The 102427-nt window shown below is 45.5% G+C and overlaps 6 protein-coding genes across 6 annotated transcripts; 4 read left to right on the top strand and 2 right to left on the bottom strand.

Annotated features, from left to right (window-relative positions):
• Positions 1–7292: 7292 nt before the first annotated feature.
• On the bottom strand, positions 7293–17556 carry LOC132571238 (zinc finger protein 260-like). The gene is made up of 5 exons (XM_060237970.1): positions 17434–17556; positions 14475–14582; positions 14269–14349; positions 11665–11748; positions 7293–9581 (listed from the first exon to the last, which is right to left on the bottom strand). Exons 1-5 carry the CDS (start codon positions 17465–17467, stop codon positions 7462–7464), a joined length of 2427 nt encoding a protein of 808 aa, XP_060093953.1. The 5' UTR covers positions 17468–17556; the 3' UTR covers positions 7293–7461.
• Positions 17557–26620: 9064 nt separating this feature from the next.
• On the bottom strand, positions 26621–33778 carry LOC132571233 (zinc finger protein 271-like). The gene is made up of 7 exons (XM_060237962.1): positions 33635–33778; positions 31831–31957; positions 31172–31273; positions 29701–29814; positions 29470–29553; positions 29195–29296; positions 26621–28605 (listed from the first exon to the last, which is right to left on the bottom strand). Exons 1-7 carry the CDS (start codon positions 33662–33664, stop codon positions 26669–26671), a joined length of 2496 nt encoding a protein of 831 aa, XP_060093945.1. The 5' UTR covers positions 33665–33778; the 3' UTR covers positions 26621–26668.
• A 7309-nt stretch (positions 33779–41087) lies between these two features.
• Positions 41088–61963, top strand: LOC132571900 (E3 ubiquitin-protein ligase TRIM7-like). The gene is made up of 7 exons (XM_060238693.1): positions 41088–41511; positions 46963–47058; positions 47668–47898; positions 48548–48570; positions 50807–50925; positions 53154–53186; positions 61449–61963. Exons 1-7 carry the CDS (start codon positions 41089–41091, stop codon positions 61961–61963), a joined length of 1440 nt encoding a protein of 479 aa, XP_060094676.1. The 5' UTR covers position 41088.
• A 7799-nt stretch (positions 61964–69762) lies between these two features.
• Positions 69763–84359, top strand: LOC132571270 (zinc finger protein 883-like). The gene is made up of 8 exons (XM_060238024.1): positions 69763–69988; positions 71854–71991; positions 72917–73021; positions 76015–76110; positions 78350–78460; positions 78824–78898; positions 79412–79510; positions 82989–84359. Exons 2-8 carry the CDS (start codon positions 71904–71906, stop codon positions 84350–84352), a joined length of 1938 nt encoding a protein of 645 aa, XP_060094007.1. The 5' UTR covers positions 69763–69988; positions 71854–71903; the 3' UTR covers positions 84353–84359.
• Positions 84360–90215: 5856 nt separating this feature from the next.
• Positions 90216–93452, top strand: LOC132571901 (zinc finger protein 485-like). The gene is made up of 3 exons (XM_060238694.1): positions 90216–90439; positions 92382–92508; positions 93178–93452. The coding sequence occupies exons 1-3, from the start codon at positions 90227–90229 to the stop codon at positions 93450–93452; spliced, it is 615 nt and encodes a 204-aa protein (XP_060094677.1). The 5' UTR covers positions 90216–90226.
• An 8-nt stretch (positions 93453–93460) lies between these two features.
• Positions 93461–97663, top strand: LOC132571272 (zinc finger protein 260-like). Its single transcript, XM_060238026.1, has 3 exons — positions 93461–93558; positions 95073–95174; positions 95840–97663. Exons 1-3 carry the CDS (start codon positions 93468–93470, stop codon positions 97552–97554), a joined length of 1908 nt encoding a protein of 635 aa, XP_060094009.1. The 5' UTR covers positions 93461–93467; the 3' UTR covers positions 97555–97663.
• The last annotated feature ends 4764 nt before the right edge of the window (positions 97664–102427 follow it).

A 102427-nucleotide genomic window follows, 5' to 3' on the forward strand; every position in this document is an offset into this window, starting at 1 on the left:
TTTTTATTTTAGCAAATTTCTATTCTGCCCATTCCCCATAGGGCTCAGGGCGGAGTACAACATATAAAACATTAAAATACAATAAAAACATTCAGCAGGAGCTCACAGGCAGGCCCGACGCTAGGGGTTCTGGTGCCCCTAGGCTGAGTCCTGATCCCCTGCCCCCTCTTGGGGTCTTCTCACATGCACAAAGCACACGCAGCCCTATGACATCACCGGAAGCGATGTGAGCAGGCCACGTGCGCTTCGCATGAGTGCTCGGCCCAGCCCTACCCTGCTTCAAAGGGAGCTGGCAAGAGACCACGGTCTCTTGCTGGCTCCCTCTGAAGCGGGAGAGACCTGGACAAGGGATGGTTGAGTTGGTGGGATGGGGAGGGGGTGCCTGCCCCCGCCTCTGCGGTGAAGTGGCACCCGAGGCAGCTGCCTACTTCGCCAACTCCCACACGCCGGCCCTGCTCACAGGAGTGCAGCTCCTGAACCTTTCTGAGGGCTCCCCCCCTTCCTCCCCACTTATCTTGTCCGTAGAATAGTAGGTGCAGCTGCATAACAATCCCTGAATTAGGAGAGTGGGCAGCCAGCCAGCCACCAGGGGCTTGCCATGTCCCCAGCAGCCCTCATTAACCCCTGGAGAAGCCCGTGCCACCATTTCTCCACTTCTTATGGGCATCGGGTGGCTCTAGCCTTGTTCATCCGGGGCTCTCCTTTCTTGCATTGGGTTGCTTTTGGCTGGGGGGTGCGGATATACTAATGAGTTATGCTAATAAGCTCCATCTATTTTTCTACAAAGCGACCCCTGAAGTAGGGGTATGAATGGAGGTGTTCTGTTGCTTAATAGCAATGGAATGCTGTTGTGTGTGGATGATGGATGGATGGGAGCCAGTGGCCATTCACAGGTTGATGCCTGTGGATACTGGCAGGACACTGGTGGATGCTGGCTAACTGAAGGCAATAGAAGAGGCTGGGGGATGCCTGTGGAGGGGAGTGCAGAAGCCAGTCTGCTTGCAGGGATGTGTTAAGCTGGTCTTTTATAGAAACATGGCCATGAATAAGAAGATCAAGAGGACTACATTGCTGCTGTTGGGCTATCTTATTCCTTTTCTTTCTCCCTTTTCCTCTGGATTTCTTTGAAGAATGCAGCATGGAATGGCTGCGACACTCACAACAGCTTTGTCTCGCCAGCTAAGAAGGTCTCTGAAAAAAGGACATCATAGAATCTGTTCACCTTGAATGGCTCCCTGTTAAGAGTTGTGGGGAAATGTCCTGCCCCATACTACGTCTGTATGCCAGTTCCAGATTTGCCCAGAAGATGTCACTCTTCGACTTTGAATGTTTTTTCATTCAAACATTATATTAATTATGCTGCAGTATTATTTATGATTAAAAAGCAACTATGTGCAATAAATGTATTGTTTTGTACCTATCGGCCAGATTTCATTGATACATTTTGAGTGGGTTTTTTTTTAATCAAAAAAGAAAGCTTGTGGTGGAAACATAAGTAGTTGCCGCCTGGGATTTTTGCAGGGCAAACAGCAGTTTAAAATTTAGCCCTTCCAATCCACTGGTTTTTGCTGGAGTATTAAAGATGGTAAGCCAAGGAAATGTTTTCATGTTAGCATAGAGTCAGGTTATGAGGCGACTTCCCTATTTTATGTTCCTTCACAAGAAGACTTAAGAGACAGTTACAGCATTTGAGCAGAGGTCCATCAGTGGCTATTAGCTGCAGGGTATAAATGAAACTCTCTGTCTGGGGCAGTGATGCTCTGTGTTCTTGGTGCTTTGGGGGAAGGGGGGCAGCAATGAGAGGGTTTCTAGTGTCCGGGCCCCACTAGTGGACCTTCTGACAGCACCTGGTTTTTTGGCCACTGTGTGACAGAGTGTTGGACTGGATGGGCCATTGGCCCGATCCAACATGGCTTCTGTTATGTTCTTATGCAGACTGTATAACCCCTTCAGATTGTGCCATTAAGGCCTTAAAACCCAATAACTGGAGATGGGGGAATGATCCCAGCTGTCAGTGAAGAGGATCAGACAGAGAGCCCGTTCAGTCCATCCTCTTTGTTTGTGACCATTATTTAGAGGCAAAGGGTATACTCCTCCCGAACATGGAGGTTTTAGTAAGTTATCACAGCTAACCATCTAATGATTGATGGACCCATCCCCCATTCATTTATCTAATCTTCTAAATCCATCCACAACCACATCTTGAGTTTATTCACAGTTGCTAAAATACTGATTGGTTATGGAAACTGGAAACTTAACATTGTGCTCAAGATTGGCTGGTATGTAATCTTAATGAATAACTAGAGAAATGTAGGAATCAGGCAAATACACCAATATGTAGCAAGAGATTTCATTGCTAGATTGGAGTCTGAGCATATAGAGAACAAGATTTTCAGGATATGAACTTCCGAGTGTCAAAGCTGCCTTCATCAGTTGTGTACTAATGGCTTGCCCCTGCTTGCTCTCTTTCCCCATAGCTCACAATATTTAATGATAGTTTGAATACTGAATGAGTTCTGCCTTTAGTGGCAGCAATACTAATTTTTTTCCTTGAGGCAGCATTATACTCCCTTACTCTCTTCCCCCTCAGGTTGGTTTATTTCCTCTCACACACCCATTAGGTGATCTCAGGCCAGAAATGGAAAACTATAAATTTTGCCACTTGGTCTTTTAAATTAATGTAGGGTTAGGGTTTTTTAGGGGTGGAATTCTAGCAGGAGCTCCTTTGCATATTAGGCTACACACCCCTGATGCAGCCAATCCTCCAAGAGCTTACAAAAAAGCTTCATAAGCTCTTGGAGGATTGGCTGCACCAGGGATGTGTGTCTTAATATGCAAAGGAGCTCCTGCTAGAATCCCACCCCTGGGTTTTTTCATGGCTTATAATGACTTTTATGGTTAACGTTCTATAATCAGGGCTTTTTTTTTTTTTGTAGAAAAAGCCCAACAGGAACTCATTTGTGTATTAGGCCACATTCCCTGATGTCACCGTTTCTCACAGGAACACAGTTCCAGGTGGCTTGGCATCAGGGGGTGTGGCCTAATATACAGATGAGGCAATGAGGTGACCTCAGGCCAGAAATGGAAAACTATAAATTTTGCCTCTTTTTTTTTCAAATTAATGTAGGTTTAGGGTTTTTAATGTGTTATAATGACTTTTGTGGGTTTTATTGTTCTATAATCAGGACTTTTTTGGTAGAAAAAGCCCAACAGGAACTCAGCTGCATATTAGGCCACACTCCCTGATGTCAAGCCTGCCGGAACTAAATTCCTGCTTAAAAAAAAAAATCCCTGATAATGCTATATGTCACCTAGAGCCCTACAATAGGGATTAGGCAATTCATAAATGCAAGTCAATAAAAAAGCAAAACGCATTTCTCTTTTTTGTGTGTGAGCTGAAGTCATAATTAATTTTGGCCTCCACAACCCACCCCCCTTCAGCTGAGCACCAGTCTGTAGCTCACTAGAGGGCTAGGTCTTTTCCCACCTTGCTCCCAGCTGTTAGAGGTCCCTCAGTGTCTCTGGGGTGGTCTCTCATTTAATGCTAGGATTGCATCCAGCGGGAAGTCTCAAGAGGGCATCTTTCCAGGCCTCCAGCTACCAGGTGCTGGGCCTAACTGAAGCCTCTTTCCCTTATCATTACCCACCTCAGTCTGTGAGGAAAGCACCAAGTTTTGGTTTTCAGCATAGGCTCTATAGCTTCCTTGTGTGAGTCTTTAGAGAGCCAGTTTGGTGTAGTGGTTAAGTGTGAGGAGTCTTATCTGGGAGAACTGGTTTTTATTCCCCACTCTGCTTGCAGTTGCTGGAATGGCCTTTGGTCAGCCATAGCGCTCACAAGAGTTGTCCTTCAAAGGGCAGCTTCTGTGAGAGCTCTTTCAGCCCCACCCACCTCACAGGCAATGTTCCCTCTAAGCTGCAGTGTCTTGAGAGCAAAAATTCTTCTTTGTGAGCTACTGGCATCAAAGTTGTGAGCTACTGCATAAATTATTGTGCTCTGGGGTCATCCTTCCTGAGAGCTAAGACAAAAATGTGTTGAGCTGGAGGCTAAAAAATCTGTGAGCTAGTGTGGGACTCACACGCTTGAGCCCCTAGACCCCACAAAGCCTGAAGACAGAAGTGTGGGTGGATCACGCATTTGGCATATCAGCCTGAGCCGCCCACATTGCGTCTGAGAGGCTAAAAGGACGCAGACATCTTACACTCATATTCTCGCTTCCTTTTGCTGACATATGTATTCTTGATAAATTAAAAGGAAAAAAAGCATCTATTATTCTTGTTTTGTTTGTTTGTTTCTCCAAGTATGTTTTCCAGGCTCTTCCATATCTACCCAGAGGTCCTGAACTTTGCCTGGTCATGCCTCATTGATGTTGGAAGGAAAGCCTCCCCCAAAACCCCATCCAGACTGAGTTATGGAAAAAACTTATTTCCAGGAACATTCCTCTGCCTAGCAAAAGGCTGGAGGCCCCAGCGAGATCACAAAAGCAGCCCCACTGCCACTTCCACGTTGTACTTCCAAATAAAAAGAATTCCTTTTGGCTGCAATAGAAACAGATTTCCCTGTGAAAAGATTGTCATACATAAAGCACGCAAACTTTCCATGAACTCAGACTAAGAGAGGAGGGAAACCAGGAAATGGGTTTTATATTGTAATAATGTGCCAGTATGGACTGCCCATTTCTGGCACTGCTTTCACCTACGTTAATATGGCCAGTACGGACTGCCCATTTCTGGCCATGCTCTCACCTATGTCTGAATGTGTGTATCTTGATCACCTAGGCTACAATATGTTGCTTGCCATAAAGGCACATGAATTGATTCAGTTTATAACATGTCACTTGCATATGTCCCTTATGTGTTTAAAAAAAAATTAAGATGAGTTTTTGTATTCTTGCATCATAACTAGTAATGTTTATTGATAAAGAATTGTCAATACCAAGACACACAGCTTTCCCTCATGCATGGAGAGCTTACTTTTTTGTAATTGACATTCCCATCCCCCTCGTCTCAACTGTGTTTCAACCCTGGTTGTTTGAAATCTAAATGAGAGCACATCATGCAATTTGGCATACACTCTCCTAGAATTGTACAGTGCAGGGAGGGGGTGGAACTGATACCAGAGTGCTATTGTGTAAAGAGGGTAGCCTAGTTTCAAAAGAGACCTGGTGGGCCCTCTCACGCCATAGAGGGTAGCCTAGCCTCAAAAGACATGGTGGGTCCTCTCACGCTAGCCTGTATGCCCAGCCCCATGATGGAGACCTGAATGGCTCTGTAGTGGATGGCTGGGCTACCTAGCCAAAATGTACCTCTGAATAACCCTTCTCCCCCTACACATGCATCTTTTCTGGACGGACAAAAATTAAATACTAAGATGTGCCAGTGTGAATGCATAAAAACCATCATTGTTTGTTTCCCACCTGTGGTTTATCTTTACCCCATCTCTATTAGTACAGTCCTTCATTACCCTCATTGTAATGTCATTTTATTCCTTCCTGGGAATGTCAAAACCAAATTGTCATTTTGCTGCCCCTTGTAAGCAGTCATATAAAAGAGAAAAGAGTGGAATGTGGGGCTCACACGCTTGAGCCCCCAGACCCCACAAAGCCTGAAGACAGAAGTGTGGGTGGATCACGCATTTGGCATATCAGTCTGAGCTGCCCACATTGTGTCTGAAAGGCTAAAAGGGCGCAGACATCTTACACTCATATTCTTGCTTCCTTTTGCTGACACATGTATTCTTGATAAATTGCTGGCTGTATCGAATCTTGGGGGCTATGAAGACATAACCTCATGCATGCTTTCTGTTTCATTAACTGCCTGATTATTAGCATCAGCTAGAGATGTATAAATAAAACGAGGACTTGTAGAGAGCAAGCAAGCTTTCCTCACTTCCTCAATACACGTGTTGAGAGTCTTCATTCCTACAAGCTAGTTCATGCTAACTCAGCTTAGAGGGAACATTGCTCACAGGGTGTTTGTTGTGCATGGAAAAGATAAAGGAGATTGTAAGCCGCTCTGAGACTCCGATTCAGAGAGAAGGGCGGGGTATAAATACGGTCTTCTTCTTTATCAAGGAAGGCAACTCAGCCTGCTAGAGAAAGCAAGTTGTGAAGGCAAAATATCTCATGTTGCATTTGTTACATGGGATACACTGCACCACAGCATGGAGGTTCCATATAGCTGCCAGTGGTAGATGTTTAGGCAGTTGTTACAGAGCTGCCCTGAGCCTGCTTTGGCGGGGAAGGTGGGATACAAATTAAATATTATTATTATTATTATTATTATTAAGGGGAGAACGTTGAGACCAACATCTCAGAGTCTCTGGCCACAGAATGTATGTTTTACAAATGTTCTATTTAATAAAGTACTTAAAATATTCCCAGATAGCTACAAACTAAGCACATCTAACAGGTGCCTTTCATACACCACATAGAGGAATGCCATATGAGTAAAAAAAAAAACCTTAAGGAACATAGTATTAATACAGATGCCCAACTCTTGGATGAGAAATTATATGAGGTGGGTCAATTAACATTTGGGCAGTTAAATGAACTGGAGTGAAGCTATCAGGAAAGAAATATACTCTCTCTCACACACAAATTTCATTATAATAATGCTTAGGGAAAAGAACATAAGTAGAGCTTGCTGGAGACCACTGGCCCATCTGTGTTTCATACAGTACCTAACCAGTTGCCCTGGAGGGCTACACAAACAGGACATATTACTAAATAAGCTCTTCCCAACTGACTGCACCGGCATGAATTTCTGGTTTGCGGATAAATGGTTTTCTTCAGTTCTTTGCCTGGTGATTCCCACCCCACCCCACCCCACCCAGTCCCCTTCTTTGAAGTGGTTGAATAAGATCTGCTCTGAAAAAGCAGCTTTTGTCAGAATATGTGGATTGGCCATGTCTCTCTGGAATATGAAGTAACGAAAAACAGTGCATCTAGACAAGATGCACTAGATCTGTGATTCTTCTCTTTATACCATTAACCACAATAGCTGTGATAGTATGTTTTCCCTACCAGGCAAGCAGCATTGGGAAGGAATGTGATTTTACACCAGAGAGACCAAAAGCAGGTGGAAAGGGCCCATCCCCCCACTCCACACACACACACACACACACACACACACACACTGTTTAGGTATTTACAGCAGTCTCATTCCAGTGTGAGACACACATCCCAGATGCTATTTGTATAAATTTAAAGACACAAATTCTAATTCCAGATCTCCATCTGTTCTGGTTGGGCCCTGCGGCTGAGTTTTCCATGAACCCAGGATACGACTAATATTTTTCTAATTTATATTCTTGTTTTTCATAATAATGAGACATTTCATAAGCTTTTAACAGAAAAGGCTTGTTTCCAGAATGGATTTCCCTGTTTAGCCATTGTTTTTCCACTCAATTTTATTATAACCAAAGGCCAAGCATGTGAATGGATTTTCTTCAGCTTGATCCTCTTATCTTCTGTGGCCTTTTTCATGTCTCCTCAGGTATGCTTTACTGGTGAAACTTTTACCACAAACCAAACAAATGTGTGGTTTCTCCCCTGTGTGGCTCCTCTCATGGGAAGTCAGGCTCGATTTCTGCTTGAAGGTTTTCTCACAGATGGAGCATGAATATGGTTTCTCCCCCGTGTGAATCCTCCCATGGATAATCATGTGTTCTTTACGACTGAAGTTTCTACCGCAGACTAAGCACGTATATGGTTTTTCTTCCGTATGGACTTTTTGGTGTTCTGTACAGCTTGTTCTGTGCTTAAATCTTTTCCCACAGACTGGGCAGGTATATGGTTCCTCCCCTGTATGAATTCTCTCATGTATAACTACCTGTGATTTATTACCAAAACTTTCCCCACAAACTGAGCATGGATATGGCTTCTCTCCTGTGTGGGTTCTCATGTGTCCAAGGAGGTGGGCTTTACAGTTGAATCTTTTGGCACAGACCAAGCATGTAAAGGGGGTCTCTCCTGTATGGATCCTTTCGTGACTGGCGAGATTGGATCGTCGTTTGAAGGTTTTACCACAAAACGAGCATGCAAAAGGTCTCTCTTCGCTGTGGATTTTTTCATGTGAAATGAGACTACATCGTTGACTGAAACTTTTCCCACAGACAGAGCACTTGTGTGGTGTCTCTCCGGAATGGATCTGTTCATGTCTCACTAGACTTACTTTATGAACAAAGCTTTTACTACAAACCAGGCATGTATGTGTCTTTTCTTCTGTGTGCAACTGTTCATGTACAATACAATATGATTTTTCACTGAAGCTTTTCCCACAGATTGAGCATGAATATGGTTTCTCCCCTGTATGTTTTCTTTCATGGATAGCCAGATAGCTCTTCCACATAAAACTCTTTCCACAGACTGAACACACAAATGGTTTTTCTCCTGTATGGATTCTTGAGTGTCTAATAAGATAATCTTTACGGCTGAAGCTTTTCCCGCAAACAAAGCATTTGTATGGCCTCTCCCCTGTATGTGTTCTCTCATGTTTAAGAAGATATGCTCTATCAGTGAAACTTTTACCACAGACTGAGCATGGGTATGGTTTTTCTCCCGTGTGTGTCCTTTCGTGGCTAATGAGGTTTGAACGGTGACTGAAACTATTCCCACAGACAGAGCACATATATGGTTTTTCTCCAGTATGAATTTTCTCATGTTTGATAAGATGTGCTTTATCGGCAAAACTTTTACCACAGACAGGGCATTTATATGGTTTCTCTCCTGTGTGGGTCCTTTCATGGCTAACAAGGTTTGATTTGTGACTGAAGCTTTTGCCACAGACTGAACATGTATTTGTTTTTATTCCTGTGTGGCTTAATTTGTGACTGTTGAGGTTTGATTTTCGTTTGAAGCTTTTCCCACAGAACAGACATACATAAGGTCTTTCTTCTGTGTGAATTCTTTCATGAGAAATCAGGTTACATCGCTGACTGAAACCTTTCCCACAGGCTGAGCATTTATATGGCGTCTCTCCTGTGTGGACTTGTTCATGCCTAATAAGACTTACTTTGTGAACAAATTTTTTATGACAGACTGAGCATGTGTATGTTTTTTTCTCTGTATGCATTCGTTCATGTACTGCACGGTATGACTTTTTATTGAAGCTTTTACCACAGATGGAGCATGTAAATGGTTTCTCTCCTGTGTGGATCCTTTCATGGATAGTCAAGTTACTTCTCCATCTGAAGCTCTTACCACAGAATGAGCACATATAGGATCTGTCTCCTACTTGGTTTCTGCTGTGTGTATCCAGGAGATATCTCCAATTCAGTCTCTTCTTACAGTCCAAGTACTTAAGTTTATCTCCTTTTTGATGCATTTTTCCAGACACTGGAATTCTCTTTTGGATGCCAGTTCTGGTGAAGTCATTTCCCACATAAAATAATGCTGCCTCCTCTCTCATTCCTGGGCTGTTTCCCCACCGGCTATTTGCTCTGCTTACATTCTCAGAAATGTCTGATTTCTCTAGACACTGATAGTTGCTTTGTTGGTCAATTTCTGAAGACATCTTATTTATAGCCTCTAGATTAGAGCTTGCTTGCAGATGATTCCCCTTCTCTTCAATGTGTTTGTTGCCTGTTCAAATAAACAAAAGTATTATGACATAAGAAACTGTCTCATCAAAAAGGAGTGGGTGTTCTGGTCATTTCACTTTGTACTTCTCTTCACATTCTTCACCTGCTCTATGTATTCTGAGGAGAACCAGCAGGGCCTTCATCTCCAACCAATATGGATTGTTTTTCTGTCATGGCGGGCTCTATTATTGCCTGAATTTTGAAAGCAAACAGAGCCATTTTGAAAGCAAACAGAGCCATTACCAGGCAGGTAGCTATCTCTAGGTGATTGCTGAAGAAAGCTACAAGGCAGAGTTTGCAAGTAGTGATTGAGGAGGGAAGCCACTGATAAATGGTTTTAAATGTCACATGTACTTCTCTTGCATTAGAGATGGATGTCCCCTTGTCAGTCTTCAGCAATCAGACTATGTTGGGGACAGCATCTAGTTATACAGAGTAGGAAATCATCAACAGCAGGAAGAGATTTTCACAGATATGAGTCACTATCATAAATGCAAGCAGCAACATTATGCCAAAGGGATGGAGAATGCAAAATCCACAACACGTACTTTCTGCAAGGGTGATGTGCCAGACACTCTCCAGAAAACAGCTAGCTTCCTGCATTTCATGGCCCTGCTGGTTGTTTAATTTCCCCCCCATAACCTGATATTTATGCGTTGGCCTGAAGAAATGTGCTGTAGTCCATTAAAAGTTTATCCTGGAATAAAATCTTGGTAATTCTTTACCAAGTCTTTAAGCTGCCCTAATACACCTGTTTATTTCTTCAAGGTTGTTACTTGTTGTGCTTTGGAAGAAATGGGGCAGGAAAGATGACAAGATGTAAGGGAAAGCCTTGCTGGATCAGACCAGTGGTCCATCTAGTCCAGCATCCTGTCTCACACATGGCCAACCAGTTCTTCTGGACAATAGGGCATAGAGGCCGAGGCCTTCCCTTGATGTTGGCTCCTGGCCAGGGCTTTTTTTAATAGCAGGAACTCCTTTGCATATTAGGCCACACACCCCTGATGTAGCCAATCCTCCTGGAGCTTACACGGCTCTTAGTACAAGGCCAACTGTAAGCTCCAGGAAGATTGGCTACATCAGAAGAAGAATAACTGCAGATTTATATCCCGCCCTTCTCTCTGAATCAGAGACTCAGAGCGGCTTACAATCTCCTTTACCTCCTTCCCCCACAACAGACACCTTGTGAGGTGAGTGGGGCTGAGAGGGCTCTCCCAGAAGCTGCCCTTTCAAGGACAGCTCTTGTGACAGCCATGGCTAACCCAAGGCCATTCCAGCAGCTGCAAGTGGAGGAGTGGGGAATCAAACCCGGTTCTCCCAGATAAGAGTCCATGCACTTAACCACTACACCAAACTGGTTCTCAGGGGTGTGTGGCCTAATATGCAAAGGAATTCCTGCTACAAAAAAAGCCCTGGTGCCAGTAAATAAGTATGCATGAGGATACTGTTACTTCTGGTTAGGCCTGTGGTCAATTGCTCACTGGTTACCGTGGGACTCAGGTTTGGAAGTGCTGGACTCATTGCCATCATGACAGTTGTGGGGAGAAGGCAACAGTACGCCCTCCAAGCCAGTTGACAGGGGCCATAGGGTGCAACTTTTCTACCCAAGCCATAAACTGTGCAAGTGAGGCTCTGGCAGTGGATACCTCCCTGAATGTTTTTGTGCAAAATGAGAGATCGCTCTTCCAAGAGGACCTCTTTATGTAGGGCTGGAGGACATATTTCTGTCTGGGTGTTTGTAAACAAAGGTAAAGGTAGTCCTCTGTGCAAGCACCAGTCATTTCTAACTCTGGGGTGTCATCGTTTTCACATTGTCATGGCAGACTTTTTAGGGGGTGGTTTGCCATTGCCTTCCCCAATCATTTACACTTTCCCCCCAGCAAGCTGGGTACTCATTTTACCAACCTCGGAAAGATGGAAGGCTAAGTCAACCTTGAGCCGGCTACCTGAACCCAGCTTCTGCCGGGATCGAACTCAGGTTGTGAGCAGAGTTTGGACTCCAGTACTGCAGCTATAGGCCCATATAAAGTGCGAGGGTACCTCAATGGTGAACCCTGAATTATCTGAACTCTCTTCACCCTCACCTGACTGGTCACCAGCAAGGTTTGCATTTTCTTCAGGTCCCTGGATCCAGGATATCTCTTCCTTTATGATAACATCAAGAAATCCTGAAACGAGAGAGAAAAAGAGAGAGAGCGAAGACAAGATAATCAGATGTGTAAGATTTTGACCCCCTTTAGTGTTCGCAGAGCACAGTTGGCAAAGTTTTTGCTCAACAGCTAATGGTTTCTTAGCCTTTTGGCTTATTGGACTCCTCACCTGAGCTGTAGTCCAATAGGAAATTCCCCTCCTCCACACTAGCCTGATCTGGGGCTTCTGGCTCTTTCCCCTTTCCCACTTGTGAGATCGTATTCAGATTAGGAAGGCGAAATTCTACCCAGGGAGGAAAGAAATGTTATTTCATAAGAAAGAAAAATCTGTTATAAAAATGAGTTGCTTCTTTACTGAACCAAGCTCTGCTTCTTCTGAAGAAGAAAATAAGAATTGGTTTTATAGCTGCTCTTCATTACCCGAAGGGGTCTTGGAGTGGCTTACAATCGCCTTCCCTTCCTCTCCCTACAACAGATATCCTGTGAGGTAAGTGGAACTGAGAGAGCTCTGAGAGAACTGTGACTGACCCAAGGTCACTCAGCTAGCTTCATACAAAAGAGGAGAAATGGAAAATCAAACCCGATTCTCCAGATTAAAGTCCACCACTGTTAATTATAACATCAAGCTGGGTCTCTGCCCCCTTGGTGGTCTGATAGTTTTTTATGGCCAAACATTAGCGACAGCAAGTGCTGTCAAGTCACAGCTGACTTATGGTGACCCCACAGGATTTTCAAGGCAAGAGACGTTCAGAGGTGGGTTGCCATTGCCTGCCTCCTTATTACAACAATATGGTGGTCTCAAACCCAAACACTAGCCAGGGCCAACCATGTTTAACTTCCAAGATCTGAAGAAACTGAGCTAGCCTTGTCTATCTAGCTCATGGCCAAGTATTAGCCTGACAATTACAACACTCTTTTAAGGAAAAAAGAAGTAACCCTGGATGAACACAAGGAAAGGGAGAATCCCTCTGGAAGGGGCCTTGAGGGTGAAATTGAAAGTGAGATAGCAATTGGAGCGTCAGACTAGGATCTGGAAAACCCAGGTTTGAATCCCCACTTTGCCCTGGAAGCTTGCCAGGTGACCTGGGTCTGTTCAGTGTTCCCTCTTAGTGTGAGCTAGCTCACAGTTTTTTATCCTCTGGCTCACACATAAGAGCCCTGTGGCGCAGAGTGGTAAAGCTGCAGTACTGCTGTATGAACTCTCTGCTCACAACCTGAGTTTGATCCCGGCGGAAGCTGAGTTCAGGTAGCTGACTCGAGGTTGGCTCAGCCTTCCATCCTCCTGAGATCAGTAAAATGAGTACCCAGCTTGCTGGGGGGAAAGTGTAGATGACTGGGGAAGGCAATGGCAAATCTTTAAAAAGTCTGCCATGAAAACATCGTGAAAGCAACGTCACACCAGAGTTCGAAACGACTTGTGCTTGCACGGGGGACTACCTTTACCTTTATTTTTCACATATTTTTGTCTTAGCTCAGGAAAAATGGCCCCAGAGCAAACTAATTTATGTGGTACAACTTTAATGCCAGCAGCTCATTAATTAGATTTTTTTGCTCACAAGACTCCATAGCTTAGAGGGAGTATTGGTCCCACATTCTCAGCCTCATCTACCTCACAGGGATGTTGAGGATAAAATGGAGAAGACAGTGATGCAAGCTGCTTTGGATCCACGTTGGGAAGAAAGGAAGTAGAAAGAAAAGAGAGTTTTGGAGGCCACAAAGTAGTAGCCATGCAGCCCACCCCTCTCTGTACTAATTTAACTGGAAGAAAGTCCCTTCCCTCCATTCAATGGGGCCTACTCCTAAGCAAATGAGGATATGACTGCAGCCTAAGTGGATTAGAATTGGGCTGCAACTCAGTAATGGTAACAATCTCCCTTCCTTGTTCAAACAGTGTTTACAGTGATAGGCTGAAAAAGGACTGTGTGATTTATAACTTGAGGCTGTGACACTTACAAAACTACAACAACGACTGATCTACCTGAGGTTGTAACACTTACAAAACTACAACAACGACTGATCTACCTGAGGCTATGAAGAAGGCCCCCCACACTTCTATCACTCTTCAAAATGTGAAAAACAACAGTGTTCTGGAGGGCATTTTGGCAGAGGGAACAAACAGATAGGTTTGCATACTTTGTTCTCCCCCCGCCCCATTCTACAAGCCTAGTCCAGTGGCTTTATGGTGACTTATTAGGAATCTTCGCTGTCAGATTTAAATGTTATCATATCTTGTAATTTGCTCACTAATTGTCTGATGCCATCATATTCTGTAATCTCTTTACTGACTGCCTGAAGTTTTCACCCTGCTTGTAATCCACCTTGGGTTTCAGTGAGAAAAGCAGACTGAAAATCAAAATAATAATTTGCCTCACTGACACAATAATGCAGTTTGATCTGCAAAAATGTGATAGCTCCACAACAGACATGCTACTTTGAGAGGGAAAATGACTAGACATTATGCAGTGAAAAACAGCAGTCTGTTTCGTGTATACCAAGAAACCAGTCATAGGGAAAAGCCCTTCTCTGCCTGTCCCTCACCTGAGAAAGTCTTGGTTCCCTTCTGACCCAGGACCCAGGGCTCCTCTTCTTGTTCTAGCTTTATTATCACCTCAGGAAACCCTGTTCAGGAGAAAGATGTAAGAAAAAGCAGTTGGGAGGGATATCTTGAGCACTTGTCCCAGGGGAGAAAAAAAAAGCCAAACTAGTCCCTGTACGAATCCCCAGAGGAGAGCACAATCTCTTACCTGTGTTATGGTCTGAGGTGATCTCATTTTCCTCCAAGATCAACTGATCTTGAAACCAGGGGTCCTGCTCAAGCCAGGAGATCAGACTGGGCTTGAGCATTGGAGGTCCTGCTCAAAAATTAAAAACACAACAAACAGAAGTGATTGGGTGGGATTTAGGAGTTATTTATTTACTTAAGTTCACACTCTACTTTTCTGCCCAATGAGGACCCAAAGCTGCTTACATCATTCTCCTCTCCTCACAAGAACCCTGTGAAGAAGGTTAGGCTGAGAGTGTGTGAGTGGCCCAAGGTCATCCAGCAAGCTTCCATACCAGAGTGGGGATTCGAACCTGGGTCTCCCAGATCCTAGTTTGAAACTCTAATCACGTGCCCAGGGACAACCAAACTACGGCTCAGGAGTCACATGTGGCTTTTTCACACATACTGTGTGGCTCTCAAAGCCCCCACTGTCCTGTTGGCTGGCTTGGAGAAGGCATTTATCTCTTTAAATCACTTCTCCAAGCCAAGCCAGCTGGCAGTTTGGAGAATGCATTTAAAGTTAAAATAGTTTTCTTTCCACCTCCTCCACCCCCATCTGTTTGGTTGTTTTCCTTCCTTCCTTGCAGCTCTCAAACATCTGATGTTCATGTCTTGTGGCTCTCAAACATCTGTCATTTATTCTGTGCAGCTCTTATGTCCAGCACGTTTGGCCACCCCTGCACTACACCATGCAGGAAGCTTTATGCTGAGCCAAATGTTGTGGGTGGTGTTATGGTACAGTATTGGGTTTTTTCTTATAGCTCTTATCCCCAAGAATTGGAATCCACATATTTCCAAACCCAGAAATGCTGCAGAGCAGGGCAGGGGGATGAAGTGCAACTTTTAGTCAGTAAATCCACTATAATTCCTTTACAAGCAGCTATTCAGCAGCCACTCAAACCCCAGTGAGAGGTATTTTTAAAATTATTTTTTGATACATGTATAATAAAGCTATGGAAAGGAAAGGAAAGGAAAGGAAAGGAAAGGAAAGGAAAGGAAAGGAAAGGAAAGGAAAGGAAAGGAAAGGAAAGGAAAGGAAAGGAAAGGAAAGGAAAGGAAAGGAAAGGAAAGGTCCCCTGTGCAAGCACCAGTCGTTTCCGACTCTGAGGTGATGTTGCCGTTGGGCCGTTGGCCTGATCCAACATGGCTTCTCTTATGTTCTTATGTTCTTATGCTCTCACATTTCCACGGCAGACTTTTTACGGGATGGTTTGCCATTGCCTTCCCCAGTCATCTACACTTTCCCCCCAGCAAGCTGGGTACTCATTTTACCGACCTCAGAAGAATGGAAGGCTGAGTCAACCTCGAGCTGGTTACCTGAAAACCCAGCTTCCGGCAGGGATCGAACTCAGGTCATGAGCAGAGCTTAGGACTGCAGTACTGCAGTTTTAACACTCTGCGCCACAGGGCTCTTCCTAATAAAACTATGACATTTCAGTAAAAGTCATGACTATAATCAAATTCAATTTTGTATAACTGGCAACCAATGATGGATATAAACACTGGAATTATTTCTTACGCAGTTTTACTGGTCAAAGCACAGTATGATCCAGGTCCTTCTGATTTATTTCCAGTCCTTTGGGGTGCACAGATCTTATACATAAAATATACAATTCAAATGATAGTATCTCAAAATGTGCAGCCCTAAGCAATGACTTCTATGAACTTAGTAGGGTGTCATTATTTAGGATTACACTATACCTCGATATTGTATTTCAGATGTCCCATGACATCTAAATTTTTTACACTTGCTCCTCTACTAAAAACAAACACCATATAGGCACTCTCCTCCCACAGAATTTTATATATACAGACCCATTAAGAGGCACAAGAAATGTCTGGCTCACTTTGGACAATCCGCCCAGTATATAATTTGAAATATAAGGAAAGTGTCACAGGCTCAAAAGATGCCTCTTCCCCTTCCCAATTATCTCCTCAGCTTCTGGTTTGCCTGATCTCCTGTTTGTCATGACAACCAAATCAAATAAACTTTGATTAACATTGACCTCCAAAGCATTAAGTTCACAAAAAATATAAATTCACAAATAAATTTGCAAATAAATAATAAAAATCCTGGATTGGAGAACAGTGTTAATTTTTTGGCTTTGATCCACCAGGATAGTTTCATGGGTGAAAGCAGTTCTGCTTGTGGAGAATGACTTTTTCACTTTCCCACTCCTGCTGCAGAGCAGTCCAAATTGTTCTGCAAATGAAGAGGGTAGGTGAGAAAGTCACACTCCATGAATGAGAATCCTTTCTCTATGGAAATGCCTCAGAGGAACTAAGCCACAGTTTGCCTAACTGAGATGTCACAGTAAGAATTCATGCACAAGAAAAAATAAGGGAAACCACTGGCAAGTTTTTGACCCTCTAAATCATATTTGGGATGATCATTCAATCTCAACCTGAAGAGCTAAATTCAAGACCAGTAGAATCTTAGAAAAAAGATGCTACTGGACTGGAAAAATAATCTGTTAGGATGTAAGAGACACATTTTAAATATTTCCCTCAGTTAAAACACCAACCCACCCCTGTTCAAAAAGCCCCTTTTTAAATGTTCAAATTGACACTTGATAGAGAACCGTAAGATTGTGAATGCTTTGGAACGGAAGGAGAATTCATGATTCTTTGAAGAAATAAGTTTATTTTTATTATAAGAATATTTCAGCTTCCATTCCTACATTTAAGGCAGTGTAGCAGGATTCCTCAGCTGTCTCCCATCCAGGCACTGTCCACAGCCAAACCTGTTAGGCCACAGCTGCCTCATGCGTTCTCCAGTTTTCTACCCTGAGACTAAAGAAGTCTCTTATTTCAAAACAGCTCTTTTCTATGGAAGAAGTCCAAACTCTTTGGAAATTCCACTTGCAGCAAATTTCACATTAAAAAGATAGGACAAACCACCACAGTTCCCACCAAAATATAGGAAAAGGAATAGTTACCAAATAATGCCACATTCTCGTAATTTTCCTGCATGACATCTCGATATAAAACTTTTTGATTTAGATCTAGCAGAGCCCACTGTTCCTCCGTGAAATACACAGCCACATCTTCAAATGACACATAGACCTGGGGGGGGAATAATTCTTTGTTTTTATAGAATGCTTTTCTTAGAATCATAGAGTTGGAAGGGACCTCTGAGGTCATCTAGTCCAACCCCCTGCAGGAAACTCACAAACATGTCCCCCTAAATTCACAGGATCTTCATTGCTGTCAGATGGCCATCTAGCCTCTGTTTAAAAACCTCCAAGGAAGGAGAACCCACCACACCCCGAGGAAGCCTGTTCCACTGAGGAATTGCTCTAATGGTCAGGAAGTTCTTCCTAATGTTGAGCCGGAAACTCTTTTGATTTAATATCAACCCATGGGTTCTGGTCCTACCTTCTGGGGCCACAGGTTACTTCACACAGGTTATTTTAAAAATGTGTATAAAAAACTTTGCATGGTACACCAGCATGCTTTAACTTGAAGAAAGAAACAGCAGCCATGTAGTGAATTTAATGAGCATGCTAAGATGAGAACTGGAGACTTTTGGTCTTATAGGAATAGTGGAAGTGCCGTCATGTTGCAACTCATGGCAACCTCCCATGGGTTTTTTCAGGCTAGAGACAAACAGAGGTAGTTTGCCATTGCCTGCCTCTCCAGAGTCTTCTTCAGTGGTCTCCCATCCACATACAATCAAGGCCAGCCCTGCTTATGCTTCTGAGATCCTGCAAGATCAGATCAAGTTGGCCTCATAGTACCTGCTCATAACCCGAGCTTTTTTTTCCAGCAGGAACTCCTTTGCATATTAGGCCACACCCCTCAATGTAGCCAATCCTCCAAGAGCTTACAGGGCTCTTTCTACAGGGCCTACTGTAAGCTCTTGGAGGACTGGCTACATCAGGGGTGTGTGGCCTAATATGCAAAGGAGTTCTTGCTACAAAAAAAGCCCTGCTCATAACTATGACATTACACCAGCTCTCAAAAGCAGACACCCTCCATTTAGACTCTTCTTCCTAGGAGGAATGCCACCATGGCCATATCACTCTACACATCAATTGAGATTCTCCAAATCACAATGTTATGTGTCCCGCCTCGAGACTTGGCCAAGGGAGGGGGGGTCGGCCCCCCGACGGCCGGGATCGCTCCCCCCCACGGCCACCGCCACGGACCAACGTGGCACCCCCACTCACCCCAACACGTTCCAAGGAGCCTGGAGGGCCGGATGGCAGCCATGCCAGACTCCACGGCCACCCGATATGGGAGAAGCTGGCCGGCCGCCAGAGAAAAGCCAGAGCCAGCCCGCGACGAGCCGTTGAGGCTTGCCCCGAACTGCGGCGGCGCAAGCCGCCATGCCTTGCAGCCCTGCCCACCCGAGGGCCAGCACAAAGGCCAGACAAGGGAACCGCCCCAGGACGCCAGGGTCCGGTGTCGGAGCTTTTGAAGAGGGGCAGGGCCAGCCCAGGGATGGAGCGGGGAGAAAGGGGTGTGGCGCAAAGGGGAATAAAAGGAAGCCAGACTGAGAGGTCGAGGAGGAAGAGAGGCGAATGAGACGGGGAGGCTGCCCAGCACAGAGAGAGAGATTAAGGGAGCCTCCAACGTTGAGCCGGGGAAAGGAGTGTCAGAAGGGTGAAGCAACCCGACCTCCGCCCATTCTGAGACCTCCACAGCTGTCAATGAGGCCCACCAGGAGAGCTGGCCGCCAGGAGACCCCCAGGGGGCAGCAGGGGCATGACATTATGTTTTAATTTTTTTAAATGTAAGCTGCCTTGAGCCACAAGGCAAAGGTGGGGTATAAATATAATAATGAATAAAGCAGGGCTCCTTTCCTTGCCCTATTGATTGGTCACTGTGGACGACAGAATGCTGGACTAGATGGACCACTGGCCTGATCCAGCAAGGCCCCTCTCATTATATACTATTAGCCACATGAGGATAGTTAAATCTGCAGATTGGGGCCACAGAGGCTAAGGAAATTTTTTTGCACACTTGAGGGACTTCCCAGGTGCGCAGAAAAATCTGACTTTAAAAAAAAATGCCAGTGGGAGGCTTTAAATTTCTTCCTAGAATTAAAAAGCACACCTGCTTCAGGCCTGACATTGGCTACATGGCAGACAGAGAGCTGTGCTGAGCTTGGTGTCCGGTGTGCTGGACCTGGTGACAGAGGTGCAGCAGTCTGGGAGATGTGCTGAGTGCAGCAGCAAGACAGCAGCCTGGAAACCATGCTGGGAGCAACAGTGGCAGATGCCAGGCTCAGGCTTGGCACTGGAGGTGAAAGGATATGGGATTCCCCCCAACTGGTGTCAGAAGATGCCTGGCAGCCGCACTGAACCTAGTGGTGGCAGTGGAAGATACTGTCAGCTGCCCCAGGTTCAGCAGCAATTAACAGAGATGCCAGGCTGAGACTCTGGCTAGGATAGCCCAGGCCAGCCCAATTTCATCAGATCTCGGAAGCTAAGCAGGGTCGACTCTGGCCAGTACTTGGATGGGAGACCTCCAAAGAATACCAGCAGGCAGGAGGACAGGGGCAGGCTCTATTCTGCTACCTCTCTGAATATCCTCCAGGCCCCAGTAGGGGTCCGTTACCAGAAGTCACTATTACTTCTGGTATTATTATTATACACACACACAAAAACCCCAACCCCTAAAAAGGACACTGGACTAAGAAGCTGTGCCAGACTTGGTGCTGAGGGAGTATACAGGATCTCCCCTGCAAGTCTCCGCTCCCACTAGCAATCTCCCCCTAAGGGGAATCAGCAGCAATTGGGAGGAAGGATTCCCCCCCGCCACACACAGAGCGTTGTTATCTCTAAATTCTGATAAAGTGAAATATGCCCCACGTACCCTTTCGAGTTATCTTCACCTCAGAAGAATCCTCCTAGTCCATACCTTTGTTGCCTCTGTTTCAGTCATTTCCATTTTCCACGAAGCTGGACATCCAGGGTCCACTAGGAATGCTGCACAGCGGCCTTTGAAGAGTGATGTTAGATGGTTTCTTTGATCACAGCGATGTCCTTTCTAAACAAACCTGTCCTGAAAATCAAAAAGGGCAGGGCAAGGCTACAATAAATCAAGATTGTGGATAAACGGATTTAATCCACCCTCACGCTGGGGAAGAGATTCATATAAAGAGAAAGCAGTACAAAGTGATCTGGATAGATGTGAACCAAATTTCTAAGTCTCCACTGTAGTAATTCCATTCTAAGACAGTTGTGGAACTGCCAGTAAATTGAAAGAAAGCGGTTTCAACTGTGTAATGTAGCTGGGTTTCATTAGAGTAGGGGGTATCAGCAGTGTTCCCTCTAAGCTGAGTTAGTGTGAGCTAGGCTAACTCACAGATTTTTAGCCTCCAGCTCACACGTTTTTGCCTTAGCTCAGGAAAAATGGCCCCAGAGCACAATAATTTATGCAGTAGCTCACAATTTTAATCCCAGTAGCTCACAAAGTAGAATTTTTGCTCACAAGACTCTGCAGCTTAGAGGCAACATTGGTTATCAGACTCAAAATGTGGCCCTGGAGTTTTCCTGGAATTATACCTGATCTCCAGATGCCAGAGATCTGATCCACTGGAAAAAAACAGCAAGATCAGAAAGCGAATTCTAGGTATACCACACAGATTAGGGGTGAAGTCCCTCTCCAGTTTCCCTCCTTCACGGGCACTACCCCCAAATCTGCAGGAATTCCCCCCGCCAGAGTTGTTAGCTCCAAAGACTGAGCTAAATAGCATAGAGATTGTCAAAAGGGACTGGAAATATGCAAACAGTGTGGCAGCGCCTCATGCCCCCGTCCTTGCACTGAGCTCTTCTTTTAGCTTTATATCCTGAACCAGATTCCTATGAGGGGGGTGGCGGGATGTTTAGACTGGAGGCAGAACACAGCTGCCCACTTCCCTCACAACCGGAGTTAAAGATGGTTGCAAAGAAGAGCCATATTTTGTTGAATATTTTCTCTCGTTCTGCTGGATCCCAGGCGACAAGGTAAATTAGGGTTGCCAGGTCCAATTCAAGAAATATCTGGGGACTTTGGGGGTGCAGCCAGGAACAAAGTTATGACAAGAATGATTGAATTCCAAAGGCAGTTCTGGCCATCAAATTTAAGGAACCGCACACCTTTTAAATGCCTTCCATTTGGAAATAATGAAGGACAGGGGCACTTTCTTTAGGGGCTCATAGAACTGGACTCCCTAGTCCAATCCTTTTGAAACTTGGAGGGTGTTTTGAGGAGAGGCACCAGATGTTATGCTGAAAATTCGGTGCCTCTATCTCAAAACACAGCCCCCCCCCCCAAGAGCATCAGATACCCACGGATCAATTCTCCATTATACCCCATGGGAATCAGTTTCCATAGGGAATAATGGAATGCCCAGCAGAGATTTCCCTCCCCCCCCCCCCGCTTTCTGATGACCCTGAAGAGGGGGGAGGGCCTCCAAACCGGGGGATCCACTGATTCCACCTGGGGACTGGCAACCCTAAGGTAAATGGTGGGATCTCCCAACCTGCTTCCAATTCTCAAGTGCCGTCGTTTCCTGCCTCCCCCTTTCCACGCTCACCCGTCCAAGATCTCTGCCCAGCTCTTTCGTTTTGCAAAGGTTGCTCTCTAAACCTTTTCTTCCTCGGTCCTCAGCCAGCGGCCCTCGCCTGGCCTCCTCCTAGGAACGCCGCTTTGTCTGTTGGTCCTCCGCAGCCCCCTCCCCAAGCAGCCATCGGGTTGACGTTTAGGCAGTGTCCCTTTTCCCCGTTGCACCGTTTCTGCCTGGCCGCTTTGAGTTTCGGGCAGCTGGCTTCTTGCCCGCTTCCCATCATGTGGCTGAAGCTAAGCCAGACTCCTGGCAAACCCCAAACCCGTCCAATCTGCCGCCTGAGCGCATAGATGAAGAGCGGAGCGGAAAACGATTGTGCTTGGGAAGGAATGGTTAAAATTTAAGGCCGCTGGGAATTGAGAATGCTCGGCATATTCTCCCTTTTCTCATACAATCATAGAGTTGGAAGGGATCTCCTCTCCAGGTTCATCTAGTCCAGCCCAATTCCCATGGTTTGCAGAGAAAGATCGGTTGCAATGTGGAATTCGCTGCCAGAGGATGTAGTGATGGCCAGAAAAGGCAAAGACAGCTTTCTATCAGTGGCTAAGGGCAGAATTTTGCCCCCCCTACATGTTTTTGAGGGGGGGGCAAAATTAAAAAAATGATGCCCCCCTTTTGGGCCATCTATATTAGGGTCCCAGAGAATACAATGGACTCCATACCCAATTTGGTGGGGCCCCCTGTTGGTGCCCAGGGCAAGCACCCCCTCTGCCCCCCCCCCCCCCCCCCCCCAGATCCAGCCCTGGCTAAAGGCCATGGCTATTATGTTTAAAACAATTTTATTGATCTGCATTATATGGTTACACTATTTCCAGGGAAAACAAAGAATAATACCAGTTGACAACAATACATCACACTTTTCTCCCCTCCTCCTCTCCCACCCTTTTCTTGACTCCCGCCGGTGTTTACTTAAAATTATAAAAAAAAAAACACAAGGTAATTTTATTCAATCAAGAATCCATTTTAAAGCTTTATAACTTCTAAAGGCCATGGTTATTAAGGGAAAAGGAAAGGTCCCCTGTGCAAGCACCAGTCGTTTCCAACTCTGGGGTGATGTTGCTTTCATAACGTTTTCACTACAGACTTTTTACAGGGTGGTGAAAGCAACGTCACCCCAGAATCGAAAACAACTGGTGTTTGCACAGAGGACCTTTCCTTTCCTTACCATTGCCTTCCCCAGTCATCTACACTTTCCCCCCAGCAAGCTGGGTACTCATTTCGCCGACCTCGGAAGGATGGAAGGCTGAGTCAACCTCGAGCTGGCTATCTGAAAACCCAGCTTCTGCCGGGGATCGAACTCAGGTCGTGAGCAGAGCTTAGGACTGCAGTACTGCAGCTTTAACACTGCGCCACAGGGCTCCTAATGGTTATTAAAGGGAACCTCAATTTTCAAAGGCAGTCATCCCAGTGCCAGGATGCAACATCAGGGGAAGGCCACAGCCTCCTAGGGATGGCCAAACTGTGGCTCAGGAGCCACACACAGCTCTTTCACACATATTGTGCGGCTCCCGGAAGGAAAGGTGGAACTTAATGCAGGCTTACTCTCAAGTAAGCTTGCTTAGCATCAGGACCTCAGTCAGCCTCTGAGCACTGTCCCATACGTAGGCAAATATTTCTGCCATGTGTGAATTGGGGAAGGAGGGGGAAATAGGTCACCCCTGCTGTAGGCTGATCTTGCACTGAGCAGAAGGTTGGATTGGTCCCATTGCAACATGCAGTAAACTGGAAGTCAAGCTGAGCAGCCCTCAGTGTGGTACAAGCTAGCATAATAAAGCCACACAGTGGTCATTATTAGATCACCCACTGCATCTTATAGTTTCAGTTTATTTCAATTTATATCCCGCCCTTCCCACCGAAGTGGCTCAGGGCGGCTCACAACATAAAAGATCTAACATAAATTTTAGATTTAAAATACATCAAGTTACAGCAGTTAAAACAATAAAATAATAAAACATATAAAACAAGCAAACTGGATGTCAAGTTGAGCCGGTATTGTAGGGCCACATAGTTCAGTGATGCAAACAATGGACATTATGAGATCACCCACTGCAACATCCAGCAAACAGGATGCCAAGTTGAGCAAACTTCACTGTGCTATGCACCAGCATGACAGAGCCACACAGTTCAGTGATGCAACAATGGACATTATTAAATCAGCCACTGCATCGTCCACCAAAGTGGATGTCAAGCTGAGCAGTCCTCACTGTTACAAGCCAGCATGGTAGGGCCATACAGTTCATTGATGATAATAATGGGCATTATTCAATCACCCACTGTAGGACTGGCCAAACTGGGGTTTGGGAGCCACAAATGGCTCTTTCACACATATTGTGTGGCTCCCAGAGGTCAAGGAGGAACTTAATGCAGGCTTACTTTCAAGTTAGTATGCTTAGCATCAGGACCGCAGACAGCCTCCTAGGTCTGACTCATATGTAGGCAAATATTCCCAGTGTGTGTAAAGTGGGGAAGGAGGGAAATAGGCAGACTTGCAAGCTCTTCTCCTACCACAGAGGTTGCCCAGAGACCTAGATTGGCGAAAGAAAGCACAAGAGCTGAGGGAGCCACTGGAAGGAGGGAGGAACTAAAGAGGGCGGAGCAGGGTTCCCCCTTAATTTCATAGCTCTTGCAGGAGCTGTATTTAACTAACCTTGGTTTCAAGGCAAAGTGAGATGCATAATGAGGCAAAAGGTGATCAGTTATTTATGTGGTACATGTGTGTTTTCTTTCCCACTGGTGCCCCAAAAAATAATTCCCTAACGTTTCCCTTTGTTGCTATTATGGGGACTGTTATTCCCAGTATTCTTTTTAAAAGTCTTCATCTAGCACAGTCATGTTGTCAAGTACATACATATGTATTTTATCTTTCCATGCAAAGAAAAGTTTTAAAAGTTTTAAGAAAGACGGATGTAATATTTGTTCATGTCTTGCAGCTCTCAAACATCTGCTGTTTATTCTATGCGGCTGTTACGTTAAGTTTGGCCACCCCTGCTCGATGCCCTTTTGTTGAAACTCCAGAGTTAACTGGTTGGCCACTGTGTGAGACAGGATGCTGGTCTAGAAGGACCAGTGATCTGATCCCACAGGGCTTTTCTTACATTCGTAACAAAAAAAGATCCAGAAATAACCACACCTGTAGGTTCCATATTGCCCAGAGTGTCAAACACTTTAATAAGTTACATAAGGCATCTGCAGCCAAAGTAATCCCCAAAGTATTCTTTCACACATTTGACATATAAGTGCCATAGGATTAAAAAAAACCCAACCTTAAAATGACAGACAGACACTCCCCTGGAATTCAGTACTAATAACATATTTAGAAATATGATTTGAAATTGTAAAGGAAAACTGTCCATAAGAAACTGGGCTGCATATACATTGGGGCCACAGACATTGGCAATACTGACATTTATTCGCAAACTGCATTGGAAATATGCTACACAGACCACTGGGAATGGCAGGAACTGTTAGAAGGTTTTAGGTGTTTCCTTTAGTTCTCTAGTGAGGATTTGTGTGTCACTGACAACTTACCTCTTCATGTCTTCCTCGTCCGGTAATTATTTTTGTCTTGTTTCAGTAGAGTTAAACCTGCAGAAGAAGCTTTTGTCACAATGTATTTTTCTCTGAAATATGAGGTAATGTGAATTCTGACCGAAAATGTGGATTTTTCTCCCTCCACTCACAACTGAGTACACCAATGTTGCCAAAAACAGTCTGCAGTAGATTTATTCAAACGTCTCTTAATATTCCATGAGCTCTCATGCCACACTGTTTATGGGCCTTTTCACACTTACCGGTGGAAACCGGAAGGGAGTCGGTATTGTGCCGCTTGCAGTAATCCGAGACAGCGATGGGAGTTTTCATACACATGTTTTTTTCCCTGGTAGGGTTCCGTGATTGAAGCGTGATTGAAGCGAGCCATTTCACACTGTTCCGCTCTTATCTCGCTTCCACCAGCGCCAGCCGGTTTCACGCCGTTTTTCGCCCGCCGGCGCGCGCAATCTCCGGCTTTTTTTTTTTTTTGGAACGTCAGTTTAGATCGATATAGCGATATATCGCTATATCGACCTATCAAAACAGCACCACCATAGGGATCTCAACGGAGCCTAGCCATCCCTATGGTGGTGCTGTTTTGACAGGTCGATATAGCGATATATCGCTATATCGATCTAAACTGACGTTCCCCCCCAAAAAAAAGCCGGAGATCGCGCGCGCCGGCGGGCAAAAAACGGCGCGAAAACTGCTCCCGGGTTAGATACTGGACATTTCACACAGCACCGCATAGCGATTTCAACCCGGGAGGAGGGGTTGAAAAGTGGAAGAAGCTGCTCTTTGTTTGCGACGACTCAGGCACGCCTCACTACCGGGACAGCCGCGGGAGTGTGTGAAAAGGTGAGAGTATTTCGGTAGCAGCCAGTTACTGAATCGGGTCTGTCTGAAATGCCAGCAGAAACCCGTTACTGTTCAGTAACTGGCCAGCTGCTATACCGGAATACTTAGGCTGTGTGAAAAAGCTCTATGTCTGTAATACCTCTCCTCAGTAATACCATCAGCTTTTTTTTTTTTTACCCACTGAAGTTTTTATTGCAGTTTATGAGTGGATTTTCTCAAGCACAGATCTATCTTGCATGGATTTTTTCATGTCTCTTCAGGTAGGCTTTACTACGGAAACTTTTACCACAGACTGAGCATGCATGCGGTTTCTCTCCAGTATGAATCCTCTCATGGTGAATAAGATTTGATTTTCTATTAAAACTTTTGCCACAGGCTGAGCAAGCATGTGGCTTCTCTCCTGTGTGGCTTCTCTCATGGGAAGTCAGGCTTGACTTCTGCTTGAAGCTTTTCTCACAGACGGAGCACGAATATGGCTTCTCCCCCGTGTGAATCCTCCCATGGATAATTAGGTGCTCTTTACGACTGAAATTTCTACCACAGACTGAGCATGTATATGGTTTTTCTTGCGTGTGGATTTTTTGGTGTTCAATATAGCTTGTTCTGTGTTTGAATCTTTTCCCACAGGCTGAACAGGTATATGGTTTTTCTCCTGTATGAATTCTCTCATGTATAACCACCTGTGATCTATTACCAAAGCTTTTCCCACAAACTGAACATGGATATGGTTTCTCTCCTGTGTGGGTCCTCATGTGCCCGAGAAGGTTTGCTTTGCAACTGAAGCTTTTACCACAGACTGAGCATGCAAAGGGGGTCTCTCCTGTATGGATTCTTTCGTGACTGGTGAGGTTTGATCTTTGTTTGAAGCTTTTACCACAAAATGAGCATGGATAAGGTCTTTCTTCTGTGTGAGTTCTTTCATGTGAAATCAGGTTTGTTCTCCCACTGCAACCTTTCCCACAGACTGAGCATTTGTATGGAGTCTCCCCTGTGTGGACTCGCTCATGTCTAATAAGGCTCACTTTGTGAATGAAGTTTTTCCCACAGATGGAACATGTATAGGTTTTTTCTTGAGTGTGGGTTTTTTCGTGGCTAATAAGATTTGATCTTTGGCTGAAACTTTTCCCACAGACCGAGCATATGTACAGTTTTTCATCAGTATGGCTTCTTTCATGAACTGTCAGGTAACTTTTCCAGTTGAAGCTTTTCCCACAGACTGAGCATGAATATGGTTTCTCTCCTGTATGGATTCCCTCATGTCCCAAAAGGCAATCTTTACGACTGAAGCTTTTGCCACAGATAGAGCATTTATATGGGATCTCTCCAGTGTGAATTCTTTCATGCTGAAGGAGACCAGAGCACTGGCTGAAGCTTTTGCCACAAACTGGGCATGTGTATGGTTTTTCTCCCATATGAATTCTCTCATGTCTGATGAGGCTTGCTTTGCGGCTAAAACTTTTCTCACAGACTGAGCAAGCATATGGTTTTTCTCCTGTGTGGGTGATCTGGTGAGCTATTAGTCCAGAGCTCTGACAGAAGCTTTTACCACACAAAGAGCATTTATAGGGTTTCTCCCCTGTATGAATTCTCTCATGTCTAATAAGGAGTGCTTTTCGACTCAAGTTTTTACCACAGATAGAACATGGGTATGGTTTTTCTCCTGTATGTGTCCTTTCATGGCTAATGAGATGTGATCTCTGATTGAAACTTTTCCCACAGACTGAGCATATATATGGTTTTTCTCTTGTATGGTTTATTTTGTGTCTAAGCAGATGTGATCGCCGAAGGAATTTTTTCCCACAGACTGAACATGTATACAGTTTCTCACCTGTGTGACTTCTTCCATGGGAGAACACATAATATCTCCAGCTGGATTTCTTCTCACTGTCCAAGTGTTTATAAGCTTCTTCTCCTTTAAGAAGCATTCTACCAGGCTTATGAATATTCTTTAGGACTTGGTTTTCCCTGATCTCACCTCCTGCACAAAATAAAACTTTTCCTTCTCTCTTTGCTGGCATATTCCCTTGGAGACTATCTACTTTGCCTTCAATTCCAGAGGCCTGCTTTGTATCCTGGGAGGCAGTTCCTAACAGCGTCTCATTTACAGTCACTTGGTTTGTGTTTTCTGATTGGAGGTCATCTTCCTCTTTTATGCACCCATTGCCTGTTCAAATAGAGAAAACCGTGATAAATGAGCTATTCAGAACAAAAAAAAATGAATGGGGGTTTATGTATGTCAAATGTACATCCCCAGCATGCGTGCTCTCACACACATTTACAACAAACTACCTTATACTAAATCAGACCATTATCTACCAGGATCAGTATACTCTACTTTAAAAACATAATAACATAAGAGAAGCCATGTTGGATCAGGCCAATAGCCCATCCAGTCCAACACTCTGTGTCACACACTGGCCAAAAAGCCAGAAGCCATCAGGAGGCCCACCAGTGGGGCCAGAACACTAGAAGCTCTCTCACTGTTGCCCCCTCCCCCCAGCACCAAGAATACAGAGCATCACTGCCCCAGAGAGTTCCATCAATACCCTGTGGCTAATAGCCACTGATGGACCTCTGCTTCATATGCTTATCCAATCCCCTCTTGAAGCTTTCTACGCTTATAGCTGCCACCACCTTTGACTGGCAGCTGCACTTTGGCTTCTCAGGTGAAGGTCTGTGGTGTTCGCTATGCAAATATGTTGTGTGTTTTTTATTTCTACGTTTCAATGGTTGTGGTCCATGATACCACTCACCCAACGGGATGCTTGAGACAATCGTGTTTTCCACAGGTATCTGGAGATCGGAAAACCATGGCTCTTCTTTTGGTTCCAGTTTTATTATTATAGCTGGAAACCCTGTTTTAGAGGAGGGAGATGTAAGATCAGCTTTGTATTCTCCCCAACACCCAGTACAAAAGGAGAACAAAAGATGTGCCAAGAGTGGGGCAAGAAATTGAGAGGCAAACTTTTAAAACTCTGAGCCTAGAGCCAACTGTGAACTCCACATTAAATGAATTCCCCACCCTCACCTGAGTGGTCATCAGTGAGGTTTGCATTTTCCTCAGGCCCCTGGATCCAGGGCTCCTCTTCCTTTATGATGACATCAGGCAAGCCTGAAACAAAAGAAAGCAAGGTAAGATGAGGTAGTCAGATGTGCAAGATTCAGACAGCTTGTGGGGGTAGCAGAGCACAGCTGGTTGGCAAGATTTCTGTTCCTACAGCTACTGGTTTGTTATCCTTTGGCTTACTGGACTCCTCACCTGCACTGTAGTCTGACAAGATATTTCCTTCCTCCACATCCAGTTGATCTGGCATCTGTGGCTCTTCCACCTTTTCCACAGGTGAGATTGTGGTCAGATTAGGAAGGCAAGATTCTGCCCAGGAAAGAAAAAAATGTGCTTCGTTAAGAAATAAAATTGTGTTACAAAACCTATCTACTTCTTTACTGAACAAAGTTCTGCCCTTCTCTGTAATGGCAAGGATGAAGAGAATATCTGGAGATGGACCTCCTGATGGTGCCTGGATTTTGGCCACTTATGTGACACAGAATGTTGGACTGGATAAGCCACTGGCCTGATCCAACATGGCTTCTCTTACATTCTTATGTAGGAATGTGAAGCTGGATGTAAATCCTATGCTAAACTGTAAAGGTAAAGGTAGTCCCCTGTGCAAGTACCAAGTTGTTACCAACACACATGTTTTCTTGGCAGACTTTTTTACGGGGTGGTTTGCCATTGCCTTCCCCAGTCATCTACACTTTACCCCCACCAAGCTAGGTACTCATTTTACTGACCTCGGAAGGATGAAAGGCTGAGTCAACCTTGAGCCAGCTACCCGGCTTAAGCTGAGATCGAACTGAGGTCATGAGCAGAGCTTGGGCTGCAGGACTGCAGCTTACCACTCTGTGCCACAGCGCTCCTAATGCTAAACTGTACTTTATATTAAAGGCCCATCACCTCTTGACCTCAAATTCTCACTCTTCCATGAAACACACTGGGTAATGTTCTCTCAACTTGACCCACCCTCACAGGGTTATTATGAGGATAAAATGTACACTGCCCCAAGTTCTTTGGAGGAAGGGCGGGACATCACACCATTATTGTAGGATAAAACGCAATGCACAAAAGAAGGTACACCACCCTGCACTCCTTCAAGGAAGAGTGAAATAAAAGGTACAAGCTACATAACTCTCCATAGCAATTGAGATACAACCTGCATGAAGAATTGCACTGGTCTCGGCAACACAACAATGCAATGCCATGCTTGCAAAATACCATATCCTGCACTTTTTTGGGAGAAAGCATCTAGATCTCACCCAACAAAGGAGTAAATGTGCACTGACTTGGGGTGGGAGGAAATCATGCAAAAAGCACTTTGCTTTTTATCTATAACATTTATACTCTGCCTGTCTTCCAAAACAGCACAAATTTGGGTCTCAGGGCTGTGTCCCATCTAGCTAGCTTCCAGGGGCAGCCCCTTGCCCCTGCACACTTAACATCAACTAGGGCTTTTCTAGTAGCAGGAACTCCTTTGCATATTAGGCCACACACCCCTGATGTAGCCAATCCTCCCGGAGCTTACAGTAGGCCCTGGAATAAGAGTTCTGTAAGGACTTGGAGGATTGGCTACATCAGGGGTGTGTGGCCTAATATGTAAAGGAGTTCCTGCTTCAAAAAAAACCCTGACATCAACCATGCATCATCTAACCACCTTTTGGTCTCCAACACTCACCTGAACTGCTTTCTGGGAAGATCTCAGTGAGCTCATATTCCTGGTGAAGCAGGGCCTGTGGCTCCTCTTCCATTTCCAGTTTTACCACTGCATCAGGAAATTCTGCTCATGAGAAAAGTGTCAGGATATGGTTCAGTGGCAGATCTAGATCACTAAATCAAGAGAAAGTGTCAAAATAGGGCTTTGAACACATTCCTCCAAAGTACAGCACGATCTGAAAGGTCTCCAAGCAGGTTAGCTTCCTGTCCCCTCCTCACCTGCGCTAAACTCCGATACAACTTCCCTTCGCTCCAAAGCTGGCTGATCTGGAATCCATGGGGCTCCCTCTTGTTTCACCTGAGAGAGCGAGTCTGGCTTGAGTGACAGAAATCCTGCCCAATAACCAAGGAACAAAAGTCACTAGGCAGAATTTCAGTTGAACTACATTTTACACAAAGCAGGCCTAGCTTCTGTTTGTGAATTATTCTTCATTGAAGTCAGTGGTTCTCTCCTACTTCTTAATTACAAGGAATCTTCCTTGTCTGGTCTGCAAACTCCAACCCTGCTTAGCTTCCAAGTTCTGAAAGGACATTTACCTACCTAAAGGCAATGAAAACTGAGGTGTTTCCTAAGGAGCTAGTCAACTGAAATGCATAGTAGAAAAAGAGGTCCTTCCCTACCCAAAGAGGCCACATTTTCAAAGTTGTCCTGCATGACGTCCGGGTAAAGAGCCTTCTGATGAGAATCCAACACAGTCCACTGGATCTCCGTGAAATACACAGCTACATCTTCAAAACATATATGGCCCTGAAGGAGGAGGAATAAGAGAAGTACTATATAAATAAGAGCCCTGTGGCGCAAAGTGGTAAAGCTGCAGTACTGCAGTCAGAGCCCTCTGCTCATGACCTGAGTTCGATTCCAGCAGAAGCTGGTTCAGGTAGCTGGCTCCAGGTTGATTCAGCCTTCCATCCTTCCGAGGTCGGTAAAATGAGAACCCAGCTTGCTGGGGGGAAAGTGTAGATGACTGGGGAAGGCAATGACAAACCACCCTGTAAAAAGTCTGCCGTGAAAACGTTGTGAAAGCAACATCACCCAGAGTCGGAAACGACTGGTGCTTGCACAGGAGACTACCTTTACCTTTTTTTTACTATATAAATACTAAGACAGTACTTTATGTACTTTCAAGTATAAAGTAAACACGGTGGGGAACCATAATTATTCCATTCACATAGACAGCAGGGGTCAGGGTGTGTTTTTACACAAAAAAAAGTGGAGAGGAGGCTAAACTTTTCCCCTCTCCCCTGCTCATTATACGTTTGCCAACTCCAGGTTGGAAATACCTGGACATTTCGGGGTTGGAGGCTGAGAAAGGTGGAGCTTGGGGAGGGAAGAGAACAGACTTCAATGGGGTATGATGCCACAAAGTCCACCTTCCAACATGGCCGTTTTCTCCAGGTGAACTGATCTCTGTTGCTTGGAGATCAGTTGTAATCCCAGGAGATCTCCAGACACCACCACCACCCGGAGGCTGGCAACTCAGGCTCTGTATAGCAAATTACCAGATAAAAGCATTTTGAGAGGTGGCAACAGGGTAGAGAGGTTTCAGCTCTCCTTACCCATGCATTTATTTCTACACACTTTATATGAAAATGTGGCTGACACATAAACCACACACCCTAAATAATGGACTTTCAGTGCACTTCCCAACTGGATTTTGCCAGTTCACAATCCAATTGGAAAGTGCATTATAAAGTGTGTGATCGCAGCTAAAGATGTAAATGCTGTTAACCCATCACATCTATTTTGGCCCCCAGTAATCTTTACCCCCCCCCCCCAAATCCTGTATGGCAGGCCTGGGCCAGAGATGCCAACCTCCAGGTGGAACCTGGGGATCCCTTACAGCTTAACTAGGTCCCTTGAAGAAAATTATGCTTTGAAGGGTGAACTCTATGGCATTGTACTCCACTGGGGACCCTGATCTCTCCAAGCTCCATCCACAAATCTCCAGAAGTTTCCCAACCTGGATCTAGCAGCCCTACCCCCCCCCCCCCATTCCCACCAGTGGCCACCTGGCTATCCTAGCCTGTGGTGCATTCTCAAAATGACTTACCTAAGGCCACTGAATGAGCACAGAGCTGAACTGAGAATCCCAGGCTCAGTGCTTATGCTCCTAATGATCACATGATCTCCAATCCCCCAAAAAGGAAATCATGATTTCGTTAAGCCTGGCATGGCCTGAGAATAATCCAGAGGTTCAGCCTAGGAAAACCTGCAACCTTCCTATCCATGTAGCTTTTTAAAGCATTTTGAAATCCACTTCAGTTTCCTTCCCTGCGTCACCAAGTGCAATGCCTTTGAGCTTGTGCAGATGACAGAAATCTGCACTCTTGCTCCATTTTGGAAATGAAAAGAAGCTTCACACCCTCCCATCAGAGAAAGATCAGCTGTAACCTTTCCCATTGTCTACAGTGATGTACCCCATACCTGAGGAAACCCAGCTGTAGCCTTTTCCATTTCGGGGGAGATGGGAGAAAGAGCTGGTAACGAAAGGGGATGTTGCTTTGCAGCTTGTGAGGCCCGGAACAGCAACAACAACAGGGGCAAAGACAAGTTGGGCTTTGGTCAGTCCCATTGTAGCATACCTGTATAGAAGACCTGAAACAGAGGAAGGCAAAGCATGGTTGTGACAGACAAACTTTATACAAGACTGGAGTTTGACTTTGGATGAAGAGAAAAAACCTTGGAAGTCAAAGAGGAACCCAGTCCTCAGTAATAGTGACATAGATCCCCATTTCAAGAGCAGTTGGAATTTTGCATTCTCTGGCAGTTGAGAGAAAATGCTTAGCAGAACTGCCTCATGGCCTGAGGAGACAGCGTGACTTTAGGTCTGGATTTACCAGGGCTTCACCCCAACACCTGCCAAAGAAGGGCTCAGAGAAGGAGGAGTGCCTTCTTTCATTAACTGAATAATCATGGCCAACTGGCCTCAGAAAACCAAACACTTTTCAAGTCCTTTTGAGTTGTGGGTGCCACTCCACTTGGAGCATCACAGGTCAATACCAGCACCAGGGAGAGAGCTGGGAAAACCAACTCGAGTGAACCAGTGAAAACCAACTAGAGTCATAGAATATTACCTAATAGGCTCTACACAACAGATATTAATGCCAAAATCTGCTGAAAGCACAGGCAGGTCAAATCAATGGACCAACATCCTGGGGAGAAACCTTTATATACTTCAATAAATGAGTAGGCACTTTGCTATATACTGCTGTGTATAGCTTATTGTAAGTAGGATCCTACTATGTAATCTCTGTATCACTTAAAGCAGGGGTGTCAAACATGCAGCCCAAGGGCTGGATCAGGTCCCTGGAGTGCTCCTATCAGGCCCATGAGCAACTCACTGTCATCTGCTTCCTTTTCCCTGTCTTGCTTCTTTCTGCATCACAGCTTACTTTGTCAGGCTTGCTCGATCGCATAGGAGCTACAGAGCTAAGCCTCTATTTTCTCCATTGGCTGACCAGCGCATGAAGGAGCTTATGTACAAAAGCTCACAGTGCCCGGCCATTTCATGTTTTTCCCTGGGTCTTCGGCTCAAAGCATTGACCATGAGATTTCTGTAATGACTGTCAAAAAATAAAAAGTAGGTTTGCAACTTACAGACACACACCGGAACTACACCTGAACAGCATTCTCAAGACTGCTACAGCATAGACAGTGGTTCTTTTCACATTAACGTTCTAAACCAGATGGGATTCATTCCTGTCCCAGTAAAGCGATACAGGGATTGTCTCCAGAATTTGATTCAATAAGTGAGAGCAAGATGTGTCAGTTATCAGAAACTGTTAAAAAAACAAAATATTGCAAAAGTGCTCATCTTTTAAGCATGGTTTATTTTAAGTCTTTTAAAGAAATCTTTAGTTGAATTTGTCTGTGTTCTTTATAAAGTTTTTATCTCAGCTACTTGCTATTACATTTTATGACACATGGCCTGGCCCGACAAGGTCTCATTTATATCTGATCCGGCCCTCATAGCAAATGAGTTCGACACCCCTGACTTAAAGCATCATGTTAATACTTATGGGATGCTTCTGTTTCTTTCTGGCGGTTCCAGACTTTTAATACACTAATATATTAAATACTGAGTGTCGCATTTTGTTGATTTTACTGACTCACGATGTTTAACCTGCCTTGAGTCCATGTAAGAAAAATAGATTATAAACAACATATTTAATCCCTTGGAAAACTTACGCACTGCCATTCCATAAAATATCTCAAGGCAGCTTCCGAAAGTTCTTTTTTAAAAAGATAACATCGCTCAAAATAACAACTTGTAGCAGAAGGGAGAATCCTCACTGTGTGAAAGAGGTAGCCAATAAGGTTTTTAGTTGAAGCTGGAAACACCAAGGAAAAGGGTGTTTTTATTCTCTCTCCCCACCCCCACCCCCGCCAAAAGATTTATTTAAAACCTGATTTAACCAGAGGCAGAAGTGAGATGACCCCACAAATATCCCCTCTTTTCAGCCACCTTCCACTCTAATTTAGAGTCTTTAAACAAAAATTCTCATGATCAATGTTCCCTCAAAGCTGCAGTTTTGTGAGCAAAAATTCTGCTTTGTGAACTACTGGCATTAAATTTGTGCGCTACTGCATAAATTATTGTGCTCTGGGGTCATTCTTTCTGCGCTAAGACAAAAATGTGTGGCTGGAGGCTAAAAATCTGTGAGCTAGCTCACGCTAACTCAGCTTAGAGGCAACACTGGCTGCCTCTAAAGAAAGTATATTGTCAGAGGACCGGTGGGGGTGGGGTTTAAAAAAAAGGTACAAAACGGTAAAAGATCGAAACCCTCTCTCCTTTCACCCAGGTCAGATTGCATTTTGAGAGCTCACAGCAAATCACTCTTGGACTGCCCAAAAGTCAACGGGGAGGGGAGGCCGTTCCTGAATAAAGCAGCAGACCCCCCGCCGACATCCCTTTCTCACCAGCACACCAGTCTGCTCAGTTGATCCCCTGCCCAGTCGATCCCTCTGTTTTTACCCCTCCTGCCGCTGCTGCTGCTCGCAGGTCTTTTGTTTCCTCTGCCTCGCACGGAGGCGATTCGCCGCCGTCTTTACGACACTTTAGGAATCCTGCTTTGTTTTCATTAATGGACTCCGGCTTATGTTTTTGGAAGCGCCCGTTTTCACGTTGCACAGTTTGCTTTCGGCTTGCGGACTGGATGACTTGCTTTCCGCTTCCCACCATGTGACGGAGCCTGGCAAGCCGAAGCCAGACCCCTGGCAAGGAGGAAAGGATCACGTTTGCTGGTTAGCTCAGTGAGGGGAGATCCTTTTTCAGGGAGGGTGGTGAACCGCGGTGCTGATCAGTTGGGGCCGAAACCTTCACCAGCTTCGATGAATGTCGTCAGTTTGGTGTAGTGGTTAAATGCGCGGACTCTGAGATTCTCAAAATTGCATCAAGCTCAAAATATATATTTTAATGCTGCCTTATCTCTAGTTAATGAAGAGCCCCGTGACACAGAGTGTTAAAAGCTGCAGTACTGCAGTCCTAAGCTCTGCTCAGTCACAACCTGAGTTCGATCGCCGGCGGAAGCTGGGTTTTCAGGTAGCCGGCTCCAGGTTGACTCAGCCTTTCATCCTTCCAAGGTCGATACAATGAGTACCTAGCTTGCTGGGGGGAAAGTGTAGAAGACTGGGGAAGGCTATGGCAAACCACCCCGTAAAAAGTCTGCTGTGAAAACATTGTGAAAGCAACGTGACCCCAAAGTCGGAAACGACTGGTGCTTGCACAGGGGACCTTTCCTTTTCCTATCTCTGGAGCCTTACAGCCTCTGTAACCTTCATGACAGAATGGTATATTCTTTCTCTGGGCTAGCTCTCAATGAGACAAGAACCTATAAATGCAGTTCAAAATAACTTCAATAAAAATAATCCAATAGCTTCTTTATGTATAAATACTGAAACAGAGTCCTCATAAAGTGGGTCCAGGGCAGGCCTTAGACTGTCTGGCACCCTAGGCAAGACTAATTTCTGGTGCCCCTCCCTCGCACTGATAACATCACTGAATCACATGAGATGCCCAATTCGAAACCCCCAGAAGGCCAGCACCCTACACAATCACCTAGTTTGCCTATTGGCAGGACTGGCCCTGAGCATGGCTAGGCACAAAAATTCTCAGTGCGCAGCTATGCACAATGAATCCTTAGTGCAACAGGATGCTACTCAGTTGTCCCCATTTCATTGACGCCTCTTCGAGCTTAGTACTTCTAGAATCAGGACATGGCAAGAACGCTTCAAGGCACCTTCAACTCTCTAATGCAGGGGTGGCCAAACTGCGGCTCAGGACTCGGGAGCCATGTGTGGCTCTTTCACACATATTGTGTGGCTCTTGAAGTCCCACTGGCCTGTCTCTTTAAATCACTTTGCCAAGCCAGCTGGTGGCTTGGAGAATGCATTTAAAGATGCTTTCTTTCCACCTCTTCCTCCCTCCCTCCTCCTTCATCTCTCTCTCAAGCTCTATCATACGAACATATGAAGCTGCCTTCTACTGAATCAGACCTCCCTCGGTCCATCAAAGTCAATATCATCTACTCAGACTGGCAGCGGCTCTCCAGGGTTTCAAGCTGAGATTTTTCACGCCTACTTGCCTGGACCCTTTTTAGTTGGAGATGCCGGGGATTGAACCTGGACCTTCTGCTTACCAAGCAGATGCTCTACCACTAAGCCATCGTCCCCTCCGTCATCTATCTATCTATCATCATAATCTATCTTCTGTCTGTCCTTTCTTCCTTCCGGCTCTCAAACATCTGACATTTATTCTATGTGGCTCTTACATTAAGCAAATTTGGCCACCCCTGCTTTCCCCTCAGCAAGCTGGGTACTCATTTTACCGATCTCGGAAGGATGGAAGGCTGAGTCAACCTGGAGTCGGCTACCTGAAAACCCAGCTTCCGCTGGGGATCAAACTCAGGTCATGAGCAGAGCTTAGGACTGAAGGTGCAGCTTTAACTCTGTGCCACTGGGCTCTTGGGAGAACTTGAGCCACCCATTATTTCTCCAGCTAGATGCATAGCATTTGAATGTTGAGAGGTGTGTCTAGAAAGCAATTGTCCAGACTGTCCCTCTTCTTGCCTGTTCTTTGCCCAGAGGGGGAAAAAAACTGTTAAAATGCACAGTGGAGGTTTGGCTTCTTGCCAGCCTCCCAGAAGAAAATGCATTTCTTCATACCATCCATGACACCAAATTATTCAGGATGGAGAAAACCAAGGCTGACTTTAAAGAGCTCCAGGATGATCGCCTCAAACTAGGTGAGGGTGACATTGTGCCAAAAACTCCCAGTTTCAGCTATAGGCTAACAGTGTCTGAACATGCTGAGACGGAGAGGGTAAAAGATCTTGGGGTCAAAATGGATAGCTCAAATGAACAACCCAATGTGCTGCAGTGGTGAAAAAGGCAAACTCTATGACAGGGAATATTCGGAAAGGGATTGAAGACAACATGATTGATATTATAATGTCCTTATATAGGTCCATGGTGTAGTCTCACTTGGAATATGGTGTTCAGTTCTGGTCACCGTATCTCAAAAAGGACATTGCAAAGCTGGAAAAAGTACAGAAGAGAACAACCAAGATGATTAGGGAGCTGGAGCACCTTTTCCTATCCTATGAGGAAAGGCTGACGAATCTGGGACTTTCCAGTTTAGAAAAGAGACAACTAACTGAGGGAACTGACAGAGGTTTATAAAATTGTGTAGGAGGTGGAGAGAGCTGACAAAGAAGTTTTTATTTTTATTAGAGCTAGGCTCCTCAAAAGCAGGAAGTGGCCCAGGACACCCTTGAGAGGGTCTTGGAGTCTGGATGTCCTTTTTAAAGGGGGGGGGGACAACCAAAAACATGCTAAAGTTCAAGAGGGAGTGGATCAGTCCAGTTTCTTTCCTTGTTGACTATTTTTCTGCGTGCATGGATGTTTAGCTACAGGAAAGTTATCCTAATGCAACAGGCTTGCCCACAGAGAGCAGCAATGCCAGATTTCAGCTCATCTACTTGCCCACCTCAAAGATCCATAACGGCTGGTTCCCACTTTGCCTAGTTCTGCCTCCTCCTCCAAGACCAGAACCTTTGAGACCCACTTGGTTTGTACAAGCGTGTAACAGGAAGGTTGTCTTAGACTGGGCCGGACACTTTGGGGGGAGAGAGTCTTGCAGATAGATAGAGAGTCTGTGTCTTGGCCATGCTGATTTTCTGTCTGCAGGGAGTTTTCTTTAGGACTGGTGGCCTTTCAGACCTGTGACTCCCCTTTCTCTCTTGTCTGGAGCGGGGTGTTCCTGTGCTGTTGTGGGAATGGCTCAGAGTGGCAGGTGAAGCGCGGGAATGTAGGAACCGCAACCGTTGGGTCTTCTGTCCTTTGAGTCAGCTTTCTTGGAGGGGGAAGCTGGGGAGTTTCTTTTCTTTCTTTTTTAAAATAAAATTATGTTATTTAGAATATGCTTCTGATACATTAAAGCAATCAAGAGTAATGTAGAAACATCAAAGAATAGAGTAACATGGAACAAATTAAAACATGCCACAGTTACAACAAATAACATATCATTTTACAATTGGTAAATGTGGATAATAGTATAAATGCTTTTACCAAAAACAAACAACAAAAAGAATTTACATTAATAACTAACTGATGCACCAAAGCTATAAGTAAAAGTAAGCACTAATTCCAACTGGAGTTCACATAAGGTAAGTAGAACACAAATCTGGTCTAATAAATAGAACAAGAAATATTACAAAGTAATTAAGGATCGTGGTACAATTCCATTCTCTCACATATGAGCTATCATAGGAAAAGAGGTCCAATCAGCACAATTTTAAGAGGTTTCCAATTTTGCTAGTAATTTTTTTCAAACTGGAGAGTTTCTGACAACCCAGCGCAAGCGAGGGGGTGGGTGGGGGTCAGGCCAAACTGCATCTGGCTGATGAGTTCTGGAAAGGGGCAAAGAAAACCCGGCAGTGCCTGTAAGCCCCGTTTCCCCCCACCACCCCCATAAGTGTCTGCTGCCCTTAGACTCTGCAGTGTCCAGTTTGCCTCTTCCTCAGCAGCAGATGGGAGTAGGGTTGCCAGTCCCCACGTGGGGGCAGGGGATCCCCCGGTTTCGAGGCCCTCTCCCACTTCAGGGTCATCAGAAAGCAGGGGGGGGGGTTGGTGGTGGAAATGTCTACTGGGCACTCCAATATTCCCTATGGAGATTGATTCCCATAGGGTATAATGGAGAATTGCTCTGCAGTTATCTGGGGAAGCTGTTTTTTGAGGTAGAGGCACTAAATTTGCAACATACCATCCAGTACCTCTCCTCAAAATGGTCTCCACGTTTCAAAAAGATTGGACCACGGGGTCCAATTCTATGAGCCTCCAAAGTAGGTGCCCCTATCCTTCATTATTTCCAATGGAGGGAAGGCTTTTAAAAAGTGTGCAGTCCCTATAAATGTAATAGCCAGAACTCCCTTTGGAGTTCAGTTATGCTTGTGACACTCTTGCTCCTGGCTCCAACCGAAAGTCTCCTGGCTCCACCCCCAAAGTCCCCAGCTATTGCTTGAATTGGACTTGGCAACCTTACTGGAGGCGCACACTGGCAGAGGTTTCCCAGGTGGGTGAGCGCTGCCCTCCCCACACCTGCCCGCCTCAGACCCCGCGAAGCATCTCGCGCCAGCCTCAGGGACGCCCGCCCCTTTTTGCAAACCCCTGGGGTGGATGGCGAGGAGGGAAAAGTTTTCCCGCCATCGGAGGCGCGTGCAAATGCGACCTCCGGGCCCGAAGGAACGTTTTCATCGTTGCAGCCAGTTCGATGGCGCGGCGGTTGTCTCCTCGTCATCCAATGAGGGTCGTCTGCGGGCAGGAGAGTGCCCCCTAGCAGCTTGGGAAAGCGAGGGGAAACGAAAACCAACTCCGAAGCCATGGCCGCTGGGGGTCCCGTGCAGCAGCTCTGTCAGGAAGCCACTTGCTCCATCTGCCTGGACTTCTTCCGGGATCCGGTGATCCTCGAGTGTGGCCACAACTTCTGCCTCGCCTGCCTGACCCACAGCTGGGAGGAGGAGGGGGGAGCTGAGCCTTCCTGCCCCCAATGCAGAAGAAGAGCTCAGAAGAGGAAATTCTGGCCGAACCAGCAGGTGGCCAACTTTGTGGAAATAGCCAAGAAGTTCAAACCTTTGGCAGGGAAGGGGGCGGAAGTGAAGGGGGGAGTCTGCGAGAAGCACCAGGAGCCCCAGAAGTTTTACTGCAAGGAGGACGAAGCTCCCATCTGCATGTTCTTTAGCCTGGCCGAGGAACACCAACATCACAAAGTAGTTCTTCTGGAGGAGACTTTCCAAGAAAATAGAGTAAGAAGTCTGTGAAGGAAGCCTTCCTTGTGTGTGGTTCAACACTTTGGTGCATATGTCTCACAAGCTTAGGGTCATTGCCACTTGCTGGCTGGTAATTTTTAAGATAATGTGATATAAATTATAATTAATATAATATTATATCCTCCTCATTCCACCCCCCCCCCCCCAGCCACAAAGTTGCTTGCAAAGCAGCAGCTAGAAATAAATGGGTCAAAAAAGGTGTTTCAGGAGAGGGTTTCTTTGGGAGGGGGGGGGTGCTGCCTACCATTTCTTCCTTACCCCATCCTATAAGAGACACCATGTTGGATCTGGCCAATGGCCCCTCCAGTTCATCACTGTGTCAACCAGTGGCCAAAAGCCAGGTGCCATCAGGAGTTCCACCAGTGGGGGCAGAATTCCAGAAGCCCTACCACTGTTGCCCCCCAAGCACCAAAAATTCTGCCCCAGGCATAGTGTTCCATCTGGCTAATAGCAAGTACCCAGAGGGATCTCTGCTCTATATGTTTATCCAGTTCCCTCTTGAAGCTGTGCTTGGAGTCACTTCTTGTGGCAGTGAATTCCACATGTGAATTACTCTTTGGGTGAAGAAGTACACCCTTTTATATGTTCTTTATCCCTGCCTCCACCTCCCTCATGGCAAAGGTTAAAGACTTCTGCTCCACGTATTTATCTGTCCCCTTCTTGAAGCTCTCTGTGCTAGTAGCCGCCACCACTTTTTGTGGCAGTGAATGCCACATGTTAAGTATTCTTTGGGTGAAGAAGTACTTCCTTTTATCCCATCAGGAAATCACCTTTTGCTGACAGCCCATCAGACGGTACAATCATTGACAGCCATTTAAAAGTAGAACTGAGAATTCAGATATGATTAATCCAATTCATTGACAGGCCACCATTATCTGAGAAACATGTGCCACAGAATTCCAATTTTTCCCCAGTGAAGTGTGTGACTTTTCCATTATTTCCAATGGCTGTCCCCTTGGCCCTCCTGTACTGAGACTGAGATGTGTGGCCAATACAAGAGGCTTCACTGCCCAAGGAGACCTCTGTCCAGGCTACCAAAAAAGGGCCTCTGATGAAGTGGGGCTTCCAACATTTTGGATCTGTCGTGAATATGAAGGAAGACACACAAGGCAATATCCATCTTGTTCCTAGAAACTCAGTGATACACAACTGGCAGGGCAGCGCAGGTCAGGGCTAACTTTGTTCCAGGTCCCAGAGTTGGGGCCCAAAACCTGTTCCCAGCATCAGGCTGAAGGCACACATCCTTAAATAGAGCCTCTGAGCATTCTCCCATGATCAAAATGGCCTAAACTAAGAGCAAGATAGTGATTGTATATCTGTTGGCTGAAAGATTTCCCTAAGGGCAAAGGGCTCTGCAGGAGATGGGAGGGGAGCTGTGAGGTTCATTCTGGGAATTTAGAAGTTCTGGGAGGAGGTTTCCATGTGAAACTACAAGGAACCCACAAGTGCCCTGCCTACTGAATCCTTATGGATCCAAGATGTGAGGGAATCTCAGATTTCTTCTTCTTCTTCTTCCTGCAGATTTGTACCCCGCCCTTCTCTTTGAATCAGAGACTCAGAGCGGCTTACAATCTCCTATATCTTCTCCCCCCACAACAGAAACCCTGTGAGGTGGGTGGGGCTGAGAGGGCTATCACAGCCCTTTCAGGGACAACTCCTGCGATAGCTATGGCTAATCTAAGGCCATTCCAGTAGCTGTAAGTGGAGGAGATGGGAATCAAACATGGTTCTCCCAGATAGAGTCCACACACTTAACCACTACACCAAACTGGCTCTTAATTGTATACTAATTCTTTAATACTAAAGAATTAAGAAGAAGAAGATATTGGATTTATATCCCGCTCTCCACTCCGAAGAGTCTCAGAGCGGCTCACAATCTCCTTTACCTTCCTCCCCCACAACAGACACCCTGTGAGGTGGGTGTGGCTGGAGAGGGCTCTCACAGCAGCTGCCCTTTCAAGGACAACCTCTGCCAGAGCTCTGGCTGACCCAAGGCCATTCCAGCAGGTGCAAGTGGAGGAGTGGGGAATCAAACCCGGTTCTCCCAGATAAGAGTCCGCACACTTAACCACTACACCAAACTGGCTCTCCAATTAAGATCCAAGGAGGGCAGAAGTTAACCTTAAGTTAACTGACATCAGAATTATGAACATATATAACATATGAAGCTGCCTTATACTGAATCAGACCCTCAGTCCATCAAAGTCAGTATTGTCTACTCAGACTGGCAGCGGCTCTCCAGGGTCTCAAGCTGAGGTTTTCACACCTATTTGCCTGGACCCTTTTTAGTTGGAGATGCCGGGGACTGACCTTCTGCTTACCAAGACCTTCTGCTTATCAAGCAGATGCTCTACCACTGAGCCATCGTCCCTCCCCATAAATTAATATTGGCTTGTTGTGCCAGTGTCAGAACCATCATGCATTTGTAACATTAAGCATGTTCTCTGGAGATCCACCTACCAGGAGATGCTGCCTGTGAGGGACAGAACATTCCGGTTTGGAGTTAAATCTGAAAAGTATCTTTAAAAACTATCAGGGTCCAAAATATTCATGCAGGTCTAGCTTCACCGCCTTACAGATTTGAATCTACTTTTGGAGGTCTGTCACCATAGACCCCTGCCCTCCAGCTATCTGCACTGAAATAAAGGAGTGGTGTGGCATTTGGGGACTCCTCTGGCACATTGCAAATGACAGCTCAAAGCAGGTGCAGCAAGAATGTGGTTGACCTGGAACTAGGAGTTATGATTTGTTCATTGACTTCAAAAGAATTGGAGGCTTAATAAAACTTGTGTCAACCCAGTTTTTCCCACCAACCCCAGATAAGGAAAGACATTATTGACCTGAGGTTATTAATGAAGGAGAAAGAAAGCAGTGGTGTCTGCAGTGCACTGGCCTCCACTTCCTAAGACAGGGGTGTCAGACTCTCCGCCTGAGGGCCAAATCAGGCCCTTGGAGAGCTCCCAGGCCCCCAAGCAACTGGCTGTCATCTGCTTCCTTCTCCCTATCTCTTGCTTCCTTCTGTATCACAGCTTGCTTTGCAAGGCTTGCTCAATCGCACAGGAACTACAGAGCAAAACCTCTATTTTCTCAATTGGCTGAGGCTCCTCTGGGGAGGAAGGGGGGGAAAGGCAGAGCTTTTTCCCCATGCTTTCTCAATCACAAAGCAGAACTGAGCTAAGCCTCTCTTCCTTTTATTGGCTGAAGCTCCTCCCCCTTCTGGTCACCTGGGGAAGGAAGGAAAGAGCCAAAGCTTTCTTTGCTCAGTTCCCTGGATCCCATGGGAGAAATACAAAGAAAGCACTTTTAAGACCAACAAGTGCTAATGTTTTAAGCACATTTTAAGTTTTTTTTTTTTAAACTGTGTTTGTGTCCTTTATAAAGTTTATATTTCTGCTACCTAATCTTATTATATTTTTTTTGTAACAACAACAGTTTATTTACAGTGCTCAAATAATAAGTGGGTAAAACAGTGATATATATATATATACTGTGTGTGTGTGTGTGTGTGTGTGTATATATATATATATATATATATATATATATATACATATACATACATACATACAGTAAAGGTTGGTGCAAATAAACAAAAGCCCTGACGCATTTATCTATACAGTCCCTACTCTAATAACCAACACTCACCCTCTTGGGTAAGGGATCTTTCCTCTGCTGCAAATTCTCTAGGTTACAGCCTGCTTCCAGCTCAGCCTTCCAGGAAAAGAACCTGCTACCTAATCTTAAATAGGTACACACATGGCCTGACCCAATCTGACATGGCCCGGCCCAAGAAGGTCTTATTTATGTCAGATCCGGCCCTCATAACAAATGAGTTCAACACCCCTGTCCTAAGAGGAAGGATGGCTAGTGGGCAAAAAAAGAAACTCTTCAAAAACAACTCTCAAAAACAACTACAATCAATGACAACGATTTACAAGTTGAACTTAGAATTCAACTATGGTTAATCCATACTGAAGGGGTTTGACATCAGAGCACAGCGAACTCAAATGTAAGCATCACACAACTGAAAGTGGGAACCAAAGAGGTGAAGAGAGTCTTTTCCTGGCTCTCTGTGGCCTTCTCCGGGTCTCTCACTGTCTGCTGCGGCTTGTGCTGGTGCTCCTCTTAGGGCTCTTGGTCCAGCTGCAGATCTTCAGAGGCTGCACCTCTTTTGAGGCTTCCCTGTTCTCTGCACCAGAACCCAGATGGCTTCTCTCTCCTAACTTTTCCTCAGAAATCTCTTTTCCATCAGTTCCCCTCCTACAGCTCTGTTTTCTCTTCAGAATTCCCTCTTTTTCCTCATAACCACAGCCAACGTTTCGTTTAGGCACAGTGCCTAGGGCCCACGATACTTTTAGGGGCCCATAAAACGTTTTTGTTTCTTTTAAAATAGAAGGGGGAAAAATTAACTTTCAGGGTTGAAGAAAATGTAATTTTCCCCCTCATCTCAGAAAAAAATGAAATGTGTAGGGCCCATGAAAATCCATTACATTTTGTCTAAAACTGAAAAAAAAACCTTGAAATATTTTAAGTTATATAGAATAATCAAAATGGAGAACACATTATTATTATTTTGTACAATAGCGAGAAGCTCAGTAACTGTATCACCAGTATGGCCTGAGCCATAGGCGCCAACTGAATGATGGCAGATGGGAGGGCCCATTTAGTCTCAGTGCTATTTCTCACTCTGATATTTGGGCAAAAACTATGGTAGACATATTGCTGCAATGTCTGGGTCATTTGGGTGGTAAGCCCTCCCATCCCCCACCAACTGGAAATGCCAGGCACAGAGCTCAGTCAGGACCTTCTGCTTACTAAGCAGATGCTCTATTACAGCAATGGCCCTTCTTCTGTACTATGGAAGGGAGGAATCCCCTCCTTCCCACAGCTGTCCTTGCTTCCATACAGAGCTTCCCCTTCTTTGATATGCCCTTTCTTGGAAGATCCTCAGGGTTTGGGAAAATGTGGACCAGAAAGTATGCATTTTCACCCATTCAGTGCCATTTACTCTCCAATCTGGCATACTTCCCTGCCCCCATAAACTTTTGCCATTCTTTAAAAAAAAATGTCACTAGTGGGAATATTTCTGTAGTGTTAACACAACATAGTGATATACTGACTATAGTTTTTAATGCCAAAAAAACCCTCCCGTGGCAGGGGTGGAATGGTGGGCAAAGCATGGAGTGAATCTCCGCTGAGGAAGCAGTGTGGCCACTGGGAATATTTCTGTACTGAAGTGGGGCACCATTCCCATGAGAAAACTCGCTGTGTTTACCATTTGGGAAATGCTGTTGAAGATACTGTTAGAGACATGGGGCAGTTAGATCTAGTTTGGCCCTTGATGACAGTTTTGCTTCTCGTATGTTGTATAATTAACTTCTGAAATGGAAAAAAAAAGAATCTGAATTTTGAGTCCCCCTGCCCCCTCAGGATCCGTTCTGCAGCTGTATGGAGATTCTGAAGAAGGAGATAGAAAGAATTGTGGCATATAGAGAAGATGCAGAGAAGGAAAGCCAAGACCTGCTCGTAAGTGTCACTGAGGCTGGGAAGTGAAGAGAATCTGGAACTAGTATTGGGGGGGCAGGGGGAATGAAGTCCAAATAGCAGAAAAATCCACCCAGGCAAAAGCCTCACCCCTTCCAATTTGGACATTCCTTCACAGATGGTCAGTATTCAGCAGAGCAGGCCCCCAAAGGTAAACTTAACATTGCAATTCTGAGCAGAGTTATACCTGGGCTGGGAGTGCAACGAAACTTCACGTTCTTCTTAGCTTTTTTCTCCCCAGTGGTATTTCTGCTCACCCATTGTATGCCGTCCCCTTGGTGGTCAGTATGTGGAGGGTGTTTCAGTGGGGAAACTACTGGACTGAAGATTCCCCTTCTAATCTCTGAGTTTTCTGCAACAGACTGAATCATCTGGGGCTGAAATAACTCTTTCAGAAGTTTGAATAAGATCCCTGTGTCCATTGGGCTTTGAGGATGGGTTCTTAGGAAACTTTTTGTTTCCTATGTTCACTGTGATCTCTGTGAAAGGCCAAAGTGCCCTTCTGATAGGGGTGTCCCAATGAGCCTTTCCCACTGCAGAGACCAGCTGTATTCCTGACACCGGCCTGCTTTTCTTCTCTTCTCATCTCAGGAGCAAACCATAGGAGAGAAGCAAAAGGCATTAGCCAAATTCAGACAACTGCACACATTTCTGGAAGAAAAAGAGAAACTTTTGCTGGCCCAGATGGAAGAGGTGGAGAAGGAGGTAGCAAGAAATAGGGACCAGCACCTGGTCAGACTCTCTGAGGAACTCTCCTTTCTGGAAAGCCTCAAGTGGGTGATGGAGGAGAAGAGTCATCAGCCAGCCAGCGAACTCTTGCAGGTGAGAGTGTGGCAGGAAGAGGCAGGCTCCCCTTTGCTCAGGCTGAGAATCAAGAGGCCATAACTAATAATATTAGTAATATGAGGGAGGGTGGAGTTCACTAATGCCTCTGTGTCAGAAAAGCATCAAAGTACTCTTTACTAATGCACCCCTCATTCAATAGGGAAAGTGGCACCATTTTAGTCAGTTGGTGAGCGACCGAAGATCTAGAGGAAGCTCTGGGATGACTCGAGTAAAGAAGAAGGGATGGCTGTTAGTTGAATGGTCAGAGCACTATAGGATGGATGAAACCTTGAAGTGTTTGTATACGTGTGTGTATGTTTGTGTGTGTATATGTTTGATAAATATATAAAAGTAATAAGAGATTCATGGATAGCTCTTCAGGACAACCAGAAATGAGGGCTCTATGCAAGATCTTCTGTAGCAGATCACACAGCTCTCCTTGGAAATGGCATCACATCACCTGCTGATGTTGCTCCTTCATGAAGAAGTTCTCCCCCCTTTTTATCAAAATCCAGCTCTCATCCTTGAGTAGGATACACAATAAATGGAGTTAGAATGCATCACCCTCCAGGATCTGAGGAGGAGAGGAGTCTTCCCAGTTTGGCCCATGGCAATTGTTGACTTTTCTTTCTTTTCCATTCTTTAGGATGTGCGAAGCACCTTGCAGAGGTAAGTGGATCCGATTCTCTGATTACTCTGCTGATGCTGGGATGGATCTGGGTGGCGTATGAAGAACGTGGCCTTTCAGGCTCAGGACCACAGCAGACCTGACTAGGATCGCAGCTCTCCATTTGTTTGTAAATGGCAAACTGCAAATGAACACAGTCCCATGGACAGAAAATCATGCCCCCAGACAGCAGTAGGGTGGTGGTATCAAGGTTAAGACCTGGATTTGGGTCTCTAAGGTTCTGGTAGAATTCTGATGCTAAAGCAGGGGTGTTCTCACCTGTCAAACAAGCTACTCTGCCCTTGGACATGCACGGATTGAATTTAGTCACCTCAGTTCCTTCAGTTCCACAAAATGGCAGGAGGTAAATGTTATGGGGCTCAACTGGTGTCTTGTTTGGTATCTAGGCTTTCTAGAGGGCCACTTGAGCATCAAGCTGTGTGATGACTGCTCTGTGCTGTGTGTGAGGGAGGCTACTCATGAGGAAGCAGAAGTTGGGGCTTGTGCCATCAGCATTCCTGCCACCACCCAGCACTTGAAGGTGTTGCTCCTGCTCAGACTAGACTAGAGGATTTCACAGCTACTGATTGGAAACTTTACCTCTCTGCTGTACATTTCCCCAGACATTTTTAGAGGAGGAAGGACTATAATGTGACATTATTGGGCTTGAAGTTTCCATGCCTCATACAAGTTGTAAAACAAGAAATTACACTAAACAATAGTCCATCAACCAAGAACTCGTAACAGACATCTCTCTACTGCCCAATGAAGTGCAAATATATTTGTGCTTTAATCTGTATTGTTATTTTATAATATCATAAGTGGGCCATGGTCAAAGACCAAATGTGGAACCAAATGTAAGTATACATATACAAAAGCACGATGCAGCAATTAAAATTACATCTGAATTGAAGACTCCATACTGTGGGAGTCTCTTCCCTTCAGCAGCAATATTCAGATATGCAATCCCAGTTAAAATCCCAGCTCCTATAAACAGTTCAACAACGATTCTCAGATGCACTGTGACAAATCAAATGCATAGTGGCCCTGAGCCGCCCTGAGCCACTTGTTGGGAAGGGCGGGATATAAATAAATAAATAAATAAATATATGCTTATTGATACTTGCTCACAAAGGCAGGAAATATTTCAGTAGCTAACAGTGCTGCAGTGTGGTTCTTTTGTTATGTCAAAGAGTTGCCAAAATCTCAAAGCAGATCAGAGCCGTCAGCAGTGTAGCTCAAATGCTTACTGGTATTTTGTTCACAGAGGCAGGAGATATTTCAGCAGCTGGCAGTACTGCAACATGGTTCTTCTTTCTTATGTCCAGCAATTGCCAAATGTATCAAAGCAGATCAAAACAGGACAAGCCTCCTGGTTAGACAGCTGTTTTGTGAATCAAACTTCATCAGCTGTCGCGAATATCTTTCTGCTTGATCTTAAATGGAACCCAATGAGAATAAAGTTCTTTTTATGCAGACTCAGCCTGCAATAATCTTAGCATTTCCCATCTCAGAGGTTCTTAACTCATCCTCCTACAGACAATAGATGTAATTTTATATTGCTGCATAGCACTATTCTATATGTACACTCACAGTTTTTAACGTTCCACATTTGGTCTTTGACCACGGACCACTTATGATATTATAAAATAACAATACAGATTATATTTGCATTTTATTGGGCAGTACAGGGACATCTGTTATGAGTTCTTGGTTGATGGTCTATTGTTCTGTGTAATTTCTTGTTTTGTTCCTTTAACACCAATTGTAGGCAATTAACAGGAGCAGAAGAATGGATGCTTTTGAGTGCTTTTAATGTCACGTGTCTTTTAATGCTTTTAATGTCATGTGTCTTCTGCAGGGCTAAGTGGGGAAATGAAACTGGGCCCAATCCTGGCCCAGGTCTCTAACCACTGCACCAAAATTGCTTCCTTCTTTCACTAGGCAAATGTGAAGAAGCAGGGTTGAAGGGTTGCTGCTGTTAGGCAAATAATAATAATAATAAATCCCTGTTTCTGTTGATGTCTGATTTGGCCTTAAGATCCATGACTTTGGGCATCTGAAGAGTGACTGCAAGGGGGTAGACTCTCTTCTCTCCAAAGGGCCTCCCCTCTTTCTCTGCTATCAGCATCAACTGGTGTCTCTAGTCCTTCTGCATATTCCTGCCTTCATTTCTTTTCCTCTGTTGGTGGGAATTCTGGATTGGATAGATGGTGGCTTAACATGGTTTGTCTCCAGGTATGAAGAAAAGGAGAGGCCTGAGAATCCAGTGACTTTTCCTCTTGCATTAAAATGGAGGATCTTGGACTTACGTGACATCAATCTCTTGCTAGAAGTTGTCATGAAGCAGCTGAAAGGTAATAAAGAACAGCTTCAGAGAGGTCATTGGTGAGGCCAGATATGAGTGTGGAACCTTCCAGGTCCCTTGTATCACTAGCAGGGTCAGGTGGACAAGGAAGTCCTGTGCTAATTCCGAAGGCACTTTTAGTTCACCATGGAATATTTTCTGATCAAAATTCTTCCTGTGGCTTTAGTACACTACTGCATTTTCTGGATTTTCTTACAATAGTTTCGCGTTTTGATCATTTGGTCATTCATGTGTTGTTGAACTGAGACGTCAGGGCAGAACAGGCCTCCCAAATGAAAGAGAGGGGAGGAGGTTGACCCTTCCGGGCATCCTCATTCATAATCCCTTTCAGAACTTGTCCCTTCCTTGTCTGTGGCCAGATTGGACCTCTCAAAATTGGCCACGGACTGAGCATTTTATTTCACAGAATCCTAAAATTGGATGGGTCCTACAGGAGCATCTAGTCCAAACCACTGCATAATGCAGGAAATTCACAAATGCCTCACCCCATACGCCTTGAATGTGTCCTAGCTGAACTGACAGGATGGTCTCAAAGGGGTTAACAATGCTCTCTTCAGAAGAGGAACACCTTCTGGGTCCAGTGAAACCAGTGGGCTTATAAGGGTGTGATTCGGCATAGGATGGTGCTATCAGACATTCTGTCAATACCAGGCTGGAAGGCCAACAAGAACCCCATCTTTGATGCCTTGAACATCTTGAAGAATGTCAGGAGAGAAACATAGCAAGTAATTTACCTCTGCTGGTAACAATTTTGGAATATTTCTCTCAGCAAGTGATTTCTTCCATGAGCAGTTTCCTGCAGAAATGTTCTGAAATCTAAATTAGTAAGTGCTTGTGCTGAATTTGAACTAAGGGAGGGCTGAGCATTCTGGACCAAATTCTGGATGGAACATGCAGTGATGGCCTCCTTCCTTCCATTCCCTAATCTGGGCAAGAATACCCAAATTGTGCCCCCTTCTATCCTGTTGCTCTCCCATGTGTTTTGCCCTTCTCCCCACTGTAGTTTAAGGTGGATTTTTTCCTGAGTTGGTAATTGACTGTCACTTTCACAGATTAACTTTATAAAAATCTGTTTACATGATTTAGGAGTGTCATTTTTTAAAAAAAGATAACTTTTAAAAATTCAAGGAGAAATGTGCAGCCTGACCCTTGTAAAATTCTAATAGTTCTAGCACAATAACATTGTATTGACATATAATTGACATATAAAGCTGCCTTCTACTGAATCCGACCCTCGGTCCATCAAAGTCAGTATTGTCTACTCAGACTGGCAGCAGCTCTCCAGGGTCTCAAACTGAGGTTTGTCATACCTAGTTGCCTGGACTCTTTTTAGTTAGAGATGCCAGGGATTGAACCTGGGACCTTCTGCTTACCAAGCAGATGCTCTACCACTGAGCCACTGCCCCTCCCCTATCAAGTTGTAGCCAATTATAACGGCACATTGCCACAATTTTTTTAAATGAAAAGACTCTAGCCCTTTTCATGACAGAGAAATAAGGGATTTGTATCTTTGTATCTCCACAACAAGAGCATTTGGACACTTAAAAATAAAAGTTGGGAATACAGAGGAACTAGTATTAGTATAGAAAGAAATGTGTGAGGGGGGGGGAATAGCAGCCACTGGGAGGAGGAGGAGGCAAGGAAAAGGTGGGACATTCAGAAATAAACACTTTTTTATCCATACAGCATGAAAAATGCCTTTTGACTGTGATCATTCTAAAAATATTGTATCAAATAGGATTTAGAAACATGCAGAGCAAAGCAGACGAAATTCCAGAAAGCAGATGCTTAGGTGACAACATTGTGTAGGTCTCCCCAAAAGCCCACTCCAGTTTGGATGCCAAACCAGAACAAAATCTCTGTGCGAAAACATCCTAAACCTCTCTGGGTTGCATCTTGGGGCTGCAGTCCTTAGCATACTTTATGTGAAGCAAGTCTGAAATAACTCAAACCAACTAACATCTGCCTAAGCATGTTCAGGATCACTCTTTGCCAAATGTGATCCATTTTCCCTTTGTGGTCTCAGTCCAACATCAGCCATAATTAGGAACGGAGCGAACTTGTATTAAGTATAAACAAATCTGAATACTCGCACACCAATAAAATTAGGGGAGAATTCATCCCTGAAGTGGCTGCTGCTACTTAACCCTTCAGCTGAAACTGAGGTGAGGAAATTGTTAACTGATTGCTTATTTTCTGTTCCATTCACTTCCTCAGACAATCTGGATTCTGGACTTCACCTGCAGAAAGGTACATTGTGTGCATGAATCAATCATTTCTAAACTAAAAAACTTACCCTTACAATCTGTGTCCTTTTACTTGGTGTTTCTCCAGTGATAACTCCCAGGGCCTGGACACAACTGTTCTGTCTCTCCAAACTTCTGGATGTGGATGTTCCCTTCAGGGCTAGTAACCACTGACAGACCTCTATGCCTGTAGCTGTCATTATGCAAATTCTTCATTTTACTCACTTGTTGAGGAAAGAAGTATTTACTTTTCTCCTTTCAGTTATAGCATGGTCCTGAAGCACCCGGTTCTCTTCAAAAGTCACAGGTATCTGATTCATACATAGAGTTTCAAGGGACTGTAAATCCCACTTTCCTTCCATTTCCCAAGTTACCTAAGCTGTGCAGGACAGAAACTAGTATTGAGAGTTTTGGGGTTCGCTTTAAGGGAGACACCTGGAATGACAGAAAAAGAGGTACAGATGCATTTTAAAACAAATAATTGCAGGTTGGTTTGGAGGAGGATTTTGTGTGTGAGTCCTTTGACAACCTGCTGTTAGCTTTTGCTGAGATTTCAGGCCCATTGGAGATGGAGAAATTTTGGCCAAAGAAGAACCTCTGAATCCTGAATGTAGCCCTTGGAAATCCTAATGATTAGAGCAGATATTTAATACTTGGGAAACATCTAGGATCAGGACTAGATCTATTTTGCAAGTTCAACCCATTCTTTCATTGGCTCATTTTCATGTGCTCAGGGCATTTGTATAAGTGCTCTTCTACAAGTGGTTTTTCATTTTGTTTCTAATGGTGGATGAGATACACAGTGATCTGTGCTTCTCTCTCAGGGTGCTTCTTTGATATCGGATGGTGGGGGGGAAGCTTTATTCACCTCCAAGCCCAAAGTAATGCACATTGGGGCCAAAAATCCCAGCTACAAATACAGGTTGATGGGGTGTGAACTGGCAGAGACCAAGAGAGAGATCTTGGGGTCGTGGTAGATAACTCACTGAAAATGTCAAGATAGTGTGCGATTGCAATAAAAAAGGCCAACGCCATGCTGGGAATTATTAGGAAGGGAATTGAAAACAAATCAGCCAGTATCATAATGCCCCTGTGTAAATCAATGATCTTCTTCGTGGTCTCTGTGCAGTCCCACACATGGGTCTTGCCGCAGGCAACGGATCCATACCTCGGCGCTCCAATAGCTCGCCTATAGCGTCTTTTGGCGCGCTTTCCTCCCGCCCTGGGGAGCAGGCAGCGACTGCGCATGCCTGGAACAGGAGGAGAGCGCCCACTCCACTCAGTTTCTTCCTTACCGCCGCCCGGTCAACACCTTCCTCGCTGCATTCCCTCCTTAGCTCGTTTTCTCTCCTAATCTTCTCCTCCCGGTATCGTATTCCTCTTCTATTTCTTCATCATTCTTCTCATTTTCGTCCCAAAAATCTAAAAAAAAAAAAAAGGGTCCGTTTCTGTGCTTTCTTTCCCCTTTTCCTTCCCTCCCTCCCCTCCCTGACCGGAGCGTATGGAAGGGAAAGTTACGTTTAAAAAGTGCAGGCGCTGTGGGGCCAAAATCCCCACCTCCGACGGCCACAGCTACTGCTTATTTTGCCTTGGGGAAGCCCATAAGGTGGACTCCTGCCCACAGTGTGCCAAATTCGGCAAACAGGCCCGCAAAAACCGCGCAGCAAGGCTTCAGAGCTTCCTGCTTGAGCGGTCCCTCAGGGCTATGCCCGCGTCGGGCTCGCCGCCTCCCCCACAACGAGTGGGAGATTCGGCCTCTTCGGACGCGCTTCTTCATCAGAAACAGAAGCCGCATAAGTCCGCTAAGAAGTCCTCGAAGCACGCCGATACCGGCCATAAGACTTCCAAAAAACCACGTCATTTCGAATCATCGGACTTGGCGCCGAAAAAATCTCACCGCCCCGAATCGGCTGATTCGGCCCCGAAAAGACCGCACGAATCTCACTCGGCTCCCCACAAGCCTCGGACCCCACCTTCGGTTTCGAAGTCTCGGACCCCACCTTCGGCTTCGGCGACCATGGATCCCATCCCCACTTCAGCACAGCTTCTGCTTCCGCCGGAACTATCGGCGCCGACCGATGTCATCACTGACATGCCGCGGCTAACGCCTCAGTCATCTACGGCAGTGGAGGTGATACCAATCCACTCCCGTTCGCCTTCAGTGCACAGCGTAGTTCCCTCCGAGTTCCTCGAAGCGGACCCGTCTACCGACCCTACGCAGGCATATCTCAAACCATCGCTTCGACCCGGATCTTTCCGAGATATCGGGATTTCTCCCCTGTATAAGGACTCAGCTACCCAAGCCTCCGCATTTCGAGTTCGCTCGCGCTCTCCGGACCGAATCTCCGCGTATCGAGTTCGCTCGCGCTCTCCGGACCGATTCCCACCGCACCGGATTCGATCTCGGTCACCAATGCTTCGAGCCCGTTCCCGCTCTCCTCGCAGGCGCCCTGATTCCGGTTCTTCCACCTGTTACGAACACCAGGATCATTACGCCCGTAGACGATACGATTACTCGCCCTACTCGCGATCTCCATCGCCTTCACGTCGACACTACTACTGCTCCCCCTCTCTTGAGGGACCACGCCGATCCCAGTACCGCGACTCGGACCGTGAGATTCTAACACCTCGAATCTGACACGTCGATTCACCTCGGCCCCACGGCCATGACCGCTTCCAAGACTCCCCGAGACCTCGTGACCAGGACCGGATTCGACTCCCGCATTACTTTCCTACTGATACGGAGCCATTTCGAGTCCAGCACCGTCATAACCACCCGGATGCACCACGACCCCGTTCTGCGTCCGCAACGGTGCTCATCGCTCCGCCTACCATTGCTCCTCGACATCAATCTCCGCAGGACCACCGAGATTCAACTACCAAACCTCGGACTGGGACTTCGGAACCGATCGCATCGCCACATTCTCCGTCTGGTGACGACTCCCACTCCGATGCAGCGTCTTCAGCATCATCGGACTCGGGAGATCATCCCGAATCCGTTACTTCCGATTCGACGCCACAGCCCCGCCTGTCTCCATCGGATGCATCTAAGGCTTATCTAAACCTTATCTCCGCCATGGCTGACACCCTGAAAATTGTATTACCTTCGGATTCCCCCAAGGTATCCGACATCGTACACGATCTGGTCCAAGCCGACTTCCCTCCAGGAACGCTGCTACCTATGCTACCTGTACATCTCGAGGGTCTCAGAGAAGCTTGGGCCAAGCCCGCTTCAGTCCCACCCACTTCAAATCGCCTGGAATCTCTCTATAGAGTTCATGCACCCAAAGCAAAATTCTTGGCCTCTCATCCAGCACCTAACTCCATCATCGTGCATTCCGCCACTAAGGCTAAGCCCGCCAGACACCCCACACCACCAGACCATGAGGGTAGGAAGTTAGACACCCTGGCTAGAAAAATTTTCAACCTAGCCTCCACCAACTCTAGGCTCAATAATTATTTAGCCTATTTCTCTGCTTACATTTTTAACCTTGCTAATCAGTTCACTCCTCTCATTCCCTCTCTCCCCGAGACTTCACAGAGGACGGCTTCCAATCTCGTGGCAGAAATCTCTCGAGTATCCAAACAGCAGATCAACTCGATACGGCATGCTGTTTCATGTTCGTCGAGGGTCTTCGCTTCCTCTGTTGCTCTGCGTCGCCACGCCTGGCTGAGATCGACTAACTTGCAGCCAGACATTAAACAGAGAATTGAAGACCTTCCCTTCGACGGTCTAGGCCTCTTCCACGCCTCGACGGATGAGGTGCTAACCTCTGTTGATGATGGCCGTAAACGGGCTAAACGTTTGGGAGTTTCTCAACCTTTCTCCCAACAGTCCAATCGTGCAAAATCCTGGAGACCTTCCTTCCAGAAACGCCAACGGTCACCTAAACAAGGCGACTTCTGGAAGAGAAAGAACATACAGCAGAAGCCTCACTTCCAACAGAGGCCCCGGTCTCAACAGACCAAGAAGACCTCCCTGCCCCCTAAGCAGTCTCTTTGACTCTCTCCAAACCCCACCTGCTTACCCCACACGTCTTTCCCCCTTCCTTCCAACCTGGAACTCGATCACAACCGATTCCTGGGTGCTGACCATCGTGCGCCTAGGTTACGCAATCGAGTTCATTTCTCCACCTCATCACCACTACTTCATTACTACTCCCCCGTCTTCACTCCTCCATCAGGAAATTCTGGACTTGCTCCAGAAGAATGCCATAGAACCCGTTCCTCCTCAACACCGAGGGACCGGCTTCTACTCCAGATACTTCCTGGTCCCGAAGAGGGATGGAGGCAAGCGTCCTATCTTAGATCTCCGGAGGTTAAACAGGCACATCGAATACAGGAAGTTCAGAATGATATCCCTGCAATCCATCTTGCCTCTGATTCCCATAAACTCCTGGATGGCCTCCCTAGATCTTCAGGACGCGTACTTCCATGTGACAATCCGACCTCAACATCGGAAGTATCTCCGGTTTGCCATGGGCCGGGACCATTTCCAATACATCTCCCTGCCATTCGGCCTCTCCACTGCACCCAGGGTTTTCACCAAGTGCATGGCGGTGGTGGCAGCTGCCCTACGCATTCGGAACATCCCAGTCTTTCCGTACATCGACGACTGGCTCTTCATAGCACCGACTCAACATCAATTGCAGAGCAACCTTCACACGGCTCTCACCCTTCTGGATTCCCTGGGCCTTCGTGTGAATACCAGCAAATCACACCTCACACCTACCCAGGACCTCACATTCATAGGGGCCCGTCTATGCACCTCCCTCCATCATGCCTTCCTCCCCCAGGATCGGGCGCTGACCATCATCGCTGTAGCCAAATCAGTTCAACAACAGCCTCGTCAATCTGCGTTCACTATCCAACGCCTGCTGGGCCTCATGGCCGCCACAACATCTGTCCTTTACTTTGCCAGGCTACGGATGAGACAACTTCAGCTCTGGTTTGTACGAGCCTACCATCCTCAAGTGCAACCGCAGAGCGTGTTACTCACCGTTCCCCAGAGAGCACTTCTTTCTCTCACGTGGTGGACTGTACCCGACAACCTCCTCGCAGGCATGCCGTTTCTACCAACTCCTCCGATGGCTGTTGTAACATCAGACGCCTCCAAGTGGGGATGGGGAGCCCACTTAGAGGACAAGACTGTCAGAGGGCTTTGGACCCCCTCGGAGAAGGCTATGCACATAAACTGTCTAGAACTGATTGCGGTGCACAGAGCCCTCCAATCGTTTCTCCCACTGATCAAGGGTCGGCACGTTCAGATCTCCACAGACAACATGGCGACGGTCTTTTACATAAACAAGCAGGGAGGCACCAGATCCCTCCGTCTGTGTCGTATAGCCATACTGCTCTGGGAATGGTGTGTCAAGCACAACATCTATATGACTGCCATCCACCTCCCGGGTGTGGAGAATGTTCTGGCCGACTCTCTCAGCAGGCTTCGCATAGACGACCACGAATGGTCCATCAATCTGACCTACCTTCGTCGCATCTTCCGGTGCTTCGGAACACCCAAGGTGGACGTCTTTGCCTCCAGGGACAATGCCAAATGTCCTCGCTTCTATTCCAGGAGGGGCAACGACGCCTTCCTACACATCTGGAGAGGTCCTCTTCATTACATTTTTCCCCCAACGTCCCTGCTGACACGAGTGTTGATGAAGATCACACGAGATGGGACAGACTGCATCCTCATTGCTCCATGGTGGCCACGGCAACCGTGGTTCACGAGGCTTCTACAAATATCCCACCACACTTACCGCCGCCTCCCTCCTGCGGCCGACCTCTTATCCCAGGCCAATGGTCAGGTACTACATCACAACCCTCACGTTCTGGCCTTGACAGCCTGGAGAATACATCCTCCTGCCTCTCCACAGAGGTAGCTAACATCATTCTCAATGCGAGAAAGCCTTCCACCAGACTTTCGTACCAACGCAAATGGAAGCGCTTTTGCTCATTCGCGACATCTACCCATCTACAGCCAGAATCGGCACCTCTAAATATAGTTTTGGATTATCTGCTTTCACTACAGAAATCAGGACTCTGTTATTCCTCTTTAAAAGTTCACCTCTCTGCAATTTCTGCGTTCCATCACCCTGTTGACGGCAAGACGGTGTTCTCTCATACCTTGTCTAAATCCTTTCTCAAGGGCATGCTGCACCTACACCCACCTGTTAAACCCTTTGTTCCAACTTGGAGTTTATCCCTAGTTCTTTCCTGCTTAATGAAAGCTCCCTTTGAGCCCATGGCTACCATAGCCCTCAACCTTCTTTCTTGGAAGACAGCATTGCTGGTGGCCCTTACCTCAGGGAAACGGGCAAGTGACTTATGCGCTTTCCATCACGATCCTCCCTACACTATTTTCCACAAGGATAAGGTCGTCCTGCGACCGGACCCTGCCTTCCTTCCAAAAGTTGTCTCCCAGTTTCACTTATCGACCTCAACTTCTTTGCCTACGTTTTTCTCCAACCCTACCGACCCAGGACAACGAGCCCTACACTCTCTGGATGTTAAAAGGGCTTTATCTTTCTACCTTGATCGTACACAACCTTTCCGTAAGGACCCTAACCTGTTTGTGGCCTACGGAAAACCTCACAGAGGACACAAAATCTCTACCCAGAGACTATCTAAATGGGTAGTTAGTGCCATCAGGTTGTGCTACGAACTGGCTAAACAGCCTCTCCCCGAAGGCCTTAAGGCGCACTCTACTAGAGCGGTCTCGACGTCTTCGGCGTTCCTGCAGGGCGTCTCCCTAAAGGACATCTGTGCGGCTGCAACATGGTCCTCTCCTTCCACGTTCGTCTCCCATTATGCCCTAGACGTTCGTGCGAGACGAGACGCCTCCTTCGGCCAAGCGGTCCTCAGATCCATCTTCCACTGAAGTTAGGGGTGAGTGCATCCGCTTCCATCTCTATATTACTTGATATGATGCGATTTTATTATGTGACTAACTCTCTTTTTTACCAGCACCCTCCTCCAGGTCATTCAGCTGGCTAGTCACCCATGTGTGGGACTGCACAGAGACCACGAAGAAAATAAACAGGTTGCTTACCTGTAACTGATGATCTTCGAGTGGTCATCTGTGCAGTCACACACGCCCACCCAGCCTTCCCTGCTGCTGGTCTCTTGTAATCGTTGCTTTACCTTGTATAGTGTCAGTGCCAGTGGCGGCTGGAAGAAACTGAGTGGAGTGGGCGCTCTCCTCCCGTTCCAGGCATGCGCAGTCGCTGCCTGCTCCCCAGGGCGGGAGGAAAGCGCGCCAAAAGACGCTATAGGCGAGCTATTGGAGCTCCGAGGTATGGATCCGTTGCCTGCGGCAAGACCCATGTGTGTGACTGCACAGATGACCACTCAAAGATCATCAGTTACAGGTAAGCAACCTGTTTGTGCGGTCTCATTTGGAATACTGTGTACAATTCTGGTCACCGCACCTCAAAAAGGATATTATAGCATTGGAAAAAGTGCAGAAAAGGGCAACTAGAATGATTAAAGGGTTGGAACACTTTCCCTATGAAGAAAGGTTAAAACGCTTGGGGCTCTTTAGCTTGGAGAAACATCGACTGCGGGGTGACATGATAGAGGTTTACAAGATTATGCATGGGATGGAGAAAGTAGAGAAAGAAGTACTTTTCTCCCTTTCTCACAATACAAGAACTCGTGGGCATTCGATGAAATTGCTGAGCAGTCGGGTTAAAATGAGTCTGCTTGCGGAGAGGGTGGGATAGAAATTTAAAGTAATAATTAAATAAATAAATAAATAAAACGGATAAAAGGAAGTACTTCTTCACCCAAAGGGTAATTAACATGTGGAATTCACTGCCACAGGAGGTGGTGGCGGCTATAAGCATAGCCAGCTTCAAGAGGGGGTTAGATAAAAATATGGAGCAGAGGTCCATCAGTGGCTATTAGCCACAGTGTGTGGCTAATATATTTTTGGCCACTGTGTGACACAGTGTTGGACTGGATGGGCCATTGACCTGATCCAACATGGCTTCTCTTATGTTCTTAAGCCTGTTCTTCCTTCCATAAGACAGGGGAAGGAAGGAGGGTCTGCAGGTCCAGCCAAGGGTTCAAACTAGAAAGAAAAGAACAGAATAAGCCACAGGGGGGGAAATGTCTAAATAACCAACCAGTTCAAGGAGATCTACAGGGAATATAGCTAGGACACTAACAATAGTGTCAGGTGGGTGTGGCAAACAACTCTGCCATTTGTCTCCCAGCTGAACCCGCTTCATTTCTCTCTCTTCCCTTCCCCCACCAATAGCAAATGTGACTCTGGATCCGGACACGGCCCATCCTGATCTCATCCTGTCTGAGGATCGGAAAAGTGTGAGAGAAGGAGAAAAACCTCAAGCTTTGCCCAACAATCCTGAGAGATTTGTGTGGAGCTGTATTGTGCTGGGCCGCGAGGGATTCACTAGCGGCCGCCATTTCTGGGAAGTCCTTGTGGGAAGTGAGGACTCCTGGAGTGTGGGGGTGGCCAGAAAGTCTGTGAGAAGGAAAGGAGTATTCTCCTTTAGTCCTGAGGCAGGATTCTGGGAGGTGGGGAAGTGGGGTGGCAAATACAAGGCTTCTATAAAAGACCATTATCCTCCCCTGACCTTGAGTGGGGAGCTCAAGAGAATCCGAGTGTGTCTGAACTACAATGTGGGGAGAGTGGCCTTTTTTGATGCTGACCGAGCTGCCCTTCTCTATGAATTCTCTGGAGCCTCTTTCTGTAGAGACACCCTCCTACCCTCCTTTTGGGTGCGTTTAGAAGGCCACCTCCAACTCTGTTAAAAGAATCATTTTGCACTGGGGCCATTAATAAAAATAATATTCTTTAAAATTACTTTTTTATAGCTCTTCATAGGTCTTAATTCATAGTTTTGCAACTGGTTTCAGAAAGAGACAATTCTCCATTCCACATATAATATTAAATAACAGGTCAGGACTAAAGAAGAGGTCTAAACAGACTAGCAGACTTCTGCTTACTCCCATAACCCTTAAATATCACCCCATTTTCTCTTACTCTCCTGCCCAATCTCTCCCAGCTGTGGAGAGGAAGATACCCCCCCCCCCAGCACATTCTTTCTTACTTCTGGAGGGAAAAATAAATGTTTGGAAATCATTTGTCAAATATCCCATGCCATTTCAAGTTTTTTCAACACAACGGTGGGACAGATATGGAACGGGGGAGCAGTGCCAATATAGGGGGTGTTTAACCCTTCCCCTCCATCCCCTTTTTGTGATGTAAAATTTCCTCCTATAGCCATCATACGTTACAGGTGTGTATGGGGAGGCTGTTTTCAATGTGTTGAGATGCTTGTTTGTATTAAATGTTTTGTATTGAAGGGTTCTTTCTGTTGTTTCATTTGAAAACATCCTTGTGGGAGTCTTGAGAAGGCTGGGGACCATGGACAGATACATCACAGCAAGTGACACAAGTCAATGGGAAAGAAGGCATCAGTAAAGAAGATAACCAAATGACAGAGGACAGTTCCTCAGTCCAAGACAGCTGCTCTTTTCCTCTGGGTGGATCCTTTCTTCCCCCTCCCTTAGTCCAGTGCTAGGCTGCAGCAAGTAGTTTTGTTCTGTGCTTGTCCTTGGAACCCTTCACAAGCAGATTGAGGCTTCTTCCGCTGCCTATGGCAGTCTTTCTCTTCACCTCTGCCATCCACCTTGGGTATCTTCCTTTCAGTAACAGGCCACCATTATCTGAGGAACATGTGCCATAGAATCCCATTTCTCCCCAATTAACATGTGTGACTTTTCGATTTTCAGTGGCCATCCCCTTGGCCCTCCCATACTGAGATTGAGGTGTGTTGTCAGTCCAAGAGGTTTCACTGCCCAAGGAGATGAGACACACAAGGCAATATCCATCTTGTTCCCAGAAACCTAGTATTAAACAACTGGCAAGGCAGGCCAAGCCAGGTCAGGGCTAACTTTGTGCCAAGTCCTGGAGAACATGTCCGGGGCTTCTCAGCACCAGGCTGAAGGCACACATCCTTAAATTTTAATCAATTGCTGGTTTAAGAAATGTATTTTAATGGTTATGTATTTATTGTTACATCATGGTGTGACCCACCATATCCTGTAAGCCGCCCTGAGCCTGCTTTGGTGGGGAGGGCGGGGTATAAATAAAAATTTATTATTATTACTTTGTTGGGCTGGGCCATGCATATCATAAAATGTATCGCCAAGTAGTGGAAATGCATAAAGGACACAGACAAACAATTAAAAATATTGGTTTTTACTTAAAATACAAACATGCTTAAAACATTGACACTCTTGCAATATTTTGTTCATTTAACAGTCCTTGAAAACTAACACTTCTTGCTCTGAATTATTGCATCAAATCAGGTGCAGAGGAAAACCCACACAGGAAGACTGGAGAACCAGCATTGTAGCCTGGAGTGGGAAATAAACCCTTTCCACAACCTGCTCTCATAGTCAGTGCTCTGAGCCTAGGACCCAAGGGAAAACAAGAAATGGCTGGGCATTGCAAGCTTCCCTTCCCCCTCCAGTTTTATATAGAGCAGCAGTGGCTTTTCAGGCAAGGTTTTTCAAATTATGTATGGGATGCAACAGAACAAAGTTGGGAGTCCAGTAGCACCTTTAAGACCAACAAAGTTTTATTTAGAATGTAAGCTTTTGTGTGTATGCATACCTCATCAGACAATGAAATTGGGTACAGTGAACAGAGTTACATATAGCTGTTGGGCAGTGATTTAAGTATGCAAAATAGTACTGAGTCAGAATTTGTGCCAGAATAGTACAATTGACAAATTATATAATTAACAAATTGAAAGAACAATCAGTTTGGTTTAGATACCATTTGTTGTGTTGGAAATGAGCAAAGTCAATGTCGGCATTGAAGAATGATGGTGAGAATGTCACAGGCAATAAATGCAGAGTCTGTTAATTGCTCTATGGCTCCTTAAGGCTGGGTTAAACTGAGAACATGTATCTAAACCGAACTGGTTTGCCCCAGGAAACCAATCTGTGATGCCACAGCCCCAGAAAAGTAAGCAAGAATGAATCAGTTGTTGACAGGCAAGGTAGGAGTCCTGGGGGTGCCAGATACAGCCTGTATGTTCGACACCCCTACTCTAGACCTTCTACATATTCCTGCCTTCATTTCTTTTGTTCTCCTGGTGGGAATTCTGGATTGGATAGATGGTGGCTTAACATGGTTTGCCTCCAGGTATGAAGAAAAAGAGATGTTTGAGAAACCAGTTACTTTTCCTCTCCCATTGAAGTGGAGGATCTGGGACTTCTGTGACATCAATCTCTTGCTGGAAAGTGTCATGAAACAGCTGAAAGGTAATACAGAACAGCTTTTAAGAAGTTATTAAGTGAGGGCAGATACAAGTGTGGAACTTTCCAAGTCACTTCTACCACTGGCAGGGCCAGGTGGACAGGGAGTTCCTATGCCAATTCCAAGGGCCTTTTTAATTCACCGTGGAATGTTTCCTAATCAAAATTATTCCTGTAGCTTTAGCATACTATTGCATTCTGTTGGTTTTCCGACAGTGGTTCTGCATTATGATCACTTGGTCATTCCTGTGCCCATGTACTGTTGAACTGAGATGTCAGGGCAGAAGAGACTTTCCAAATGAAAGAGAGGGGAGGAAGCTGCCCCTCCAGGGGATTCTCACTTAATTGAGACCCCCTCCTGATCTTTTTCAGGAACATGTCCCTTCTGTGTCTGTGGCCAGACTGGACCTCTCAAAACTGGGCACTTGGAACGAGTGTTTTATTTGCTTGAATGTGCCCAATCTGAGCAGACAGGATGGTCTCCAGGGGGCTGACAGTGCTCTCTTAAGCAGAGATCTGACATAAATAAGACCTTGTCGGGCCAGGTCATGTGTGTCATAAAATGCAATGCATTTTACAAAGAGATAAAAACTTTATAAAGAACACAAACACAACTAAAGATTTTTTTTTTAAAAAAAACTTAAAACATGCTTAAAAGATTAGCACTTTTGCAATATTTTATTTAACAGTTTCTGATAACTCATCTCTTACTCTGAATTATTGAATCAATGTCTGTGCTATAGCAGTCTTGAGTATGCTGTTCAGGTGTAGTTCACAGATGTGTAAGTTGCAAACCTACTTTTTAAAAATTGACATTCATTACAAAAATCTCATGGTCAATGCTTTGAGCCTAAGACCCAGGAGAAAACATGAAATAGCTGGGCATTGCAAGCATTTGTACATAAATTGTTTCATATACCGGTCAGCCAATGAAGAAAATAGAGGCTTTGCTCTATGCAATTGAGAAAACCTGGCAAAGTAAGCTGTGATGCAGAAGGAAGCAAGAGAGAAAGAAGCAGATGAAAATAAGTTGCTTGCAGGCCTGATAGGAGCACTTCCAGGGGCTTGATCTGGCCTTTGGACCATGTTTAGTACATGATTGTATTAAATACTATGGGATTACCTGAGCAGGATAAATTAAAAGGTAATGCATGGGTCTAGACCAAAGCTTTTAATGCCTGCCCTGCAGAGGACAGAAGGGACAGTGGAAAGATCAGCCATATCATATAATTATAATGAAATGGGAGAACCGGGTTTGATTCCCCACTCCTCCATATAAACCTGCTGGACTAGCCTTGGGTTAGTCATAGCTATAGCAGGAACTGTCCTTGAAAGGGCAGCTGCTGTGAGAGGCCTCTCAGCCCCACCCACCTCACAAGGTGTCTGTTGTGGGGGGAGAAGATACAGGAGATTGTAAACTGCTCTGAGACTGATTCAGAGAGAAGTCTTCTCTCATAAAATCTCGTCCTGCTTAATTTCTTTTTGGAATGCTCCACCCCTATAATCTTTGCACTCAATGCACAGGCTCTTTCCCCCTGAAGTTCTGCCTTGTCCCTTCTAGCCGTAGTATTGGTAACTTGTTCAAAAATTCCAATGACCACAAAATACACTTGATTTTTCTTTGTGTATGCATTAAGTAATACTCATGTTCCAGAAATGCATAGGCAGCTGAACAGGGGATTTTAACCCCACATTTTCTAGATACTGATGCCCAGTTTCATTTGTGAAGTAAGATCTCAGCGCTTTTTACAAACAGAAATACACATATACCTACACGCACAGGGCCGGCTCTCCCACTAGGCAAACTAGGCAGTTGCCTAGGGCGCCGGGAGGTTGGGGGTAGAAAATATGGCTCCCCACCCCCTCCCAGTGCCCCAGGCAAGCACCTAGTTTGCCTGCCTCCTCACCCACTGCTGCCACCCCTCCCTTCGCCTCCCCACCACACCTCCTCCTCCTCCCTCCCCTATGTGTCAGTTGCAATGCTGGAACTGGCTCTAATGCTGCGTTCCGGTGATCTAAAGCCCCCACCCCACCCCCAGCGGCAATGACTCGCTCGGCGGGTAAAACCGCGCTGTGGGACCTCGCTCACACTCTGTCCGGATGGCATCTTGAAAGGGCAGCCTTGCTGTCTCCTCCCCTCCCTACTTCCTGGATGGGAGGAGTCAGTGACAGCAAGGCCACCCTTTCAGGACGCCAGTCTGGACAGAGTGCAAGCGAGTCATCGCCAGAGGAGAAGGCTTTAGATCGCCAGAATGTGCGTGTTAGAGCCAGTTCCGGCATTAATAATAATAATAATAATTTTTAATTTATATCCCGCCCTCCCCGCCGAAGCAGGCTCAGGGCAGCTCACATAATATAATATAACATAAATACAGCATTACAGTAGTAGATAATAAACAAACAAAATACCCTGATTTAAATTATTACATTAGTTAGGCATTAAAACATCAGCAAAACAATTTAAAGCACAGATTAATTCGGTGCTACAAATACCACATAGCTTGCATAGTGATGATATAATACTTCCACATTAAAAAGCCAGCTGGAAGAGGATGGTCTTACAGGCCCGGCGGAACTGGTTAAGGTCCCGAAAGGCCCGTACCTCTTCTGGTAGCTGGTTCCACCAGTGGGGTGCTGTAACAGAGGAGGCCCTCTCTCCTGTTGTTTTCAATTTGACCTCCTTCGGCTCAGGGATTGTCAGCAGGTTTTGTGAGCTAGATCGGAGCACTCTCTGGGGAACATACGGGGAGAGACGGTCCCTAAGGCAGACAGGTCCTCGGCCATATAGGGCTTTAAAGGTAGTAACCAGCACCTTGTAATGAATCTGGTACACAATTGGCAGCCAGTGCAGTTCCCGCAGCCCAGGCTGTATGTGCTCCCACTTAGGGAGTCCCATTAACAGTCTGGCCGCTGCATTCTGCACTAGCTGCAGTTTCCGGGTTCAGCACAGGGGCAGCCCCATGTAGAGGGCATTACAGTAGTCTAACCTCGAGGTGACGGTTGCATGGATCACTGTTGCCAGGTCATCGCGCTCCAGGAAGGGAGCCAACTGCCTCGCCTGTCTCAGATGAAAAAAGGCGGATTTAGCAGTGGCCGCTATCTGGGCCTCCATTGACAAGGAAGGCTCCAGTAGCACCCCCAGGCTCTTGACCCTGCGTACTGTTTTCAGTGGCGCACCATCAAAGACCAGTAGGGGAATTTCCCTTCCTAGACCGCCACGGCCCAGGCACAGGACCTCTGTCTTCGTTGGATTCAGCTTCAACCCACTCATCCTGAACCATCCTGCCATGGCTTGCAGCGCCTGGTCCAGATTTTCTGGGACATCGCCAGGCCAGTCGTCCATCAGTAGATAGAGCTGGGTGTCATCAGCGTACTGATGGTAACCCAGCCCATACCTCCAGGCAATCTGGGCAAGGGGGCGCATGGAGATGTTAAACAACATCGGGGAGAGTACCGCCCCCTGAAGCACCCCACAATTAAGTGGGTATCTCTGGGATAGCGCTCCCCCAATCCCCCACTCTTTGCCCCGACCATCCAGGAAAGAGGAAAGCCATTGTAAGGCCAGCCCCTGTATCCCTGCGTCAGCAAGGCGGCAGGTCAGCAACCCGTGGTTGACACGTGCAATTGACATGTGGGGAAGGGAGGGAAGAGGAGGAGGCATGGAGCTGCAGCGGGGGAGCCACGGGGGAGGGGGGGCGCTTCGGTTGGAGCGCCAGGCAGCAAGTTTGCCTAGGATGCATCGGGCTGGCCCTGTACATGCAGGATGTACATATGGGCCCAGTGGCACTTTTAAGACCAACAGAGTTTAGTTCTGGACTCAAAGCTTGTTCTGTTGTCTCAGACTAACATTGCTAGCCATCTGGATGTATGTTAACAGTAGCAGGTGAACAGTGCTGAGATTCAGGGCCGGATCTAGGGAGGGCAGAGGGGGGTGCTTGCCCTGGGCGCCAACGGAGGAGAGGCACCAAATTGGGTATGGAGTTCATTGTATTCTATGGGACTGTAAGACAGAATGGCCCATAAGGGGGCGCCATTTTTTAATTCCTCCCCCCCAAAAAACAACAACAACACGTAGATCTAGTCCTGCTGAGATTTACTGTTATTTTGCCCTTGGGGCATCTTCCATCCAAGTCATTCTCTTCTGGGGATTCTCATTCATTGACCTGATTTTTTTCCTGGCCCTACACTTTATTTTTAGTTCTTATTCAACCTATCATGTGGACCGGAGGGTCAGCCACAATACCAAGGGTGGCCAAACCTGCTTAATGTAAGAGCCACATGGAATCAACACCAGATGTTTGAGAGCCATGAGACACGAATATCAAATGTAGGAAGGAAGGAAGGAAAATAGATGGGAGGGAGAGAGAAGTAGAAAGAAAGCAACTTTAACTTCAGCTCCAAGCTAGCTGATGGAATGATGGCTTTGAGAGCCACACCAGGTGTGTTAAAGCCACATGTGACTCCCGAGCCACAGTTTGGCCACCTTTGCACAATACCTTCTTCACCACCCATGTCCCCCTGCCACAATCAGCAGCAGGCAAGTGAACAGAATAGCAGGTCTAATGCTGCGGGGGGGGGGGGGGGGAGGTACCGCCTAGCCCCACTAGAGGGCCCAGCACGCCTTTGAGCAAAGGGATTTCCACTTGGCTAGCTGGTATCCGAGGCCAGAAAGCTGTGCTCCTTGCAACATTTCAGTTGGAGCTGAGAAAAGCGAGTCCCGAAGTCGGAACTTTTCCTGGTCCTTTCCCCAGTCCCGCTCCCAGGATTCCCTGCCAAGAAATGGCCCACAGGCGTCAGATATTGACGATTTCCTCCAGGCTATGAAGAGCTTCTGCTGCCCATTTCTATACTTTAAACCTTTATCAAAGCGATAGGACGTTTTTCTCAGGGCTGTGGAGAGCCCTAGCAGCCCCTTCTGCATGCAAAGCGGATGCTTTACCATTGACTTAGGGCCCCTCTCCAAACTCCCATTACTTTCAAGTCCCAAGGAAGCATGCCCAAGATTGCGACGTAATGCATTTCCCCCTCCAGGCAATTAATACGACTTACTCCAGAGTAAGCCCGCGATAGGCTTGAGGGTGAGAAAACCTGCAAAGGGCTTTTATTCTCCTCCCCCTTTGCCCCCACAGCTGCAGGATATAGTCAGCCCGAAGCAATCGGTGGCCAATCACATCTACCCTGGTCCCATCCGTGTGCATCGGTGGAGAACGGTTTGCAACGCACTGCATCGCATTGTCCTGCCTTGCAAACGGCCTTTCCTCCATCACATGGTGGGAAGCGGAAAACACAGAGCGAGTCCTCCTGAGTGGATAGCGATCATCTGAGCAAAGGGGGGGGGGGGGAGGAGAGCTGTAACTCGATTGTGTTTATTTTAAAAAAGAAACGCTTTTTTGGAAATCATGATGGCAACTGAGAAGACTCCTTGAGTCCAGAGAAGCCACAGGAAAGGAGGGATTGGCTGGTCGAGAGAAGAAACAGAAGCTCCAGTTTGCTAAAGGATCCTTGGTGAGGATTTTAAGCTGGGGCGGGGGGCGATGCAAAGTAGGGACAGGAAAGCCTATAAAAGAGCAAAACGTGTGATCCGGTTCTACGCCGAATTAGGACGCAGGTTCAGGGCTTTCTGCATCTCTCATTTTATATTTTTCCTCTTGATAATTTTTCCTCCTCTTTGTGTTCTTGTGGGGGAAACGCCACAGTTTCCCTTTATGATGGTAGTACGAAGTGCATAGGGTTGCCAGCCTCCAGGTGGGGCCTGATGATCTGCTTTTACAGCTGATCTTCAGCTGGCAGAGGTCAGCTCCCCTGGAGAAAATTTAGAAAATTATACAGGCTTCGGTGTGAATTTTACAAAATGCTGAAGAAATCGCCGAAGTAGAACGGCTTAAAGTACCCATCAATATTTGTATAGTGATAAATGATCTCCAGGAGACAAAAATCTGTTCCCCTGAAGAAAATGGCATTGCACCCCACTAAGATCCCTTCTCTCTCCACTTAGAAATATCAAGGGATTTCCCAACCTGGAATTGGCAACACTAAGCAGGGCTTTTTTGTAGCAGGAATTCCTTTGCATATTAGGCCACCCCCCCCCCCCGGATGTAGCCAATCCTCTTGGAGCTTACAGTAGGCCCTGTACTAAGAGCCCTGTAAGCTCTTGGAGGAGTGGCTACATTGGGGGGATACAGCCTAAAATGCAAAGGAGTTCCTGCTACAAAAAAAAAGCCCTGACACTAACTATATCTGACAGTGGGAAAATTGGGCTATTGTGCTTGTGCCCTGACTTGAATGGTCCTGGCTAGCCCAGTCTCATCAGATCTTGGAAGTTGAGCAGGGTCAGCTCTGGCTAGTATTTGAATGGGTGAGGCAGGCAGTGGCAAACCGCCTCTGAAGGTTCCCTGCCTTGAAAACCCTACAGAGTCACCATCGATCGGCTAGGACTTGAGAGCACTTTCCAAGAACTGTGCTTCTTGCAAAAACAGGAAAGTCAGGACACCCATGTGCAAGTGATGGATCTGTACCTATTTGAGGAACTCCCTAGTAATGCAGAAAAAAATATGACTTTGTAAATTAAGCACAAGTTAGCTTGTATAAGAACAGAGAAGTACTTAAGGCCAAAGCCAAAAAGATTTGGGTTAGAACTTGGGAAAGTGCATATCTGTTTGTAGCCTGGAAAATCAAAATAACTCTTCTGGCTATTTCCTTCATGCCCTTCCTGAACGGAGATTTTTGATAAAACAAATTCTGAGTCCTGGGGCATCTTTAAGACCAACAAAGTTTTATTCAAGGTATACGCTTTCATGTGTTTGCATGCTTCTTTAGATATCTGTAGACGTGTGCCTGCACATGAAAGTGTATACCTTGAATCGGGTCATTTTGTAAGGGAAAAGGTGGTGGAGCTCATTAGCATATGCTGCCACACCCAACCAAAAGCAACCCAATGCAAGAAAGGAGAGTCCTGGGTGAGTGAGACCTGCTTGGGCTGGCTAGAGATCCAGCCAGCCCAAGCAGGCCTCACTTTTCTGGGCCACCCCCCCCCCCCCAGTCAAAAGGCCAGCGAACTACCTGCTTCCCAAAATCACATCAGAAGTGGAGAAAGGGTGGTGCAGGCTTCTCTAGGTGTTAATGAGGGCTGCTGGGGGTGTGGCAAAGCCCCTGGTGGCTGGCTGGCTGCTTACTCTCCTAATCCATGAATTGTTATGCAGCTGCACCTACTATTCAATGGACAAGGTAGGTGGGGAGGAAGAGAGGGAACCCTCAGAAAGGTTCAGGAGCTGTGCTCCTGTGAGCTCCTGCTGAATCTGAGGCCTGCCTTGAATAAAACTTGATTGGTCTTAAAGGTACCATTGGACTCAAACTTTGTTCTACTGCTTCAGACCAACATGGCAACCCACCTGAACCTGTCTTCACAGAGATTCTTGATACAATGATAAAGATGGAACAAAGGAAAAAAACAAATATTCCTGATCTTCAAAAATCAGAGGACACAGATACAGTTCCTCATGTTCACTCAGGTGAGTGATAGTTGCAGATATGACATGTTTAGAAGCCTGTTTATTTAGAACTCGTTGCATGCAGAAAGCAAGGATTTCTTAAACCAATTTCCCCTACCCCCGGTTTTAGGGGCAAAATAGAGAACATAAGAGCCCTGCTGGATCAGTGGTCCATCTAGTCCAACATCTTGTCTGGAGGGCAAGCAATAGGGCATAGAGGCTGAGGCCTTCCCCTGATGTTGCCTCCTGCCTCTGGGATTCAGAGACTTAGTGCCTCTGAATGTTGAGGTTCCCCTCAGCCACCATGGCTATTAACCACTGATAGACTTATCTTCCATGAATCTATCTAATCCTCTTTTAAAGCTGTTTATACAGTAGACCACAGTCCTTATCGCTTTACCAATGCAACTTTCTGTCCATTTCAATTACAGCATAGTTCTATTTACTGGTGCAAAAACTCCTCTTGAATAATTCCATTTTGTGTAGCTAGTAATAATATTTCACTACCATTCAGCTACAGTCTGTCTCACACTGGTATAAGCGGAATAATTTAAGAAGGTGGTTGAAGCAGAGTCCATTTCAGGATCCCACCCTTCTAGATCTATTGACTTCAGTGGATTTTGAAAGCTCTAATTCTGCTTAGGTTTATATTGTGAGGGTAGTTGAGATAGAGAAATGAGGGTCACAAAGCACTTCCTGAGGAAGCAAGGCAAGAAATATACAAAGGGGCAAATACAGAGGAAGATTTGAAGAAAGGGCTGTGAGTGTGTACAGATAGAAAGGTGTGTACAGAAAGAAAGCTAGTTTTCAGATTCAAAAGGACTCTGCATAGCCTGAATGAGTAAACATTGGCATTTGCCCAGAAACTAGTCAGCATCTACTATGAGACTATCTGCTGCTGACTGGGATATGAAACCTGATCTCCTGCATTTTTCTATTGATTTAGGCCCTCCTAATGTGAGAGTAAAGATGGAAAGAGAAGCTGATGATCCATGGATACCAAATCACCAGGGCTCTGAGGAAAGTAAGACCTTCCCTGGTGCTCACTCAGGTATGATAATGGGCTGAATTAAGTCAGGGCATGCAGAGAATTTATTCTGACCTGGATGGGTCTGATGCAGTATAAGGCAACTTCATCATGTGTGATCATGGCAGCTAAGAGAATGATCTGGAAGGTTCTTGGTTCAAATTTGCCATAGATTCCTTTACTTTCAACTTCCCACCGGCAATATTGGGATGGGGATACTGCCGTGCCTTGCAGGCAGTGTTCCCTCTAAGCCAGGGGTGGGGAACCTCCATCCTGAGGGCCATATATGCCCTCGAGGTCACTTGATGTGGCCCTTGGGGATTGCTGGACCAAACCAAGCCATGTGGCAGCCTCCCTGAGGCCTGGCTGGCTGGCCAGAATTGCTGCAGGGCCTGGAAAAGTTAGTGTCACAGTTCAGTTTGCACTTGATTATCCCAGATGGTGTGGCCTAATATGCTAATATTAGGGGATGTGGTCTGATATGCTACTGAGTTTCTGCTGGGCTTTTTCTATAAAAAAGTCCTGGACCGATGCATTTGCCTAGGATGGCAGGCTGGGTGTGTGTGTGTACCTGATTAGGCTCTCCCCACATGACTTCAAATAGAAAAACACTTATTTGCATTAATTTTGCTGGCCTGAATCATTCTTCCTCAGTGGAGCACTGTTTTTTAAGTTGATAATTTTTTATGGTCCGTGAATGATGTTATAAATGTCCCTATGGCCCTTGACAGAACAAAGGTTCCCCACCCCTACTCTAAGCTGAGCTAGTGTGAGCTAGCTCAGTTTTCTAGCCTCCAGCTCACACATTTTTGTCTTAGCTCAGGGAAAATGGCCTCAGAGCAAACTAATTTATGCAGTAGCTCACAACTTTTATGCCCGTAGTTCATGAAGTAGATTTTTTGCTCACAAGACTCCACAGCTTAGAGGGAGCATTGCTCGCAGGCCCAGGGTATCATATAAATGTTAACAATAAGTAATTCTACTTGTGTGGCCAGTATAACATCAGCGGATGTCCAGATTTTCCTAAGCATGGAAGAGAGGTTGCCAGGTGTAGCTGGATGAATGTAGTTTAATCTGGTTCAGAGTAATCCACCTGTGCTGTATGTTTATCCTCACCTGGATGGCTCAGGCCAGCCTGATCTTGCCAGATCTCAAAAGTGAAGCAGGGGCGACTCTGGGTAGTATTTGAATAGGAGACCACTAGGGAAGGTCAGGGTATCTACACAGAGGCAGGCAAAAACAAAGCACCTTTGTTTATCTCTTGCCTTGAAAACTGCACAGGGTCATCACAAGTGACACCACAACTTGACAGCACCTTATGCGCTGTCTGAATATATCATAGCTGATCTCTTTGTGCCCAAGAAGTGTCCTGAAGTGATAGTTCTGGCATTTATATCTTGCTTTTTACACTAATCTCAAAAAATACTGCTCTGAGGGGAGGCCCTATAGAGTTTTCATCAGAGGGAATGCCTGTATATCTGTGACAGAAATCCTAAACTTTGCAGATAATTGTGGGGCATGTTTAATACTGAGCCCCTTTGTGAGACTTTGGGCTGTGAGGTGAAAGTGAAATACACAAATTGAATGTTCCAGGATCCACATTTAGTTCACATTTGCAAGTTATTTGGGTTTTCTTGTTGTTCTGTGTAAACAGAGTTACCCTGGAACATAGTTGGTCTCCCCTAAAGGGAACATTTGGTCATGCCGTTCTTGAAAGGTTTTCTACCATAGCTGGTCCTCTCACTAAGGAACGCTCAGGATTTCATAAAAATAGAAAATCCACTGGATCAAAGAAATATCAGAGTTGATAGTTTGTCCACCACCTACCCATCACTGAGCTAGACTTGATGGAAGGTTCGTCTTCAGACACTGGAATTTCAAATTTTAAAATTCTGTTGAAAATTGAATTTTCTTCTGGTTGCACCCCTGGCAGATTATATCATAGCTGATCTCTATGCACCTGAGGAGTGTCCTGAAGTGATAGTTCTAGCATTTCTATCTTGCTTTTACAATTATTGGTCAGACTGGCTTGCTACAAGGTCCATATGTAAAATATCAAAGTCGTATGTGTTGATGGATGTATTTTGGTTTAATAAATCCTGTCACTGGAGCCATCCTTAGGATGGCTGATTCTTCTAGGCCTGCTGTGATGCGGGGGGCGTAATCCAACATTGGCCTGCCAATGACAAATCAGGGATCACAGAATATAAAGGTGACTTATGTTTACTGAGACCATTGATCCATAGCAATTTGATGTATTGATTAGAGCAAGGGTGGCCAAACTGCAGCTCAGGAGCCACGTATGGCTCTTTCACACATATTGTGTGGCTCTCAAAGCCCCCACCCCACCCCATCAGCCTGCCTGCAGAAGACTCTTGCCTCTTTAAGTCACTTCTCCAAGCCAAGCCCGACATCATCTTGGAGAATGCATTTAAAGTTCCTTCCCTTCCTTCCCATCCATTCATGTTGTGGCTCTCCAACAGCTAATGTTCACGTCTTGTGGCTCTCCAGCATCTGACGTTTATTGAGAGGGGAACATAAGAACATCAGGCCAATGGCCCATCTAGTCCAACACTCACACAATGGCCAAAAAACCCAGGTGCCATCAGGAGCTCCATCAGTGGGGCCCGGACACCAGAAGCCCTCACCCTGGTGCTCCTCCCAAGCACCAAGAATACAGAGCATTACTTGCCCCAGACAGAGAGTTCCAACAATAGCCACTAATGGATCTTTGCTCCATATGTTTACCCAATCCCCTCTTGAAACTGGCTGTGCTTGTAGCCACCACCACCTTGAGCTGACTGTTTTTTCCTTATCCTAATCTACCTCATAGAATTCCCACAAATATAAAATGGAGGAGGGAACATCCATGTTATGCGGTCTTGAGCTCTTTAATGGAAGAGCAGGAGAAAAAGTCATTGACGTTTGTAGAAAATTCAGCAGAAGTTCGTTGGCAGCACTGTTGTTCAAAGTTAGAGAGTACCCATCCATGCCTCTTGTATTTTTCTCCTGATCAGGCTTTCCTAAAGAGATGACAAAAGTGAAAGATGAGGGGAAATTGTGGCATCATCTGGCTGAAGAGGGAAGCAAAGTCTTTCCAACTATCTGTTCAGGTAAGGAAGTTCTTTGAATAAACAAAGGAAATACAGATTGGAGGTATGCTATCTTCTTTGCTTGAATGCCTCCCTCCCTCCCCGAATATCCAAACCTATACAAAATCTGATGGGTGGATATCATGTAGACTGAAATATAACAATGCTCTGGGTTGTATACATCTGTCAGATCTTTGTTGTTGCAGGACATTGTTTCTGATTTTGGACCTAAACAGAAATTCAGCTGCCTCCAGTAGTAATTCATGCCCTGCAACAAAGTTCTCTTTTATACAAATCTGAAGAAGATTTGAAGAGTATTTAATCCAGATTCTACATTCTTGTCTGATGACATCCGTAACGGACAGCAAGAAATTGCAGACTTTCAAAGTTGTGCTGTTTGAGAAAGGGTGAGCTAGCTGAGAAATGATTCTCAGCTCACAGAGCGCATTCTGATTGAGTGAAGGCAGCTTACTGAGGAATCAGGGACTTGTTTTTTTAAAAAAAATCAAGCTGGAAGAAGTCAGCTAGCTAGTGGGAGTTAAAACAGGTGGAGTTGGAGCGAAGGAGCAGGGTGGACAGAAAAGTCTTCATAAGAGACTCTGGAGGAAAAGGGTCTGTTCACCTGTTTTGTAGCAGTGCTGTGACTTCTGCAAATGACAGACTTGGGGCAGTGACAGTGATTCTGGCAAAGAAGTGTATGAACCTCACCTATTCAAGGAGTGAAAGAAATCTCCTTGTGTGAAAACCAGAAACACTACTTAAGTGGAGAAGTAGTCATTTATTAACCAGTTTACAGAGATCAAAGATTTCAGGTTTTCACGGCTGGTAACATCATTAGGGTTTGTAGAATCTTTCGGGATCAAGTGCCGTGTTCTACTGGAGAAAGTTTTCCTTCCAGACGTTTCGTTCTCAGCTGCGGAGAACATCCTCAGTGGCGTTGCAGCCAGAGCAGGTGCTCAGACCTTCTTGGCTGCTGTGCATTGAGTGGGGCCAGGGCTGCTGGAGAGCTGTTATTTGTAGGCTGGAGGGGGTGTGATGAAAGGGCAATTGGTTTGTGGATGTGCCCATTGTTTGGTGGGGCTTCCTGGAAGGGTAGTGATAAGGAAACTGGCTGTTGAATGTGACCATTGTTCTGTGTTAATTGCTGGAAAGGTTGGAAGGGGTTTGAAGATAAGGAAGATGGTTGTTGACTGTGCTGATTGTTCTGTGGAATTTGCTGGTTGTTCTGAGACTTTCTGCAATTTATAGTCTGTAGGGTGTTTTGCAGAGCTGGGTACCAAGATTGGTGGATGAAACCAATTGCCACAAACCAATTGCCCTTTCATCACACCCCCTCCAGCCTACAAATAGCAGCTCTCCAGCAGCCCTGGCCCCACTCAATGCACAGCAGCCAAGAAGGTCTGAGCGCCTGCTCCGGCTGCAACGCCACTGAGGATGTTCTCCGCAGCTGAGAACGAAACGTCTGGAAGGAAAACTTTCTCCAGTAGAACACGGCACTTGATCCCGAAAGATTCTACAAACCCTAATGAGTTTACAGAGACTTTCCTTCTAGAAGATAGGGATTTAACGGAAGATTTGAGGAGGCACAGAGATCCCTCAAGCAAGTCAAAAGAGGTTATTACACTTAAGGAGATGAGAATAACAATCTGGCCAGAGGAAGTGGGGGCAGTTAGGAAAGCCCCTGGTCAGTAAACATACGGTTAAAGTATAATAAGATTTCAGGTCCATATGACCATCAGTAAAAAGTCCAAGAGGAGATATAAGGCTCTATAGTAATACTATATGTATCACAGAATAAGCAGTGAAACATCTATAACAGCAGTAAGCCAAGGGGGGAAATACTCTCTAAATAGTTCCAGTGTTGTTAAAAGCAGTTTTGGATGTGTCTTAAAACCTCTCTCTACCAATCCTACCCAAAGCTCACTTATATAGTTTTCCATCCCCTGCCTATTTATTCTAACAAATTTGATTTCTGTTTCAACCTTCAGCGTGCCTAGGTGCCTATTTCTGAGGGAGAATTTTATAGAGGCACATACCCTCCTCAATCACAGTTCCTTATTTGGGGTGTAAGCCTACCAAGTATCAAAAAGTAATAAGATGGAACAAATGGTGTTATAATAAAAGCTTATTTACTGCATCAGAAGAGTGAGATGCTACTTAAAGACTACCTGGTTAGCGGAAGAGGAACTGAAAATTCATAGGGAGTGCCCTGTCTGCTACATTGTCTGCTACATTGTCTGTTTCTTTTCTACTTGAGTAGGATTTCCAGGTGTCAAATCAAACTTGGTCCCCCAAGCCAAACAAGAGGAAATGCCTTGGATTCAAGAACAAAAGATCTGTGGAAAAAATGAGGTTCCAGAGTCCACCTCAGGTGAGATCTAGTGTGGTGTACTTCAGCCAAAGAGAGTCAGGAGTAGGTGATGAGAAAGACTGGGAGACCCTGTCAGAGCATACAAAGCAGATTTTGGTAGACCAATGGTCTGAATTAGTAGAAGGCAGCTTTGTGTGTTCAAAGGCATGCTGGGAAAGCAGATTTGATCAGTCCTCCCCTCCACAGCACTGGAGCTTCACTCCGTACCTTCCCCCCTCTGGGTTTTTTGTTTTCCCCCCCTAGGACTGATGGGAGGGAATCCATTCATGGGATTTCAGCATCCTGTGTCCACTTGACCCTAAAACAAGACAGTTAGGAATATCTCCATTTTACTCTTCATCTGACCTTTCCTCTCTTGATCAGAGTTTTCTGTTGTGAAGGTAAAAGTGGAAGAAGTAGAGGAACCGCTGGTATCGGATGTCCAGGACTATGACGAAGGTGAGGCTTACCTGCACTTCACACTTAGGATACCTAATAACATAGACATCAATCTCCTATTCCAACTTGCTGTTGTTTCTGCCCAGTCAACACACACTAGCAATCGCCAGACCCCAACTTGTGAGTCTCTTAATCTGCTAAAAACATTCCCACTATTTTGCATACTAATTCACTGCCCACTCTCTCTATTTGTAGGACTGCTTTCCATTCCATCCTATTGTCTGACAAAGTGTGCTTCTGGTTTACATTGTGAATAGAACTTTGTTGGTCTTAAAAGTGCTACTGAATTCCAGCTTTGTTCTATGAGAATTTCTTAGGAGTCTTGCCACACAGTTCCAATAGCCAGCAATGCTTCTAGAAGAAGACAGGTGTGAATGAAACAGGGCCAGAAAGATCCAGCAGCAAACCACCTGATGTCCTTCAAAAATGCCCCTGTTTAAGTGAGGGAGAGACATACATTCAATATTCCCTTGATCTGACCTTCTCCACCTCCTGCCTCTCTTTCCTACTCAGGGTTTCCTGGTGTGATCATAAAAGTAGAACCAGAAGAGGAGCCCTGGGTCTCGGACTTTCAGGCTGAGGAGATGGCAACTGTGTCAGGTGCCCAGTCAGGTGAGAGATGAGTTTGGCTGGATTCCTTGTCCTCAGTTGCTTTTTTATTGTATTTATATTATTCATTTTCCACATTTCTCAAAGTGGTTTACAAGTGGTGAATCAGTACAGTCGGCAAAACGGGGCATTCATAAACCAACACTTTAGGATTTTAGAAGTCTGCAGCAACCAGAAAGAACTGAAGTGTAGCATAAGTATTGATATGACAATTAAGGGGGCACAGAGATCATATAATAGGAGCTTATTTACAATAAGCTTGGCCTCTGGGGGGCAGTGGCGCAGTAGTATGCAAAAGGTTCCTGGTTCAATCCCTGACAAGTCCAGTCAAGAAAGGACCGGGTTGCAGTTGAGGGGGAAGATCTCTCCCTAAGACCCAGAAGAGCCACTGAAGTCAGAGGAGTCAGTACTGACCTTGAGAGATCAAGGGTTTGACTCTGTAAGTGTTGTGGGTCAGGCAGAGCCAAGGGTGGGTTCTTGGAAGGCAGTCAAAGTCTGAGCAAGGGAGACCAAGGCAAGAGCTCTGAGCCAAGAGGGCCATCCAAGATTGTCCAAGAGGCATAGTGAAGTTTGGTGTAGTGGTTAAGTGTGCGGACTGTTATCTGGGAGAACCGGGTTTGATTCCCCACTCCTCCACTTGCACCTGCTGGGATGGCCTTGGGTCAGCCATAGCTCTGGCAGAGGTTGTCCTTGAAAGGGCAGCTGCTGTGAGAGCCCTCTCCAGCCCCACCCACCTCACAGGGTGTCTGTTGTGGGGGAGGAAGGGAAAGGAGATTGTAGGCCGCTCTGAGCCTCTGTCCTTGAAAGGGCAGCTGCTGTGAGAGCCCTCTCAGCCCCACCCACCTCACAGGGTGTCTGTTGTGGGGGAGGAAGAAAAAGAAGAAGAATTGCAGATTTATACCCTGCCCTTCTCTCTGAATCAGAGACTCAGAGCGGCTTACAATCTCCTATATCTTCTCCCCCCACAACAGACATCCTGTGAGATGGGTGGGGCTGAGAGGGCTCTCAAAACAGCTGCCCTTTCAAGGACAACTCCTGCAAGAGCTGTGGCTGACCCAAGGCCATTCCAGCCATTGCAAGTGAAGGAGCGGGGAATCAAACCCGGTTCTCCGAGATAAGAATCCATGCACAACCACTACACCAAACAGATTGTGAGCCACTCTGAGATTCGGAGTGGAGGGCAGGGTATAAATCCAATATCTTCTTCTTCTTGAAGTAGTGCATAGGTTACTTGCGAGCGAGGCAGAATCTGAGGCTGTGGCCACAGGCTCAGTGGCAGAATGACTTGTTGCGTCCATGCCTGACAGCCTTCTGTGGCTGATCTTTATAGGCAGGTGCCGAAAGGTCGAGTTTGCAACCTCGGCTGCAGCCATTGGCAAAGATTCAGGATACAACAAAATGATGCAGATCCAAAGAGAAGCTTTTGGAAGATCAGAAGTATGCATGGTCGAACCTTTGCTTTGGAAGCAACAGCTGACGTTGACTGCTACTTTGAATATTACATTGAATACTACTACTGAGCATTTCAGTCTTGGAGCTGTCATTTTTCTCAAACTTAAATGAAAATCTAGACTAAAAGTGCAATCAAGCACTTTGGAAGCTTTTTTTTTTTTTTAAAGTGTTTATATAGGTGCAGGAGTGCTTAAAAATTGTAATACTGGGAGACAGCTGTTAGGTCTTGGAACTCCCCAGGAAAATGCAGACATTCTTTCCCCAGCACACAAAATTAAAAATCTGATCTCTCTGGACTTCACAACCTAGTTAAACAGTCAGACTTGCAGGCATATTTATGCACAAGGCAAATTAAGGAGAGCGCTTGGCAAGTTCAAAGACTTACAGTGCATAAATCATGTGACATGATGGTCAACGGCTGTTTTGGCAACTGAGATAGCTCCATCCACTGGGGCGACTGGGGCTGTTTCATTCCCATAATGTGAATTGGTTAGCTCCCTCCTTGTAGATGAGAACAAATACCCTTGATCATGAGCACAGGGCCTGAGGCATGTACGGGCTTGTATACACCCACAGCTGGGTGAATTAAAGTAGGAGGCGGAGTCAACAACAACAACTTTTGTTGGCATTATACACTAAGAAGTATACAGGAGTACGTCTTAGTATTTAATAAAATCAACACAAATCTCACCTTTTAGAACCCAGATACAACAAAGTTGCCACTGTTTCAACAGTTACAGCGGTTTTCAAACACGAATATCAGCGTAATAATCAATACAAAAGCACATGTTCAATACTTTTTGCTTCCTTTCTTCCACAATCACATAGCCAACATCACTTGTAATGGCTCCCCTTCTAAACATTTGTTTATTTAAAACATTTCTGTGCCACAGCCACCTTTCTACCCAACTCAGCGTCCCCCAGGCCGTGAATATTAAAATATTTCAAATGTTTTGAAGTGTCCCAGTCCTGAAAGGTGATCCAGAAGGAAACCATTATCAATGGTATCAAAAGCTGCCCAAACCCAGAAGAATTAACAGAGCCATGCTCCCCCATCCAGGGCTTTTTTTGTAGCAGGAGCTCCTTTGCATATTAGGCCACACACACCCCTGATGTAGCCAATCCTCCCTGAGCTTACAGTAGACTCTGTAAGATGAGCCCTGTAAACTCTTGGAGGATTGACTACATCAGAGGTGTGTGTGACTTAATATGCAAAGGAGCTCCTGCTACAAAGTGAGCCCTGCCCCTGTCCATCTCCTGGCGCACATCATCCGTTGGGGCGACTGTGGTTGTTTCATTCCCATAATCAGGTCTAACACTAGATTGGAATGGATCCAAACAATCCACTTCATTCAGAAGTCTCTGAAGTTAAACATTGTACCATTTTAATCTGCAAGTGTGTGGGGGGGAGTTTTTTTTTTGTATGTAAATTAGGGTTTGGGCATGTTGAAATCACCACGAGACACATTATCTCACACACACAGATTGCAAATGGAAGAGTCAGCATGATCTCGTGGCTGTTGGACTTGCACTGAAGGAGACCAGCGATCAGATCTCCACTCAGCCTTGATACCTTGTGTTGGATGACCTTGGATTGTTCCCTTAGCTTTGCCTACCTCACAGGCTGGTTGCAAAGGCAGAATATTGGGAGAGGAGAACCATGTACGCTTTCCTGAGCCCTTTGGAGGAAGGGTGGTATAGAAAAGTATAGGAAGCCTCTTCCTCCCTCCCTCTGGTCGTTTTGTGAGTTTGCAAAGCTGGTTATCTCTGCCCAAATGGACTCTTTTGGTTCTGTATGACCTGACATCCTGGTGTTTTTAAGATCCCTCACTTTTGCCTGGGATCAGGGCCAACCCTGCCACTGGGCAAACTAGGCAATTGCCTAGGGCACCAGCCTTCTGGGGCCGCCGCACTGGGTGCCCTCCATGCCACTCAGTGATGTTATCAGTGCAGGGCGGGTGCCAGACAGTCTAGGGCTGGCCCTGCCTGGGTTTATGCCAGTTTCATAGTTCTCTCTTCCTTTCCATAGGGAATGAGCGTGTGAAAGAAGAGGAAGAGGAGAACGTTCTGCTGGGAAATCCTACACACAACAAAACAATGTTGGCAGTGGTCAAAGGGAGCATATTCCGCTGTCTGGGGAAGCCAGATCAATATAGGTCAGAAAAGCAGCTGGGAAATTACCCTGGGAAGAAAGTTGGAAAGAAACCCTACAAATGTTCCCATTATGGCAGGATCTACATTTGGAGAAAATACTTTCTCGCTCAGGAGAAAGCTCACACAGGGGAGAAACCCTATAAATGTTCCAGCTGCGGGAAGACCTTCAACGTGCGATCCTACCTCCTTGCTCATGAGCGAACCCACACAGGGGAGAAGCCGCACAAATGCTCGCTTTGCGGGAAAGGCTTCAACGTGAGGTCCTACCTGATCGCTCACTGGAGAACCCACACCGGAGAGAAGCCCCACATCTGCTCATTCTGCGGGAAAAGTTTCAGCGGGCGGTCGAACCTGAACAGGCACCAGAGGAGCCACACAGGGGAGAAGCCATACACATGTGCTGTCTGCGGGAGAAGCTTCAGCCACAAAGCTCACATGATCAGGCACGAGCGGATCCACACGGGGGAGAAACCCTACAAGTGCTCACAGTGTCTGAAGAGCTTCAGCCAGAGCTCAACCCTCATTGCGCATGAGAAGACCCACACGGAGAAGCCATACAAGTGCTCACACTGCAAGAAGAGCTTCAGCCAGAGTTCCAAACTGGCAACCCATGAGAGAACCCACACGGGAGAGAAACCCTACGAGTGCCCCTCCTGCGGGAAGGGCTTCAATCACCGGTCCGATTACATCATCCACGAGAGAACCCATACGGGAGACAAACCGTATCCATGTTCCGTCTGTGGGAAAGGCTTCAGTGGAAGGTCCAACCTGACGAGACACGAAAGAAGCCACACAGGAGAGAAGCCGTACCTCTGTTCGCTCTGTGGGAAGGGCTTTTGCCACAAGGCTCACCTTCTCCGGCATGAGAAAATCCACACGGGGGAGAAGCCGTACAAATGTGTGGCTTGCGGGGAGAGCTTCAAACATCGCACTGACCTCATTGGCCATGAGCGGAGTCATTCAGGGGTCAAACAGTACACCTGTGCAGCCTGTGGGAAGAGCTTCAGTGGGAAATCTAATCTGAACAGGCACAAAAGGAGCCACACGGGTGAAAAACCCTACCCCTGCCTGGTGTGCGGCAGAAGCTTCAGTCACAAGGCACACCTGATCAGGCACGAGAGGATCCATACAGGAGAGAAACCCTATAAGTGTTCACACTGTCTGAAAAGCTTCAATCAGAGCTCCACCCTTGTGGCCCACGAGAAGACCCACAGAGGGGAGAAACCATATAGATCATGAGACTGGAAAATATTTTTGTGGAAAATATGTTAATCACGTCTCTGTTGATTGTGAACAGCAACTTAATCACAGCTGGGCTGCGGTAAATCTTGACTATGTGGCCTTCAGGTTCCTGAAACCAAAAAGAGAACCACAGAAAAAGACTCTCAAAAACCAAAAGACAGTGAACAATATTGTATTAGTCATTTTTCACTGTCTTATGGTTTTTGTGACAGTCTTCAGGCTTTTCAAGAAGAGAAGGGACTTCGGGCTCCCTTCTCTTCTTGAAGGGAAGATTTGTTCTCTCATTCATGGCGCAAGTTTCATTTCTCATTCAGTGCAGGCAAAAGTGGTCTCTGCGGTGGCTGACAGGAATCTTGACTCCTGCCTACTGAGATATAAGCCAGGAGGTTTACTGGGGAGGCTTACTCAGCATATGTCTGTTCTTTTGACAGCTTTTTCAGTTTCAGGTACCTTCCTTCCTCTCATACAGTGTCTCCTGTGCGGGGTGGAAGGGAAGGCTTTTGGGCATCCCTTTTACTGTCTAGTTCAGGGTTGGCCAAACTTGCATAATATAAGAGCCACATAGAATAAACATCAGATGTCTGAGAGCCACAAGACATGAATATCAGATGTTTGACAGCCAGAAGGAAGGAAAATAGATGGGGAAGGAGAGGTGGAAAGAAAGCAACTTTAAAATGCATTCTCCAAAGCTGGCTGATGAGGTGGTGGCGGCGGCTTCAAGAGCAACACAATATGTTTGAAAGAGCCACGTGACTCCTGAGTCACAGTTTGGCCACCCCTGGTCTAGTTGAAGGGCAGTTTTTCCTGCTTGTTACTCTTTGTGTAACCTGTCATTGAGGGTACTGTGTTTTCACTGGCTTCCAAGTTATGCCATCTCCAATGCCTTCCATATTGTTCCTGGCCTGGTCCCAGCAAATTTCTGTCTTTCTGACAAAGCTTTTCCAGTTTCAGGCATCTTCCTCTCACAGGGTGTCTTCTGTGGGGAGCAGAAGGGAAGATGTTTCGGCATTTCTCTTAGTGTCCAAGTGAAGGGCAACTTCTTGTTGCTCTTGGCGTTTCTTCCTGATTCATGGTCCATGCACAACCCAGGCCGATCTCTGTTCACATGAACCTCTTGCCAGCCAACCCCCTTAGCCCTGCCACACGCCAGTGTTGTTGCTGCTGTTGCCTCTCGCCAGGAAGCCCTCCAATTAAATCGAATAAGCAAATGCAAGCCCCGGCTGCACCTCCAATCCCATGCCACTGCTGCTCTCCGTCTCCTGAGGCAAGATGGAGAGTGAGACTGAGATATAAGCCAGATATAACATTGAAGCAAACTGCACGGATTTTAAAAAGCATTGCCTTGAGAGTCTTTAGGCAAAGTGTGATATTTTAAAATGATACTTCTAATACTATTTGGTGGGGGGGGGGGAAGGATGAAATGGTTGGAGTATGGGGGCGGGCAGATAATGAATCAAACTTCAGATTTTTTACAATCTCTGAAAATCTGCTCAGAAGCAAACAAAACAAAACAACCAATCAGCCCTTTGTGTCATTATTGCTTTGAGCAGGGCTTTTTAAAAAAGAAAAAGTCCAGCAGGAACTCATTTGCATAGTAGGCCACATCCCTTGACAGGACCATTATTTCAAATGGCTTTTTTGCAGGAAAAAGCCCAGCAGGATCTCATTTGCATATTAGGCCACACCCCCTAATGCCAAGCCAGCCGGAACTGCGTTCCTGCTCAAAAAAAGCCCTGGTTTGAGAGAGAAACAAAAGATGTCTGTTGTGGTAAAGAAGATGGAAATGTTATCACTTAGTTGCCTGGGGTGGTAGCTTAAGACAGTCGTCAGGACACTTGAGTGGGTAATGGAGGCCTGCTGGGTCATGAGCCTCTTTAAAGCATCTGTTTCTCTTCTGTTGCTCTCTGGAAGGGTCCCCTGTCCATGGGCATTGCATCTTCTGCCTTTCTTGATGGTAGGAGGCCAATGGTGGCCAAGCGGACTTGTTTTAACACAGGGAGATTGAGAGATGTCCCTCACCCCAAAAGCTGTCCCTTGTCCTCCCAGTTGGGCTGCCACTCAATCCACCTGCGCTTTGCATGCATTTGAAGGGCATGGTTCTGCTCCCCGCTAGTGAAGTTGTCACAGGCTCCTCCCCTTCCTGTCAGGTGCTTGTAGTTTGGTAGGCTCTGTGCTTTGGCTGCCTGGGCATTAAAGGTGAATCTGGAAAGTTTGAAGATCACAGTCTCAGAGGGACCATGGCTTAGTGGTGGAGCATTCGTTTTACATGTGAAAGTCCACCGTTTCAGTCCTTGAGTATTTTCAGTTAAAGGAAATGGCCATCTTCTGGTACCTCTGTGGTAGTTACATAAGAACATAAGAGAGGCCATGTTGAATCAGGCCAATGGCCCATTCAATCCAACACTGTGTGTCACACAATGGCCGAAACTCAGGTGTCATCAGAAGGCCCGCCAACAGGGCCAGAACTTCAGAAGCCCTCCCACTGTTGTCCCCTCAAGCACCAAGAATACAGAGCATTTCTGCCCCAGACAGGGCTCCCTCTATACCTTGTGACTAAGAGCCACTCACGGACTTTGCTCCACGTGTTTATCCAGTCCCCTCTTGAAACTGTCTATGCTTGTAGCTGCCACCACTTCCTGTGGCAGTTCTTGGAGATCCTATTCTGGAAGGTGAAACAAGATTGTACCACAGAGACTTGAGTCAGTATAAGGCAACTTTGTATGAAAGCAGCCTTCAGGCTTCTCAGCATAAGGAAGAAGTGAAATCCTAATTAGTGATACAGCAGCCCACTCACAATAAAGAACTGACAAATGGTCTGGTGGTGATAACGAACAGAACCTCTATATGCAAAGGCAGTATACCTGTTACGCGCCCCAAGTCTGTTTTTAAAGACCCAGTCCATTTTCCCTTTTCATCCTCCTGCCCCACACACTACTGTGTATATGACAGCTTCCTGTCACTTCTGACCCTGTCACTACCAGCCGCTCTCAGTTGAGAGGGATGGGCTGTGACTCAGCGACAGTATCTGCTTGGCATGCAGAGGGTCAACCCCCGGCATCTCTACTTAAAAAGACCAGGAGGTATCTGATATGAAAGACTTGCCTGAGACCTTGGAGAGCCGCTGCCAGTCTTGAGTAGACAATACTGATTTCGATGGTCTGATTCAATATAAGGCAGCTTCATGTGTTTATTTGAGAGAAGATCTGCACTCACAAAGACAACTGCATGTGTGTGGCTCTGTCTGGATTTAGCTATACCCCACCCATCCCCCCACATGGGGACTACCTGATTCAATCATCCCTCTGTTTTATCCTCACCACAGCTCGGTGAGGTAGGTTAGGGGGAGATTGGCTCCTGGTGACCTTATAGAGAGAATGACACACCTTGTATTGAGGGTGAAATCTTGAATTTGTGCAGCCAATCAGCACGTAAGGATGGATCTGGCCTCCAGGTGATTGGTCATCAGAGTTGCTGAAAATCAGGCTTTTGTCTTAGCAGACATGCCAACTTGATCTGCTGGACTTCGTGAAAAGGAAATTGAAAGATTTTCAGATTTGGGTCCAAAAGTACGTAGTTTATAAATTACCATTTGAACACAAATGGCTTGGGTTTTGTTCCTATTTTAATAGATTATTGCTTAGCCATAAAAAATACGTCTAGGGCTTTTTTTGGTAGCAGGATCTCCTTTTCATATTAGGGCACACACCCCTGATGTAGCCAAGATGTACCCCTGTACTAAGAGCCCTGTAAGCTCTTGGAGGATTGGCTACATCAGGGGTGTGTGACCTAATATGCAAAGGAGATCCTGGTTCCCAAAAGCCCTGCTTATGTCTGTGCATCAAATGCAAGAAAGATAGTGTTAATAAAACTGACATTATATTGTTTTCATTAATTATAGCCTATATGGTCTAATCAAGCCTTGAATTTTCCCTAGAAGGTAAAATGACTAAATGGAGGCTATTGTGCTTTGGGCTTATCATGAGAAAATGTTAACTCATTGGAAAAGACAATAATGCTAGGAAAAGTTGAAGGCAACAGGAAAAGAGGAGGGCCCAACATGAGATGGACCTAGTTTAGGAAGCCATGCCCCTCTATTTGCAAGACCTGAGTAAAGTTCTTAATGATAGTACATTTTAGAGAGCATTTATAGAGTTGCCACAAGTGGAAGCAACTTGTCAGGACATAAAACCCACCACAAGGTCAAAAGTTATCTAGAATTAGCGGCTTTCTAACAGCGTAAGTTGACTTTGTTAAAGAGTACCATGAACTTAAGGAAAAACAGCAGCATTTTCAATAATGTTTCTATTTAACATCATTAAGAGTGATGCTGTTTTCCTCTGAAAAGACCAGCTTTTAATGTTCAGTTTAAAAATTGCCTTCCATCCATTAGAATTGCAGACATTGACAAATTCTCTGCTTGGTTTTGGACAAACAAGTCCTTTAAATCTGGTTCTGTCCCAATACCAATGGAACTTTTTAACGTAATGTTGCTTTGTGTTCTTACCAGCACATCTTTGTACTATAAGATCCAGACTAATGGGTGTGGGATCTCATTTTTTAAAGATTCATGTTGCTGTATTGCTGTCATAAATGTTTTTATTCCTGGATCTGATGAAGAGAAATACATTAAAGAGAGTTTTTCCTTCTATAATTGCAACTTTTATTTGTTACATCAGAAGATATAGGTGGATAATCAAATTAATAATGTTTTGCATGGTACCTCTGCCTCTTGTTTCCAACTAACCCTACTCGGTAACAGCCGTTCCACCTTCTGGGTACTTATGAGGCCTGTTGGGTCCTCATTCTGATTTGTATCTGACAAAGTGAGCTTTGACTAATGGAAGCTTGTACTCTGAGTCTGGAGAATTTTGCTGGTCTTTAAAGGGCTACTGGACTTGAACACTGGAAGGTATAATCGTTTACTGTTTTTATTTTACACAGATTGGCAGTCCACATATCTGTAAAATTCTCCATCAACACTACATTTCAAATGAATCAACTTTCTTTCCTGTCAGCCTTCTTCATAGTCCAACTTTCACACCCATATAGGGTAATGGAGAAATTGAATACTATGTCACAAATTAACTTGGTCTTGGCTTTCCTTTAAAATGCAATCTGATCTAGAACTACTGCTGTTGATTTCAGGGGACATATAGAGTAACTTTAAGGTGGGACTGCATTGTGACAGGGCTACTGCCTTCTAAAACAATTGGAGTTCAGAGGATTTAGAAGGGCATAACTCTTAAGACGCTTGAGTCCAGCAAGCTCCGTCCTCTTCTAGAGCTAGAAAAAGGGAAAGATGATGCAATCAAATAATATAGTGATGGACGGTGTATATTTTATTTTTGTAAGTCTGTTGAAGTACTGGTTTTTGCAGGATATTTTTTCCCTTCCTGTACTTTCCTAGAAAATTGGTATTACATAACAACATAGAAGAGAAGAGAAAAAATAGGGTTACCAGATGCCCTCTTTTTGTGTGTGTGTGTCAATCCTCTTGGTGTTTTTTAAAAATGATTTAAATGCCTTATTTTGGGGTTGGGAGGCTTAGTAGCAATTACCACAGCTTAAATAGTTGGGGCATTTAACATGAGACTCTTGTCATAGAGTGATCAGTTGTTAGAAGTAGTCAGTGGGGAACTGTGTCCTCATTTTTTCCTTTCAAAATATGGTAAATCTCCAGATAAATTAGACTGTTAGCAAAAGTAAACTCTGCCTCTGAGGACGTACAGAGCGCCTCATCCCCTGGACCACACCCTCCTTCCCCCTCCCCGCTCCCTCTGAGTCGCATCCAAGACTCCTCCTGCCCCGGGACTGCTTCCGGGTGCCTTTTGTTGGCTTGTGGGCGGCGGGGGGAGGGTTGCATCGCGGCGGATGCTGCCACGGCCTGGAGCAGAAAGGAAGGCACGGTGCAAAAATCCAAGAGCACTTAGGGGCGGCTTGACTGGGAGACAGCAAAAGAGAGGGTGGGAGAAGCCAGATCGGCGGAGAAAAGAGCGCTTTGTGGACGAGCTGCCGGTGCAAACGCTGGAGAAAGAAGCAGGCGGAAAATCGGCAGGGCGAGCAGCAAATCTGGCCATGATGCTGGTAAAAAAGGCTGGGGTGGAAGGAGGATACGCGGGGCCGGGGGGTAGTATTTGCGTCCCCTATATGGGGCATTGCTTGGATGCATCCCAGGTGTAGGTGTGTGAAAATGTAGTTCTCTCCGTAGTATTTGCCCAACTGACATCAGTGCATTTAGGTTAGAGGAATCGAGTGCAGGATTGCTTTACAATCTCCTGCAGCTAAAATTACAGACAGTACCTTAAAGATAGAAGGGCCAGTGGCGTGATGGGGTCGCGAAGAGTCAGACTCGACTGTGCGTTAGGAGGCATTAAGGTCGTCCTCACGATAAACGTGCCAGTTTTGCTCCTGTCGCTAAATGTTTAGATGTCAGTTGGTTTACAGTGGGAAAGAAATGCCCTCTTTTTGACCCAGGGTTATTAGCAATAGAATAATTAACAGGCATTCTCACATTCTGACATACTACTGTTTTATGGTTTCCCACGCTAATGCAACCCAGATTAGAGGTTTTCTGAATTTGTTAATTTTACTATTCTGCTATTGGATTTTAACTTTGTACCACTATTCCAATCCCCACCAGCTATATGTGGCTGTGCTTACTGTACCTCATTCCTCGTCTGAAGAAGCGCGCATGCATACGAAAACTTACGTTCTGAATAAAATTAAGTTGGTCTTAAAGGTGCAATCGACTCCTATTTTGTTCTACTATTTTAGACCAACACGGCTGCCTACTTAGATAGCTTTACAGTGGAGTAATTCTGCCCAGGATCTCACTGTCAGAGCCAGGGTACATTTATTGGAGCAAAAATAAAAGACTAAGAGTTTGATTTCACTATAAGCTTGGTTTATAGGTAATACAGGGTGGTGGTGGTTGTTTTAAGCAGGAACGCGGTTCTGGCTGACTTGGTTTCAGGGGGTGTGGCCTAATATGCAAATAAGTTTCTGCTGTTTTTTTCCTAATAAAAAAGCCCTGAACTAGAATTCACTTCTTCAGGTGCAATGAGCGGATCATTGCTGAGTAGATCATTTATGTAGGAATATGGAACAAACTAACAAACAGCAGGATCAAAGGGTCATGAAATGCTGGAAGAACCTGGTGAAATGTAGTTGTGTAAAATTAAAGTCTAATCAGGAAAAAGGCAAAGGCCCTTCGCTAGTGAGATTTTAGACCAAGGGCGCCTTAGAGGTGTAAGCTTTTGAGAGTCAAAACTCCCTTCATCTTTGGCTCTTAAAACTTGTAAAATGTGAAACACCAGTCGTTTCTGATGATGGGGTGATGTCACATCATGACATTTTCATGGTAGACTTTTTAGGGGCAGTTTGTCATCGCCTTCCCCAGTCATCTACACTTTCCCCCCAGCAAGCAGGGTACTCATTTTACCGACCTCGGAAAGATGAAAGGCTGAGTCAACCTTGAACCGGCTACCTGAACCCAGCTTCTGCCGGGATCGAACTCAGGTCGTGAGCAGAGGGCTTCAGCTGCAGTACTGCAGCTTTACCACTCTGTGCCATGGGGCTCTGAAAACTTATAACCCCCCCAAAATCTTGTTGGGTCTCTAAGATGCTACTGGATTCAAATCTAGCTGTTACGGTGCCGACCTCCTGAAACTGTCTTCTCTAGCTATGCTAAGCTAGTTAATGAGTGGAAAGTTATAGGTTTTGTTGAAGAATTTGTGGTTATAATGGAATAAAAAACTCTAAATCCTGGTTCAGTCAATGGGCGGGGGGAGTATATTGTTAGTAAACTCTTAAACAATAAACCACAAAATAGCTGTATCTGGGATTTAGCTGTATCTTTCCTCCCATTGAATCTGGATTTGGTATTTTTCTTAACTGTGACTTCATCTGAGCCTGTGAAGCTTTACAAAGTCTATGGGCTGTATAGATCTTTGTGTTAATGGAGCAACGGCATTGTTCTCAGGGCAGCAGGCACTGTGGAGGCATTTGCTTTTTTTCTTTCTTTCAGGGCCAAGTGACTTTTGAGGATGTGGCTGTATATTTCACAGAGAGTGAGTGGACTCTGTTAAATCGAGGGCAGAGAGCCTTATACTACGAGGTCATGCAGGAGAATCATGAGAATGTGGTCTCTTTGGGTAAGGATCCTGTTGTCACTGGACATAATGATCTCTTTTGCAGGTGTGTACGTAGAGTAATACTACAAGGACATTTCTGAGGGATGTGGAATTGTGATTTCAAAGTCATGATACGTAGAAATAAGGACTATCCCTTATGTGTGCTGAAGAATTGGTGCATGCACATCTTTCCTCAGCAAATCCTTGCTTCCATGGATTTGTACTGTCTCTAAGCGTCTCTGTTACCTAGAAGAAAAGCCCTGTAGGGTTTTGTGGCTTGCATATTTTTCTTCTGCAGAGCCTCAATTCAAAATGAAACCATAAAACCTCTCCCTACTTTCCAGCTACAGACTCCATTCGTTTAGCTGCTGTACACTAAGAGTGGGAAGTAAAAGGGAGGAAGAGAAACCCTTGTGTAAATATATAATAATCAGCATTCAGTGCCTTTACATTCAATATTGCTCTGACAAGGATGGCCCAGGGTAGCCCGATCTCAGAAGTGAAGCAGATTCTGCCCTGGTTAGTACTTGGATGGGAGACCACCAAGGCAGTCCAGCATGGCTTCAGAGAGACAGGCAATGGCAAATCACCTCTTGCCTTGAAAACCCTATGGGATCGACATAAGTCAGCTATAACTTGATGGCACTTTCTGCTACCAAATGCAATCTGATGCTATTTGTTTCTGCACAGGATTTCCTGTCATCAGATCCCGCTTGATCTCTCGGTTGGAACAAGGGGATGCACCATGGATTCCTGATCCAGACACTGTGGAAGGCAAGAATTCTTTTCTCTGCTCTATCGCACCTCAGTCAAAAAAACACCAAGGCTGGTTTGTTCTCCATTCTCAAAAGTCTTCAGTGTTGAGCAAAGGCCTAGAGTTTTCACGAAAGCAAGGAGAAAACTACCACTGCTACTTCCAGTTAGAATATGAATCATTGCTTATTCACCTTGCCTCTTTCTTTTAACCAGGGTTTCCTGACATGAAAATGAAGGTGGGCCTGGAAGAGGAGCCATGGGCCCCCATTTGCCAGGGTCCTGAGGGACGAGGTGCCTCCCTAGTTGCCTGTTCAGGTGAGTGGCAAGGCTTAAGCAACCATGAGGATCTCTTTAACTGTGTGCCATTTCTCCATGATCAAACTTTACTATAAATAAGTGGCAGAAAAATGTTTGTTTTTATGACCAGTATTGTTAGGTTTATTTCAAAAATCACTTTTCTACCACTCAGGCTTCTAAATATAACAGCCATGAAACATCGGCGAAGGCCTTGTCTCTATGCCTTGCTGTTAGCCCTCCATAGTAACAGGTTAGTCACCGTGTAAAACAGGATGCTGAACAAGATGGATGACTGGTCTGATCCAGCAAGGCTCTTCTTTTATTTATAAAATATGATTGTGGTATAGTGGTTGCTGGTTAGTGTAGTGCCCTGACCTGGACAACCCAGATTAGACCAGACCTGGATATCCCAGGCTAGCCCAGTCTTGGAATCTAAAGCAGGGTCAGCCCTGATTAGTATTTGGAAGGGAGACCACAAGCAGGCAAAGTCACCATGCAGATACAGGCAATGAGAAACCACCTCTGAATGTCTCTTGCCTTGAAACCCCAAAGGGTTGCTGTCAGTCAGCTGTGACTTGACAGCAAAAAGAATAGTTGTGGTTAGGTTATCAGACTAAGGTTGGGGAGATCAGAAGCTGACTGGGTAAACTTGGGCCAGTCATTCTCAGCATAAGCCACCTCACAGAGTTGTTGTAAGGATGAAGAAGGCCCTCTCCCTTGAGGTTTGCCTTGTACTTAAGTTACTTTTTCTGTGGGGAGGCACTGTAGGTCAGTGGAAGAGCATCTGCTTGGCTTACAGAAGGCCCCAGGTTCAATTCACACTGGTGGATACATCCTCCTTTATTTCCAATTCCCTTTCCACATTGGGTATGTTTTCCAATTGTCTTCCATTATGTACGCATAATCAGGTGTGGAATTCCAGCAGGAGCTCCTTTGCATATTAGGTCACATCCCACTGATGTAGCCAATCCTCCAAGAGCTTACAAGGCTCTTTTTTGTAAGCTCTTGGAGGACTGGCTACATCAGGGGTATGTGGCCTAATATGCAAAGGACCTTCTAGAATTCCACCCCTGTACATAATCAATTTCATATGGTAAATTCCATCTATCCCTCTGCATGATTTTCGAGGCTTAAGCTTACCCTGATCCCCCAGTTTGAACCAGTAGAAGAGCTATGGATACTGGATCACAGAGGCTTGAAGGGACACAAAATAAAGTACATGAATTTCTGTTAGAACACAGTTCAGCCAAACACGATTTTATTTTTATTTATTCATTTATACCCTGTTTTTCTCCCCAGTGGGGACCCAAAGCAACTTATATCATTCTTCTCTCCTCCATTTTATTCTCACAACAACCCTGTGAGGTGGATTGGGCTGAGAGAGTGTGACTGGTGCAAGGTCACCCAGTGAGTTTCCATGGCACGAGTGGGGATTCAAGCCTGGGTCTCCCAAATACTAGTCTGACACTCTTAACCACTACACCACATTGGTGTTTGGATTACCAGTCCTCACTTCTTCTTCTTCTTTTCAGTGTTTTCTAATGTGGTGATAAAACTGGAACCAGAAGATGACTCATGCCTGCCAGATCAGCCATGGTTTGAGGGAAAGGAGACTTTTTCAGCTGCCAGCAAGGGTAAGAAGGGACAGATAATTTTATATGTAGCCCAGGGATCCCCAACCTTTTTGAGCCCATGGGCACATTTGGAATTCTGACACAGTATGGTGTGTGAAGCAACAAAATGGCTGCTGCAGAAGGCAGAGCCAGACATAATGGTTGCTACAGCTTAACCTCAATAACAGTGCAAATCCTTCAGCTGTGGTAGCAGCCTCTGCCAAAGCATTTTTAAAAAATCATCACAGAGTGCTAGAAAAGTTGTTGGTGGGCACCATGGTAGCCACACGTAGCACGTTAGGGATTCCTGACATAGCCTTCTGCAGTCCTTTGTGACTTATGTTTTTCCTGAATGAAACATTCTCTTTGGTAGTAGTTGTTCTTATCTCAGTGGGGAGGGGGGCAAGAGCAGAGAAGAAGAGCTGCAGTATAAGTGCAGTATAAAATGTAGCAATTCCAAATTGCACCTGATGTTTCATGGTCCCAATACGGAGGTAAGGGGAACAGAGTCTGGGAGAACAGAGGAGGTACTGTGGTTATTTTTGCGAGACATAGAGGGTTAACTTTCTTGCAAGGTTTCATGTCCTTACAACTGACTCTTAAGTTCCTGTTTACTTTGAATCCTGATATTAAAATATCCTATCTGAAGCATTCCTTAGGTTATAGATTTTTGTTTCTTCCAATAGGCACTGGGTTTGTAAAAGAGGAAGATAATCTCCCTCCAAAAGACACTTCTCAAGCAGAATCAAATGAGATATTTATTGGAACTGACAGTATCTTTCAGCATCCCAAGATGGCAGATCAACGTGGAGAGAAAAAACAAAAAGAAAATTCCCTCAGAAATAGAATGAAAACGCTTTTATCATATAGAGGAGCAGGCAAAGAAATCGAGGAAGCTAAAATGCAAAAGACTGTATTTGGGGGAAAAAACAACCTTGGTGCACATAAAAGAAAATGTATGGAGGATACACTTCATCAGTGTTCCCACTGTGAGAAAACTTTCTGTAAGAAATTTCTCCTTATCGCTCATGAAAAATCTCATACAGAGGAAAAACCATATAAATGTTTAGTCTGTGGGAGAAGTTTTAGTCGAAGGTCAAATCTTGTTGAGCATGAAAAAAGCCACACAGGAGTAAAACAGCATGGATGCTTAGTCTGTGGTAAAAACTTCAATAGAAGATACCATCTTGAGGCACACATGAGAATTCACACAGGAGAAAAGCCATATAAATGCTCAGATTGTGGGAAGAGTTTCAGTTGGAAAACTTACCTTATTGTCCACAGGAGAAACCATACAGGAGAGAAGCCGTTTAGATGCTCAGTCTGTGGGAAAAGCTTCAGTCAGAGTTCACACCTTTCTGGTCATGAAAGAAGTCACAGAGGTGAAAAACCATACCCATGCTCAGCTTGTGGGAAAACTTTTGGTAAAAGCTCACAGCTTCGTGTCCATGAGCGAATTCACACTGGTGAGAAACCATACAAATGCTCAGTCTGTGGGAAAAGTTTTAGGCATAAATCAAGTGTGGTTACACACAGGAGGATTCATATGAAAGAAAGTCCGTCTGTGCCCTCCATTTTTCCCACCAGCTTTAGATGTGAAAATATACAGGAAGATGAAAATCCATATACATGCTCAGTCTGTGGAAAAACCTTTGGTAATAAATCAATCCTTAGTACCCATGAGCTGATCCATACAGGAGAAAAACCATATACATGCTCAGTCTGTGGTAAAAACTTCACTCAGAAATCATCTGTTATAAGACATGAAAAAGTTCATTCACCAAAGAAGCAATATAAATGCTCAGTCTGCAGTAAAAACTTCAGTGGTAAAATGCATCTAGTTAAGCACACAAGAGCCCATTCGCGAGAAAACACACACAAATGTTCTACCTGTGGTAGCAGCTTCAATCAAAGATCAGACCTTATTGTACATGAAAAAATTCACACAGGAGTCAAACCATATACATGTTCAATCTGTGGGAAAAGTTTCAACCAAAGATCTCAGTATAGCCAGCATGCTAGAGTTCATAAAGAAGGAAAACCACATATGTGTTCATTCTGTGGTAAATGCTTCAACCGCCAATCTTACTTCATCAGGCACGAAAAAAGTCACACACAAGAGAAACCATATGCATGCTCTTTGTGCGGTGAAAACTTCAGCTGCAGGACCCACCTTATAACACACAAGAGGAGTCACAGAGGAGCTGTACCATTAGCATGCTCAGTCTGTGGTAAGAGTTTCAGTTGTAAAGCACACCTTGCTGTTCATGAGAGAATTCACACAGGAGAGAAACCCCATTCATGTTCTGTCTGTGGTAAAAGTTTCGCTCAAAGGTCAAATTTGACTTGTCATGAAAGAATCCACAGAGAAAAGAAAAATGTCTCATGTCTTCCTAAATAACACAAGGACAAAGAACTTCCACAGCCAGCAACATGTACTGGTTAGACTAGAGGATGAGATTAGAACCCGATTCAAATCCTCACTCTCCCAAGGAAGCTTGCTGTATGACATAAGAACATAAGAGAAGCCATGTTGGATCAGGCCAATGGCCCATCCAGTGCAACACTCTGTGTCACACAGTGGCCAAAAAATGTCATTGAGTTAGTCGCTCTCTGAGAATCTATAATATGGTTTCATCACCGAACAGTAAGTGTTCACATGGAGCATGTGCTTTGAAGTGGTTGAGGGGAGAGCGACTGAGAAATTAATGCATGTCCTTAATCTCTGAGGAAGAAGACAAGCAGTGTCCCTTGACCTTTCAGATGTGGGCATGAAATAACAAAATAATTCTTAGCTGAGGTGTCAAACATGTGGCCCAGGGGCCAAATCAGGCCACTGGAGGGCTCCTATCAGGCCCCTGAGCAACTGGCTTTCATCTGCTTCGTTCTCCCTCTCTCTTGCTTCCTTCTGCAGCACAGCATGCTTTGCCAGTCTTGCTCAATTGCACAGGAGCTACAGAGTGAAGCCTCTATCTTCTCCATTGGCTGAGGCTTCTCCGTTGCCATGCTCTCTCAATCACACAACAGAGCTACTGAGCCGAGCCTGTCTTCCTTCTATTGGCTGAGGTCCTCCCCCTCCTCAGTCTCCTGGGGAAGGAAGGAAAGAGCCAGAACTTCCTTTGTCTAGTTCCTGGAATCCCATGGGAGAGATACAAAGAAAGCACCTTTAAGACCATGTGCTAATGTTTTAACCATGTTTTATTTTTAAGGGTTTTTTAAAAAAAATTACTTAATTGTGTTGGTCTGTGTCTTTTATAAAGTTTATATCTCTGCTACCTAATCTTAAATAGGAACACACATGGCCCAGCCTGATATGGCCATGCCCATCAAAGTCTCATTTATTTCAGATCCAGCCCTCGTAACAAATTAGTTTGACACCCCTGATTTATAGTACTTTCCTTGCTGAGGTACATCGTTTTGAGACCATTCATTTCAGTGGACTTAGATGGGTGTAACTCTGCATATGGCACTATTAGTGGACCACTAACCCATCTCTGAAGTTAACGTAGTAGGAATCTCCCTGGTGAACTGTACCATTGAACAATTACGCACACATTTCATGATTTAAAATAGTGTTTGTGGTAAATAGCCTGGTTTCAGTTGTCTTTAAAATCAAATGAAGGACAAATAAGTCCCTTTACAATTTCCATCTTTAGGTTTGAAATTTTATCCATCTAGGGTTTTTTTTAAAGAAATCCTAATGTATTTTTTAATACAAGATATACAAAAGAACACTTGTCAGATTGACCAAAGATTTAACTTGAGAACTGTATTAAGGATAATGTATTATACAGTGCCTTGGCATTGTAAAACATGCAGTTTTATGAATCCAATAATATTTTTTGCAAACAATTTTAATTAAATGAGATAGTTTCTATAAGATTGCAGTGGGACTAGTTCTGCTTCGGTGTTGTTAAGAGGTTGAAGGTATGTTGTAACCGGTATCAAATAGGTTCCTCTGCACAGTGATTTCTTGCTTGCAAATTGTGACTAATTATGTAACAGAAATTAATCAGATAGCTTTTGGTGAAGGTATGGTATCTATGAAAGCTATTTGTCTCTTAGCAAGTGCGCTATTGGAGGAACCAATGTCATCTCACATGCATCTCACCCACTGCTGCGTAGTTTTCTTCAGAGGAAGAAGGAACAGCAAAAAAAAATTTCTGCTGTTGATGAAATTAGGGGAGCTGAACTGCCCTGAAGCTTCTCCTTTGGCTGCCTCTGTCCAGGCAGACTTGAGGGACTGAGCTATGCAACATGGGGACACAGGCCTAAACTACATAGAGGCCTGAAATTCCATGACGAGCTCCAGGTCTGTCTTTTGGCCCTAGAAAAGCAACTTTGTCACACTACATATAATTAACTTGTCAAATTCCCTACTAAAAATGGCAACAATAGTAACCAGATGGCCATTGGTTCTGTTATAGAGCTTCCACTTTGCATGTGGAAGGATTCTGAGTTCAAGTTTCTGATTACAAGGATCCCAGGAAACCGGTAATGGGAAAGACCTTTACTGAAATAATAATACAAGGGGAGGGGGTTGTGGTGCAAAGGTAGAGCAATTGCTTGGTATGTCAAATATCCCAGGTTTAAAGCCTGGTGTCTGAGTTAGAAGTTTTGAATAAACTTTTGAGTTAGAAGAGTCAGGTAGGTGATATAAAAGACCTTAGCCAGAGACCCTGGAGAGCCTTGATCTATCAGTAGAAGGCAGCTTTGTGTTCATATATTTGAGGGTCTGTGGGAAAAGCTTCAGTCAGAGTTCACACCTTTCTGATCATGAAAGAAGTCACAGAGGTGAAAAGCCATGCTCACCTTGTGGGAAACGTTTTGTGTCTGATGCAATACTCCCTCTAAGCTGTGGAATCTTGCGAACAAAAAATTGTACTTCATGAGTTACTGGCATTAAAGTTGTGTGCTACTGCATAAATTAGTTTGTTCTGGGGCCATTTTTCCTGAGCTAAGACAAGAATGTGTGAGCTGAAGACTAGAAAACTGAGCTAGTTCACACTAACTCAGCTTTGAGGGCACACTGGTCTGATGCATAACCATTGGTCTCGTCTCCCCCCCCCCCGCCGCCCCCTCCACACACACTGCACAAGAGAAACTTTAGAAGCACTCATCAGGCAGGTACCCATTCCTTCCCTCCAACCTTTGGAGACAAAAGGAATTCAAGATTGCTAAGGAACAGGGCATGGAATATGTCACCCTATGATAATTGGGATAGAGCATGAAAGGACTGATAAGACCCCAAAGCTACAAAAAGGTTGCTGGATTACTTTGGCTCCTAATGTATTAAGCTGCAAAAACTTAGTATTTCTGTAATAATTCAGAACCAACTAGATTTCTGGGATATAAAGTTTTGAGAGTCAAAGCTCCTTTTGCTAAAAAGCGGGGGGGGGGGGGGGGAGTATCAGTACTCACATACGAGTATGCTTCACATATATGAAGAACTGTGCATGCACATGAAAGCTTATACCCAAAATTAAACTTTGTTGGTCTTAAAGGTACTACCGGACTCAAACTTTGTTGCTTCAGAAAACACAACTACCCACCTGACTCTGTCTTCACATATCTGAATAATTGTTTCAACAACCCAGTAGGGTAGGACACTTGGTACTGGGAGCAATGTCTAGTGAATTAAATCAACTGAAACTGGATTTGAACATAAGAGAAGCCATATTGGATCAGGCCAGTGGCCCATCTAGTCCAGTGCTCTCTCACACAGTGGCCATGCTAAACAAAGCTACATGTTTTTAAGGTGTAACTTGATATAGGATAACACTGTTGGTCTACCAAAGGATGACCCTAGTTTTTTAAAAAAATATATAAATGCAGGTTCTTTTTTAAAAAAATTATGGGTGGCAGTCTGTTTGCCCTGAACCAGGAAGGAATGTTTCTTAATTTATTTTATTGGATTTATATCCCACTCTCCCCGCCAAAGCAGGCTCAGGGCGGCTCACAGGCCAATGACAGTGTAAAAACGTACAGCATTATAAAACAAAAGCATAAAAATATTAAACATAACAGGTGCTATTTCATTCATAAAAGAATTAGCTAAGCAATATCCAGGGTTATTTTGTTGCCACAGTTTGCACCCGGTGGTCTGGCGATCTTATATATAAGTTGTTTCTACAGTTTACTCGGTCCGGTTCCATAATCAGTTGAATACCAGATGGAATAATTCAGTCCTGCAGAACTGAGAGAGGTCCCACAAGGCCCTAATGTCATCAGGGAGTTTGTTACACCAATAGGGTGCAGCTTTGGAGAAGGCCCTGGCTCTAGTAATTTTTAGCCTGGCCACTTTCAGGCTTCAGCCCAGAATCAATAAGAGATTTTGTGTTCCTGAATGTAATACCCTCTGGGGAATATATGGGGAATAACGGTCCCTAAGGTAGGCAGGAATTATTGTTTTACTGACATAAAAATGCAAGAAGAAGAATTGCAGATTTATACCTCGCCCTTCTCCCTGAATCAGAGACTTAGGGCGGCTTACAATCTCCTACGTTTTCTCCCCCCACAACAGACACTCTGTGAGGTGGGTGGAGCTGAGAGGGCTCTCACAGCAGCTGCCGTTTCAAGAACAAGTCCTGAGATAGCTTTGGCTAACCCAAGGCCATTCCAGCAGGTGCAAGTGGAGGAGTGGGGAATCAAACCTGGTTCTCCCAGATAAGAATCCACACACTTAACCACTACACCAAACTGTCCTTCCCCCTCCTCTTTCTTTGTGGAAAAAAGGCAGAAGAGTATAGCCTAGGGGTGGCCAAACTCGCTTAATGTAAGAGCCATATAGAAGAAATGTCAGATGTTGTAGGAAGGAAGAAAGGCAAATAGATGGGGGAGAGGTGAGGAAAAAAGTAACTTTAAATGCATTATCCAAGCTGCCAACTGGTGGGTGCTTTGAGAGCCACACAATATGTGTGAAAGAGCCACAGTTTGGCCACCCCTGGTATAGCCCAATCTTGTCAGATCTCAAAAGCTAACCAGGGTCCATACTTGGATGGGAAATAATCAAGGAAGGCAATGGCAAACCACCTCTGCTTCTCTCTTGCCTTGAAAGCCCCTTTGCTGGGGTCGCTGTAAGTTAGCCGCAACTTGATGGCACTTCACACACACATAAACACACTCCTTTGAGAATTTAAAGCCCTCCCCCAGACCCAGTTTTGTTGGCTCCTGTTTTGAAGGAAGAGTTTTAAGGAAATGAAGCAATCTGCATACAGTCGTGGGGTGGCAGTTTCCCCCACCCTTCTGTGTTGTCATCTGTTGTTTTTGGTGAG

Source organism: Heteronotia binoei, chromosome 5 (assembly GCF_032191835.1).
Source record: "Heteronotia binoei isolate CCM8104 ecotype False Entrance Well chromosome 5, APGP_CSIRO_Hbin_v1, whole genome shotgun sequence".
Lineage (NCBI taxonomy): Eukaryota > Metazoa > Chordata > Lepidosauria > Squamata > Gekkonidae > Heteronotia > Heteronotia binoei.

Coding starts and splice junctions, on each gene's coding strand:
- LOC132571238 (XM_060237970.1), bottom strand. CDS start 17,467: ATGCAGGAAAATTACGAGAATGTGGCATTATTTG. Junction 14,350..14,474: donor CACCTCAGACCATAACACAG/GTAAGAGATTGT, acceptor TCTCCTGAACAG/GGTTTCCTGAGGTGATAATA. Junction 11,749..14,268: donor GGGAACCAAGACTTTCTCAG/GTGAGGGACAGG, acceptor CTCTCGTTTCAG/GATTTCTTGATGTTATCATA.
- LOC132571233 (XM_060237962.1), bottom strand. CDS start 33,664: ATGGAAAAGGCTACAGCTGGGTTTCCTCAG. Junction 29,815..31,171: donor CTTCCCAGAAAGCAGTTCAG/GTGAGTGTTGGA, acceptor TTTCCTGGGCAG/AATCTTGCCTTCCTAATCTG. Junction 29,554..29,700: donor CTTGTCAGACTACAGTGCAG/GTGAGGAGTCCA, acceptor CTTTTGTTTCAG/GCTTGCCTGATGTCATCATA.
- LOC132571900 (XM_060238693.1), top strand. CDS start 41,089: ATGGCCGCTGGGGGTCCCGTGCAGCAGCTCTGTCAGGAAGCCACTTGC. Junction 41,512..46,962: donor AGACTTTCCAAGAAAATAGA/GTAAGAAGTCTG, acceptor CTGCCCCCTCAG/GATCCGTTCTGCAGCTGTAT. Junction 48,571..50,806: donor GTGCGAAGCACCTTGCAGAG/GTAAGTGGATCC, acceptor GTTTGTCTCCAG/GTATGAAGAAAAGGAGAGGC.
- LOC132571270 (XM_060238024.1), top strand. CDS start 71,904: ATGATAAAGATGGAACAAAGGAAAAAAACAAATATTCCTGATCTTCAA. Junction 78,899..79,411: donor TGTCCAGGACTATGACGAAG/GTGAGGCTTACC, acceptor TTTCCTACTCAG/GGTTTCCTGGTGTGATCATA. Junction 79,511..82,988: donor TGTGTCAGGTGCCCAGTCAG/GTGAGAGATGAG, acceptor TCCTTTCCATAG/GGAATGAGCGTGTGAAAGAA.
- LOC132571901 (XM_060238694.1), top strand. CDS start 90,227: ATGCTGCCACGGCCTGGAGCAGAAAGGAAGGCACGGTGCAAAAATCCA. Junction 90,440..92,381: donor CAAATCTGGCCATGATGCTG/GTAAAAAAGGCT, acceptor TCTTTCTTTCAG/GGCCAAGTGACTTTTGAGGA. Junction 92,509..93,177: donor TGAGAATGTGGTCTCTTTGG/GTAAGGATCCTG, acceptor GTTTCTGCACAG/GATTTCCTGTCATCAGATCC.
- LOC132571272 (XM_060238026.1), top strand. CDS start 93,468: ATGAAAATGAAGGTGGGCCTGGAAGAGGAGCCATGGGCCCCCATTTGC. Junction 93,559..95,072: donor CTCCCTAGTTGCCTGTTCAG/GTGAGTGGCAAG, acceptor TCTTCTTTTCAG/TGTTTTCTAATGTGGTGATA. Junction 95,175..95,839: donor TTTTTCAGCTGCCAGCAAGG/GTAAGAAGGGAC, acceptor TTCTTCCAATAG/GCACTGGGTTTGTAAAAGAG.